At 34.2% G+C, this 144,179-nt stretch overlaps 1 protein-coding gene across 2 annotated transcripts; it reads left to right on the forward strand.

Moving 5' to 3' along the window:
• The first annotated feature begins 9,859 nt into the window (after positions 1-9,859).
• Positions 9,860-114,021, forward strand: CALCRL (calcitonin receptor like receptor). Of its 2 annotated transcripts, XM_047872110.1 has the most exons (16): positions 9,860-10,073; positions 29,665-29,732; positions 67,804-67,894; positions 68,055-68,168; positions 69,075-69,167; positions 71,894-72,029; positions 74,775-74,885; positions 74,979-75,091; positions 76,495-76,586; positions 94,388-94,514; positions 97,498-97,651; positions 99,833-99,893; positions 99,978-100,044; positions 104,725-104,943; positions 105,098-105,139; positions 110,854-114,021. In XM_047872110.1, exons 5-16 carry the CDS (start codon positions 69,114-69,116, stop codon positions 111,067-111,069), a joined length of 1,392 nt encoding a protein of 463 aa, XP_047728066.1. In that variant the 5' UTR covers positions 9,860-10,073; positions 29,665-29,732; positions 67,804-67,894; positions 68,055-68,168; positions 69,075-69,113; the 3' UTR covers positions 111,070-114,021. The 2 variants fall into 2 exon arrangements, with proteins under 2 accessions (XP_047728066.1, XP_047728067.1); XM_047872111.1 differs by lacking the exon at positions 29,665-29,732.
• Positions 114,022-144,179: the final 30,158 nt, after the last annotated feature.

The raw sequence follows: 144,179 nt of genomic DNA on the forward strand, positions 1-144,179 counted from the left end.
ATGAGTGTTCTGAACTAGACTACCTATAAGAATTCTTCCAATTTTCGTATTTTTGGATTTTACGGGGCTGTTCTCTATTTCAAAACATTCAACACCAATACACAGCCGAAAAGTGTTAAGATGCCTCATGATCAAAAAGACAAAAATCACCATTGACCTGGATCTTCTCTTGGTAATAATCACATCTCTTCTGGCATAAGGTGGTCCATTCTCAGTGGTCCCCTGTATTTCTTCAACGCTGACCTACGTTGATGCAGCTCGCCATTTCCAAACTGACTACATCTATCACAGATTTTCTTTTTCAGTGCCCAATTCCCAAACATCAGAAGATTGTATGAGAAGCTTCCAATTGATTACAGAGATTCCAATCACTTTGGGAGATTCTGAGTGCCTTAACATTGCAGTTTTGCTTACGATTTAAAAAAATTCTGAACCATTAACTTTTTTTCCTCTCAAGATTATATGCATTCTAGAAATAATACATGTGCTTCTGATTTACACTAAGTCATCAAGGCATTTCAAGCCCATGGAAAGTTTTGAAATAATTTTTAAAGTATTTAATCTTTTTGAAATCATTCTTAGAGGTACTAGCAAAGCTTAGTGAAAATAAATTATCTCTAGTACCAAAATCTTTTATTTCGATATAAAACTTACTCTGTTTTAAGCAAATCCAATTGTAGCCAAAATTAACTCATCCCTGTCAGCATTATTGATTATTTGCTATTCTTCATTTGCTGTGCTTCTCTTTATGCGATAACATCAGCTAAATCAATTACGAAATCTTTGGGGTTTTAATCCATGTTTAATCTGTATTTTCACAGAGGGTATAATTCTAATATACCGAACACTTAAGTTGCAAGGGCTCTCAAGTTAGAAGCCAGAGGAAACTGTTACTTCCTTCTTTGTCAATTTTTGGAATTAGAATTGAAGAATTTTTACTTTTCAGGGGTGTCTGGGTGGCTCAGTCAGTTGAGGTCATGTCATGATCTCGGGTTCTTAAGTTCAAGCCCTGCGTCAGGCTTTGTACTGATAGCTCAGAGCCTAGAGTCACCCTCGGGTTCTGTGTCTCTCTCCCGCTCTCTGTCCCTCCCCTACTCATGTTCTGTCTCTCTCTCTTAAAAATAAACATGAAAAAATTTTTTAAAAAAAGGAATTTTTACTTTCCAATAGTCTATTTTTTTAAACATATTCCCCACTCTGAACAAATGTTCTGCAATTTTGCAAATCACCCTAGGGAAGTTTCCAGAGTTTCTAAATGTGAACAGTTATGAGCTACTTAAATGATCCATCTTGCCAAGAAATTTCTACTTCAGAGAAGAAATAAACAATTACCATTTTTTACTCAAAGTATCTGCTATTGTTCAAGGAGAAAGTCTTTGGAATTGTAAGCTAATATAGGTTAGGAAATTTTTTAATTTAACTCTGCATATTCTCTTTTTCTCCTTCACAAACTACACACATATACAATCAATGAAGGAAGAAAATCTTTAAAATTTAGTATATCTCACAGCTTCAATAAACTGTCAGACACAAATGAGAACTATTTTTCAGTTATGGAAGAGAAAAACAAAAAACAAATCAAATAAAATAATGAAAAGCATAGGATTTGGATTCAAATCAACTTGGATTTAAGATTGTTAAGCCTTGGTGTCCCTATTGTGAAATGATTATGAGGGTATGTAAGAGCACATGTGTAAAGTATTCAACATAGTGCTTGCTACCTTGTAAGTCTTCAATAAAATGGTAACTACTGGTACTAGGATATGTTGAATATATAATATTTTGAACAGTCTCTGAGCTCTAACAATTACTCAAATAAGTCAAGCAATAAAAGTTAAAGTAGGAACTTTTAGGTAAATGTTCACTAAAATAACAATTTTATAATATGAGAAATGGAATTGATGTAAGTGCTCTTAAGATTAACTGAGAAAAATGTAAAAATTATATATTTGAGAATATTTAAAACATTTAGTAATTTGTTTTTGAAATAATTGCCTAAGAGTTGCTAAAATATTTTTTTAACGTGGAAAGTTCTAGGACACGGGTAAAATGGTAAAATCAGTGAATGTTTTTTTATTTCTCTACTGAACCTACATAAAACCTATCTTACAATTTTTAAATATGTCTCATGTTTCTACGAGATTTTGAGTTTAAAAAATGACCACCATTGGAACACCTGGGTGGCTCAGTCGGTTGAGTGTCCGACTGGCTCAGGTCATAATCTCACGGTTCATGAGTTTGAACCCCGCGTTGGGCTCTGTGCTGTCAGCTCAGAGCCAGGAACCTTCTTAGGATTCTGTGTCTCCCTCTCTCTCTGCCCCTCCCCTGCTCATCCTCTGTCTCTCTTAAAAATAAACAAGCATTATTTTTTTTAAATGACCACCATTATTCCTTGTGTAATTCTCTCAAATATTCAAAAACTTACACTAGCATTCATATATGAATAATATTGAAAAATGCATGATCTGGATAGAAACCAGAATACGAATATATTGAAACAGAAAAATAGCTAACCTAGTGTGGAATCTTTCAGGTAAATTTTCTAAACACTGTGCTTTGCTTTCCTCTCTTGCTAATACTCATTTTTTTTCCTATGTGGAATTATCTAACTGAAGCCCCGGTAACCAATATCACTTGACTTATATTCCATACAATTTTCTTCCAAAACTATCTGAAGTAGTTTGCCAGGTTAAATATTTTGCTAATAATGTTGTAAAGAAGGACAGGTTTAAAAACTAAACCACTTAGGTTTCAAGTTCCAGTTCTACCAATTTCCAGTTGTAAAAACTTACTAAGATTCTGTTCCCTCATCTGATGACTGAATATAAAATCCTCACAGAGTTACAGAAAATATCTAAAGCATATAGCATATTTCTGCAAAAATGACAGGTTATCAACATTGTTTTTCCTCCTCAACTTCCCCTAAAACAGAACAGAGACCCAGCAGCACTACTACATGTTAAGTACTTGGAAATATACTAATTACTACAATTCACTATTGAATTTGTTTTTATGCTTTACAATTAACCCCAAAAGAGAGAGCCCTTCAATTGTGATATTTTTATTTTCTGAATATCCACAAATACTATGAAAAGGGGATTTTAAGAATACCACATATGAGGAACCATGGTTAACACTATGGACATTAACTTCAATTAATAGCCTTTCAGAAAGATATGGACACGTTTCAAAGGAAAAGTTTTTGGACTTGCCTCCTCACCCAGCCCCACCACCCCAGCCATACCCAACTGCACCAGAACAAAGCATAAAACTTGATTTGGATTGCCTGACCCAGCAAATAGAATAAATACAAATTCCTTACCACAGTCTACAAGGTCGTACAACTTATGTCCTGATGTATTCGTGTGGGACTCCCTTCTTGCTCACTGGTCTCCAGACTCTAGGTGCACCACCTGGACAGGTTTTGTTTACTTGCAATAGTCTTCCAGCAAACTCTGTTTTGGTGCCCCCTCCCACATTCTTTTACTGAGCCAGTAACTCATCTCCCAGTTGTTGGGAGAATTGGCTGCTAATAGCCCTCAGCTGCATCCTTCTCCAAACTGTCCTCAGCTGATGGTAGCTCTTTCCCTTGAAGGCACTATTCGCACTCCCACTCCCAGAGTGGCTCATACAATGACTAACAAGGACCTGCTAAAGAGGGATTCCCTTGCATCAAGGGAGGCCAACTCTGTCATTCAGATTACATTCCAGAGCCCTATCCCTATTGTTTAGGCCAAATCCAGAGTTTACTTGAGACCACGTGTTTGCTCACCTCATGTTTGTTTTTTTTCCCCAAATCTGCTTCCTTCCCTTACTGCTTTTGCCAAAAGTCTAAAGAGCATTCCTCCAGCAATTACTGTGGCATCTAAATCCTCTCAAGCTCTCATCTGGGAAGCCCTACTTCAGACTTCTTTCTAATCTATAGAATGCTTCATATTTCTCCCCTTCTAGGTTCCAGAGTAATTATTATCTTCAGAGAAAGTGCTTTTCTATAGGAAATATGTTCTCCCTCCATCCTCCCTTCCTTCTATTCAGTGCTCACCTGTTTTAGTCATTGAATGTAGTGCTTTTTAGAATACGAATGTTTAAGCAATATAAGCAAAAATAAGTATATTTTTCTAAATGTCTACCTGAGGATAGAAAGTAAATTCTTTCAGATCAAGGATCATGTCTCTATTACCAATTTTTGTACTTCTGGTATCTATCCAAATGTTGGCATATGGTAGATGATCAATTAATATGTGTTTTATGGATGGTTATTGTTCAGAAACTTGCTTTCTTATGATACAAATGTTTATAGAGATAGAGCTTGGAGGTAATAATTATGCCCCCAAATAATGTCTCTCTCAAGTGTCAGTTGTATTAAGCCAGAACAGGATTATAGCCAATTAGCAATTGATTTTTTTCTAACATACAGTGGTGGAATGTATATCTTTCATGCTTGGATATGGTGAGGGCTTCATTTGTCAGATGTCAGAGACACTGTCACTCTGTTGTGAGCTTTTGAAGATCTGATTTGTATTCCTGGTCAGATACATAGGAGTTAATCCCCTCTAGCCTAGCCATGGGCTTCAGCATTGTGTATATTTAAATCAATATTTAAATATATACATTATATATGCAAATCATATATACATTCATTGGAAGACAAAAGATAGTATGTCTTTTTAATTTGCATTTTTTACTTATATTATGTTTTAACATATATTTATTGTTTTGTCTTTGTATCTAAATATTTTATGATGTACTTTTTTCCACTATATATGTTGGTACTTTAATTGTATAGTCTACAGTAAATACCTGCCCACTGTAAATCTAGTTAAGTGCTTCAGAATATTTTCTTAGTGATCTTTCCTAGTTGTTGGGATTTTTTTGTCAGAGAAAAAAAGAATTTCATTATTCAGTTAGAAAGCAGCTTTTTACAATGTGAGACTGCTTAACACTAGATGGCAGGATGAGACTGCAGATACCTCACTCCTCAAAGCTAAGTGTAAAATATCTGCTGGTTTCTCAAAGGTATTGAGAATTTTTAGGCAAATATGTTGTAGTACTCTTTAATATATGTACTGTATATAATTCCACTTCCTTTATGTTTAAAAACTTTCACTGTATACAACAGAGTGATGTTAAACATGAGTAAATTATTGAAGAGAAACATATAAATTATTATATAACTTTACAAGTTATATGACAATAGCTGAATAAAAAAGTCTGTAGTGGGAGAACATTCATACTATTTGGCATCCTTAGAACTTAAGACATGGTCATTTAATCTTATGCTACTTATGTCAACACACATAAGCTTAAAATTAAATAAACAGTTTATTTTTGTAATCAAGATTGACATTCTGCAAATAAGCAATTCAGCAAAAATTCACAATAAATACATATCTAGAGACGAAAAGGGCATCTTTTTCAATGCCAACTAAAACTATCCTAGAAATAGGAAGAACTATTTTTAACTCTTCTGGGAAAGGAGACTCAAGTTTGCAAAGGAATTCCTCTCAATATTTATGCTACCACTTGTCAGTGCACTATGCGTAAATATGGCTAAGGTGATCATATATATACTTTTACATTCAAATCATGACAGTTTTGAGTGTGGAAATATGAACTGGGAATAACCTAGCAAACTGAGGCATAATGTCACCATAATTAATGGTGTTCATTCTTGGAAAGGTCATTTGGTACCCTCATTTAAGTGAGAATTTATAATTTTGTTATATTGAAATGTTCATTTTGAATTAGTCTATGTCATAGCTCATTTGCCAGTGTCAGCTCTTTATTCTAGCAAGGATTCTTCCTTTTGGAAGAGGAGAGGCTCAAACAATCATGAATATCTATAAAAAATATTGATTTTCTTGACAGATCCAAATCCAAGAATACTTAATAAGAATAATGAATAAGAATAATGAACAGAATAGGCAGACTTTTAGCCAATTGTTTTTGATTTGTTATTTGACTCTCTTGGGGAAACACATTATAAAATACTAGAAGAAATACTATCTATAGATTAACAAAATTGTTTTATTTATGTATATATGGATGTAATGTTACTCATTTAAAATTCAGAGTTTTCTGCTCTTGTTCAAATTTGTAGTCATGGGAGATATTTTAACAATAACATTATAATGTCCTTGAAGATGATAAGTTATGTGTACAATTAGAACTAAAAATCAGCTGTTTGGTTTAATAGTAAAAAACAGCATATTCACTCTTAATGGCCTAGTCATTGGATCTCGTTCCTTTTACTAAATGCAATTCATTTAGCAATGAAATAACTTTAAATCTGCTAAGCAATTGCAAGGTAAAATAATAAAAAGTCAGGTCAACTTATTTCCTTAGTAGAATTTTTTGATGTAAAGATTATAAAAATTGTGTGTTTCTTCTCAAATTGTTGGTACATTTTTAATAAAGCATAGTATGCATAATTTTGTTGACTGCATAAATTATCTCCGAGTATAAGTGATGGCTTGCAGACAATTGTGAACATAGGAATTATTAACTTACAACATAATACCTGAAACCTATTAACTCACAACACAATCATGGAAATCATTTTTAAAGATCTTTCTTGCATTCTCACTAGAGGTAGTCTGTCCGTAATAGGTTTTATGTAAAAGTGTTTTGTTTTGTCCTGTTTATTTTTATGGCAGAACTATGCTCCAAGGCTGTAGCTACACAAATTCAAAATAAGTGGTCAGTTAAGCCGGTAGAGAACTAAATTTGTCAAGCCACATTTTTTTATTCATTTGGCTACCTTAGTAAAAGAATATAAACAGTATTCCAGAGATTTTGAGTTAGCTTCCCCTGGTATGAGTCAAAGTGCATTTCACATGGTAATTGGTATTCATTACTGTGGGACCATGGCACTTGGGAGCCTTACGTGGGACCACAAATGTAGGCACAAGCCTGCATGTAAGACTCTGAAATAGACAACTATGACTATCATTATATATGTCATTCTTCAATTATACATTATTCCCCAGTTCTATAGAAACCACTATTGACAGTATCTGCGTGGTTATATCTAGACTCTGTGTTTGTAGCGTTAGTTGCTAACTACCGAGAATTTGGTGCTTGAATCTCTATGTGCTAGTCCATCCGTGATTTAAACAACTAGAGAGTAGGACACATCCCATTTTTTCCTTAGCTCCTCAACATAACTGGTACAGCATTCTAGTTCAAAAAACAAGCTTGCTTACTATTAAATGCTTGCAAGTGTCTTCAATCTGTTATGGGAAAAGATTTTATATATATATATATATATATATATATATATATATATGAAATACATAAGATGGAATTAATGTGTTGATTAATACCATATTTCCTAAGAATCGCTACATTGATTACTGAAACATTTTCATTTTGTTCTGCTGCATTTTCTTAAATATTTTTCATCATATTTCAGTGTGTACTTGAGAGTTGGCATTACCTATATTTTGTCTTGTGCCTCCATGCCTCCATGGAAGTCCTCAATGCCATTTATTTCATTTGGAGTTTAGAAAATGACAACTCTTAAGTGGGGTGTAATTTGCCTATTACCTCTAAATAAGTCTTGTAGATAATACTGATAAAAATTATCCTAGAGTCTTCATGGACTATAACCATGGCCTGAGCAATCATTTAAATATAAATATTATAACTTCTATTAGCCTTCCCATTTAGTATAGCACTTGATGTTGAGGAGAAAGAGCATTGGTATAAGAGTCTTAAGACATAAGTTCAAAGCATAGGTTTTTTTTTTTTTATGCACTAGACTTTACTAGTGTTGGACAAATGAAACAAACGAATCTTTGAAAACAGTATTAATGCTTTTGCACACTTATTGGAAAAAGTTTTAGTTTTTCATAACTGAAGTTCAAAAGTTATATTAATCTCTTTCCAGGGGTCAGATATTATATAAAGCATGGAAGATGAGAAGACATAGACAAGGATTTTTCAGATACTAAAATCTATTTTTTTATTCTCTTCTGAATTTTAAGATGAGAACACCAAGACCTAAAAAGTTTTGTCAGGGTCACACTAGAGAGCGTCAGAACCAGGACTGGAATTTCATGTGTCTGGGTCCAATCCCAGTGTTTTCTACTTCTTTCTTAGTGGTTTCCTAAGCAATGTGCTGCCTCGATAGCAAAATTCAGTAAAGCTTTCATCTGGAAATATCTACAGCAGTATTTTGATTAAACAACTCTTCTTAGTGGAGCCAGTCATAATCTGCAACATTGACTTCTCCTCTCACAGGCTGAAGGAAATAGCTCAAAATGAAGTACATCTCAGCAGCCTCCTGAAGCAAAGCTAACCAAACTGTAACTGGAAACACAATATTCTATAACCTGGCAATTTAACTCTCTGGTTATTTCTCTTTCTCAATAACTCAGTTTCTTGCAGGTCTTTTAAATATAAACCAACAGGGATTAGTATGTAACCTATTTTTATATGTATTTTTTTTCACCTTGATCCTATTGATCTTAAAATCAAAGATTGTGGAATAAGTTTCTTCCATGGATCCAGGTAATAAAAATGTCAACAGGAGCATACTGCTTCAGAAACATGCTATCCCTTTAATTAATGTTGCCTTGTCCTCCTTTATTAGTCAATAGAAAGTATGAGCATCTCATTTTGTTCCTGTATTGAAGGAATTTACCAAGTTTTCAGTGCCTCTGATCTCAAATTTACCAAGAATTGAATAATTATTGTAGTGTCTTATCTATTTCTAATTGTTACATAATTTGTTGACTCAAAGTCTTAGAGATATAAATGATTTTAGATATTATTTGATTCATCTATTTTACAGATGAGGAAATCTATGCCCAGTGTTGTTTATATTTCAGTGATTATGATTATTGTCATATCTCACACATTTACCATATTATCAAAAGACAAGTGCATTTCAAATTTAAAATTTTCTTCCCTGATAATGTCCAATGATTTATTAAACACATTTGGAATAAAATTATGTTTTGATAGAAAACGTCTAAAAAATTTAAGCATGTTACATATTTTACATAACCATTATGTTTATAAATTATCTGTAATTTTGTTATGGCTATTTTGAGGGATAAATGTAATATATTATTATTTTATTTTATAGATGATAACATAATCAAGTTAAATATTTTAAAATAAGTGCAATGATTTTAAATTTATATGTTCTCAAAAGTTTATTCCCTAAAACATATACTTACATATAATGAAAAAACATTCTATGTATATGTGTATATACACACACACAACATGTATACACACAATGGTTTTGTTCATGACACACGCACATAGTTATGTCATGGGCAAAGAAAAAAAAGGTTTAAAAACCTACAGAATAAAGTTTCATCATTTAATTGTGAAAACCTGATCAGTTAATAACTGATTATTAGATCTCAATAAAAGTTGGATCACAGAGTTAATTATGATGGATGTAGGTATTATTTTTGTGTTCCTTTTTGAAGAAGACATGTTAGATAAAACAGTTCCCCAAAGCTTTGTAAAGTATACACACACACACACACACACACACCCCTAACTCCTTTAATTTTGGAACAGAATATTATATTCAGATTTCCTTCAAATCACAGGCTGCTCTGTGTGGCAAGTTCTAACAGAACTCAGTCAAGGTGAAATGCAGCCAGCTTTGGCTGCTAACAATGTATTCATACAGCATATGATCTCTGTCTGTTCAGGCTGCTTCTTGCTCTTGTCTCAGAATAAGAAAGGAGTGCTGCTTTCCTGGGGTATGCTATTTGAGAAAGAAAGTAACCTAACACTAACTGCAGGCGGGGTCAGAGTGATGTAACAGGAAGCTCTGATGTTTCCCTTCTGCTGCTGAGCACATACAATGTGACAACACTTCCAATCCACTCAGAACAACCCTCCCTCTCCAGCAGAGAGTATCACCTCCTGATTTAGGATCATCAGGCTCTGTTCACTGGACCTGACCCTGCCTGCAGGATTACATTGCAAAGCTTTCACTCTTCCCCACCTTGCCTGGGGGTAAATCTCTTCTGCGGAATCTCAGAAAATCAAATTCCATCCTAAGAATATTTCACCAAGAATTTCCTTAGAAGCTGTGCTGGGTAAGTACACTATTCAGAATAAATATATGTATTCTGAATAGTATTCTCATTTAGTTTGGCAATGTTCCTACTGTGGAATTTAGTGACATTGAAATAATATTGAAACATATTCTCATTTATTTCACATTTTAAAGAAACTATAGTGTATTACTCCCAAATGTATACAAAATCTATTACTACTAGATGTTATTATGCACAGTGATATTCTAGAAGATAAATTTAGCAAGTAATAAAAATCTAAATGGATTAAAAAGCATACTTCTAAACAAATACTTAATCAGGGAACAATGCCTTTTAAAATTAGCTCTACTATTAGCTAAGCTTAAATTTTGACAGCTGGAAAACATTTTCCCCCCAGGAAGGGTCTTTAAACTTTTCATACAGTTAGTACTCTGAGAAGGGGGAGGGGGGGAGAAGAATAACTACTTATGGGGTCTTGGAGTCTCTGCAAAATTGAACAAAATGGATAATTAAAAAGAAAAGTAATCACTTTGGAATTATTATTATATGTGTCTTCTATTTGCCTTTTATTTGCACATATATCTCTAGTTATTGAACTAATAGAATTTTCACTGTTCATTGTGGCCAGATGTGCTTAAGTCTCTCTCTTACTAACCCTGAATTGTTTCCGCTGTATCTGATCAGGGGGTGGGCTACAAAAGAAAAAAAATCCCAGCTAGGATTAAGAAAATGTTATTTCCACATTAAGTATAATTTTACAACTCTTTAGCTAACAATGCATTGCTTCAATTTCTCTGGTATCTCTCTGCAAGCTTTTGGGGGGACGGCGTGAACTAGAGATAACTGTGAATAAAGAAAAGTGACAAAGTTTTTCCAAATAAGTATAGCAGATTATTAAATAGAGAATTTAAAGTGTGTATTTTTTAAAAAAAGAATTTCCAGAAAAAAACTTACAGTAATGTTGAGATGAAACATCTGTTAATGCTTCCTTCACCAGTACAGACTGTCCAGGACTATTAAGAAACTATTGTCTACTTAAGTGTTGGTATAGAGATGTCACAAATCTGTTACTAAGAAAAATTAGATGTCAGATTTGGGTTCAAATTATATTGATTGATATAATTTACTTATATAAAAATTAAGTGTCAGATTTGGGTTCAAATTATATTGATTGACATAATTTATCTGTGTCTATATTCTTTCTTACCTATGTAATTATACTGTGCAGAATGTCCTTCAGTGGAGAAATCCTGTACTTAATCACCCATAATCTGGCACATTAACAGTGTACAACAAACTTATTCTGAGTAACTCCCTCATAATTTTCTGCTCAATTTTTCCACAAATTTCTCCAAATAATGGAAACTTCAATTAAGCCTTTTATTTTGTGATTCTTAAAAATATTATGGCTGATTTCCTATCGCCTTTCAACCATTAATTGTTTTGAATGTCCTGACACATGCGTAGAATTAGAAAAAGTGTTTTTAGAATGTGACTTTGTAAATAGCCATTAGGTAATTAGGGAAGGAAATGAAAAGAACACATTAAATGCCTAACCCAATGCCATGGGTTAGTAATAAAAATTAAAATAGCATTATTTTTAATTTATATTATTTTCTTAGGAGATATATTAATATAATATTTTTAATAAGGCACTCCCCACACATATCTAATTTTTATTTAATTGCTAACCAAAAACCCATAATTTTCTTCCATAACAAATTTTTGTTAACTTTACTAATAGTGTGGTTTATAATTTTTATTTTCAGAAAATACTGTTGAGAAACACTAGGTAACGAATTTTGAAGGTCATTAGACAAAGACTTATTATTTGAGAAAATAATTGAACATTTGAAATAAGAACTCATATTATTATATTCTAAAGTTTGTTTTCTTTAATGATAAGAGAGTATCAGAGGATCAATGCATGCTTTCAGCCATAAAGAATTCACTTATTTTTCTAGATGCTATGGGATCGTAAAAGCAATGCAGAGTCTAAGGCCAGTTATAAATACGAAAATGAAACATAGGGTTGAGAAATTGTAAGAATAATGTGAGTTAAAGTCTGTTTTACCTGCAATATTCAGTTATCTTTAAGAGATATGCTTTTGGTTACCACTACAAGGTCTTTCCCCCCCTAATATATATTAGCACATTCCAAAATACTGTTTTATTAAACTATGTAAAAATGTTAGAATATATAAAACTACTCATTCAATTTGAAAAAAAGATTGGGAAAACAGGAAAATAAAAAAGAAATTAGAATTGATTCTGTAGTTTTAAAAATGATGTTAAATATATACTTTACCTACTGGTGATGCCTAGGATACGTTTCAATGGAATCAACACCCTAGCATATTTATGAGAATCTTCACATTCATCGTATATATTTACCATTATTTTGTACACACCAAATTTATTTCAGTAAGAAATTCAAAATAATATTAAGACAAAAAAAGATGATTTTATATGCTTTATGCTAATGTGGATAAATTATTTGATAAACTCATAAAATTAATCAAACTTCTGTTAATAGTATTAGTATATATTTCTAACTTACATCATTTTTGTAAAAAATATAACACTATGTTGCTTTCAACTTTTCTCTCCATGGTTAAAATTTGATAGTACCTTAATTTTTAAGAATTATCTTACAGATATTTATACAAAAATTAACAAAAAAAATTAAAGGATCAAAATATACATTCATGAAACAAAACTGATTTTATACTCTATGTATGATTTTGAACACAGCTTGAAAAAATAATTCTGTTTTAGAGATATCATGATTACGATACCAACTTTTCAAAACACAAATATATTCAAAGGACATTATTTGAAGTCATTGGCTTTATTCTCTATCTTATCTTTGTTTCGTATTCAGAGATGCTATTAACCCCAAAACATAAGTTATATCATTGCAATGGTGTTAATGAAAGACACTTAGAGTCAAATTTGTAACACCTCTGTGTTCTTGACTCAATCAGACTATCAGAGAATACACTTAATATGCAAAGCCAGTACCCAGCTAAATAAAACATTTGTCTGTATCTGGGTTTAAAGCCCACGTGTGAACCATAAACATTTATAATTTCTTAGGAAAGCTCTCTTTTTCTACCAAAGTACTTCTACCCTGCTGCATTATTAAATTATTTTAAAAAATCTGCTCATTTAATATAAGAAAATGTTTTGATGAAGTTATAGAAAATAAGAATGTACCAGAAACACAAGATCAGGGTTACATACCAACAAGACATTTCAATCATTTCCCCATTTATTCACATAAACAATCATTCCTATCCAAATTCCTTCATCAATAGCAGTTACACACCTCAAAGTATCTTGGGACTCCTGGGGGCGGGGTCAGGCAGTTAAACAACTGACTCTTGATTTCAGCTCAGGTCATGATCTCACAGTCATCAGAATGAGCACCGCATGGGGCTCTGTGCTGACAAAACGGAGCCTGCTTGGGATTTTCTCTCTCCCTTTTTATCTGCCCCTACTGCACTCTTTCTCTCTCAAAAATAAAATAAAATAAAATAAAACCTTAAGAATAAAAAGTATCTGGATGATTTTCACGCCTTAACTTTGATTTACCTCCCTGTAATTTGGTTCATAACTTGGAAGATGTATAGTCTTAATTAGCATAAAATCGAAGAAGTAAAAGGACTGCATTTAATTGTACAGTTTGAAATGTAAATACTGAGCTAGTGTGATTTAGGAAGAACATATAATTAGATATATGATAATTAAGTCACAAACCTATTTAAATAACAGGAAATATATTTTCATACATTATATTGCCATTTCGTTTAAACAGGAAAGTCTTCAATAAATCTAGATTATTATTTTTTCATGTCTAATTAGTATTATAATATTGTTCATTAAATCAGATTAATAAAATAATCTGCATTTTCCAGTATTTGTGTAATCTTAAATCTAATTGTTTTTACTTCAATTATTTTAGCAAAAATTGAAGACATGAATTTAATTTTTAACAAAACAATAAAAGTCTTATTATTATTTAAAAATAAAGTAGAATCACTGTGAACTGAGTTAGAGTCTATGTTTATTAGATTATTAGTACTAATTATCAGATGATAAATTGCAAATATTTTCCTAGAACCTGTTTCCTCCTTTTTTTACCTTTAAATTAGTTTGTTTACCTAGAAGAGACAGTATTATGCAGTATCATTTGCAAATGACAGTATCATTTGCAAAATGGTCAAAAGAGTGTATTCGTTTTTAAAATGTAAGACTTTTTTTATTACTTCACGCTTTTAATTAAATATATATATTTTTTTACCTTGGTATCAAAAGGGCAGAAAACTCAACCCAACACAGACATAAATAAGTAAGCAAATAAATAAATAAATAAATAAATAAATAACCAACCTATCTCTATGGTATCAAGGCTATACTATAGCTCAATGCTTTACTGAGGTGGTTGGATAGAGTCAAATTTTCAGAGACATCGTATTCCCCTTAACATGCAAACATATTTTTTAATTAAAAGATGTTAATATGGTATAAACTTTTATATAAATCTGTCACTGTTTCCCTATTCAGGTTTAGGTTAATCTGAGCCCAACCAGGTTTCCATAAAACCATGGTGACTCCTGAACATGTCATTTGGTCTATTAAATAACAGTGATACAGTGAAATGGCAACTATGTGGTTTATAAGAGTGCTGCTTCTCCTCACAGATTAGTCACATAGAGGTTTATTAGCATATTTGGGAGCACACGGGTGTTTTATCAATCAAAACTAAAATAAATTTGTTTTATATCCAAGTATCAATTTCATAAATTCTACAAATGAATATTAATTGAATCCATATCCATTGATTAACATGAGACCAAATGTTGTTTAGATATTTTGTGCATAAACCTCAATTTTGCTTCCTTTCCAAGGATAATATGAAGGGAAAATGGGAACTTTGGTAAGTACTAGAGAAGAATAAATTATGTTATAACTGAAAATATGGAGGATTAAAGCTATGGGAAAAGATGTCATCAGTACAAAATGTGTTTTTCTGTTTTATTTTCTTGTTTTTTTTTTAACTCTAGTTGTTTTCAAATGTGAGGCAAAAGAGCAGACTTGATTTCACTTAGGTAATGGAAACCTAATATTAGACTTCCATGTTTAAATGTTTTATTAATCAGTCTACATATGTCTTTGAAAATTTATTTTCAATGAATTTTTTTTTATTTTAAATCTTTCTTAAAATGTGCCAATATACTTGTTTAGCTAAGGCAAAAAATACAACCTATGCATTTGTATTTTAGAAATGTAGGTATAATCACTGTTTGAAGCAACTGCCTGGAATGGAGTATACTTCAGACAGTATTCATGTCATATACAGTTAGGACATTGTTACATTTGAAATCTGTTAAACATAATTTCATTAAACTCCCAGTTAACTAAAATATCTTGGAACTTGTCAGATTTATCTTCGTAAATGTATATATTTATTGTCAGCTTAATCCTCTGGTCCTTGACATTATTAGATGAAGATACATTATTGAATGCACATATCTTAATATCCCTGAGGGATAAATAACATCATTTATTATTATTGTTGTTGTTATTATTATTATTATTTTGCCTCAAATAGGAGTGTCAGCCTTCTCTGCTGCAGTACTCTCTCCCAATGTCAGCAGTGGGTGAATTTGTCCATACTGCACTTATACAAGAGAACCCCTTTTTAAAGGATGGCTTGCTCTGTTGAGATTATTTAGTTAATTTCTTTGAGGACTTGCTCTGTGCCATGTATATATATATTGTTAGTTATATATAAACTCATTTAGCCTTCCCCAAAGCCCCAAGAAATACTATTATTAGTATTAGTATTAGTATTAGTATTTGCAGATAAGAAACATCAAAAACAAGAGAACTTTTAAGTAATGTGCCCAAGATCACATAACTATTCAAGTGGAGGTACCAGGAACTGAATCCTGGCAATCAGGCTCCAGAGCTCATGCTCTTAATCACTCTGCTTCCCTTTCCAATTGGTTGCTGGTCTCTAGTCACCCCTAGTGTGAATGGATGCTGTTCCTAGAACCTTAGGTTTTAAGTGCAGATATATTGTGAGTTTTGTTCTAGTTTATCTCAATAAAGTGAATATCACAATTAATAAAGGAAGTCAAAAAAATCTTTTGGTTTCCCAGTACATGTAAAAGTTATGGAAACAATATAGTGCAATAGCATTATGTTTAAAAACAATACATATACCTTAATTAAAAAATACTTTACTGCTAAAATATACTAAACATCATCTGGAGGCTTGAGTGAGTTATAATCTTTCTGCTGCTGGAGGGTCTTGCTTTGATGATGATGGCTGCTGACTCATCAGGGTGGTGGTTGCTGAAGGTTGAGTGACTGTGGCAATTTCTTAAAATAAGTCAATGAAGTTTGCTGCATCCACTGACGAATGATTTCTCTGTAGCATGAGATACTGTTTGATAGCATTGTACTATAGTAGAACTTCTTTCAAAATTGGAGTCAACTCTCAAACCCTGCAGCTGCTTTATCAATTAAGTTTATGTGCTATTCTAAATCCTTTGTTGTCATTTCAACATCTTCACAGCATCTTCATCAAGAATAGATTCCATTTCAAGAAACCACTTTCTTTGCTCATCCACAAAAAGCTCATCTGTTAAAGTTTTATAAGATTAGAGCAATTCCATCACATCCTCAGTCTCTACTTCTAATCCTCTTGCTATTTCTACTACATCTGCAGTCACTCCTCCACTGAAGTCTTGACTCCCTCAAAGTCATCCTTGAGGGTTGGAATCAACTTCTCCCAAACTCCTGTGAATGTTGATATTTTGACCTCTTCCCATGAATCATGAATGCTCTTAATGACATCTACAATGGTGAATCCTTTCCAGAAGGTTTTGGTTTGCTTTGCCTAGATCCATCAGAGGAATCACTATCCATGGCAGCTGTAGCTTTAGGGAATGTATTTCTTAAATAATGAGACTTGAAAATACTCCTTCATCCATGGGCTGCAGAATAGATGCTGTCTTAGCAGGCATGAGAACAATATTAATCTCATTGTACATCTCCATCAGAGGTCTTGGGTGCCCAGATGCATCGTTAGTGAGCAGTAACATTTAGAAAGGAATCATTTTTTTCTGAGTAGTAGTTCTCAACAGTAGGCTTAAAAAATTCAGTAAATGATGTTGTAAACAGATGTGCCATCATCCGAGTTTTATTGTTCTATTTTATAGAGCACAGACACAGTAGATTTAGTATAATTCTTAAGGGCTCTAGGCCTTTTTGGAATGGTAAATGAGCATTGGCTTCAACTTAAAGTCATCAGTTGCCTTAGCCCTTAACTAGAGAGTCAGTCTGTTCTTTGAAGCTTTGAAGCCAGGCATCGACTTTTCCTCTCTAGCTATGAAAGTCCTAGATGACATCTACCTGTAGGAGGCTGTTTTGTCTACATTTATAATCTGTTGTTCCATGTAACCACCTTCATTAATTATCTTAGCTAGATTTTCTAGATAATTTGATGCAGTTTCTGTATCAGCAGTTGCTGCTTCACCTTGCACTTTTATATTACAGAGATGGCTTCTTTCCTTAAACCACATGAACCAACCTCTACTAGTTTGAAACTTCTTATTCAGCTTCTTCTCCTCTCTCAGCCATCATACAATTGAAGAGAGTTAGGATCTTGCTCTGGATTAGGCTTTGGCTTAAGGGAATGTTGTGGCTGGTTTGATCTTCTGTCCAGACCACTAAAACTTTTTCCACATCACCAATAAGACTCTCTAGCTTTCTCACTCTTTGTGTGTACCCTGGAGTAGCACTTTTAATTTCTTTCAGGAACTTTTCCTTTGCATCTACAACTTGGCTAACTGATGCAAGAAACCTAGCTTTTGACCTATCTCAGCTTTCAACATATCTTCCTAAGTTTAATCAATTCTAGCTTTTGATTTAAAGTGAGAGACTTGTGACTTTTCCTTTCATTTGAGCACCTAGAGGCCACTGTAGGATTATTAATTGGCCTAATTTCAATATAGTTATATCTCATGGAATAGGAAGGCCCATGGAAAGGGAGAGAGAAGGGGGAGCAGAGAGAATACACACACTTATTAAGTTCATCATTTTGTATGGTCAGTGGTGCACAAAACACTTACTATTGGTAATAGGAAAGAACACTGATCCCAGATCACCATAACAATATAATAATAATAATGAAAACATTTGAAATATTGAATTACCAAAATGTGACACAGAGACAGGAAGTTAGCAAATGCTGTTGGACAAATGGTACTGATAAGCTTGGCACATGCAATGTTACCACAAACCATCAATTTATAAAAAATGCAATATCTGAGAAGCACAAGAAAATGAAGCACAATAAAATGAGATAAGCCTGTACATAGTAGGTAGAATTAGAAATTGGTAATTTCCCATCTTTCATTCTGTATGCATTTCCTTCCACTATGTTCCTTCATCTATACTTGCTTAACCCTCACCTTCCTCTAAACCAAATGCCCAGTAGTTACTCTCTAGCCTCCAGTAGTCAAGAGTTGCTTGAAAAACAAAGATTTTGAAGAATTCTTTCTTCTTCAGAAAACCTCATGTTTGCTATTTAGCCTTCAAGCAATTGGATGTGACCCATACACATTATCTAGATAATCTCCTTTATTTAAAGTCAATTGATGGTAAATGTCAATCACATCTACAAAATAACTTTACAGAAACATCAAGGCTAATTTTTGATCCAACAACTGGCCACCATAGCCTGGCCAAGTTAACGCATACAATTAAACATTGCAAGCAGTTAAGGGCATTCATCCATATTTGCTCTTTTTTCCCAAAAATTATTTAGGTTTTCAAATTTTGGAAACTCTTCAAACTTTCTGCTGGAATGATAGTTGAAATTACAATGAATTTATTAGTTGAATCAAAAATTAGTAATGTCTTAAAAATGTTAAGTCATCCAACTATGAGCAAGATAGAAATTCTCCAGTTACTCAGGGCTTTTTGTTTGTTTTTTTGGAAGGGGGTAGAATCTGATTTGGTTCTTTTTTTTTTTTTTTTTTTGATTTGGTTCTAAATGTAGGTAGAAGAAATATTTAAAGCAATTATATTATAAATGAGGGAGACTAAAAGGATATAAGTTTTCTACATTCCACCCCCTCCTGCCACAACGGTAGCATGTTTTTCCCCTATATGGTTCACATAAGACCTTCCAAGATTGCTCATCCTTTTATGAAATTAAAGTCTGTTCTCTTTGCAGTATATTTTATCTGGGGAACTTTCCGTTCATATCAGAATTTAATACTGTCAGAGAACAGTTGTATTTTAAGTTATATGACTTCTTGCTATTAAGGAGTGCTAGGGTTAAACAGAATGATCCTCAGTTTAGCAAACACTCACAACGTGCCAGGCCCAATGCTAGATGTTAAAGGTAAGCAAGACAGGACCCCTGCTCTGGACAACATCAGCTCCACCTCAGTGCTGTGTAACAGTGCCGATTAAACTATTAACTCTTCATCTATACTGCAGGCCACCACTCTACTTTTCATCTTGTCATAAGATCAGGACTGAATACCTGAGCTAGAATGTTTTGTAAAGTGACAAATCTTGATAAATCAGATATTTTCTGTACATATTTATTATATTTGGGAAGCCTTGGATTACAGATGAAATATTAAAAAAAACCTGAAGTAAAAAAGTCTAACGGATTCTACTTAGCTCACAATTCTATGTGCTTTGGCTAAGATATTCTGAAATCTCTTATTTTCAACTACTTCTAATGTAATTTGGAACTTTCATACTTTAACAGAAAGATTTCCTTGCATCTAAATCAATTACAGATATCATGGTTGGGTATCAGAAATTGTTTACTTTTAAGAGAGAAAGAATGTGGTTAAAGAAAGATATTCTTAAGAATAAAGCTTTGAAGCATGATTGGTTTCATTAATTTGAACAGGAAGGGCTTCAAATGAGATATGAGCAAGTGTTAAAGTCTAGAACAAACTGACAGGGGTAAAGTCCATAAAATGATTTTCTTAAATATTGTTTAATATTTTTATTAATTGAATTCCTCACATGAGTTAACTTCCTTAATTATACATTTTCCAAAAGGATTTCCTGTGCTGTGTCCCATGTTATCAGTTCAAAATTATTAGAAAACACTTACTGAGTCTTTTTGATCATAAAATTAATAAATGTCCATACTTAATGAACCAGATTCCAGCCTACTTCCTTCAAAATAAATACACCAAAGTTAACAAAGAGTTTATGTTTGAGTCATTGTATAACTCAAAAACCCTTTAAAAACCCACTAATTATGTGATTTTTCAGATTAACTCTGAAAGCTGATTATTCACTAAAATCTCAAGTGTCATAAAAGACTACATATTTAAGGTTACAAAGTCTCAACTATATCACTTCTAGTATCATCCTTACCATTAAGGACTACATGTTCAAAACTTTTCATGTTACATAGGGCTTCTGAAGCTAGAGTCCTGAATAAGCTAAATAAATCTAGTTAACGGGTTTCGAACTTAGAAATAGGAGATTTTAGCTCATTGTGTCCTCAGAGGGTTTCATTAAGTATAACCACAATGTAGGTCTTGAAATAGCATCTGCTTTAAAAAAAAAAAAAAGTTAGATTTCTACATTTAGACAACATTCCACTCCTAATTACTCAAAATCATGTAGACTTCAAGGATAGTTCTCCATTCTGGCCTATGTTTTTGTTCCCAGTTATAACTGCATAGTTTTATAATCATTGAAGGGACACAACCTGTAAATATAATATGTGAGATTTTCTGTATTTCCTATCAAATCCAACTTGAATAATTCTTTAGAATTAAATTTGTAGTAAACAACAAAGATCGTTGTGCATCATATTTATTGATACAAGATTATAATAGCAATTAATGAAAGAGTACTCATTTGAATGAACTAAGTAACTTTTTAAGTTTATTATATCTCCTTTACTCTTCATCACATACTCATCATTACAGCACCTGAATAAAAACAAAATGAATAAATAAATAATAAAATGTTAATCTTTATTACTGGTGGGCCTATAGTTCCTGGATTCCAGGCTTTAGTATTTCTTCTTTCTTCATCTCCAGGCAAATTTATTTCTTATTAAAGAAGTAAATTCTGATATCAACAGGCATAAAATTAAAGGAATGCAAGCACATTATCTGAAACAAGATTAAAAATTATCTGTGGGTTTCTTTTAAAGAACATAGAATGCTCTTTTCTCAGAAATCCATTGCTGGCCTTTGCCAGATACAAACTTCCCTATAGCCTTTGCTCAGATACAAACTTTTTTCTGGAACCTAACCTATTTAAACACAGCTACACCTACACGACCATAACCCTTTTGCTCATTGTCATTTATTTTTGTTTGTCCTAGCTTTTTCCTAGAACACCAATCACATTGCAACAAATCATCAACTACAATTTACATATTTTCTGTGTTATTGTCCATTTTCTGTCCATTATCTCTAAGCTCTACAAGTACAAGCACTTCTTCCTGCTTTTTTTCCCCCACTAATATATCCTAAGCACCTAGGTAAGTGCCTATACAAAGTAGGTGCTTAAAAATTTCTTAACAAATGATTAATGAATGAATATGTTTCTTTGTATCAGTTTCCACGGAAAACTAGAGAGAGACTCTACGTGATTTTGTCTGTAGTATCCAATAGATTCTAGAGCTGAAATTTTGAAGGTGTTGTAAACATGACCCATGGCCGAAGAGAAAATACTCAGAAACTAATTATCATTTTGTTATTCTTAGGTCAATCTAATATTTATTCCTCCACTGCCTTTGTAAAGGGAAATAAATTAGTAAAGATGCTTTTCTGTAACGTAGTTAGTGTTCAGGTTTCACTGAATTCCAAGGAGTGACCTTTCAAACTAGGGTAAATGAGAAGGTTGCTTGGTATTTTAGCACAAAATGTTGAAGCATTTCCCCAAATGGCCAAACAATGGCTGAATTTGGCAGAATTTCTTGTTGAAACTGGCAGACCTGCCAACTGTTGCCTCCCAACAAAAGCCTTACTCCATTACTTATTGCCTTTCTGGACAATAACACTCAAATGTCTATAGAAGGAGAAAAAAACGCAGCAGTGGAATTTAGAGAAAAGCAAATCAACCTTTTAAAAAAATACATATGGCAAAATAGAAATTCTGTTTAATTTACAAAAACTATACCCCGTTTGATAAGTGATGAGTTATGCACTTGAAAATCCACAATTTATCAAGCTTTTAAGTGTTGATGTATAAATATTTAGAGATAATTCTAAAAAGAATGCCAACTGTCAATGCCCTTTCATCACTGTATAGTTTTTGAAATTTTCTAAATGTAAAACCAAAGGACTATTTTATAACGTGAAATACATATTTATCATTAAATTAAGACATGATTTGTTTGAGAGCATCATGATGGATTTTCACAAAATACATCATCTGAATTGACTCGACTCACAAATTATAACAACACTTGTTTTTCTAATGTAGATTCTCCATGTGTTGAGATTCATATAGTAAATTTTATTTTCTTTTAAAACTGAGGGCTAGTCATTCATTCACCTAGAAATACCATAATTAGGTTTTTTCTTCTGAGCCCAGATATTCATATCATCTATGAAAATGATAATTTTCCTTTGAGAAAGACTGATTCTCAAATTATGCTCATAGTATTCAGAGAAAATATGTATATAAAATGTGTTGTAGTTATCTTACTGTCTTTCAACATATTATCTAATAACTCACTGACTGAACTTTAAACCACAAGCAACAAGACTATTCTCCTTTCAACCATCCTTTCCTATGCTTTAACTCTTTGAACTTCCTGACACTGTTGGATATGGTCATTATCAAATAATGTACTTATAATAAAATTTTTATTACAAAATATAAGTGATAACAATGCCTTTTAAGAAACTGTATTTTTTAAGGACTAGCCAGCATTCAATTTATTTCTGGTATGTTTATAGATAGCATAGCAAACCAATATTCTGCAACACATTTTCTTTGTCCCACATAGCTTAAAATAGACAAAATTAATAATAATAAAATAAAGCTCAGACCAACAGAGTGACAATTTTTAATCCAGATGAGCTTGATGAAAGGGTGGAAAAGGCACTTAAAAATAAACTTTATATCAATAAAAGCCCTGACAGAATTTTAAATTCAAGTACTTTGCACTAAATTAGAGTACAGGGCAGACTGGCTGGCCCAGTTGGTAGAGAATGTGGCTCTTGATCTCAGGGTTATAAGTTTGAGACCAAGTTGGGTGTAGACAAAATAAAAATAAATTGTTAATAAATAAATAAATACTTTCAAAAACCAGAGTGTGCAAATGACTAATTTCTTACAGTGAGCAGACATACATCATACATTTTCAAGCTAGGATCTGTCCTTACAATGACAAATAGATATTCCCAGTAGTCTTTTTTTCCCCCAGTAGTCTTATTCAGAAAGAAGCAGGGCCAAAATATTTGTTCTTTCTCATCTAGATTCAGCAGACACCACATATTGTTGAAAGCCTTTTCTAATAATGCTACCTTTAAGATGAAAAAGGCTGTTTTGAGGTTTGACTAATTGCCTGATGTAAAAAGTTGCTGTTGATTTAAAATAGTTTCACTAAATATTATAATTTGCTCTCCACTGCATAGTGGATTTGAATATATATCTTAATATTCATATATATTTTAGTAATTGTTAATCTTTTCTATCTGCTAGATCACCTTGACTGTGTTAAGTATCTCTGTTCCAGGAGATTGATAGTAACACCAGAGACATACATTGTGAGCCTAAGCATAAAGGAATCTTAAATCAGTTTTGTAGTTCATGATGTTGTCCAAAACAAATGTTATTAACACTTCCCTAATTAGTCCTATTTTAACAAATTCCCCTTTCTAACTGTCCTCACCTCACCTCTAACCTGTCCTCACCTTGGAGTAAATCCAGAACACTGCATTTTGTTACATGTCTGGTGACAATGTCTTTGGTAAATGGCAAGATGAAGGGTTTGGAGATTCACCCAGAAGTTGATGAAACAAGAAATGAAGAGAACAAGTTAGGAAGTGAAGGGCCAATCTGGAGAACAGAAAAAAAGAGAAGATTCAGAAAAAGTTTCATTTACAGGATAAATATATATATAACTGTAGAATGTAATTAACTTAGTAATTATTGCTCACTGAGTAAAAGGAGTGAGAGATGGGATTTGAAAGTAAAATAAATTAGATCTAAAAACCAGGAGTGAAAAAGGTAGGAAAAGAGAGAGGATAAAAGAGAGGCAATAAAAGAAGATAAATTGGTCCATTAAGATACATTTTATTTGCCAGAAAGTTTAGGAAATAAAAAATCCAGCACTGAACTGCACAAATTAACATGTGGAGACACTTTGGATACAAGGCCATGGAGGAAAAGTTAGTATGCAAATGCCTTTCAGCTGCTTGGTCTAACAGTTCAGATAAGAAAACTTTATCTGCCCTTTTGTTTGGGAAATTGGATTGAGGGTTAAGCCTAGAAGTTATTCCTTCTGATAAGAGGTGAGGAGTGTTCATGAGAAGTTGTAAGAAGCAAACACCACCTCCTGGATGATAATTGTGTTCTAAAGCTTGGACCCAACTGCTCAAGACAATGACTGTACTTTAAGGGTACATAGAGTCTGACCTACTGGCAAGTCTTAGTCTGTCTAGGACACCTTCTCAAAAGGCAAAAGGCATCTCAAAAGGATGGGCTGTATCCATCATACCACATTTAAAGCAGCAGAACTGTTTGGTAAAATATAACCTTGGCTCATTCTAAACCTTCCAAATCAGGCTGAGATGGCTCAGCCTATAGAGAGAAGAGATGCTTACATGATCCCTGTGTGTCCTGAAAACAGTTTTCTCTTTAGTGAACTCCGGATATGATGAGAATTAAGGTATAAAAACACAATTAAGTTCAAATTTATAATAACAAAATAAAAGCATGAACATGACCCATGTTTTAAATCAAGTAATTCTCTTTCTGAATGAAATAACAAGCATTAATTCACATGAATTACACATAAATAACAAGACACATATATTACCTTCTCTTTTAATTCTGGCTTTCCTAATTATTAGTTTGTGATTTAGGTGTATATTTTCCCTGTCTGAACCATCTTAACTTAAAAGTCTTGAGAACCAGGTAATAATCCAAAATACAACTTTACTGACCCTTTCCTCTTTCATTGGACTCGGGGATAAATACACATGCACACACATATATACATTAATTCAAGAGATGCTCATCATTGGTGTTCCTTATTTTCCTCCATATCTGGAAAGTAACCTAAAATCAAATAGAATTCATATGCCTAAATCATATTTGTAAAAGTATGTGTTTAAATTGTGCACTGACTATGATTTAACTGTGAAATATTCCAAGGGGGTCTAATCTTAACAATATCTTGCCAAAAGGAAGTAAACTTTCAAATTGGATTAGTACTGGGGTGCCTGGGTGGCTCAGTAGCTTAAGCGACCAACTCTTGATTTGGCTCAGGTCATGATCGCACAATTCGTGAGTTTGAGCCCTACAGAGGCCACTGAGCTGATGATGTAGAGCCTGCTTGGGATTCTCTCTCTCTCTCTCTCTCTCTCTCCCTCTCTCTCTGCCCCTACCCTTCTTGTCCTCTCTCTCTCTCTGTCTCTCTCTCTCTCACACAAAATAAGTAAAATAAACTTAAAAAAATTTAAAAATTGGATCAGTACTATGTGAGACAGCTGCTCTCCCACCTAGTGCCTTGACCTATCCCAAATATATTGCATTTTGATATGCTGATACATAAATCCACAAAAAATGCATAATTACAGAGAAAGAAATCATATTCTTCATACTATTCTACAAAAATGTGTTATAACTAAAAAAAATCTTATACATATAGCTGATTATGTATAGCACAAATATATTGTTTAAATCAATAAATTCCTATATACCTGGAACCCAGCTTGTCCGTCATGTTCCTCTCCATTAGGTCACACTTACAGCCCCAGCAGTAAACCATTACCCAAAGCTTGTACTAATCATTCCTTTGCTTTACTTTATGGCTTTACCACATACATATGTGTTTCTAAGCAATGCGTTATTTTGTTTTACTTTTATGAAAGGGAATCACTCTGAATATAGTCTTCAGAGATTGCTTCTTTCATTCAGCATTTTGGAGATGCAGCCCTATTAATGTATCTATGTAGCTGTGGTTCTTTCTTTTCACGGTTGCAGTGTTCTACTGTATGAATGTACCACAGTGAATGTCCCTTTTCTCCTGCTGAGACATTTGGATTGCTTCCAACCATTTTACTATTGTAAACAATAAAGCAATGAACGTATTTTTTACGAATCTCCTGGTACACATGTCTCTGAGTTTCTTCAGGGATTATAATTTACAAGTGGGGTTTCAGGAATTTAGCAATTCAATGTGCTTGTACCAATTTATACTCTCATCAACAGTGTACGAAGTTTCCACTGCACCACATCCTTTCCAACACTTTGTATTACTGTCAAGCTTTTAAATGTTTGCCAGTCTGGTGGGAGTAACATAGTATCTCATTGTGGTTTTAATTTGCATTGTCCTGATTATGAATCACAGCAAATTTGTATGTAAAAAGAATTAAAATTTTTCTCAGAAACATTTGTTTTTAATTGGGTAGCAGTGACTTGATGTTGGAGAATTATGGTTAAGCCACTTTTGCTTATAATTATTTAAGAGAAGGACTGTCTATTTTGGGTTGGCTGGTCCAGGGAAAGGAAAAAGTGTTTTATAACTTTTAAAACTGGGAATGTATGAATAACATTTTTCACCATGAACAAGAACACAGACTAATAATGTGCAGAATTATATCTAACTCCCCATTTCCTTTATTCAAAAACCCCCATCAAAATATATATCAAAATCTCTTTTAAAAATAGAGGAAGAAAATGAGTAATTCCATTCAGGTGCATGTGCACTTTTTCTTTAGTAGACTTTATTTTTTAAAAGCAGTTTTAGGTTCACAACAAAACTTAATGGAAGGAACAAAGATTACCCACACCCCCTGCCCCCACTCATGCACACCCTCCCTATCAACATGCTGCACCATAGTATACTTGTTACAGTTGATGAACCTACAGTCGACACTTCATGATCACCCCAAATCCATACTTTACATTAGGGTTCACTCTTGGTGTTTAACATTCCACGACTTTGGACAAATGTATAATGACATGTGCTGTATGCTTTTTATAATCTTTTGAATAGTTAAAATCATTTATGGAGCTACAATATCTTGAAAGTATTAGTGTCTCTCTCTCTACTGTGGTAAAATTATTTTTTATACATAAAAACATTATAGAAGGCATTGGAATTTTTGTCTTTCACGTAGTCCTTCATTTTGGAGATGATTACCCTTATGCCCATCAGCTGAATTTAACCAATACATTTCTCCCCTGTTCTAATTTCCTTTTACTAAACATACTTAGGCTTGCATTTTTTTAGCTCAATTGTTGTGTTTCATCATGACATTATATAAAGAGGGTTTATCTATTAGCCTTATTTGCTATATTTCTTTTCTGTGTTTTCAGGGTTTAGTTGATTTTGATTTCATTTTCTTCCTTTTTAAAAAAATTATGTTTATTTATTCTCGAGAGATAGAGGGAGAGAGACAGAGCCTGAGTGGGGGAGGGGCACAGAAAGAGGGAGACACAACATCCAAAGCAGGCTCCAGGCTCTGAGCTGTCAGCATGGAGCCTGACCTGGGGCTCGAACCCATGAACCCAACTGTGAGATTGTGACCCAAGCTGAAGTCGGACACTCAACCAACTGAGCCACTCAAGTGCCCTCTTTGTATCTTTTCTTCTTGGATATTAATTAATCTTTGGTACTACAGATATGGATATTATTCAGAGGAAAGTGGAAGTAAGACTACGCTGACATTTATTATTAATAAGTACAACACATTTACTAATCAAAATTACCACATCAATAAATTTTCTGATAGCCATGACTACTGACATATTTGTTCTTTCACTCACCCCAAATCACCAAAAGGGTGAAAAGATTCTTTCATAGCATTTTCAGCTGGAATGAAAAATAAAATTTTTAGAACCATGCAGAAAAAAAAAAAACAGTAGTCCTTTCTATTTCATGTGCTACTTTATAGCAAGTTGGGAAAATTCTCAAAGTAAACTTCAACTTTGAACCTTCTGAATTCCATAGATATGCCAGTAAAGCCTGAGACTGACAAGAGTTTTTATTTTTTCCAAAATAGCTTGTAGAAAATCCAGATTCTAAAAATGTGCAATGTTTGTTGGTGTAAAAATACACATCTCCTTAATCAGACCAGATCATGATCCTAATTGGAACATAGACTACACACCTTATAATAATATATAATAAATTATTAAAATATGTGAAGATATAAACATTTACAAAGTAATACAAAAATGTTTTTTGAGTCATGAAAGATTTGATTGCAGAGATTGCTTTTAACATAGCTTTCTTAGTACTTTTGACTTTTCATGTAAAAATCCCTATGACTTCATAGAAATCCTTGGCAATAATTCAAAGATTATCATTAGAAGTAGCAACAAATAGGGATGTCTGGGTGGCTCAGTTGGTTGAACATCTGACTCTTGATTTCAGCTCAGGTCATGATCCCAGAATCCTGCATTGGAACCCCATGTAGGGCTCCACGCTGAGCATGGAGCCTGCTTGAGATTTTCTCTCTCTCCCTTTCTCCTTTTCTCTCTCTGCCTCTCCCTGCCTCTGCCCCTCTCCTCCACTCATGCGCTTCCTCTCTCTCTCTCTAAACTAAAAAAAATTAAAATTTTTTGAAAAAGTAGCAACACATTGATGATCCATAAACATAAGTTCAGTCAACGTCCCTCAAATCACAATATGAACCATTGGAGGTACATAATTTGCAAACACAAATTTGACATCTTTGAAGTTCTATTAAGTCTAAATACCATGCAAATGCAAAGCAGGATAAACTCGAGATGCCTTCAACATTAGTTTGAGTCTGGAAAGATGCATGTAAACTCCATTCATATACATTCTTTGTTTAGCAGTGGATGAATCTTACTTGTTGGTAGTGTCCTATGTTTAAAGAAAGTTAAATGTTGTACTGTCATGATCTAGCCTCTGCCTCCCTCTTTGACAAGGTCTATGACACTCTTTGCCCCTCATTCATTCCACTTCAATCACATGGACCTACTTTCTATACTTTGAAACAGCTATGTCATTCCGTCCTCAGAACCATTCATCGAGTCATCCTGTCTTCTGGGAACAACCTTTCTCCTGAACATTCCAGAGCATCCACCTCTTCATACTGCTACGATCTTGAACAACAGGGACCATCCTCCATGTCTTTTAAGAATCTCCATTCTTAAAAAATAAGGTGCCAAGAACAAAGTTCTTGATTACTTCTTGGTTAACATGGTGGCAACCTGGCAGCCTAAATGTGCCTGATACATCTCCTCCCAACTTCCCATTAAAATTCAACATTTGAAATACAAGGTTTACGATTTTAACAAAAGAAGCACACTAGTATATAACTTCAAGTTAAAATCTCTAAAATCCCATTATTCACTAATAATATTAACAAATTCACAGGAATGTTCTCTTGTCATCCAGGGTTCTACGATGACACATCAACCACTTGTGATGCCACCTGTCAAATCTTTGGATGGCCCTACCTTCAGGTATTGCATACACTCCAAAATAACATTCGGGCCCTAATGAAAGTAACACGTTGGATTTCCAGTGGAGTTGAGAATAATATGAACATGTTAATAATAGTAAGAAATATTTCACAGAATGATTCTTAATGTCAAATAACTTCTGAATAAAAGAAAACTTTGAAAGGTAGTCTAACAAAATACTGGTAAGGATAGACTTATGGACATCTGTCAAACTTATAAAGTCATTTCCTCAGGATCATCAGGTATGGATTTAGCCCTGAAGTTCTTATTTCCTTGACCAGAGAACTAGGGATGTTAAATTAATTTGAATGGGTCCAGCAGATATAGTAATATTAATGATCTGGTAGTATTTGCCACAAACATCACACACAAAGACACACATACACACACACATAATGTCTGCAGCTAAGCTTTTAATATTATAACTATATATATATATGTTTCTATATATACATACATAGAAAACAAGTTATGTTTAACGTTATAAAATTATAGAGCTAGGTTGCTCATTTGAACTAACTTTGGCCTGTAAAGGTCGTTCTTTTGTGATTCACATAGTCACTGTTAGATTCCTAGAAATGATTGTAAAACTTTCCTGTAATTGGAACATAAGAAGATATCATTTATAAATAAGGGAACAGGAAAATGGGGGAGTGGTGTAAGCTGTTTTAAAGATTTAAGTTGTTCTAGAGACTATTTTTTTGAACTCCCTGGTCAAATAGTTTCCATTTCAATCCTGGGCATTAATTACAAGTTTCAGGGGGCATTGGTGCTTCCAGAAAGATTACTGGTATAGACGGATTTGTCTTCTTATTTATATTTAGCATTATAGTTCCATGTCAGATAACATGGAACTGTTATTATGCAATTATTATTACACCTCACAACCCTCTTCCTGACAAAATTAAAGTGGTTTTCCTGTCCTAACTTATTTTTAGACTGCAAAGTATTTAACAATTAATCATGTTTAATCCTGATAAACTATAAGAACATTAATGAAAAAGGCTTCTAAATAATTTTATCTTGAATTCAAAGCTAAGTGACATAATTCCTTCTTCTGATTTTTAAATTCCAAAGTAATTCTGCTGGACCCAAAAATAGACTCTCTATAATTATTCTTTTTCCCACAGCATGTCTTTGGGAACTCATCATTGTTGTTCTGTCCTTTTATGTGTCAGCTTCCTCTGCACATTACATTTTATATGACTCACTGTTCCTTAAAACAAGGCTTGAATGCTCAAAATGCCTACTTATATCTGACAGCTGGATTTTTCCCCCTGAACTTTTTTATGTGAAGTGGAGCCAGATCAATTTTTATTAGCCCCAATTATGAAGATATATAGGAAAGAGCACAAAATGGAAGAAAATTCACTTAACTAGGCAAAAGCTGATCTTGACCTCTACCATCTGTGTGTACTAGTCATCTTCTTGTGAAAATTAAAAGTATTACACAATATTTTTCTGTCTTTCCAACTTACAAATTTTAACATGTATTGGGTAGTGTGAAGGAGATAGATTGGAAGTGGCTTGAAAATGAAAGGTACAAATATAAACTGTTTTCTGTTCATTAGATTGATCTCTGACTTGCAGAGTATTGGTAAGATTCTTTGTGAGCAGTCAATTGCCTCTTTTGTAGTTTCTAAAATTTTATTTCCAACAAGTACAGTTCAAGGTGGATGTGTGTTTAAATTCCTGCACGAAAGAGGCTGAATAATTGTCTTTGGGGAGATTAAAAAAATATAACAGAGAATCAGAATTGCGTTTGCCATCATATTAGTTTGACTCATGTATGATTTAATTTTAACCTCATGAAAGCAGCACAGAAGTGAGACTTTGAAAATTCTTGGTCTTAGATCATCTACCATGGCTGTGGGATACGAGGCAAAAAGTCTCCTAAACTCCTACCTTCCAAATCCGTAAAATGAACAGGTTACACTATAAAACTTCTCAGGTCCATTCAGCTTTGAGATTCTGGAACCTCTGACCCTAATTATTCTGAATTAAAGATAGGAACTGGAGATAGAATACTATCTGAAGTTATTGGTAACAAATAAAGTGATTTGTAATAGCTCATTTCTAACTTTGAATATTTTTGCCCTGATTTATTTAGATAATCATTGATTATACTCTGAAATATGACAGATGGTTAAGAGGTGGGAAAGAGAAAAAAATAAGGAGAATATCTCTGGCTAGATTGAATTCAGGAAATAGAAGGATCTGTTTCCGGTTATCATTAAAATTTAATAATCTTCCTAAAAATTCTTTATGCCTCCAACATAGCAACAATATTAACTTTTAAATTTCTAACGCTTTAATAGTCCACTTTCACATTGAAATCTTAATCCAACTGGCACTGAATCTCAGATATAATTTTTTCCTCCAAATTGATGGACAGTTTTACCAACACTTTGTATTAAATAGTTAATCTTTTCTATTACTGATTTCAAACTTTACTACATTGTTATATTTACTAAATTCTACTAAAATTATTTTGGATTCAAAGGTCCATTTGTCTTGTTACTTGTTCAGTTAAACTTCAGAATTATTCATTACCTTGATTGTATATTCATTACCTTGATTTATAGATTATTTGGGAAACAATTAAACATCTTCATACATTTTAGTTTTGCATCTATTAAAACAAACGTCTATTTAGGGTGCCAGGGTGGCTCAGTCAGTTAAGTGTCTGACCTGCTCAGGTCATGATCTCACAGTCCGTGAGTTGGAGTCCGGCATGGGGCTCTGTGCTGACAGCTCAGAGCCTGGAGCCTGCTTCAGATTCTGTGTCTCCCTCTCTCTCTGCCCCTCCCCCTCTTGCACTCTCTCTCTCTCAAAAATAAATAAATAAACAATAAAAAAATTGAAAAAATTATAACATTTAAAAAAATTAAGAAAATCTTATTTTCAGCAAATAGTTCAGAGAATCAGTAGTGAATCAGTTTGATTAGAACAGTAGGAAGTAAATCAAGGTAAATATGAAACTCAATGTTTGTAAACTGTATTAAAATACTCCAGAAAAATTATATCTTCAGTCTTTGGAACTATGCTCAATAGATCAACTCCATCCATGACTGTCTTACCATCCTTTGTAAGTTTTATTGCACAGTATCCTGTTGCTCAGAGCCAAATATAGATAAACCAAATATAGATAATTTTTCTAAGAGATATGATTAAGGATCTATTATAAAAATAGGTAATCAGACATACAAAATATATTTTTAAATGTAATTTTTTAAAGAATCAAAAGATGTAATTTCTTTTTTTTTTTTTTTTTTAAATTTTTTTTTTTCAACGTTTTATTTTATTTTTGGGACAGAGAGAGACAGAGCATGAACGGGGGAGGGGCAGAGAGAGAGGGAGACACAGAATCAGAAACAGGCTCCAGGCTCTGAGCCATCAGCCCAGAGCCCGACGCGGGGCTCGAACTCACGGACCGCGAGATCGTGACCTGGCTGAAGTCGGACGCTTAACCGACTGCGCCACCCAGGCGCCCCAAAAGATGTAATTTCTAATAGACAGTATGTTCCCCAAAATACCTGTTCTCATCTTGCTATGTAATTACGGAGCCATGTTTCCAAGAAAAATGATTCAAATAAAAATTATGAATTCAACAAAATGAATGTAATTTTTTTAATGTTTATTTACTTTTTTTTTGAGAGACATAGACAGAGTGTGTGTGGGGGAGGGAGAGAGAGAGAGGAAGACACAGAATCTGAAAAAGGCTCCAGGCTCTGAGCTGTCAGCAGAGTCCAAGTTGGGGCATGAACCCATGAACTGTGAGATCGTGACCTGAGCCGTAGTCAGACACTTAATGACTGAGCCGCTCAGGTGCCCCTCAACAAAATGAATTCAGCCCAACTGATGAGGAACCTTTGCTATATATATACTTGTCATTTATGTTATCACATGCAAAATTGAGAATGAATCTAACACCCATCTCAAAATTCAGTGTTCTTATGGATCAAGTGCCTTGGTGTCCTTTATGAATATGCTTTTCTGAAAACTCCTTGTTAATTCACTTTTAACCAGACTGTCTTTTAGTGCCTAAAGTTGTTCTATTTTGTATTGGTTCCTGAAATAGCCTTTCGATCTCCATAAAAAATTGTGTTCATATAAATTGCTTTAGAACATAGTAAACTTCATTGCAGATTTTCATAATGAAAAATTCAGGAGAGGTTGCTATGCTAGCAATGAAAACTTCAAATAACTTCAAATCAAATGATAGACATCACCATTTTTAAAATGTCACTTGTCCTCTCAATATCATATCTACTTCCTGCCTCTCTCCATCTTTTTGGATCCACTCTGCCTTTATTCCTTCTGTTCATCACTCGTTTGCCTGATTCCTTTCCAGGAGGTACAATACTACATTTTCTTTTCTTTTTTTTTTTCTTTTTTTTAATGTTTATTTATTTTTGAGAGAGATAGAGACAGAACATGCATGGGGGAGGGGTACAGAGAGAGGGAGACACAGAATCCGAAGCAGGCTCCAGGCTCCAAGCTGTCAGCACACAGCCCGATGCGGGGCTTGAACTCATGAACTGTGAGATCATGACCTGACCCGAAGTCGGACACTCAACCAACTGAGCCACCCAGGCACCCCATCAATACTACATTTTCTAATCCTGATTGGTGAAAAGGAGATTTCTTCTTATTTGAGCACCTGCTAACATTCATAGCCATGTGCCTGCTCTACTCCAACTGTTATTTTTACTATTATTTATTTATTAAGATTTTATTTATTTTTTAAAGAATCTCTACACCCATTATGGGGCTCAAACTCACAACCCTGAGATTAAGAGTTGCATGCTCCACTGACTGAGACAGCCAGGCACCCCAGTGTCATTTTGAATGTATTTTATATATTAAAAAAAAACAACAACACAGTTATTTTCCTAAGAGGATTTCTGATGACAGTGCTAGAATAATCATTATTTAATATGTTATGATAATTTTCATACTTACTAATATTTAATTTAATAGATAAAAAATAAGTTGTTGAAATGCATAGGAATCATGCTATATGCAGTATAAATACTATAAATTTTAAAAAATTCATTTTCTTATCATTTGTTCCTTTTCACGTTTGCTTTACATTAAATTACAGTTTAAGTCTTAATCATTTTTCTTTTTTTTTTATTTTTTTTTAACATTTATTTATTTTTGAGACAGAGAGAGGGACAGAGCATGAACGGGAGAGGGGCAGAGAGAGAGGGAGACACAGAATCTGAAACAGGCTCCAGGCTCTGAGCTGTCAGCACAGAGCCCGACGCGGGGCTCAAACTCACAGACCGTGAGATCATGACCTGAGCCGAAGTCAGACGCTTAACCGACTGAGCCACCCAGGCGCCCCCAGTCTTAATCATTTTTCTGACCACAGTACCCAGCATAATGGTTCTCAAACACAATATAGTTTTATTTATGGTAGAATTGCATTTTATCATTTAATATGTCTTACATATTAGACATATCACTTTAGACTAGTGATCTACAAACTGGGGTATGGATACCCCTAAAGGGTAGGCAGAAATAGCTTGTTTTACAGAAATCAATTCTAGATCTTTAACCTTCATTTGAACCCCATCCTAACTCTTGTCATTACAAAATTCCGAACGTCCAAGCTTTAGGCCATTTCTTCATTTTTACCTCTCCTTTCTTATAGTCTTACTTCTTTACACACACATGCATTCTTTCACCTGTCTGAGTCTTACTACAAAGCATTTCTGCAAAGTGTAACAATCCCGTAGGCCACAAATGAGGATAGGCACAATGCAGACATTGGTTTTGCCAAGCCTCCTTCAAAATGAACTCCCCCCTCTCTTCATCTCATTAATTGATGTATTTATAATAAAGTTTTACTTTTTTTGTTTAAAAATCATGTATCAAAATTTATAATACATTTACTATGATTTGATCTAGAGTATCAACTCTAGAGCCAAACTACCTGGCTCAAATCCTGAGCTAACCACTTTTTAATCACTTGGTAAAATTAATAAACCTACTTGTACCTCAGTTTCCTCACAGGTAAACCTAAGAAAAACATAGTACCTACTATACATGTTTTTAATAATGTGATCATAAAGTCTGAAAACATAATATTACTTTTTTAACTATTATAATATAAATGAGAAAATAATTTATTATGTATAATTTATGTATACAGACTTAGTGGTTTCTCTGTATATAAATTTATAGATACAAGTAGAGATAGAGGTATTTAGTACTTGGAATTTAGTAAACCTTTAAAAAGTGTTAGTTACTATAATATCTACATCGTCATTATTTCTAAAAAAAAAAATTGTAATGGTAATGCAATCAAGTAGGATTTTTAAAAACATTCATTGACAGTCATTTGGACAGGAATTTTAGTTTTTATTTTAGAGAGAAAGAGTGTGGAGGGGGGAGAGGGGCAGAGGGAGAAGGAGAGAGAATCTTAAGCAGCTGTCCCCACCAAATGTAGGGCTTGATCTCATGATCCTGGGATCAGAACTTGAGCCAAAATCAAGTCAGTTGTTCAACACACTGAGACACCCAGGTGCCCCAGGAAATTTCACCAAGGTATATATTTTGTTGCATAGAAGATTTTGAGCAGGGAAGACTTCATTGAAAATGTTCCTATGAAAAGATTAGGAGAGGTTTGCATAGTAGCCATGCAAACATGTCAAAGGAAAAGGAAAAACACCATGGTTCTTAAAATGTCACCTGCTCACTCAATGATCAGTTTTCTCTCTCTTTCTGGCTTAATTACAACAAGATTAACTGAATCTGGGATAATGTGACTAGATACTATAGATCACACAGAAATGAGCTGTTGGTGCTGCTAGTAAGCAAATAAATATAAGGCTCTGTAAGCAATGCATTGAAACATACCAAAAAGGTTTCTCTTTTGTTGTTAAGGACAATAAATTATAAGGAGGTTAAGAAAGTTCCTTTACAACTAGGGCTTATAATTCTCTGTGTAATAATTTATATTTGCAATTTATGATCATTAACAAATAGCTTACTTTTATTATTTTTGATAATGATACATTTGCAAAAACATAAGAGGGTGCCATTAGATGCAGGAAAACTCCATAATCTTTTACCAAGATGCATTGACTCAGCAATCAGTTGAACAGAGAGTCCTATATTGAAGGAATTTTTATGATATTCGAATCTTGTTCAGTGGGATAGTCCCATACTTATGATTAAGAATCAGGCCCTTCAGGCCAAATTGCAACCAGAGTCCATCAAACTTCAGATGAATTCTAATAGTGGATGGGGTGTGGATTTCCCCTATGTAGGAAAACCCCATGTTAAAAAAAAGAAAGCATCTCCCTACCCTGCCAACCAAAAACCTTGTTTGTTTCACTAAGCTAATTTATTATTGTTTCATTTGTCTTCCATCCTATCACCCAGGCCTTTCTTAAACTTCCTTTCAAAGCAAATTAGTTATCTTTTTATGGAATATACAAATTTGACAAAAATCTTTTCCTCTTCCTGAAATGTGCAAACCCTAGCTTGAATGTGACAAAGTAAAATTATCAATCAGATTAGGCCACTTCATTTATACCTATCAAGGTTATAAATGAGCTAGCTCTTAGCCAGTGCTTCCTAAACTGTCCATATTTATATATTTCTGAGGTTATCTCATTTTCTGTTTATGTTACTCCATCAGTCACAGTATACTTATAAATGCCAGATGGGCAAGTCCTCCACATTTTGTGGCTTGTTCCATTAATGTATAAGTCCTGCTAATGTTATACTTAATGATACATCTTTATATGTTTGCTATTTAAAAAATGAAAAACATTTACATGTATCGCTTCCTGTAGAAGTGAGCAAATTTCTACCTAAAGTAGTGGGAAAATGCCCAGGACCTAGGAATTAAAAAAGGATGTGGCATATGAGGAAAGTACAGTTATTTATTGTATTTTACAGGAAATTCCTGCTGTGGCTAAAAGTTCTTTGCTCTCTCAAACTGCTGTAGATATAAGACAAAGGGAAACCAACACAAATCATTGTACGTCTTAATATGCTGAATCTAAAGTTTGCCTGCCATGAGAAACAGACTGTTAGAAACAGGCTCTGGATTTAAAGGAAACTAAAGCTGTGATTCATAAGCCTGGCAAATAGACCTGGCGACAATTAGTTAACTCCAACCAGCCTTTAGACCCATTTTTATTGTTTTAAACTGTTTTACATGACACCAAAACCTCCAGAAGAAAATTCAACATTTCTGTCAAATGTTTTGTCTACATGACCTGAAAGAGTAACAGAAATTTAAGTAACCAATAACTATGATTCCAATTATAAAAAATTACCTCATTGGTCAGCTCCACATTTTAAAAACCAATTTGGCTATTGCTAAATGAGGCTTTCAGCAGGAGAGTCCCTCCTCATAAGAAAAAAAAATGCTGTGCTGAATTTATTATTTTTTTTATTATCACACAAATAGAGTAAAGTTGTTTTTCACATTTACTATATAATTGGTAACAAATTCCAACTTCAAATCATTTGGGGATTCCACTTTATAGAGTGTGCTAATCTTAGTTACTTATTTCCAGAAGAAGTTTATTAGTCCTTATTTACTCTCCATTTTTCCCCAACCTCTTTGGCCATGCAATAAATGATCCAGAAAACAGTGCCCTGACACAGGCTGCCACACCACTGGGAGCACTAATACACATATACACATAAAATCACAACATACTTTAGAATTAATTTTCCCATCATAAGCATCAATTTTCTGAATCATAGCAGATTTTAGAATTTATGATTATTGCCAGGTCATAAAAATAGTCCTCAACATGAAGCACCTGGGTGGCTCAGTCAGTTAAACATCCAACTCTTGATTTCGGCTCAGGTCGTGAGATCCAGCCCTATGTCAGGCTCCGCGCTAACAGGGGACACTCTTTCTCTTTCTTTCTCTCAAAATAAATAAATAAACACTTAAAAAATATTTCTCAACATTATCCTATTAAGTCTTGTGTTTTCTTTGCAAAGGAGAAATAATATTGAATTCTTCTATAACATCTCAAATGCTACATAACATTTGATAGAATACCTGGTGGAAAATTATATACAAATAACCAACTGAGCCACCCAGGAACCCCTCACAAGATATATTAAATTAAAATCATAGACTACCTTTTGGGTTTACACTTTGTAATGCCTGGTTTGGAAAGGTCTATATATCTGTAGCCAGAGAAAATTCTTCTATTACATTTTATTATTATTGTCTATTCCTGTCTTTGAAGATCAAATTTATCTTTGCAAAATTTTATTAGTGAATCAAGGAATATCCACGTTTTCTCTGATAAGTCCTATCTATCATAATGTGAATTGTAATTTCTATTCTTTCTATAACTTGAAAGTCTTTGGTGCCATTTCTGGCCATAGAGCTTTAAAATGCCCTATTTTCACTACTCTAATATATTAGCTTTATTGTTCTATAGGACCAGAAGTATCCTTACAATTTTTTGATACAACCCCTACATTTTTTAAATGAAAAACAGAGAAGCAGGCAAATAAAAAGATTGGTTAAAAGAAAGAAAATAGTAATCTGGTGTCACAACCAAAATAAGGACCTATTTCTCTTCAATATACTTATATTGACTATTCTATACAATGACTACAAACCACCTAATCATGCCGTTTAGAAGTTATCTATAAGCAACACTCCATTTTTCACAAAACTTAATTTTTCTCCATCTTCTTCTGGATGGTCTCTATATTGTCAACATGACACTAAGCATTCTCTGATATTTATTCTAGGATATTGTTAGATTTGATAAATCCATTTCACGATGCCCCCATTCACATTCTGTTAAATCTGAACTTTGGGGTTCATAACCACTCTAGTGTCCATTGAATTTGTCAAGTTATTTTCTAACTGGGGTCACATAATGTGCTGATGTACTGGAAACTTGAGGATAGTTGTTGCCTCAAGATCTCTCATGCAATTTTAATGCAAACTCTGTTCAAATAAGTAGCGCGATTGATATCTCTGTTGAAAAAAATTTGACCTGTCAAGTTTCTGAAACTGCTCTCCATATCCTGACATGATGAAAATGCTACTCAATTAACACACACATGTGCGTAGAGACTTTGTGGCCACTGTGTCTTTTCCAGGTCTCTCAATGGCCGTTTTATTGTATTTTTCTCTCTTTATGTGGCAACATATTTAGCACCAGGGCCTTAAGAAACTCATTAGGCAGTGAGTTTCTATATTGAAAAGGGATTGTGATAAAATATATTCTTCACAGAAGGTAAAACCAGACTCTTACCAGGGCCATCAAGCTGACTTCAAACATCGGTGGAATGGACGAAAAACTAAGCAGAGATTCTGTTCATTAAATGTAACTCATTTAAGTCATTTGGTTTTTAAATCTGCCTAAACCCATATGGAAATATATATTTTCTAAAAATGCTAATTTTTAACTGAAATCTCAGTAATAAAGAACACATGACCATTTGTGTATATAATTAGTTGCTCACATTTCATCTTGAAAATGCTGTTAGCTCAGTTCCCAGGGTTTTGCATATCCAGGATGATTTTCCTGAGACAGCATAGGGTAACAAATAGGAATTTGGGTTAGGGGACATGTTTCTAGTCTGTTCTTTGCCTCTGAGCAGCTGTGCTAATGTGGTCAAGACATTTCACTTCCCTGGTCCTGAGTGTCCTCATCTATAAATTAAAGGTTTTTGGACCTAACTGATCTTGTTTATATTGTGAAATGATGATATTTAAACAAAATAATAAACAAAAACTGCATATAATTGGTTCTCATCAAATAACAGCTTTTGTTACTATTATGGCTATTATTATTAATGAAACCATTAGGTCCTTTTAACTTTAATTGCTGTGAATGGCATTGAGTTAAGTGTTTTGGCTGACAGTGTTCTGTTCTGAATTGTTTCAACAGTCTGTGTTTCACTAGAATTGTGTGCAAAAACATGGGTACTTACTGGGTGTATAATTAACGTCAAGATAAAATACTGAGAGTATCTTCTATGATTAATTCTCCTAAACTGTCAACTGGTCACACATGTATGGCTTATCCAAAAGATACTTACTACATCATCTTCCAACTCATGTTACATACTTTATTGCTAATTCTGAAAAAAAAAAGGCACTTCCTGGTATCAGAAAGATCTCAAATTGTATGTGATTGCTCATAAAATTAATAATTTCAAGGCAGAAGTTGCACAGTATTATTTAATATGGTCCATTTTTTTTCTTGAAGAATACTCTAAAGCTCTTAATACAAGCAAAGAAACCAAGTTAAATGTAAAAGAATATTAAGGATTGTTACTATCCTAGTAAGAAAATGCTCCACAAACATGATCTTTTAGTGATGGTTTTGTTGGGTGGGAGGGGCAGAAGTGCTTCATATAAGCTTTAAAATAGTACTAATAAATGTCAATATAGCCAGTGACTATTAGGGGGAGTGAAATATATCAGGTTCCAGAGGTAGTTCTGGTTAACAGTGTATGTTTAAGAGTAAGAGTCTCAGGTTAGAATCCTTGCTCACTTCATTAGTGGGATTACTTTGAGCTTTAATTTCCTTATCTGGAAAAAATAACACAGAGAATATCATAATTTGTTACCTTCAGAATTGAATATGATAGTATGCTTATAATACCTAAGACAGTGTTTAGCATGCAGTGAACAATAAATGGTAGCTATTACTATGTAAATTATTTTATAATCCTGATTTCAATAGTTATAAATAACATCAGATTAAACCTTGGTTTATAGTAATTTATTTCCTACTATTTAGTTTTGATATTTTGGTAATAGATTATTGAATGCTACCTCATTGAATTCTTGACAATTTCTGCTTTCCTTTTATTAAATAGAGGAACCAGGATGAGATGCCTGGTCCAAACACCCTTCTTTCACCCACTTCCTACTACCCTCCACTGTTATCCCTATGCTTGAAAATATACTGAGGAATGTTGAATGTTGCTAAAGAAAGAAACAGGAGGTTGTTTTGTTTTGTTTTCTGAGACATAATCTATGATGAGGAAGACATAAAGACTCAGAGTATCACATGGCACCTATACTTTATTGGACATTGGAATTGGTTTGGAGATTCTAAGGACCTGAAGATGCAGACAACATTTTCATGAGAAAATTAGTAAAACTCTGGAAAGGACTTGTGCTGTCTTAGGGCCCAAGTGGCAATGGCAGCAGAGGATAAAGTTAGAGGTCATTTTCTACCATTTCTATATAGAACACAGAAGGACTATGGCACCTTGAGAAGTGAAGACTTTGTGAGGATTAGGTTATAGTCTTTGTGACATTATTGTCAAATTGAAGTAGTAAGACATGGCAAGATGAAGGTCACTGAAAGTGATTCTAAGGGCAGAGAGAACAGACAAAGAAAGTCAGAGTGCTAGGGAAAGAATGGTGTGGGTTGGTCCTATGAAAGAGACTGGCTTGCAAAGCATCCCCTTAGGGATTTCAAGAGACACTTGAGACTTTGCAGGATGCTGGAGGTCCAGTGTTCTAAGGTGCAGACAAAATCAGAAATTTGTGAGTTATTGATAACATGACTTGATATCCAGAGGCTTTTGGGGTTCAACAAGTTTTCAGTCACAAGAATAAGAGTTTATGTAGTCTTAGTCTCTATTTAGTCTTATTTGTAACTAAGATATTTCAATAGTATGGAACCAAGAGTAGGTTTCAAAGTGTTTGGATTTATGGAAATAATAAGTGAACTATGGGATTAGCTACTTGACTTTAAGTATCTTGTGGTTTCATGTGAATCATCTGGCAATAAATCAAGTGTGTGATATTTCCTAATAAAGTTATTTTCAGAAAGGAAAAAATGAGCATAGCTTCTTCCACATGGGAGGTCTTGCTACTGCTCTATATAACCCTAAGGATTAATCTGTTCATGGCTTAGATATTTCTACCTAAGAACACAACATGTAAATTCTTGTAAGTCCACAGTCACAAGTCAGCATTTAGTGGTTCAAGGGAAACTCAAATGGCTTTGAAACCCTTAACTCAATTGTTTCTTAAAACCCATGCAAAGCATTCAGTATTTGATATAAGTGTACTTATACTCCTAAACACATATTATTGATATACTTATGTGTAAATAATCTAAGATTACATATTATAAATGTTATTTCATTTCTTATCTGAACACTAGCCTTCCCCCATACCTCTACTCACTTATAGCCCTCTCCTGTACATTTCAAAATTCTTTTTTCTTTTCCTCAAGATACCACTCAAATATATACACTCTTGAAAAGTAAATTCATATTGTTCATTATTTTCCTGCTGGAAGTACTTGACAAGAATTCATAGTTAGTTTCAACATATTCTTTGAATAGATTTATTTATTTATTTTTTATTTTTTTGCCCTGCCGAGCTCTTTGTAGTTCTTTGTAGGCAAACACATGAAACTTGGCAAAGGCATCATGCTCTTTACCACAGGGACAGCTGCTTCTCCAGTACTAGTCCACTTCTTTTCTTTTAAAAGTTTTTGAAAAGAAGAAGCACTATAATTATGATCATTAGCCTATTTGAGTTCTACTTTCAACCAATTTCATTATAATGTTATCATTACATTTTGAGAAAATAGTTGTTCAATAAATACGACATTTTTCCAAGATATGCATTATGAACATTAAGTCATAATCTCATGAAAAAGAGATATCTTCTGTAACTAGTTCATTAGATGATTATTTTAATCGAACTGATTCTTGATACAAAAGACAAACTTCTGTCTTATATTCACTACCCTAGAAAGATATGATCTTTTAAAAACATGAAATAACAGATTTGATTCACCTCAACCACTCCATGAAAATGATTTTTAATGTTCTTATTTTGAAAGCTCTCTCAGAAATGTTAGCATCTATTTCATTTTATAGATTTTGGAATCACAACTGAAGATTCAATGATCAGTAGAGGAAACAGAAGGTGAGTTGGCATATGAGCCTATCTCTGTTTCCAAAAAGATGAGCATGTGACTCTAGAACTAAGAGTTATTAATCACAGCATTTTCCAAACTACTATATTTTTTATTTTTTTGTAATTTTTTAAGTTTATTTATTTTGAAACAGAGAGAGAGAGACAGAGAGAGAGAGAGCATGGGAGGGGCAGAGAGAGAGAGAGAGAGGGAGACAAAGAGAATCCCAAGCAGGCTCTGCATTGTCAGCATGGAGCCTGATGCAGGGCTAGAACTCATAAACCATAAGATCATGACCTGAGCCAAGATCAAGAGTCAGACACTTAACTCACTAAGCAACCCAGGTGCCCCTAAACTGCTATATTTAATGCTTAATATTATGATATTCATCTTTATAATGCCTTCAGGCAGATGTCACAGATCCTTTTGAGATAAATTTATGCCTCTAGTTAAAACATTCTAAGGAAGGCCTTTTTAATGCATTTTAATTTAACCTCACATATAGTATTTTCTTAACACAAATTGTTCTTTTGCAAATTAAAATATATTTCTTTGTTCTAAATTTTGAATAAATGAAATGGCCTACTCATCAATCAGAAAGTGTTTAAAATGAGATAATTTTTATAATACCATTTATAAAGCTCTTAGAAATTTTTCTCTAGGTTTCACTTTAGATTCAAGCTCTGAGAACCAACTAAAACCTAACTGTATTAGTCTTCTAGGGCTGCCATAAAAAAATAACAGACTGGGAGGCTTCACAAATTAATTTTCTCACAGTTCTGGATGCTGGAAGTTCAAGATTAAGGTGTTGGCTGGTTTGGTTTCTCTTTAGGCCTCCCTTTTGGGCTTGTAGATGTCCACCTTCTCACCATGTCCTCACATGGCCTTTTCTCTGTGTGTACGCATCCCTGATGTCTCTTCCAGTTCCCCACTTATGACCTCATTTAACCTTAATTACCCCTTAATTGAGGGCCGTATTTCCTAATATAGTCACCATTTGGATTAGGGCTTCAACATATAAATTTTTGGAAAAAAACAATTTAGTCCATAATACCAACAATTTCTAAGAAATTATTTCAAAGAAGGTGGAAGAGATAAGAATTATTTTAAAAATTTTGAATCTCTAAGTAAAAAGTAATCATCCATGTCTTCTATATGCCAATGACTCCCAAATTTAAATTGTTATGTATGAACTTCTTACACATCAGCCCTTCAAAACGAATTCTTCAGCCAAATATTTCATTAACTATTTATAATTGGAAACCCTTTTATGACTCAATGTCAAATTGATGCCAGAGACACTATAAGTTTCCTACCAGAGATACTATTAAGTGCCACAGAAGTTTATGAAAATTTTTCTATATATTAGTATGCATGCTTTTCGGATTTATACTCTTCCTCAGATTCTTCAAAAAGATTTCTCTTTCCTTGGTTCTTCAATGTTTTTCAATTATGCCCCTTTTTAAAATTTTTTTTTGTTTGCTGATCATTACATGAAAATAGATCTGCTTGTGGGCATACACATTTTAAGAGGTGACCTTAGCTTGTTCTTTATTCTCTAGGGTTTCACCAAAATCTCTTTCCTCTTTTTAGGTCAGGAATTTAAAGACAAGCCTGTAGGCACTGATTTTAGCCACATTCCCAACATTTAGGGAGCATTTATGTAAACATTTATCTAGATTTTTCTAATGTGGAATTGTCTCATATCCTATATCACATGTCTTGTTATCTGGAGCTCTTACACTTTGACAAGTAGAATTCATAAAAACCTCTTTTCCAGGAAGAAACAAATATATTGTCTCTACAGTGGCTCTTTGTTACTTCATTCCTTCCCTATAGGACTTGATTTGTTAGATTCACTCTTAACCAAAGAATTTATTGAGACAGCACCAATATCTACACCTAACCAAATCAATCCATCAACAAACAGATATATTTCATTTTCTGAGAAGTGGGATTCCTGAACGAATGGCAGGCAGTGGGAGGGGTGGAGGATGGGGGAGAGGGGAGATGTGTGTGGGGTGTACAAAAAGAATAGACTCATTTCTCTGGTTCCCTTAAAAAAAACACCCACACTTACTAATTTCCTGATGAGTACAACTCTCAGTTCTATGAGCTTCAGAATTTGGTGCTGATGTGTGTGTTAACTTCTTGTCTTTTGGGTAGGCGCTGGTTGTTTCTAAATCCAGTTCTATGTTTACTAGAATGCCTCTACGGTCCTGGAAAAATCTGTGTTGAATATCAGTGTTTCCATGTTGTTGTTTTTTTTCAACTTTTGGGTATTCAATGTGTAGGTGCCATAAAGATAGTAGATGGCATATAGTGCACAGGCTGTCAGTCAGATGCTATTTGTAGCCAAGATTCACATATACTTTGATTTTAGGTAGTATTTATCCTATCATGATAAAAGAAAGGTTGTATTTGCAGTCTCCTACAGATTTGGCAGCTAATAGTTATGACCTTTCTTAATGAAAGTGGATTTTAAATGAGTCATTATGACATGCTATCTACATTAATATATGAACAGTGAGTTTAAAATGTTGTCATCGATTTATAGCTTTATTATTTAAAGTTACTTTTATATTTATAAATGAAATATTGTTAACTAATATTGGAGAATGAAAAAACTTCCTTGGATAAAATATGTTAATTGACTTTCTGGGACAGCTACAGTTATATAACTTTCCCAAACTCACACTCTAATAACACAGGATAGAAAACAGACTGTTACTCTCCAAAATGAAATTTTTGCATAAGTAAATATTTACTATGCTGATGTCCCAATTTAGCTTTCCATTCCTCCTACTGGGTGACAATTATTGATATCCAATATTAAATTTGCCTTATAATAATACATAATAAGAACTTCATTAAGTGCTTATTAATATGCCAGAAAGTGTTCTTAGCTCACTACATACTAATTTTTCATGTAATATATCAACCCCAAATTGGATGTATTATCATTATCTCCATTGTATGCAGATATTGAGGTTATAGGGATCAAAGAATTTGCCTGTCACATAAATAAATAGTATAAATTTATATCAGAGCTCAACAAAATACAGACTTAATCAATGACTAACTCCAAAAAATAATCTTTCTCACTTCTCCCAAGATGTAAATGTGAACAAAGCAAACTCTGGGTTACCTTCTGTGGTACTTTATATCTATTGAAACATAAATCAGAATTATTTTGTGTGTGTCAGTACACAAGTTATAGCTTCAATGAAAGATTATTTCAAGATCAGGCCAATGACAATGACTTTGCCTAGTTTTTCTACTTCAGAATTGTTGAAGAGAAGAGTAATTTCCACATTTGCTGGAAACAGTCTACCTCAAACCTACTTTTGTTCTTTTGGTATATGAATGACAGTGTGTTAAATAATATTATAGTCCTATAAAATCCTCTTGCTTTCCTCTTACAGGAGGGGGCAGATAGGATTTAATCAACTGGTAAAAATATAACAATTATAGAGTAGTGATCAAATGGAGCAATTAATTTATAAGATTTAAAAAATAAGAGCTGACAATAATCACAAAAAATAATATATGATGTCAAGTAAAATGGAATGTTTGAATCTCTGAAATTTGAAATTCTGATATATAAATACTATGCCCATTTGATGTTCGTCCTTTTCTCCCTATCTTTTGTTACTTTTTGTGGCTCATATTTCTTCCCCCTTCTGGACTATGTCTCAGTCTCTCTCTCTCTCTTTTTCTCCTTCCCTCTCCCTCTCTCTCACAGTTGCTTAGATCACAATAACATCTTCTTTATTCATCCAGAGGAAAATCCTGGCCTTCTAGCAAGATTAAATCCTGAATCAAAACAAATGAGTTTGAAAAGCTGATCCAGTGGAAGAGGGGGGAAAAACCTTAATGTTTAAAACATTTTCCCAGGGGTTCCAGGACTATTATCCTTCACTGTTTGGGAAACCAAGTCAATTAAAGGCATTCATATGTAAAACATTCCTTTACAAAGAGCTCACAGTGACTGTTATGGTCTTGGAGAGACTTACAGATTTGGAGAGACTTGGTATAGATTTTATATCTTTAACCAAGAATAATTGTAAACATTTTATATGATCTGAATTAATTTATTTGTACACTCTTTAAAAATGTAATTGTTACTTATTTTTAGGAAAAATTTTAGGAAAAATTAAATTCTGTATCTCTATGAAATGTTTTAGTTATGAACTTTATAAAGCATGGAGAATGAGAGATCAGAATAAAAATGTTAAAGAAAACACTACATTTTTAATCTTATCTTTTTTCTTGGTCTACCTATTCTTATTCTTTAGCTATCACTGGAGTATAATCGCTTCATCCACTGTACAGTGATTAAAATACTTAATTTCTTTCACTGAAGTTTTTTGGTAACTTTTCTGAGATGAGAGAATTTGTAGATGAATTGCAATAAAATCCAAAAGTTGTTCTGGAAAAGCACAAGAGCAAAAATATAAAAATTGGATGCAGAAGGGAGTTTTTAAATTTTCACTTGTACAGAGCGAAGGACTCCAGTTCAAAGGTATATGCATTCATTTATTTATTTCTGCAGTAGGCCTTTGGGCTTCTGTATCATCCTGACTTTTTGAAAGGAAGATACACCATACATAACATAATTTTATGAGCATCATATTATTAGACATATATCTTTGGGGTATATTTTTAGATTCCCTTTTTCTAAATAATGCTTAAGATTGTTGACATAACTCCTTTATTAACTAAGGCATTGAGAAGAAAAGAGGGAAAAAAAACTCCTTATAGCTATAAGCAAAATCTCAAAATAAGTTTTCTAAGTATATCAATAAATATCAAAATAGCATTATTTTACCAACCATAATATTTTGTTGCATGTATACCTGAAATAAATCAATGGGGAAAAGTTCCTTTTTTTTTTTAGTTTGGCCTTTGATACTTAATGTATTTGCATTAACACATAAATAATAATAACAATATTTTCCCCTTAGAATAATAGAATTAAAGAACAAAAAAGAATTTAAGAATCTAGTCCAATACCCTTATTTTACAAACAAAACAAAACTGACACCACCAAAGTTAAATGGATTTGGTCAAATTATGTAGAGCTTGTTTAGTAGCAGAAACCAAGACAACATATAGAGGTGAGAATATTAGGAACTTTAATGCACTATACACAAGAAGCCTTAGGTCACACCTGTTTGTTGCTAGAACGAGTTCTCACTCTGTTTCCTCTTTGATCCCCAGGTTTGGTCAAAATTAGAACCCTGGGTTTACTCTCATTCAACCAGATGCTATTTGAATTTTTTAAAGCAACATTTTATTTTAATATATGCTTATTGCCAAAAAACCTTTAATATCAAGCAGTATATATTTATATCTCACTCTATCTCAGCCCTCACTTTATACTCAAAGACCTCACATTCTTGTATTTTTAAATTTGGATTTTTTTCTCTTAGAATATAAAAGTCTATGCTATCCCAAAATTCCAGGGCTAATAGGCAAAAACATACTACTAAACTTTTGAATATACACCATTTGAGAATTAGAAGAGGGGCACCTGGATGATGGTTAAGTGTCCGACTTCTGCTCAGGCCATGATCTCATGGTTTTTGGGTTCGGCCCTGCATCGCGCCCTGTGCTGACAGCTTGGAACCTGGAGCTTGCTACAGATTCTGTGTCTCCCTCTCTGCCCTTCCAATGCTTGCACTCTGTCTCCCTCTGTCTCTCAAAAATAAATAAATGTTCAAAAAAATTTTTTTAAGAATTACAAAAAATAGTTCGTTTGAAAATGTTCACAACTTTTCCATTTTGATTGTCATAGTGTATTTACCTACCAATTAAAAAACTTTTTTTTCAGAAGTATGAGAGAACACTTTTATGACTAATTTAATAGTGCTTTTCTTTATTTTGCAAACGGATGGGACAGGGACACCTGGCTGGCTCAGTTGGGGGAGCCTGTAACTCTTGATCTCTGGGTTATGGGTTAGAGGTCCCTCTTGGGCATGGAGATTACTAAAAAAAATAAATAAACTAAAAACAAACAAAAAACAAAATGGCTGGAACAAACCATCTTAACTTTTCTTTTATTCTTTCTATGGACACATGAATTTTACTATGATCAGTTTTTGTAAATTATTAAAACAATGCTAATGATTATAACTATGCACACATATTTGGTAATGGATAATATTTATTTATTCATTAAAAAGCTTAGTGAAGTTTACGACATTCCAGACAATGCCCCGGAGACCTAAAGATTAGTAAGACAATGCCCTCAAATAGCACTCACATTTAGTGGGGAGGATAAAAAAATCAGACCTCACCAAGTCGAGTGTGATAATGTGCTATTAGAGGATGCGGAAAAAAGGAGCATTAAGCTATCTGTGGTGTAGGCATAACTTGGGGGGGAGACTCTGGAAGTAAGTTCAGAGTTTCTTAAGGATGGCCCAGTTAAAGTTAAGTCCTGAAAAGACAGTAATTAGATCTTTCGTAAAGAATTATTAGTATTGTTGTGTAAAATAGTTTATTTTTTCCAAAAGTCTACTCTTCTCACATTGGACTAAAAAATTTTCCAGTTGATTAGTTAACATGTGTTTTTAAGGATGTTGATTCCCATCACTCCTTCCCTGAGTAGGAAATAAAACAGGAAAATGGGTCTTAACTTCTAGTTTTGGCTTCCTCTCTTTCTCTCTTTCTCTTTTTCACACACCCACAACAGAAGAGGATCAAATCACATTTTTTTTAAAGACTTATTTGGTTACTTATTTTAAGTATTAACCATAGCAGGGGCACCTGGGTGGCTCAGTCAGTTGAGCATCCAACTCAGTTAGGCTCAGTTCTTGATCACACGGTCTGTGAGGTCGAGCCTGGAGTAGGGCTCTACACTGACAGCTTGGAGCCTGCTTGGGATTCTCTCTCTCTTTTTCTCTCTCTCTTTCAAAGTGGCTTTCAGAAAATTTAAATTACCTATGGGTTTCACATCATATTTCTTTCGAAATCACTGTTTTAAATATTTTGATTCAATTAAATTCTGTGTAGTCAACAATCTATATATATTTTTAAAGACCATCAAGTGGAGTGCCTGGGTGACTCAGTCAGTTAAGCATCCGACTCTTGATTTCATCTCAGGTCATGATCTTGCGGTTCATGAGATCAAGCCCCATGAAGCTCTGCACTGACAGCATGGAGCCTGCTTGGGATTCTCTCTCTCCCTCTATCTCTACCCCTCCCCCACTTGCACATGTGCTCTCTCCCTTTCAAAATAAATAAATAAACATTAAAAAAAGTACTAACCACACCATTATAAATAATGGTCAGTTAAAACTCCATAGAAACCAACCAACCAACCACCATATTAGGTTCCCCTATACTTCCTCTTTTTTTTCCCTCCTTTTTTGTACCAACTGGTACCCCTTTTTATGCGGGGGCAGAATCCTCCTAAGATTTTCTTCATGATGGAGATATGTAGCAGAAAATTTCAGTTTCATTGTAAATTGAATATTCTGCACATCTCCACTAAAGAATTTATAACCAACTTGTAAAAGTACATATTTTCTTACAAGTAATTTTCATTAAATAATAATAACTAAATCAAAATTATACAATTCTACAGAAAAAGAAAGTATTTTAAAAATCATTTTATTGTTTTTGTTTTTTTGCTGGGGATGGTGGTGGGTGGTCCAGAATCAAGCTTTCCCAATAAGAATGAAGTGATAAAGCTCAAATGAATCACAGCCCCATATTGGCAGTATTTTATATTAAAATAAAAGGCAACATTATGTTTTAAAACACAATAGTATATTTTATTTAATTAATAAGAAATTATCAATTTAATTATTTCAATTATTTTTATTATATATGTATATATTTATTATTAAGTCTTAATTATTTTGGACAACAAGATAAACTTAATTAAGAGCTGCTGCAGACTTTTCTTTCTTTCCCCTTGAACCATTTATGGTTTATATATGCACCATTTTATTTCCAACTAATAACCTCCTGCTATTTCTAGACAATGCCTCTGATACCTTCAGTTTCACTGGTTTCTTTATCAAAGAATTGATGAAGCAAATAAGAACCAAAAGTTGATAATGCAAAACCAAGTCTTTTTAGGGTATGTGTTTGTGATAAATCAAGAAAGACTTTTACTTCTTTGATAGTATTGTCCTGGGGATCTAAAGAGAAGATGTGACAGACTTAATCACAGGTGTTTATTACCATTTTTAGATCAAAGGCCTAATATATAAAAGAAAAGGCACCTCCTAACAGAGCAAGTGTCAGCAGTGTTATGTACAGAGCAAAGACAGTTCTGATAAGACAAGTGTTTTTCAAAAGGGTGCCTTTTGTCACACTCTCTTGAATATTGTAATCCCACGTGTATGGTGACCGATAAAGTCCTTCTGTAAAGAAAGCTGACAATTGGCATTGTTTGTTAAATATCCATATATAATTTTACTCAAAATTACAAATCTTGTCACTGGGACCAATGAAAGCAAACCAAGGCATTCCCTTTCTGCTGCAGGGGAGAGAGAGATGACTTCTTAAGTACTTACCACGTCCCATATTGTAATAGGTGATTATGTGAGTTATTACATGTAACCCCCACAGTGTATTTAAGATATGTTGTATTATGTCCATCTGAAAGCTACAGAAACCCAGGTAGAGGCTGCAGTTTAGGTATCTGCCTACATTCTTAATTAGTAGATACTGCAGCTAGTATCCAAAACCAGAGATCCAAAAACCTGTGCTCTATGCCCTGCATTTTGCTTTCTGTTTTCCTGTCTTTTTTTTCCCAATACAATTCCCCTACTGTTATTTAAAAGGAAAAAAATGTTATCTGCTGCCTAAAGCAGCCTACTGCTCAGATAGGTGTATTGACTCTTGCCCCAGAAGGGCTCATGTGAGAGTTTTCCAGCTATAGCCTCTATCCAGATGTCTGTCCAGTAGACTGTTTTTAACTTTTATTGACTTTCATCATTACTTTTTTTTTTCTCTGAGATTGCCAGGGTTATCACTGGTAAGAAAGACTCCCGGTGGGGAAACACGCCTCACTAGAAAGACAAACACACATAGTACTACAATCCAAGTTGCAATTTGAGAAATGGGCCTCAACGATGTATGAGATTCATTTTGAAGTGACCAAGTCAGACCTCAGGATGTTATGAATCTTTTCTTTTCCTCCAAAAGAAGAAGAAGAAGAAAAAAGATCAACTTATTAGGTTCCTAGGGAACCATTCCATATGATTAACGTATTTTCCTTTTATTTTAACTTTTACTAAAAAACTATTAATTTTCCATAGTGATTTTTTTTTCTCTTTATTAGGAAAAAGTCCTACTGTAGCGGACAGATTTTATACTTGACTTTTTGGGAAATCAACCCTTCTTTTGTTTCTTCAGTGTATTTTGCATTTACATGAAAATGCATTGTCTTAAGATGCAGGGAGAGAGGGGGCAGTCAGGTTATGAAAATGTTTTACTATTGTCATTAAGGCCTGTTACTCCATGTCAAGCGTGACACGGCATTTTTTCTTTAACACATCCTGGTCCAGTTAAGGCTGAGATTCAGAAAAAGTGCTTGACACAACAATTTAGCAGGAAAGAAAGCTATTTTAAAAGTCTTTTGGGAACATGTTTGTGAAACAGGAAAAAACATACCATTGAGTTGATAATAGCACCCCCGTAAAGGTTAGACTCACTGAAATGGATTTGCCATCTTTTTTCACAGGGAACGCGTTATTCTTAAGCAGCAGTTCTCACTTAGGCAAAGCTTAATTCAGCAAGGACTTTCTTCCTGTGCAACTGCTTTTGCACTGGAAAATCTATTTTTAAATTACAACCCAGACTTAGTCACACCGGTAAATAATAAAAAAAAGCTTTGTTGGGTATGTCCAAAATGACAGCCCTTTACAGAGTGCATCACGGGACTGTGTTCCTAGCAAATGTCCAAATGGCGTATCCAGATTTCCACTCATTAAGTCCCCAAAGAACCTCCATTTCCTCACAGGTCTGCACCTTTACCTTCCTTCACTCATACAACCCTTGCTTGTTCTGTACCTATGCCCTGTTTTTCCAGTTCCTTGTCCCAAGAAACCCTATCTCTACCCTCTATCAACACACATTCTTACGCTGAATTCCTTAAACACTGATGTTTTGAAATGTGCTCTAATTCAGTTCGCATACACATCTCTTCGAATACACTGTCTCTTCCCTTCCTATGGTGACAGTCCTTCTGGATGAAATTTCATCGTTTACTATTCTATGATATGATTGGGTGTGAACTTTCTTTCAAGGCCCTCCCTTACTCATTTTGAGAACCATCTCGACAAAGGCCCAGGCACTTTGTTCTTCAAAATGTCTCATCTGTACTCAGATATTTTCCCACCAACCCTTTTCCTCTGCTGTATCCCCTATATCAGTGATTGGAACTTACTCAGATATTCATGTTAGAATTCTGAAAATCTGTTTAGGTGTTTTACACTCCCTAAATTCTCATATTCTCACAGATTAAATATTTTTAATACATCTGACAACTAAATATTCCTCTACATCCCCATTATTACTCTTCTTAATTCTAGACTTTATGATTATTTTCTTCCCTCTTTAGAAGTCACTACAGTATTCCAATTTGTCTATGTCTGCCCTCGTTGCCCTCTTTGAATTAATCCTCCTGCTTTCTAAAATTTTCTTAATGTTTATTTACTTTTGAGAGAGACAGAATGTGAGGAGAGGAGGGGCAGAGAGAGAGGAAGACACAGAATCTGAAGCAGGCTCCAGGCTCTGAGCTGTCAGCACAGAGCCCAATCCCGGGCTCAAACCCACGAACCAGGAGATCATGACCTGAGCCGAAGTCGGACGCCTAACCGACTGAGCCGCCCGGGTGCTCCATGCTTGCTAAAATGAAAATCTTATCACAGTGCTCTATTGCTTAAGACCCCTACTATCATTATTTATTTTTTGTAGTGGAGGTAGCAGATCTTTGGAATACATGTTATTCCTTCTCAGTTGGTACCCATGGTAGACATCGCTGATGTATCAGTGCCTCTCATCAGGTTTAGCCTCAGACTTATCACTGCTTCTCAAGGTAGTCTTGCCTGCCACCGCAGCAAATCACAGCAGGCATCTCTAGCCTACATTATCAGATAAAAACTCAAGAAAATACCATCTCTAATCTGTTTCCCTGTCTCCCTGGAAAGTCTCATCTCTTTATGTACCACTTTCAAGCACCTGGAGCTTCAAATTACTGATTTTTTTAAAATTCCACTGAAGTGTCATATTCTCTATGTCTCTCTCGCTTTCTCCACATGTGTGTGCATGCGTACACACACTCACACATAAGCTACTCCCATGTAAGATGTGTCATTCCATCTGTCCAATCAGACACTAAAAAATATTTATTGAATACCTATAACACTTTATTATCCATATTTGTACATGAGTTTCTTCTCTTGTATGGTTTTAACCATCTCTAAGAGCAAAAACTATAACATTTCTGGATCCCCAGCACTTAATATTGCCTTTGGAATATACTAGGTTCTAAATAAATCTTTGAATGAATAAGTAAATAAATGAATATATTAAAAATTATTAAGATGGAACTGTTTCATGGTTGTAAGAAATAGAGATCCTATAAAGGAACAGATTTCAGTATTATCAACACTGCTTCTTCACAAAAATAATGGATAATGTAATCAATTTTAAATAAAATGTGCATTTACCTGAGACACATCCAATGATTTTTCTCTTTCCTTCCTCTCTCTGTCTCCCTCCCCCTCCTTCCCACTTCCTTCCTTCCTCTCTTCCTTTCTTTTTTCCATCCTTCCTAAACTTCTCTTTTACCTACTCATAGAAGGGAAATAGTTGAGATATAAGCTTTTTAACTTGGGTTAATTTCTAAGAATGGACTAAAGTTCATTAATTTTTCTTCTCTTTCTTGCTAATATTCCTGTTTGTTGTTTCTTTGTTATTATTGGTTGTAATGACACAATTTAAATATGTCACAAGTGGAATAAAACTATCTGCCTTTTTGTATATAAGCTGTCAGATTTCCATGACTGTAAGAAAGTAAGACTGCAGAAATGTAAAGAAAAGAAATTACTGACAGGAGAAAAGAGATAAACAATTATAAATACTATTTAAACCTAATGAATATTTTCTAAGTTTATCACTTAGCTTTTGCCTCAATTATGTATAATGGTTATTTTTTATAAACTAAATTTTTTTCTCAAAGGAAATATATTTTTGTGTATGAGTTGAGAAGTACTTTCTGAAAATAAATTTCAAGGAAAATGTACTCTTCCTTATAAATCAAAACAGCTCTTAACATATAAAATAGAGTTAATGCATGTTCTGTAAATCAGGCAGGTTTTTTGTTCAGTGTGTTTGATTTTACAGTGTGAACATTATCTCTTGACAAAGGAGCGAGAGAGAGGAAATTAGATGTTCCGCTCAGCACAAATCTTCCCTTATATACACATGTGTTTTGTGTTGCATTTGATTTTTTAAAGAACAGCTTTATTAACATACAAATCACATGGACAAATCACAAAAAGGACCCCTGTACTCATTAGCAATCAGTCCCCATCATCACTCTCCCTTAGCCCCATGCAACCACTAATCTCTGTCTCCATATATTTGCCTGTGCTTCATATAAATGGAATCATACAATGTGTCTTTTGTGATTGGCTTCTTTAACTTAGTGTAATGTTTACAAGGTTTCTCCGTGTTATAGCATGTATTACTACTCCCTTCTTTTTATTGCTAGGTAATATTCTATTGTGTGGATATACAACATTTTGTTTATCCATCAATTGATAGACATTTGAGTTATTTGCTCTTTTTGAAGATCAAAAATGATATTGCTATGAACATTCATATACAGGTGTATTTGGGGACATATGTTTTCATTTCTGTCAGATATATATATGAGTGGAATTTTTGGATAATATGGTAATTCTATGTTTAACATTTTAGAGAACTGTTAAACTGTTTTCCAACCTGTCTGCATCATTTTACACTCCCATCAGCAAAGTTACAATTTCTCCACATCTTTCCTTTACATGTAATTGTCTTTTTATTATAGCTATCTTAGTGGGTATGAAGTGGTATCATTGTGGTTTTGAATTGCACTTCTGTAAAACTAATGATGTTGAGTATTTTTTTTTTGTATGTTTGTTGGTCATTGTATGTCTCTTTCTGTTTTTGCTTTTAAAATTTATTTATTTTGAGAGAGAGAGAGAGAGAGCACATGAATGGGGGAAGGACAGAGAGAGAGGGAGACAGAATCATAGCTGACTCCACACTGCCAGCACAGCACCTGATACGGAGCTTGACCTCACAAACCGTGAGATCATGACCTGAGCTGAAATTAAGAGTCAAATGCTTAACCAACTGAGCGACCCAGGCACTGCCATTTGTATGTCTTATGTAGAAAAATATCTGTTCAGAACCTTTGCCCATTTTTTAGTTGGGTTATTCATCTTTTTATTATTGAAAATAAAAGTTCTTTGTATATAAGATACAAATCCTTTATCAAATATGTGATTTTCAAATATTTTCTCCTATTTTGTGATTTGCTTCATTTTCTTGATGGTATCATTTGTATCACGAAAGTTTTTAATATTGATGTAGTCCCCATCTATTTTTTTGTTTCTTGTGCTTTTGGTATCAAATGTATGGTATCAAATGTAAGAGTTGTATTTACTTTTTGAGCAAGCTATAAATATCTTGCCATAAGCACACACTAGTTGTGGATTATCCAAGAGTATGTACTGCTAAGTTATTTCAGATTTAAAAAAAAAAACCACTTCATGGATATATTTGGGGAGAAAAGTTTCCGAAGTCCTGTTGGCTGGGCTTGGTTTATGCTTTGGGAATGAATAACAATGTCCTGTTTTGTGAAAAGGAAAATAATCTATAGTTATTTAGATTACAGAATGGAGAAGAGTTTTAGGTCATCTTATTTTACAGTCAGGAAACTGAGGCCTAGGAAGCTGACTAACCTGGCAATATTCAGGCTTTGTAAGCTAGGCAAATGCAAAATGGAACCTTCTTAGTAATCTTTCCACTGCACCAGCATTTCTCAAAATGTTAGTTAGAAATGTTTGGTTGCAAATATTTTGGAGACAAAATTCCAGATCAATTCTGTTTAGTCATAAAATGTAACTTACCAGTTACCTTGATGAGGAAGTCCATTATTACAGCTGATTTCAGATATGGATAGATTCAAAGGCTCTAATAATGTCATAGGATTCCCCACTAATTTGTAGCTTTCAGCTGATTGGTTCATTTTTTTTTAAAAAATGTTTTTTCCATATGGTGGGAAGAATACATTAGGATAGCCTAGTAATCATGCCCTACTTGCTTTGCAACCTCCAAAAAGAGAAAATCTTCCCTGATAACATTAAGAGAAAAGTCCCAGAGAGAATACTGATGATGTAGCTTGACTACATGTCTATGCCTAAACACACCAAAACCAGAGGATGATGCTAACCTGAACAGATTTCAGTGACTTCCTACCTCTGTGACCAGGAGGACAGACTCACTTGAACCAGAAGGAAGAGATTCTCTACTGGAAAGAGGGGTTCATTTTATCAGGGGTAAAAGAGTTGTGCTGAATCAACAGATCATCAGAGTTCCTATGCTTCCCAAATGTTGAGATATGCTAGTAGGTATTGTATAAATTTGATTATTTAAGAAAAATTGAAAGCCCCAAATGACAAAAATGCAACTCTGATGATGTGCTACTATGTTAACTTAAATTTCCAAGAGATTTCCACGTTTTCTGATTTTATTGCCTTTGGAAGAAAACATGTTTTCACATAGAATTTGACTCCTGACTTTGTGAAAGGGAAATAGGTATAAAACTCTTAGTCTAAAGAGCTGGAAAGATATGTTTTGTTTTTATACTCTTTGAGCAAGCAATTCTTTCCATATTAGATCTCCTGGAGGGAGAGTGTTCCACCAAGTACAAAGCCTTTTTTTTTTCAGTCGCCCTCCCACCTTTTACTAATTGGACTGAGATTTGGCCACTTGCCTCTTTCAAATAAAAAGAAGGTGACCAAAATCACCGGAAAATGGCTAATCATGCCCACAATGGGAAAATTATTCCCATGAGTATGTACTTCAGAGTGTAAAATTAAGTCCCAAATTTAATCACAATTTTATCTGTCTTTATGGCTATTCAACTATTCAACCTGGAATGTTCATTAGATAAGCAACTAAGCATAATGTTTCTCTCTCTCTCTCTATATATATATATGTATATATATATATTTTTTGGGGGGGGGGTTCCAATACAGTGTCAGTAGGGCTATTATAGCCAAATTAAACTCAAAGTTGGGAGATTTTATATCTTGTTTTTAATTGCATTAGCATGTTATATTCTAAGTTGTGACTATTTAGAGTGTATACAAACAATTTGTTAAACTTTTAGTTTATATAAGTTCAATATCAGGAAATATGTTGTTAACTAAATGAACATCATATTGGGAATATACTTGTTACCATTCACTTTATTTGTTATTTTCAAAACTGACTGAAATGACAATAAAACCAAACATATTATTTCTGAAAAAAATAAAAGAACTTGGGATGCATATGACCACCCTTTGAATTATTGGGTTAATTTTCAGTTATGATGCTATAAAAATTATAGCAAATAACTTAAAACATGTATAAGCTTGTTTATGTTTTACAAATTTTATTGTGATATAATAATAATAGTAATGACAATATCTAACTTTACTGAGTTATAAAAAGTCTATGTACATTATCTCATTTTATTTTCACAACAGCCTTCTGGTTAAGGGGTTTTTTGCAAATGAAAAAAATACTTATAGAAGTTTAACTTGAAAGTGTGACGATGAGTTGGGTTTTCAAATCAGCACTTGTAACCAGTACAACCACTGCCTCTACCTATCACACTTGTCCATTAGACTAATTATTAAATATCAGCTGGATGCTGTTTTTATTTCTTTTAATATCTCCCTCAAAAAGGGAAAACTGTATCATTAGTCAGTAAGACAATATTTATCATATATATTTTATTAACATGTGGAATTTAATAGTTGTAGTAAAACCCAGAAGTCTCTTCAAAAATAAGTGACTTTCTGGAGGTTTTTATTGACTTTTTAAAATTGGCTATTGGATGTGCTTTTATATACAGGGTCATTCATAAGACTTTGATGAATTGAATGTAATAATTTTTCTTACTATTTCATTGATTACCTTGTTGAATTTATGCATTGTTGAATCTTCCTTAACATGCCCTATAATTTCTGGTGCTGTAAATTTTAAATTTAAAAGAAAATGTTTTTAATGTTTATTTATTTTTGAGAGAGAGAGAGAGACAGAGTGAGAGCAGGGGAGGGGCAGAGAGAAAGGGAGTCACAGAATCTGAAGCAGGCTCCAGGCTCTGAGCTGCCGGGGCTCAAACCCACGGACCGCAAGATCATGACCTAAGCTGAAGTTGGGCACTTAACCAACGGAGCCACCCACGTGCCTCTTTAATTTTTTTTTATGTAGATCATTTTCTGTTAAAGGCAAAAGAGATAAAAACACAATGTATCCCAAATTCATAAATTGTTGGCTTCTAACCCAGGAACATTTAGTCTATTAAAATGTTGATGACAATAAGTGTAGCTTGACTTAGATGAACTAATCAGAACCCATTTCAAAAAGTGTGGCAAAGAGGCTTATGAAGTATGTTTGCTCTTCTATTTTGATTCTCTGCAGTGGAGAAGAGAGAACTAGACTTGCCCCAAATGGCCTTTCTAAAGCAAGAAGCTCTAAAATGTTGCAGTATATGTAGAGGTGAAATCAATATGTACTTTTTTTTTTTTTATTTTTGGTTTAGATCTTTTTCCCTGAATTCTCATATAACAAAAGAAAAAAAATTATGTAGCCAAATGGTCTACTTTCCACTGTCTCAGATTCAAACTCAAACTCTTTTGGGCAACTTAGTAGGAGGATACGTAGAGAAAGCCTTCTTGAGCCAGAAAAAAAGTGTTAGGAATGACTTAGTTTCAAGGATATTTTGGATTTGGGTTAGTTTGAACAAAACCATTCCTCTATTTTAACCATGTTTTCCTTTTACATAAATTTGAAAACCTATCCAAGGCTCAAATTATTTTATCCTACTCTTTCATTTTACAAATGAGATATCTGGGAAGGTATGTAACTTGTTCAAGCTCATTGAATGACAACATATTGACTGAGCACTTCCGACTAACTTCCTGTCTTAGATGTTGGTGAAATTACCCCTCTTTAGAACCTTATGAATGAGTCCTGTGGACTGTGTTTAAAAGTAATGAACTAAACCACTAAAATCAGCATACGATTACTATTCTCCAACATCATAAATATTTTTATTGAGAAATCTTCACTTACTCCCATCTTCCTACACAACTAGGTGAGAGTAGCTGCTCACTAATTAGGGTAAGATGACTAATTGAATGTCCACAAGTATTTCTTAATTTAAAATTACCTTACCAAAATGGCAAGTCTGAGTTGTAAAGCTATTTACTAATGTAAGTTTTTTAAAAAGTAAAATATCCCAACTTCACTAAGAAAAAGAATTAAAAGTAGGAAATTGTGTGAGGAAAAATATAAATGTGTTTGATAAACAAAACAGAAATGAAATATGAAAATTGGGTGGTTAGGCAAAATAACTGAATAAGCAACACAGAAATGTATCCTGCACTTTTTAAACCTTAATTATCCCAATAATGGCTCAATTCTCTAAGTCAGTATAGTGCAGGGCAAAGGGCCTGATTTAGAGTTGGAGATTCTGAGTACTTAGCCTGGGGTCAACCCTAAGCATCTGTGTGTCTTTGGCCAACTCACTAAGATATGAATGCTCTCATTCATTCTGTTGAGATTAACACTGGCATGACTAATTAAAATTATAGAGTAATAAAGATAATAACAATAGCTAATTCTTATTGGGTGTTTATTATGAGATGAGTTCTTTACATGTATCATGTAATTTAACACTTAAAACAATCTGACAAGATGAGTTATGATAAAAATTCTAGGCAACATTGATTAAGCCACTCTTTGTATACTACTTTTCCTGTCAGGAAATAAGGTTAGTGAGTTGAAGTGTTGTAAGAACTATGTTTGAAGTGTTTGAAGCTGTGTCTCTCTGACTCCAGCACACATCTTTTAAATAAGTATGCAATATAAAAAAGGGAGCTAAAGATTAAGTACTCATTTTTCTAGTTAGGTAAACCAAGCAGAAAAGAATTGAAATACTTTTCTTAAAATCACATAACAATTTAGGAGCAGCTGGAAAGAAATATTCTATAGCTAATGTGATTGCCTTGCGCTATGATAAATGTATTCTAAAGTTAGGAAGAATGACTGGCCAGTTGTGAAGCAGAAAGTTACCACTTACATTTGACAGGAAAATGTAAGTTTTGATCAGGTAAGGATTTACGGTTAATTTTCTATTATGGCTGTAACATATTGCCACAAATTTAGTACCTTAAAACAAAATACATTTATTATCTCACAGCTCCATAGGTCAGGAGTCCTGTGGGCTTGGCTAGTTTCTCTATTTCAAGTCTTATAAGGCCAAAATCAAGGAATTCTCTTCTGGAAGTTTCTGAGAGAGAATCTACCTCCTGATTCATTCAGGTTGTACAGCTGGGGTCCCCATTTCTTTGCAGGCCTGTAGGCCTCTTTCTAGTCCTTGTATGTGGGTCCCTGGCAAAGCCATCATCTCTCTGTCATATCTCTTCTGCTTCCTTTTTATCTGTTGCATCTCTCTGACTATTCAACCTTCCTCTTCTACTTTGAAGTGCTCAAATGATTAGTTTAGTGTAGCAGAGTAATTCATGGTAATCTAGGATAATCTTCCTAGTTTAAGGTCCATAACCTTAAAATGACAGATTCTGGGGATTAGGGCATGGGAATACTTGGGGGGTCATTATTCTGTCTACCACAGGATTCTTTTATCTGTACCACTGGTTCTCGACTCTAGCTGTATACTGGAATCACCTTAGAAACTTGAAAAAAATGCTTATGTCTAGGCTCCAATCAAGATGAACTGAATCCAAATTTCTTGCAGTAGAATCCATACAGTGATATTTTTTTTAGGTGTCAGAAAAGTATAATATGCTTCATAGGACTAATAAAATTCTCTAACACCAGTTTCTTCAACTTAATTAAATTCATTTTGTAAGCAATCCATTCAAAATACACTTTCTTTTCCATTTTTTTAAGTTTATTTATTTATTTAGAGATGAGTGAGGGAGGGGCAGAGAGAGAGGAATAGAGACAGAATCCCAACCAGGCTCTATGCTACCAGTGCAGAGCCTGACGAGGGCTCAATCCCACAAACTGTAAGATCATGACCTGAGCCAAAATCAAGAGTTGGACACTTAACCAACTGAGCTACCCAGGCACCTAAAACACACTTTCTATGTATTCTTTTTATGGCTAGGTTTGGGAATTATAGAGGTATGTATAATGCATGTCCTACTCTTACCGTGCACACAATCTAGTGGCACAAACAGACACACACACAAAAGAATTACAACATAACAGGATGCATTTTATTTATTTTTATTTATTTATTTTTTAATGACTATGTATTTGAGAGAGAGTGTGAGCGGGGGAGGAGCAGAGAGAGAGGGAGAGAATCCCAAGTAGGCTCTGCACTGCCAATGCAGACCCTAATGCAGGGCTTGATCCCACAAACTGTGAGACCTGAGCTGAAATCAAGAGTCAGATGCTTAACTGACTGAGCCACCCAGGCACCCCTAGCATAGATTAAAAAAAATTTTTTTAATGTTTATTTATTTTTGAGAGAGACAGAGACAGAATGCAAGTGGGTTAGGGGCAGAGAGAGAGGGAGACACAGAATCCAAAGCAGGCTCCAGGCTCTGAGCTGTCAGCACAGAGCCTGATGTGGGGCCTGAACTCACAACCTGTGAAATCATGACCTGAGCCGAAGTGGGATGCTTAAATGACTGAGCAGCACAGGCACCCCCCCAGTGTACATTTTAAAATAGATATTTAAGTAATTTGCTCTGGGAGTTCTGAGACATTTCTTGTGCCTTGGAACATGGCAGAATATTTCTGCTTAATTTATACTTGATAAGTTTTTTTTGTTTTGTTTTGTTTTGTTTTGTTTTGTTTTGTTTTGTTTTGTTTTGTTTGGTAAGCTCTACACCCAACATAGGGCTTGAGCTTACAACTCCGAGATCAAGAGTTGCATGCTACCCCAAATGAGTCAGCCAGTTACCCTCTTAGTAGTTATTTTTAAAATAATCTGCAGGGGGGCACCTGGGTGGCTCAGTCGGTTAAGCGTCTGACTTCAGCTCACAGTCTGTGAGTTCAAGCCCCGCATCGGGCTCTGTGCTGACAGCTCAGAGCCTGGAGCCTGCTTCAGATTCTGTGTCTCCCTCTCTTTCTGCCCCTCCCCTGCTCATGCTCTGCCTCTGTCTCAAAAATAAATAAAAACATTAAAAAAAATAGTCTGGCAGGACCTAGAGACAGAGGAATGTAGGTGTGTTCAGGTCTCAGCATGGTCTAATGAGGATGATGTATTAACATTGTGCTTCTCAAAATTTAATAGACCAATAATTTCCTTGAAGGCTTACACAAAATGCAGATTCCCAAGTTTTTCTCCAGAAGATACTAATTCATTGGGTCTATGGTGGGGCCTAGACATTCTGACATGTTCAAGAAGTTCCAGTAGTGATTCTGATGCAAATCATCCATGAACTCACAATTGGAGGAATAATGGTTCATGCTACATCAATGATTTGCTACCTGTTCATTCAATAGTCTAAAAAATTATGGAAGCTCCAAGTGAAATTATTTTTCTTTACAAACCATATAGTTTGACCTCCTTATATCAATAACAGATGTTTAGGAAAAAGAATCCTTCTGTTTTAATTTTCTTACTGCTTCATTTATTGAAAGTGTTAAGGACAGGCCAGGATAGGGGTAGGAAATTCAAACCTTATATTGTCATTTCTTTCTTAAATATTTGATTGTAAGTAAAGAAAGTAATTTGTAAAAATAATTCTAGCAGAAAGACTTAGGTTTTTCCCAGAATTAAACAGTGAGGAGAAAATAAAAGGTAACCAGGATTCTTGTACTTTTGACATTTTTCTTGAGTGGCACAATCTACTCTACATTGAATAAAACAACAGAAAGAAACTTCCATTTGCCATACAAGTATAGAATACTGGGGTTGAGGAGAGTGCTCATTCCCTATTTTGATTCAGAAATGTAACTTCTTGAATATGTCATATGGGAAAGACACATACTAAATAGAAAACGCCTTACTTTGTTCACACAAGGGTTCAGGATGCTTCATGGCAAGTGAGATAGGTGTGGGAAATGCTTCTGTTAGCCTACTTTATAGTGACTGGATAAATAAGTGGAAAAAAAGAAAATGGCATAGGGCCCATAAAAATGCAAAATACGTTGGAAATGGAAGATTGGAAGTTAAAAGTTGCGGGTTTTTTTCTTAATCTTGAAGTGAACATATACTTTTAGTATCAGGGTTAGGCAACTCAACTAAAAATAAAAATTGTCATAAAGAAAATAAATTAATGAAATGTGCATATAGGAATATAAAAATTGAGAAAATAAAAAGTAGGTTTGCAAGGCACTACTATGCATTTAGAGGATTTAGGTTTTTGTGATAACTTAGTATTGATTAAGTCACACTGATTTATAAATTTTTTATGTAGAATAAAACATGATTTCACACTGAAGTAAGCAAAACAAGATTGGTTAGAAGTTTTGCACTTGGAAATGTAGATCCATGAAAAATGTCTTGTGGTACAGATCAATGGTAATTTTAGGAAATGAAACCAGGATGATATTACATAAAGCCCTAAGTGACTAGAAACCTATATTTCAAAAGTTCTTTGAAGTTTTACAACATTCTTCATTTCTTAATGTTCTTTTCTGTGATGAAATAAATCATTTTTAGATTATGTTGGTGATTTTTTGGCAAGAGGAATGAAGATCTTTTTATTGCATGTGTACATTAAAGAAAATTATTTTGTTTCTAGTAGTAGAACCAAATCTTCCACTTTGTTTAATTTTGGGAAGTGAAAATGAAATAGTACTGATAAGATCCGTGAGGCTAGCAGTTAAAGAGAATGTCAGTTAACTACTAGCAGGATCATTATGATTACAAATCCACTTAAGAGGTCAAATTAGAGCTTTCTTAGTTTTAAATAAGTTATTTTCCTACTACACAAACCTAAAGACACTTGGAAAAACCCACTAGCAGATTTAGTCATTTAACCGCACCCTTAATTACATACTTCATTTCTCCTTAGAATTGAATGGAAGCTACTACATCTCACAAGGCAACGTGCAACTCAGTTGTCAGTAAATAATTTAACAAGATTTGAAAGAGATTTACAATGATTTGCTTAAAAGGTCTGGTCAGTTAATATCAAATGCATTTTAGCAAATGTAAATTTGGAGTAAGCTAAATATAGAAAAGAGAACCGCTTGCTGAATGAACGTTGTAGAGGTAGCATGCAAAGAACCATTGAGCTAAACTGAAGAATACAATTAAACATACTTCTGATGACAATCATGCCATTACATCTACCAACATGAGACTCAGTCTAAACTGACCTTCAGCTGTATCTGTAGGGGTGCTACCTGCTTGCCCAGTCATGATCCTTCCATTATGGATCTACAGAACTTTTGGTGAAAGTGATCTTTCCTTCATAACTGCTGCTCCCCACATGTGTCCGCTGGCAGGAAAATTTGATAGGTTTTGTCAGGTAGATGACTGAAATGAATTGGATCACCACACAAAATGGGCATTGTTAGACTTTATGGAGTGTACAGGAGTCCACCATGTGTTTGAAAAACTGCCACCCAACCTTGCTGCTGCATCCTTGATAAAACCAGAGGCCACAGACTGGCCGCTGGATTAGGAGTGCTACAAGTTTACACAGTGCAAAATACCCCCTGGTTACTAGTAGCACACGTTCCAGATCATTTAAGAATAGGGTGAAGAAGGAAACTATAAAAGTGGAATGATTTGCATTGGTAAATATTTCGTGAATTGAATAAAATCTTTAATTATCGGTGCCAGAATTATCTAGTGAACCCTAAAAGGAATTTCACTCAAATACTCTTTAGAACTCTGATTTTGAAGCCTATTAGATAAGCAACAAAAATAACTGCTCATGTTGTGTAAAAGTTTTTTGACATATATTGGGTTTGGCAAAATTCCAAATGTGTTTTTGAAGCTCTTTCCCCTTCCATTTTCCAGCTTATGTGCATTTTATAGTTCATTTAATCCTAACTCATGTATAAGTTATGAAAGCATTATTTCATAAAAACCTTGATTTACAAATAGAATAATATTTCTTTACATTCTTATTTGTGTATTTCTGTTTTATATATATTTACTACAGAGAAATGTAAGCTACCAATGTTTTAAATTTGGCTTAACCTTTATAAAGACTTACAAAGTAGTAAATTACTGTTTATTCAGTATCTTAGCAACCACCTAACTTGACAGATCAATAGTTTTGGGGACATTCTTTCATAAGAAAGTAAAAATGCTGATAGAGCAATATTTTTTTTTCTGATTTTCATTGTCAGTATGGATTCCAACACTATCTAAAGCCTTCTAATAGAAGAAATAGCAGTTAATTAATAGTTATGATTAGTTTCCTTGATTGCAAGTTCAAAATCCTAAAGTAGTTTATTGGCTTATTTTTTTCATTCATTTACAAGAAATATGAATTAACCAAAGATACACGGATCAATCGGATATGGTTTCTGGCTTTGAAAAAAAACATATGAGCAAGGGAAATGGATATATGTAACTAAGACTAATAACACATTCCAAGAAGTTATTAGATAAAGAAAGTTATTCAAAGGAAAATTAAACTGTGGTTTAATTTAAAAGTTTAGTATCTTAACCATCCTAGATGAATCGAAATTAACTTGAATGGAAATTAACTTGGAAATTAATAGTTTCTCCATATAATGGAAAACAACAAATATTTGTGACAAAACTCAAATATATTGTAAGCAAAAGAGATTTTAAAAAATTAGAATAGCTTAATACAAATATCATTATAATAGAGGTATTTTCTTTGAAAATTTCTATTTCTCAGGGAAATCATGCAGACTCATTAAATAATATTAAATTATTACATCGATCAATATTTCAGGTCATGACCCCTGGATTTAAGAAATTCTTCAAGACAACATCAAATATGATCCGGGGGAAAATGTGATTTGAGTCTGGAGACAATTGTGTATGTAAGTATTGGAAAATTAGATTTTCTCATGGTAAAATTTAATAAAAACTAAAATATCAACTCATTAATTACTATATTGACAAAACTTTTATTCATTGTTTTCCTTGTTACAACATTTTTTTTAAATATCTAAAATTAATATAATGCCTCCTCATTTTTAGCTATTTTTTTAAGAAGATCAACTAATAATAAAAACCCAGTATATCTAATAGAAGAGAAACGTTATTTGGAAGATTACTACAATTAAAAAGAAAAGCTGTCTACGTGAGTCATTGGTAAGGGCAAGCAATGACATAGATTCAAGTTGCTAGAAATTGGTGTGCTTTTGTTGCATGTGATAATAAAAATAATAATTTAATATGTGGAAAACTTTTTATAATTCTTACTTTACCATTGGACCTATAATAAAAATCATGACAAGGTTCTTAACAAAATTAAATATTAGTTCATAGCTTTCTGGCAAATATCTATTGATTGGATTTTTTAATCTCTGTTGATAAATACTTCAGATACATTCACTTAAATAAATATTGTATTATGACTATATCATGATAATTTTTATCTCATAAAAGCACTGTCAAAGTAGGTTGCTCATGGACCTTACAGTGAGTAAGCAATCCCAGCAATGTTTGTCTCTAAGAATTAAGATGTTAGGGGGTGTTGTTTTAGAGTCCATTTTCATTAGCTCAGGATTGTATCTACCATTAGAAAAATTTCACAGAAATACTTTATGTAGTATTGTCCATTTCCTGTAACCTTATTTTAATATAGATAATTTAGGAATATTTTAGTTCCCAATTAAAGGAAAAATAATTTCTATTAAATTATAAGGCCATTTTTGTGATGTATGGTTGTTGATTCTCAAGAAATTGGCCTGAGGAAAGTTTTTCCCCTTAAATTATTGAAGAGTCAGAAAATTAAAAATGAGGTTAATATATATAGGAGATAAAAGTGAGCTTTATGGTAAAATATGCTATCAAAATTTGTGCCTTTATGCTCTTGTGAAATTCTTTGTCTTGATACTTTATTTTATTCCAATTTTGGTAAAAGCAAAGAAAGTAAGATGTTTTCTAATTACTTAAATTACTTATTATATGGTTTTAAAAAAATTACCACTGAGTACCATATAAATTTATTTTATAAATATTGATTAATTATATTTCTTTCATTTTTATTTGCAGTTTGATTTATATTGTACAGCATATTTAATTTTGGCTTCAATGATGGAGAAAAAATGTATCCTGTATTTTCTGTTTATCTTGCCTTTTTTTATGGTAAGGATAAATTCCTCTAATATATCTCTCTATTTATGATTATTTATTTTGACTTCCAATAAACCTATAATTAATAAACATTAATAACAACAAAATGACATACAGTTATTTGATGCATAAATTAAGTACATTTTTAATCAACAGAGCAATACTTTATTTTCTTTCAGTGTATCCTTTTAGGCTTTAATTCACTAGGAGGCACTATAGGATGGTTGGGCAGTGAGGTGGGAGTGGGATGTTAAAGTGAGGAAGGTCCATGATAAAAATGTAAAAGATACCAGAGGAAGGTAATCATCAGAGTTTGAAAGATAAATGAAATGGCTCTATACTACAGTCATATATATTAAATAAAATACTTTCAACCAGACCTGTTGAGTATGTGTTAGATCTGTTTAAAAGTAGATCCCAACCTGTTGGTTTTTCTCCCATTCTGCCAACTGATTGATTTACATTAACTGAAACCATGCACTGTTTTATGTTTTAATTTTAATGTTTTATTTTTGAGTGAGAGAGAGAGAGAGAGAGAGAGAGAGAGAGAGAGAGCATGAGTGGGGGAGGGGCAGAGTGAGAGGGGGACACAGAATAGGAAGCAGGCTCTAGGCTCTGAGTACAACATGGGGCTCAAAACCGCCAACAGTTGAGATCATGACCTGAGCTGAGGTCAGATGCTTAACCGACTGAGTCACCCAGGCACCCCAACCACGCACTGTTTTCAATCAATTTCCTTATCCATTCATTCAAATGAGTATGAAGTGCCTGTTTTCTGATGGGCTTTGATGCTAAATTTGGGGCAGTTGTATATGTGAGTGTGAGCACTCATGTGTGCCCTTGCACACAGCTGGGGGAAGGTGAGACTGGAGGTGGAGGGTAGACTAAGGATGACTACAAACCTATTGCCCTACCGGAGGGGCCATATTCCTTACACACACAATTGGATGTTTATTTACAGAAATATTTTGTTCACATTTTTCTCTCTCCCACATTAAAACAGGGACTGTACTCTTATCTCACTATATATATTAGAAACCGACAGATGTAATCTCATCTGATTCTGTGCCAGCACATAAATTTCCTGTGGTGTTTTCAAGCAAACCCCAAAAGAGGATTTAAACAAAGAAACTCAAGAAAAATATAGAAAACCTAAATGGGAAAAAAAAAAAAACAACAAGCCTACATTCCTATCAGCATTTGTATTTGAAAACATTCTCCAGTCTAGGAGCAGTCCAAATCCTACACTTCTTAGATGTTATCTTAGGTAAACAGCCTAGAATTCAAGAAGCAGGACTCCTGTTTCTTCAGCTCCCTCCCTGCACTGAGCATGCCAATGAACTGCACAGGCCAACTCTGGTTGCCTGCAGGTAATTCTGTATCAGATTACCAATCTGATTACTGTAATTTAAGGAATTGTGACCATTTTTCTTGAATTCATTCAGATAGTGCAAAGCTGTGTTTTTAAGAATAAAAATGATATTGATTTTATGCAATTCTATAAACTTCCTGAGAACAGGAGAAAAATACTAATTTTCTTAATGCTGTAAATTTACATTTATTGCTTGTGCAGCACAAATGCTGCACAAATCTTTATTAGGAAATTAAAACTAATCAAAGAACGAGAGAATAAATGTTAAATGGTGCTCAGGTGATAGTGAGGCTTGAGTGGTACCACACACTGAGGGAATGTAACTACTTAGACTTTGGTAAATATGAATTCGGGCTAGAGAACAGAGAATCAAGTATAAGGGAACAAAATAAGAGTAGAAAATTAATGCTTATGAATGATAATTAAAGGAAATAATGCAAAAGTGAAGAAGTAAGGTTGAGGGAGGTTATACAGGCTTCATATTGCAAAACAGTAACAAAAAGTCATGCAGATATTAAAATGGAAGTGAAACTTAAATAGTACTACTAAATTGGAAGATCTTAAATATATACCTTGTCCAAAACGTTTATTGATGGACATACAGTAAAAATTCTATTTACCAATGACATAAATGAACTTCTCAATATTTTGATGATCAAAATCTGATAATAAAAATGGCCAACAGTTTTGAATATTTACCACGTGTCAAATACTTCCCGTTATTTTTTTTTTAAAGTTTATTTTGAGAAAGAGAGAATGCATGTGTCAGAGCAGAGGAAGGGCAGAGAAAGAGAGGGAGAGAATCCCAAGCAGGCTCCATGTTGTCCGTACAGAGCCCATAGAGGAGCTCAAACTCATGAACCCATGAGATCTTGACCTCAGTTCAAATTGAGAGTCAGCATTTAACTGACTGAGCCACCCAGGCGCCCCATTTCCCTCTGTTATCTTGATACTATTTTATCCCATTAAAATTTTTTTTATTCCATTTTACAATAAGAAAGCAGAGCCTTAGGGAACTTAAATACCTTGCCCATATTCACAGAGCAGGTGAAAAAGTAGAGGTGGATTTTCAATACAACTGTCTGTATTCCAGAGCTCACGTCCTAGAGCCAGATCCTATAGGCTTCTGAGAACCGACTATAGCCTGTTTCCCAGAGCTGCCATTTACAGCTACTTGAGGTCACTTGAAATTAAACATGGTGGGGACATTTAAACCATGAAAATTAGCAAACGGTTCAAATCAGGGATTTTCCCCCCAGAACCAGTTAACCATGTAGCATATCACTGCAGCTACTCTTTTTGCACTGTGACAGACTGCCTCTGACAGACATTCTCACAATTCTGATTTTTTTTTTAAATCCCTTAGATTCTTGACATAGCAGAATCAGAAGAGAACATTGATGACTTAAATGAGTTCGGTGTCTATACTAGAAATAAAATCATGACAGCTCAGTATGAATGTTACCAAAAAATTATGCAAGACCCTATTCAACAAACAGAAGGTAAACATGACTATTTAATTTTTAAATGCCTTTGATACCCTTTTAAAAGAAAACTACTCCATTATATCATTTATGGGTTTCTTAGGTCCATTGTTAAAAATGGGTTAGTTAGCTTTCCCGTTACATGTGCATTCTTACTTATGAAGAAATTTATGACATAATTTATCTTGCTCCTTTTTAAAAATTCTAATTCAAACTATGTGCAACAGAAATATTTTTAGTAATGTTTTTTATGGTACAAAGATATTTAAAATATCAAATGTGTGTCTTTAATTAAATTAGTGACTTGATCTTCAGCTTACGTAATTTGTATTTCTCTTTCACAAGCTGCTTGATAGGAGCTTGCATAATAAATTATAATTTTTTTGCATAATGCGTGCTTTGTATAATATATTTGGTCTAAGTGCTTCTGTTTCTATCAAGATATTCTTTAGATATTTTTATTACATTATTGAAGTCCTGCTAAGTGCCAGATATTTGCCTGGATTCTGAAGATACAAGGATGAGTAGCACAATTAGAGTTGCTAGATTTAGCAAAAACAAAATAAAAAATCAAGACCAAAAGCAGGCCCTGTATTTTTATCTGGCACAGGTATATCTTCAGAATGTAAAACATGAAACTCACAATGAAACATAGCAAAATGTAAAGACTTTAGGTATTTCTTTTTTTTATTTTTTTAATGTTTATATTTACTTTTGAGACAGAGGGAGACTGAGCATGAGCAGGGGAGGGGCAAAGAGAGAGGGAGGCAGAATCCAAAGCAGGCTCCAGGCTCTCAGCTGTAAGCACAGACCCTGATTCTGGGCTAGAACTCGTCAACTGTGAGATCATGACCTGAGCTGAAGTCAGACGCACTGACTGAGCCATCCAGGTGCCCCTAGACTTTAGATATTTCTAAATTTTCAGTGGATACAAAGATCTTTACATTTTTGGAAAAATATTTGATGGTATAATATATAATGTTTCTTATATAAATGAAATATTGACAGTAGGTTATTATTAGTATTTGTAGCTGACAAAATGAACTTGCTTGTGAGAAAGAGAAAAAAGTGATTTTCCCACATTGGTCAACTTTTAGAACTTTTAGAATTGTAATGAACAATTCTTAATGAAAAATCTAATGGAACAATATAATTTGATAATATTTGGAGAGTATATAGATCTATCCAAACATTTTTTTAATGAGATATTTATTCAGTTAAAAATATCTTGGATATATACCAGACACTGACAAACTATCTGATATTATGTCACTAGGGGTTAAATTATCCAGTACACAAACTGCATACAAATTCTGTTAACTTATCTGACTTATCACTTTATTCCATTAAACTCCAAGTTTCAAGTTTCAAATTATTGAATTAACCCCTTCCAAATCGTGTAGATATATGTAAAAGTAGTCTTCGAATCTCATTGTTGAACAATAGGAATATCTTTATGAGTGTTTCATAATAAAATAATTTTGTGATAAAATAATTTTAGAATCACTGTGTAATAAATCCTCCTCTTGGAGCTTCATAATGCACTTTGTAATTTTAAATACTCTAGCAAGTCTTGCAAGAAAGAACTGTCTTCATTTCAACTTTATGCTTCCCAAATCTTTTGACCACAGAAATTCTTTTAATGGAATACCTACTCCTGTCTCACTCAAATGCCATACAACACATGTGAAAAATTCTGCCCTGTGTAATCTATCATACTGCCAGTGTTATCATTAATTAGATGGGATCTTTTGGAGAGGTGATAGGATCTGTTCGAGATGCTTTCTATCAAGGAATTCTTCTCTGTTAGGCCACAAAATGCATTTTATTTAGTAATATATGAATGTAGACTATTTAAATAAGTGAAAACCACAGGAGAAAAAAACAGAGATGAAATGAGTTATTTTTTAATAGAATTTAATAGAATTACTTACTTAATAATTTAATAGAATTACTTACACTTTCAGGCCAGTACAATTTTTTTCTACCTCGATGAAGATTAGATTGAGTCTGAGATTGTGGCACAAATCTGTTAAAAAATAATAAACATCTCATGAAACATTTGGGCTTCTATCTATAAGTACTTGCCCGACTAGGTGAAAAATTATTTTCTTTAATTATAGACTGTTATAACATTGGACTATTGGTCATTTTATTTCTCCATCCCTTTTTAAAAAACAACTTATATTTGTTCATGTAAGAGGATCTTTCTCTTCAGTTTACTAAAAGGAAAATATGAGAATGTTTACATTCTACTCCATTTGAAATGTGAAGGAAGGGAAGTAAGAGCTACAATTTGGTAGAGGGGCCTGAATATCTGTTAGGGTCAATACTGTGAAATAGGAAGTGTTAGGGTGTTCATTTGTTTATCTCAGAAAATACTAAAACCTTGCCCTAAGAACACAACATTTTCCAATTTCTCATACTTTTACAAAGTTTTAAGTATAGGGACACAAGTAACTACCACCTTTATGGTTAAGGACAGCCATCAAAGACCACTTGATTTATTGAATGAATAGCCACCTTTGAGAACTGGAATTAAATCTAAACTCTTCAGTACACTTTTATGGATATTTCTAAATTTAATTTGGCAATAAACCCAATAATGACTTGATGAAAAACTTACCAGCTATGGATTTTATATGGTCTTCATTTGCAGTTGGTAGTATGTATTTCATGTCAGTATTAGCCCACCAGTAAGACTTATGTCTTCACGTATAACTAAAGGGATTATTAATCACTGATTTTTATTCTTCTCTTAAGGCATTTACTGTAACAGAACCTGGGATGGGTGGTTATGCTGGAATGATGTTGCCGCAGGAACCGAATCAATGCAGCACTGCCCTGATTACTTTCAGGACTTTGATCCGTCAGGTAGAAACAGAGATTTATATACAGATCCACTTGACATTAAATAAACTCTAAATTAATCGCATTAATGTTTTCTTCTTTTCTTTTTAATTAAAGAAAAAGTTACAAAGATCTGTGACCAAGATGGAAACTGGTTTAGACATCCAGAGAGCAACAGGACATGGACAAATTATACGCAGTGTAATCTTAACACACATGAGAAAGTGAAGGTATGGAATAATTATGAACTCAAATGTTATTTACATGATCTACTTACAAAGTTAGTTACTGATAGGGTATTGGAGAAAATTTAGCTAGTGTTCCATTGTGTTGTAAAGCCTTTTTATAAGCAATGGAGAAAAATCTTTGTGGAAATAATTATTCATTCTGTCATTACACAAAGGAAGCAATCCTGCTAGGTAATAGTGTATTTACAAGTCAATGTGTTGGTATTGGAGTTTCAAATTTCCCAAAGAAAACATATTTTAAAAGGGAAAGAAAAGGGAACATATTCATTGGTATTGGAATTTCTAGAACTAAGTTCAGGAATTGTGCTCAAGTAAACAAAGTAAGTCCAAAAGGGTGTACACAACTCTATCTGTCCCTCAACAGAAGGCCGTCCTGACTGACTGCTAGGTTACTCACTCACATTCCCACTTTTAACACAATACATTAAAGTCAAGGTTAGTCACAGTTTGTCACAACAATTAAGCTTTGATAGAAAGTGCCTGAATACATTTGCACAGGTGTGAATATACAGGCAGTTTGTCAGTGATTGGAATGGAGTCCTGATTTCTTGTTCCTATTCTTTACCAGCCATATGACCTCAGGCAAACTTATAACCTCTCTCTGCCTCAGTTTCCTTGTATATAAAATGAAGATAACAATAAACCTAGCCTCAAGGTTTTCATAAGGATTGACTTAATACAAGGAAAATTCTTAGAAAACTCATGGGTATATAGTAAGCATTTGATAAATGTCAGCTATCACTATACTTATAAATCATGTGTTCTTTGCTTATTCAGAGAAGATTTTAGAGAGAAGTATAAAAATATGCAATAAAATGGTAAGTTACAAATAGAATACAGAAAAATAAAAAAACAAAGAGGAAGAGCGAAACCATGTGAAAAAACATATTTGTATAGATTAGAGGCTCCTATAATTGCTATATTGGGATTAGTCTTGGGGCTTCAAATTTGTTAAAGGAAAAAGAAAAACCCAGTAGGAAAGAAAGCCTTATCTAAAATAAACAAAAATAATTAATAGCATTTAACATTCACAAAGTGATAGAGTAAAAACTGTCAATGTCCTTCAAAACATAAAATGCTACTTTCAAGTATTACAAAACCTAGATCAATAAAATTATTCCTTCCTAGGTTTAATATATGATTTCTAATTTTCTACATTAAGAGGACATACAATTTATAAATGTTGATGTCACTTGATAAATTTGCACAGATACTCTTTATTCCAGATGTATTTAATTATCTATTGGTTTGTAAGCTAAATGGCAATGCGAGTAGAACACATATTTTTAGAAATATAATTTGTTCTATTGATTTGAGCTTATACACATGTGGGATTATTGTATTGATAGGAATCTTAATTGTTTTTTTATTCATACCAATTGTAGACTGCACTGAATTTGTTTTACCTGACTATAATTGGACATGGATTATCTATTGCATCATTGCTTATCTCACTTGGCATATTCTTTTATTTCAAGTAAGTACATGTAAAATATTTTTTAATTTATCATTTGTCTTTGGTGAATGCAGTGCCTTGTGCATGTTTATGTCATGTGCTGATAAAATATAGGAATAGATGATTTATAATGTTTAAAATAAATTGAACATTTAGAATAATCTGAAATATATTGATCTTACCTTGACTTTATAAAATGTATAGAGCAGAGATTGATGAAATATCTGAAGCCTAAGTATGAAGTCATGTGGCAAGAAGAGAGCCAAAATCAATATGTAAATGTATCTGTATTTGTTTTGGAAACTATCAAATATTATAGAGCTTATTAACTGAATTTTCAACTTCTAGGTCAATGTTAGTGTCAGTATACATGGTACATTACAGAAACCAATGGGAATGTGGCAATGGGAATAATACATATTATCTAATAATAATAATAACCTAAATATATTATGGTTCGGTTATTTTTCCTTGTTTTTTGGGGGGGGGTCATCATTAATATAGGTAGATTGCAGTTTGAATTTTACTTGAAATTTACTTCTTTTTTGGGGAAGGAGAGTCAACTCCAATTTCTTTTTTAAATTTTTTTTTTCAACGTTTATTTATTTTTGGGACAGAGAGAGACAGAGCATGAACGGGGGAGGGGCAGAGAGAGAGAGGGAGACACAGAATCAGAAACAGGCTCCAGGCTCTGAGCCATCAGCCCAGAGCCCGATGCGGGGCTCGAACTCATGGACCGCGAGATCGTGACCTGGCTGAAGTCGGACGCTTAACCGACTGCGCCACCCAGGCGCCCCTCCAATTTCTTGATTTAGACAATCAACAAATGATTTTTTTAACTGATAGGAAAGTAAATATCAAAATTTGCATGCAGTATTTTATGCGTTAAAATGGTTTTCATAACTTGATCACCACAAGTAATTATAAAATGCAGTATGGAGAGTGAGTAGCTGTATTTCATGGTAGCTTTATCACCATTGTCATTATCTTCCTCTTTCTCCTCCAACAATTGTCTTGGAGCATTAGCAGCTTCAGAATCAGCTAGAGTAGTAGCATACCACAATAATCCAAATCTGGAAATTATCAAGCCCCTGGATATACCAGAGCACCAGCTTTTGGCCCACAGTCCATCAAATATTCAGAGTGCATCAAAGAATATACAAACCAACCAACCATTGTCTCTCATGGGTTCAAAATCACAGGATGTTGAGATTGCATCAGAACTGTACTGGTATTTTTGGAAACCTGCGCCTTTTTAAAAATCTTCAAGATTAGTTACTTTGAGGAATCCACATGGAAACTTTTTAATGGCACTTTTAATTTATAACATCATCTAGGCATGATTAGAAACTGACTTTAAAAAACTCCACTCTGAATAAAGCTAATTAAGCATTAATTAAAAGTCAGTTGAGGGGTGCCTGGGTGGCGCAGTCGGTTAAGCATCCGACTTCAGCCAGGTCACGATCTCGCGGTCCGTGAGTTCGAGCCCCGCGTCGGGCTCTGGGCTGATGGCTCGGAGCCTGGAGCCTGTTTCTGATTCTGTGTCTCCCTCTCTCTCTGCCCCTCCCCTGTTCATGCTCTCTCTCTCTCTCTGTCCCAAAAATAAATAAACGTTGAAAAAAAAATTTAAAAAAAAAAGTCAGTTGAAAGGAATTTTTATCCTAAAATATGGAAAACACTTCTTAAAGAATTATATTTACTATACTATATTTTGCAACAAGTTACCAAAAGGTTTTTGAGAAAACCAACTGCCAGTTCTCAATGCATTTGTAATTAGTTATGTCATATCAGATGCTTACATACAGCTTATTAAAACTTCATGTCTTTACTCATATATACTCTTAGCTTACACAAGATTTTTTAAATGAATACTATGTTTGGAGTAGGAAAACTTTGTTATGATTGCATAATAGATTAAAAATATCTCTTCTAAAAATAGAAAATAAACCATTTTCCAAAGTGATAATTTTTAGAGTCCTCTGGTCCATAGTGATATATAATTTATGCTAATTGACAAAGTGAAGCAATGTTGCTGATGCTAACAAACTTTTATTGGTAAAATATGGTAATAAATCTTGGTTAATATTTAGTGAATTTAAAACACAAAATAGGGGTGCCTGGGTGCCTCAGTCGGTTGAGCGTCCGACTTTGGCACAGGTCATGATCTCACAGTTCATGGGTTCAAGCCCCACATCAGGCTCTGTGCTCACCGCTTGCTCAGAGCCCAGAGCCTGCTTCAGATTCTGTGTCTCCTTCTCTCTCTGCCCGTCTCCCATGCATGCTTTGTCTCACTCTGTTTCTCAAAAATAAATAAATGTAAAAAAAACCCACACAAAATAAAATTAAAATTTCAAATTCTCATTTAGTATAATAAAACGACTAAATAGTTTCACAAAAATATAGTTCATATCCTTTCTAATTCTAAAGGCAAATCTTTACAATTTAAAAATACTACATTTTAAAATATGACTGTCTTGGCTCTTGGAACTAAATGATACGGCTAATTGCCATTAAGTTTATGCAGTACTCCTAGAACTCAGAGATTTTTAGTTCACGAAAATTACGTATCTACCACACCATAACATACCAACACATGGAAAGGATTAATTTAAATATAACTAGTGGTGGGGCGCCTGGGTGGCTCCGTGGACCCTTAAGCGCCCAACTTCGGCTCAAGTCATGATCTCGCAGTTCGTGATTTTGAGCCCACATGGGGCTCTGTGCTGACAGCTCAGAGCCTGCAGCCTGCTTTGGATTCTGTGTCTCCTTCTCTCTCTCTCTGCCCCTCCCCCACTTGCAATCTCTCTCTCTCAAAAATAAATAAGCATTAAAAAAAATTTAATGTAACTAGGGGCACCTGGGTGGCTCAGTTGGTTAAGCCTCCAACTCTTGGTTTCAGCTCAGGTTATGACCTCATGGTTTCATGAGTTCAAGCTCCACATCGGGCTCTGTGCTGACCTCATGGAGTGTGCTTGGAATTTTCTCTCTCCATCTCTCTCTGCCTGTCCCCCACTCACGCTGTCTCTGCCTCTCAAAAATAAATAAACTTTAAAAAAATGTTTTTAAAGTAATATTAGCCAAGTTTCTTTTTTTTTAACATAAAACTTAACAACTATGACTGAATATAAAGGAGGTCAGCCTCTATCCTGAAGGCATAAAATAGGAATCATAAGAGCTGTTTAAGACTGTTTTACAAATCTTGGGGAAAAAAGGTATGACTGTTAAATATTTTTAACCTTAGGAAAAAGAATTCATTCCTTAAATAAAAACAAACTTGAGGTGCTCTCGTGGCTCAGTCAGTGAAGAGTCCTACTCTTGATTTCTGCTCAGGTCATGATCTCGCCATTTGTGAGTTGGAGCCCCATGCTGGCTCTGTGCTGAGCATGGGGCCTGCTTGGGATTCTCTCTTTCCCTCTCCCTCTGGCCCTCACACAAGTGCATGCACTCTTTCTCTCTCTCAAAAATAAATAAATAAACTTAAAAATATGAATTTTTAATTTTTTATTAAAGTTTATTGATTTTGAGAAAGAGAGAGGGAGAACAGGCTGAGAGAGCAGGATAGAGGATCTGAAGCAGACTTTGCACTGATAGCAGAGAGCCCCATGCAGGGCTTGAACTCATGAACCATGAGATCATGATCTGAGCTGAAGTGGTGGGTCTGAACCACCCAAGGACCCCCAAAATATGTATTTTTAAACCAAACTATAATCTTGAGAAACAAGATTTGCACTTAAATTTGCATTTTTTAAAAAATAAAAAAAAATCAAGCATGTTACTAATTCTTAAATAAAGACAAGAATATATAAACCTGTAATTTTAATATCCTATTGAGCAATTTCTTAGATTTTTGTAGTTTTATTTCATATTAATTTTTTACAGTTTTAATTGCAAAGTATTTTAACTATTTTTATAATTTAGCATTATATAATTCTTTCCATGTCCCTAAAGAGTTTTTAAAACTCTTCGGTTTATTATTTACTTATTTACTTGGCTAAATAATATTCCATTGTGTAAGCTGACAAAAGTTTATTAAATTGTCCCATGTTTTAAATAGTAACATTACTTCCAATTTTTCCTATTAATAAAAAACACTGTACAGACATTTTAAGCCATAACTTTTCCCATATTTGGCACTATTTTTTTAGGCTACATTCCCAGAGACTTGGAATTTTTTTGGTCAAAGAGTATATATCTTTTTATGGCTCTTCAAATACATCATCTCAAAAGTATCTGAATATCAATATGCTTGAAAAAAATTCATAATACATACCTCCTCCTAACTCAAAGCAGTTTTTCTCCCAGAGTGACCCATCTTCAAGATTACCACCACCAGCAATCTAGTTGAGTTAGGGGCAATCTGTGGCAACTTCTCAACTTTCTTCCTAATCATTCTTCCTTATACTCTGGATTTCACCTCCTAACAGCCCTCCAATGGATCCAGTTTATCTCTGCTGCCACCACCACCGACCTTGTCTTAACTAGCCTCAGGAAGTTCCCCTTTACCACCTTCATTGAATTCTAAACAATGCAAGCCAGAATATTTTCAAAGCTTAGATCAAATACAGAAATGATTTTGTCATCCTTTGCTTTAAAAAGCTTAAACTTAAAAAAAATTAAAAAAAAAAGGGGCGCCTGGGTGGGGCAGTCGGTTAAGCGTCCGACTTCAGCCAGGTCACGATCTCGCGGTCTGGGAGTTCGAGCCCCGCATCAGGCTCTGGGCTGATGGCTCAGAGCCTGGAGCCTGTTTCCGATTCTGTGTCTCCCTCTCTCTCTGCCCCTCCCCCGTTCATGCTCTGTCTCTGTCTCAAAAATAAATAAACGTTGAAAAAAAAATTAAAAAAAAATAAAAGCTTAAACTTTCTGCTGTAATTTATATAAAATCAAAATCATTAATGGATCCTATAGTTGAATATCTTGCCTATCCTTCCACCCCAGCCTAATTAAATTTATTCATCTTTCAGATCTGAACTTGAACATCAATTCCTCAGTGAAATTTTCCTGAATTCCTTATTGTAGTATTTCTAAAACTGTGACTAGATACAGCGCATGTGGAGTAAATTTTTAATTACCATTTAGGAGACCACCTATCTCTGTAGATTTAAAACTAATACAACAGAGATTCTTCAGATTAAATAATCTTTTTTTTAATTTTGCTTATAATAAGCCAAAATATTCAAGCACATTAAATATCTGAATGACATGAAGTTAAGAAGAATAACAATTATATAGCATGCCAATATCTGTAGTCAAAAAGAGAACAATGGTCTCCTAGAATACCAAGTCTTATGGTCCCAAACAAGTTTGAATTTAGCAAGGATGTAACTAAACTCCTACACTAATTCCATAAAGTCAAATGCAAAATTGACAAAGCTTTTTTGAGTCTATGATTTAGTTGACCAAATGCTTGCTGTGAATTAATGAGGAAGCAGTGGGACTGCCAAGTGAAAACAATGCTACAAGCCAAATTATCCCAATAAATGAAAAGTATCCAATGCCAAATCTCTAATCAGAGCAGTCATTTACTCTGTCCATTATGAACTGACTTTGTAAAGGAAAGAGGGTGTTATAAGAATTGGCTTATTAGGATAGTAAAGCAATTGAAGAAAATAATGTTCACTGATCAGGGAGTCAACATATCAAAAATGGTAAGCCAGAAAAAGACAAAAAATAGGGGGCACAACAGATGACTTCAAGAATATCAATTACTGTAATTAGGAATAGAGTTTATATAATAACAAAAAAAATTTTGACTCAATTTATAAAAAAAATTCTAACAGCTAAACAAAATATAATGAACCCCAATTGACCTATTGACCTTCCTGTCACTCAGACAGAAATTAGATGTCAGTCTAATCAGAATTTTGAAATGGGGTATTCCCATACCTGGTTAGACCTAATGATCTGTAATGCTACTTCCAAACCCAAGTCTATGAATGAGGAGTAACTTACTAAAGAGGATTAGAATTAAAAAATTAATACTTCTAAAATCAAAATACATAATTTCAGTGTCAGGAAAGTTAGCATTTGTGAAAGTATTTTGCAAACTAAAAGCAATCTATACAGAAAAACGTTATTATTGATTAGGAATTGAAAGAAAATCTGGTTTAATATTTTTATATCTATATTTAGGTTCTCAAAAGAAAATTATCTTTAACCTTTATTTATTATTGAGAGATAGAGACAGAGGATGAGCATGGGAGGGGCAGAGAGAGGAGGAGACACAGAATCCAAAGCAGGCTCCAGGCTCTGAGCTGTTAGCACAGAGCCCGACGCGGGGCTCAACTCCCAGACGTGAGATCATGACCTGAGCCGAAGTCCCATGCGTAACCGACTGAGCCACCCAGGCGTCCCTATATTTAGGTATGTTTTATTTAAAAATGCAAACACTATTGGAGGCGTTAAGTGGCCAACTTCGGCTCAGGTCATGATCTCATGGTTCATGTGTTTGAGCCCAGCGTCGGGCTCTGTGCTGACAGCTCAGAGCCTGGAACCTGCTTCAGATTCTGTGTCTCCCTCTCTCTCTGCCCCTCCCCTGCTCATGCTCTCTCTCTCTCTCTCTCTCTCTCTCTCTCTCTCTCTCTCAAAAATAAATAAACATTAAAAAAATTTTTTTTAATGCAAACACTATTCAACTAATACGAGTAATCTTCATTTTTACTTGAAGTCTTAAAACTTAAAACTTCAGAGTTTATTTTCTGTATGGAAAAACATTTTTTTAAGCTGGAATTATGTATACATATGCTAAGTACTTTAGCTTTAAAAATACAATCTGTAGATTCATACTTCATTTTAAAAGAGAAGCCAGAAATTTTTTGTTGCCCCAAATATTGTCCTCATATTACAATGTAAATAGGCCTTATTTTTTTTTAGAAAGAAAGCAGATTTTTTAATCAAGAGTATTGTAAGCAATAAATCCATGTATCTCTTATTTGCTAAAAATGTCACTCTTTTATGATATATAACATGCTACATAGGCAAAACCTTGTCAAAGCCAATGAGTGTCTTGACAGTATACAGAATTTGGTTGTTGGCTTCTACATTAAAGAAAAATTAAGATTTTCAATTACATTGCTTATGCTAAAAGTTTATTTAAAAACTGCAATTAACTGTTCATTCTCTATAATGAACTAAAAAAGATATTAAATGGTGTGTGAAAATGAGAAATGTGTACTTGATTTCAGGTTTATGTTAGTTTTAATGGATAGTGTAATACAGTAATTACAAATATGGGATATATTCAAATCTTGCCATCAGCACTTACTAATAGTATGGATTTAGCCTGGTTCTGCTTTTCAGTAAGCGTCAGGGGTTTTGTTTGTTTGTTTGTTTGTTCGTTTGTTTTTGTAATGAGTCATAATGTTTAAAATACTGGGCAAAGAAACCTTACATGGTACCTGGCCTATAGCAATCTCTCAATAAATGGTAAGAAAGAGGTACTAACTGTGTCATTGGACTGTATCCAACATGTAGGCATAGAGACTGAACTATATAGTCATCTAATATTACCCTTATCTATTCTATTCTTTCAACAAATTAAAAAAAAATTTTTTTGAGAGAGCATACATGCAAGCGGGGAAGGGGCAGAGAGAGAGGGAGAGAGAGAATCTCAAGCAGGCTCCACACCCTCGAGGAGCCTGACACAGGGCTTGACCTCACAACTGTGAGATCAAGACCTGAGCCCAAATCAAAAGTTGGTTGCCTGGGGCACCTGAGTGACTTGGTTAAGCATCTAATTCTTGATTTCAGCTCAGGCCATAATCGCATGATTCATGAGATCTAGCCCCATATTGGGCTCTGTGCTGACACCATGGAGCCTGCTTGGGTTTCTCTCTTTCTCCTCTCTCTGCCTCTCCCCTGCTCTCTCTGTCTCCCTCAAAAATAATTAAACTTCTAAAAATGTTAAACAACAAAAAAAAAAGTTGGTCACTTAATCAACCAAGCTATGCAGGTGCCCCATAACATTATCCCTATCTGATAGTAATCCAAAGTGGAAAAAGAAAAAAAAAAAAAGCTACTGTGGAGGTTCAAAGAGCTATGGGAAGACAGAGGAAGGAAAGACTCATTCTGACTCATAGAATCAGAAGATTCCTGAGGCAATAATCTCACTTTAACACTGAAATAAGTGTTAAATGATGGGTAAAATTTCCACAGGTAAAAACTGTAAACAATCAGTGAAGAGATTAGCTGGTTTTAAGTAGTTAATTAAGTTATCCAGACTTCCTCCCAATTTGTGTTCTTTCTACTTGGCTTAGTAATTTTATTTGACTTTAATTACCTTTTAAAAATGGAGAGTTTAAACAAAATGAAGTAAAAGTACCAATTAATTTTTTCTTTTTTAATTATACATTCTTAGGCTTTAGATAAAATGTGAAAACCCCCCTTCAAGTAAGACCCAGGTGTAGCATTCTACATACTTTTTTATATATCTCGACATCCTTCCTTACACGACAGTGCATGGGAGTATGTTCTCTAAACAGGCACCTTTAGTCTCAGAACCCACCTTTGTCACTCACCTGCAATGTAGCAAGTTCTTTCATTTCTGTAATCCTCAATTTCATATCTTTAAAATGCAAACTCTATAGGTATCTATATCACAGGTTTGGTATAAGGACTGACACAGTATATGTTCAGTGCTAAGTGGAGTGTCTAATTTGGAAACACTATTATTGGCATAGTTATCACTCTTTCTTATTAGTCCATTAAAAGATTTTTATATAAGTTTTTAGCCCTGGTAGGCCTATTATAACAATATGGGCACTTTAAAAACAAAATCGAAGGACACAATTTTTAGTTTTGTATCTATGACATTTATAAAGAAATTGTTATGTTCATGTAGAAAAATAAGTAAACAACGAGTGAAAAATTTTATAAGTAAAATATTAGTATAATCATATTAGAAAAACTTAAGTTACTCAAAAATGAGTAAACTCTTTATGCCCACAAGATACCATCTAGCTTACTCAGTACTTGAAACCATATTAAAGAATGTCTAGACTTTTATTTTAAGACACTTCTACTATATATTCCTCAAAACAGTAAAAGCCACTATCCGTCAAAAACAACTATCCACTGAGCAACAAGTAGTGGAAAGAATATCATGAAGTTAGTTCTGTGAGAGCACAAATCATCTCTGCGTTTTTTAAAACCCATCCCGGGGGTTAGCACAAGACCTTGCTCATAGTAGGCACTTAATACATTTTTGAGAAATGAAAGGCATGAACTGACTTGGAAGCTATTTCTAAGACTGACTTTCCCATGACTTATCTGTGGCCTTCAACAAGTCCCTTGAGTTTGTCTGGCCTTCTTTGTCTCCATCGACAAAGAACTTAAAATTCCTTAAAATTCTAATCAGTAGAAGAATCTGTATAAAACAATATAGGATACTTTGTAAGTAGGTTGAAGAAAGGTCAAAACCACTTCAGAAAATACTGAATTGAATGGTTAATTAAGCATGTTCAAATAGTCAAGAGCACTGGAAATTTAGCTTTCTTACCACCAACCTGGAAACATCCTATAGGAGTTGATGTTTCACATACATCATTGTTATGAAAAAGCTATCAATATCTCTTTTCTGCTTCTTAACTCAGTTCCTCCTGCTACAGTCATTTCTGCTTAGTCTTTGGTAGAGGTGACATTTTTTTTTTCTGTTTGTTAATTCAGAGGTACTGGCCCATCCTAATAAAAACCAAGAGCCAAATAAAAAGTCAACTTAGGGTTCTGTTTGTTATTTTTTATTTACAGAAAGAAAAGAAAAAGTCTACCACTCAGGCATGCTTTAAATTAGAAACAGAGAACACGAAACACTATTTACCAGATATACTTCAGTTTTATATTAGAGCCAATTAAAGGAAAGAGAGTGAGAGATAAAAAGAAAGGGAACCGAAAGGGAGGGGAAGAGAGAGACAGAGCTTTGGGATTTGCCAAGCCCTGAGAGGCAATGACTCTTACTCATAATGATCCTTGGAAAAACAAAGCACAACCCTTTAGATAAAATAAATAAATAAACTTTACCAGAATTAGTTATAAATTATATTTTAATTAATGTTTAAAATTTGAGAGCATAGCAAATCTTGCTCTTACCCAGATAAAGGGCTCTGTCTTCTTGCACATAAAAGAGCATATATAACACTGACTTGTAGGGGGGGAAAAGTGGTTCTTTTTTTTTTTCGACATCTTAATTTTGCTGACATTTCAGACATTGATTCCAAGTAATTCCAAAGCCAAGTTGCACATTTGCAACCCTATAGACAATGATGTCATTTCTAGGTAGTTAAGATAAGGTCCTAAATAAAATGCAGCAAAAAATCTATCCAGTCGATAGGCTAAAGCTTTCTTAATAAAATAATCCTTTAATGCTTATATTTATGCTCTTCAGGATAAGTGATCCAGATCTCACCTTTTTTTTCCTTAGATCATATCTGAATATATTCAATCAATATTGTGAACACTTATCTCACTTCCAGTTTCTTCATATTATCTCTTGAAACTAGATAAAGTATCATTTTCTTCTTTAAGTTATAAACTTTCTCCTGAAAACTGTTCATGATTCCATCTTCAAGTCAGTTTTAAACAAAGCTAACTATTTAAAGAAATTCTACATAGGAACATAGAGAAGAAAGAGTCTTACTCTACAAACCATAGCCTGATGTATTTGTCTTGGCAAATTAGAACTTTTCACTTACATAAGTTGTTTAAAATCTGGCAAACCTGCCCCGTCAGAGGTTTGACAATGACTGAGTTCGGAAACAGTCATCAAGTGGTCCCTGAGTAACACACTTCTCAGTGCCTATCCAGAATCATCCTTGCTCTCTCAACTTTTTGGTACATTTCATTCAATGTAAGTTTGTTAGGCACTATGGTTCTGAGACATATTTTATTCTGCTGCATGTTTCCCAGGTGTCCTTCAGCTTAACATTGAATAATGGTTAATTAACTGCAGTATTTCAAGTAACATTTCATTAGGTCATATGCAGTCTATTTCCAAATTAGTGAATTTCAATCAATGTGCTGAAATCCATCTCCCTCAAACTAAACACAGTGAGAAGTGAAAACATTCCTACTCAGTAATGTGAGTCTTGGTTGGAAAGTTTTTTAAGTATGCCCATTGTAATTAAATAATAAAAGCATTGCATTTCCACATTAGAGTATCAGAGCTGAGTAAGGAGACAGTAGTACAAGAATTAATAAATTTACTCTAACAAAAACCAGTTCCACTATGACATAATTGCTATTACTGGTTTATGGAGAAGAGTCCCAGGTATAGAAATTAAAGTAAATTAACTGAATTAAATAATTTGGACTTATTGTAAACAGCAAACTTATTACTTGAGTTATAACTGAATGTTAAAGATCACATATTTCTGTTATTATTTCTAATAAATATGTAACTTCTTTATAGGTATATTTAATCGATTTTGCTTGTGTAAGTTGAAACAAGCACTATTTAGGCATCACAAATTTTCATGGAAATAGAATGACAAATCATTTTAAGAAAACGAATGATTCACTGCTTGATACAGTCATTTGAACGAGTTAAAAGTTAATAATTTGAGATAGAGAACATAAATAATGATTTGAGATAGAGAACCCCAAACTGATAATATTTTTTGCAATTTGGTTTTCCACTCTTGCAGGCATGGTTTATTTTCCTAGACTGTACCCATGGATATGACTATGTATTAGAAGAAAGCCAAAGTAAACCCTTTAAAGTATAGCATCTTTTTAGTAGTTAGGGAAAACAAAACCCAAAAATGGCTGAACAGTATGCTGCTAACATTTGCTAATAGAACATTGAAATGTAACACAAAAGAATATGAGCTTCAGAATCAAAAATCATTTAGTAAATTATACTCTTTAATTTTCTTCATCTTAGAAGAGAAAAAAACAATGTGGAGTCTTGCCTTATGCTTTTTTTCACCCTGTCCTTTGTGCCCCTTAAAAACTCTAAGCTCATTTTTTTTTTTGAACTTTGACTCAGAGTAACTTCTTAATCTCCTTGGAATGCTTTTCTCCCATATTCTTCTCTTGTTTCATTTCTATTGTGTCTCCCCTCACTCTGGCCACAGTATTTATCTATTTCTTAATCCTATTTTAATTTCTAAAAAGGATATAACACTACCAGGAATTACGTGATGTAATTTATGTATGAATTTACCCTCCACCTCAGTGACATCCGTATTATTCACAACTGTTTCTTCAATACCTAGAAATATTACACAATATATTACTTATGCATCAATAAATAGTTATAAGTGATTAAATGAATACTGAAAGAGACAGAAGCTTTATTATTTTCTCAAAATTCAAAATTCAAATTCAACAGATCACTTAATAGGATTGTGACCTGGAGCAACTTACTTCAATTTTATTAGAGGATAATGATATTTCAGGGGGTTATTACATCATATAATGAGTGTGAAGTACTTACCTCTGCGTCTATTCTAAAAGCTCAATAAATGGTGGCTGCCATTATTGCGAATTTTATCTCTAAAAGGGTCTTTTGGGGGAGTGTAAGAATCACAGTCATTCAGAAAGCCTGTTTCTTCTCTTGGCTTCCTGCCCGTTAGAAGAGCAGGAGGAACTCTTGCATGGGGCAGCTCACACATGAGAAAGCCTTCTGGCCACACAAAATGTGCACATCTGTTCCTTAGGCAGCCCATATTCATATGTTATCTTAACTGAGCAACCTTGAAAGGCAGGGGCAAAGGAGAAGGGAGCATGATAGAGAAGAGCAACGATTTCCCTCCAGAAGAACTTTCGTTGAGCACTTTGGTTGAAACACTCTTGTACGCTTCCTAATCTGATTAAATGGATTAGAAGCAGCCTCCAAAGAGATCTATTGATAGAGGTTACGTGTATTTTGTGTCATACCTATCCAGGTGAATACATCAACTCAAGGTTCCCTTCAGTGGACAAAAAATAACCACACTGATTTTCCTTTTTTTAAAAAAAAAGTTTATTTATTTATTTTGAGAGAGAGACAGAGTGGGGGGAGGGAAGAGAGAGAGAAAAAGAGAGTGAATCCCAAGCAGACTCCACACTGTTAGTGCGCAAAGCTCGATTGGTGCTCGAACTCACAAACCATGAGATCATGACCTGAGCCAAAGCTGGACGCTTAACCAACAGAGTCACCCAGGTGCCCCGACTTTCCCTTGTAATACATGTATTGATTTCTGCCTGTTTCTTAGCTATGTTCAGATTAGCCTGGGCTTTCCTCTCAGATACATGGTTAATGTTTTCTTGGGAAAAGAGCTGAGCATTAAGAAATTAAATTAGATACACTAGCATAAGAAAGCAGTACTTTTTAGACTGGGCTATTCTTATATTGTTTATATTTCCTCTTTCCCTTACTAGTTTTGCTCAGGATTAGTATTGAGTGAAAGTAGTTTGGAAATTTCTATATTAGGTCAAAACCAAATGGGAAACAAAGGCAACATATTTTGTTCATAGTGTGGCAGAACTTTGAATATGGGACAGCATAATACTTGGGGCCTGTATGATAATGAAAGCAGTCATTTGGAGGCAAGTCTGGGAAGGATGAAATGCCTAGGGAGATAATTCAGGTTGCTTGGTCTCCTGCTCTTTATCACATGCAAAATTATCTTTCTAATGCTAAATCCTTTTGCTTTGTAACAAAAAGATGGCAATTTTTGTTTCATTGTATTACTTAAAACATGGGCAGTTTTAGATTACTAAAACTTGATGCTATTTTATTGTTTGTGAGAGAAAACCAACATTGGAGAACTTGAATAAAATCAGCCATATGACAGCTGTGTTAAAAAAATAGCTAACTTATCATGGGTGAGATATTATGCTAAAAACACTAGACATGATTTATCTCACTCCACTTTTCATTCAATCTTATGAAGTATTGTTATCCCTATATTACAGATGCAGAAACCAGGGATTAGAGTTTTTAAATAACTTGCCCTAAATCATAATATCAGTAGATAATACAGTCCAGATTCATTCTCAGGCCAGGTTTCAAAACCCACTCTGAAATGTGTACTGACTTGATACGACCTGCTTCTAATTGTTCCAAAAGAGAACTGAGAGGCATAGTTAGATTACACATGAGGTATGATGATTTGTTGACACACTTACATCAACTGCCTCTAACACTCTGATTGTCAAATTGCACGTTGAAATAGATTCTGGGGCGCCTGGATGGCTCAGTCAATTAAGCATCCAACTCAATTTTGGCTCAGGTCATGAAATCATGGTTAGTGAGATCAAGCCTCTTGTCAGTCTCATTGTTACACCGCAGAGCCTGCTTGGGATTCTCTCTCTCCCCCCATCTCTCTGCCTCTCCCCTGCTTGAGCTCTCTCTCTCTCTCTCTCCCCGTATCTCTCAAAATAAATAAATAAACATTAAAAAATATACTCTAAAAAAATCATATGTAAGAATATGAAATGGAAACAATCCAAACCCACAAACCACATTTTCTATTCTGTGGCTATGCTAGGATAGAAAGGGATACTATAACATTAAAACAAAGCAGAGTGTTTTGTGAAACATTCTCCAAGTGTATGAAACAATTGTTTTAATATTTTGAGTAAAAGAAGCACATTTTAAAATTTACAGTAGGTGAAATTGGTTGCATTTGAAAAAAAATACCTGAATATTTTTAGAGTTTTATTTAAAGAAACCAATGTGTTTATCAAGGATGTATTTTGGTTTTCATTTACCAATTGATTTTATTTGTACTGATGTACTTACATGTGTTAATGAATATGTTTAGAGAAAAACAATACGCCGCACTAGAAACATTTGAGCATTTTTACCACTAGGCCTTGATAGAAAGCATGTGTGGGACAGCATCTGTCTGCATTTAAGTTGCACAGAACCTGGAGGAAGAAATGGAAGACACTAAAGCAATAGCTATAGGCTAATATTACAGATAGTTGGACATATTTACACAACACAAAGTGAATTTATTTTGCAGTGGTTCAGTTTAAGACAACAATATGGACAGCTAAACTGGACATCAGGGTTCATAAAACAAAGTATTTGGCTTGAATTCTATAGGGTGGATTATCTATGTTGCCCATGTTATTTAGACGATTTTGTAAAGCACTCAAAATAAGCTTTATGTCTCTGTATTGAAATGATTTCATGTATCCTCTTAAGTATTTGTTTGGTTTTTATATTAAATATTTTATTTATAATAGGAGTTCATTCTATTATTTCAAACTTTTACCCATCATATGGCTTTGTGTTCTAAAGAAAGAAATGCAGTATCTCTCTTTATCACAGAGTAAGAGACTAAGAAGCTGTTCTTTTTGTTTGTTTTTGCTACTAGACTCAAAATAGCTATATCTTTAGAAGAGAATAGATGCAGGCAGCTCGTTTTTACATCCTTAACTTTCAAACGAGATTGAGGTAGGAGCAGAGTCATCAGAAAGGAGGGAATTCTGAAAGGAACAGAGATACTATCATAGAGGAAAAAAGGAAGCTTAAGTGTACGCAAAGAAAGTTTAAATTACTTTCAGCTAATTAGTTAGCATTCCATTTTATTTATTTTTAATCTTTGCACATGTGAATATTACGAATCCCAATAGTCATAATATAAATGCTGTGCATTTATGTCCCTTAGCTTATCTTTTGGCTCTTCTATTACGAATTGTCATTTTAAAAAGCCTTCTTTAGTGTTTGTTTTCCTTCATTCCAACTTACTCTTCACAAACATTTCTTATTTTCTGTCTAAGCAAACCTTCCTAGAAAATACTAGGAATACTAGTATTCCTAGGCCATAATTTGAAAACTATGAAATTTTGTGTTTCTATATATGTCTTAACCAATGGACCCAAATATAAGTGCATTCAGCAGAAAGGGGCAAAATAGCCCAGCTAAGGAAAACATTTTATTTTATTTTTCCCATGATGGTAGCTGAGTTATTCAAATTCTGTTATGAAAAAAAAAGTGTATATTTGCATGGGTGAGCAGTTTTTCTCTAAAAATAATTGGCACTGCACAGACACAGAATAAACTCAAGGAAGGCATTTTAAAATAAGACCATGTGGACATATTTTACATGTTCATAATGCTCATCATGGACGAGTGATCAATTACAAAATAAAAATAAAAATAAATACATAAATAAACTATACATAATATAAATGATCCTGAAAAGAATATTCTTTACTAGGTCTTTTCTCACACTCATTAATTTTCTTCAGTCTCAGCGAACATAAAACACTTGTCACTGCTGTGGTATTTTATCAAAAGAGAGACATCTTTGTATCAATGTTGACTTTACTTAAATAGTAACAGCAGTCATGCCACTTCTCTGTTAAAAAAAACTTTTGGAGATTCTTCTTTCTATAGAATATCATCTATGCTCTGTTTTTTGGTCCCTGTCTACACCTCCCTACCTCACGCACTGCAAAGTCAAATCAAGGACTCTCGAATACGAAAACACTAGCAGGTCTCAGCTGTTTCTATTCTGAAGGGTTCCAGCTGGATTTCACATACTTGTCGCATATAACTGTCTTATGCTCAATGATTGACTTAAGAGCCATCTCATTCATGAAGACTTTTCATTGCCTCCCTCATAGCACCCACTTCTGTGGAAGGCATGTAAGTGAATACGGATTTGGATTGAATTCTCTTCTAGACCCTTTAAAATACTAAAGCTATATATAAAGTCACAGATCTATAGCTGGAAGAAATCTCAGAGACAATATAGCTTAAACTTTGCATTTTTAAATATAGAAAACCTTGGCATCCCACCCTAACTATAGTATCCTGGGCACATAGTTTACTTAGGATAAGGTGATATAGTGATAAAATTAAGTTAAAATCTTCTTAAAGTTTCCAAAGTAGAAGTCATTAGTTTGTATTCTATAGGATAGATTATCTAAATTGACCATATTAATTTCTGTAATGAAAACCTTCCTCATATCTTCCTACATTTGTGTTTAGTTTTGATATAGTTATTCAGTTTCAAAAGGATTCCTTTCTAGTAGTTTTAAACGTTACCCATAATAAACCCTCAAATAAACGCTTCTTGAAGAAGAAAGAACCTGAGTTGGTCTTTGAGCATAAGTAATTCAGTCATATGTGGACAATCTGGTAAGGTAGATGTGGATTCAATCTGAGGAATAGTGTTTCCTGTCATTAATAATGACTTTTCCTAAAATTTATTTAATTTTGTTTTACATAGGAGGACCTCCAGTAAAAGGTGGTAATATTTTCATATCTCACATATGACTGGGCCAATTAGAAAAAAATTCAGTAGAGCTGAATAATCTCATTGATTGCTAAGTCTATATTTTTATCAGTTTATCTATTCTGAATACAGTGTTATCTTTCTCATGCTTGGTATGCATAATCACTACCACCACACAGAGGCTCTATAAACAGGACAACCACAATCATAAACAGGCTATATAAACAGGAAAACCTATGTGGTATAGTGAAAAGAGCATTATCTGTGTGAGAATCTGACAGACCCAAAGTTTTCAAATTAATTAGTTGTAGGATTTTTTAATCCATTATCTAACTTCACCGAATCTCAGTTTCTACATTTTTCAGAATAAATTAAAATATTAACCATGGTAAGAGATCAATAGAAGAAATTTATGTAGAGGTCCTGTATAGGCAAATTTCCTGTTCCTATGTGTGTCTCCCCATACTGAAGCAACTCATTTGTCTCTGTTTTAAAGCATTATAGGTTTTCCCTAATTAAGATTTTATTGAGTGAATCTTGGGGAGAAAAAAGAACTCTTCCATATTTGGAGCAGCTGCTATGAACTGTGAATGTATCTCATTTGAACTATTATTAAAAAAAATAAAATATGTGATTTCTCTTGCCTTTTAGGAGCCTAAGTTGTCAAAGGATTACCTTGCACAAAAATCTATTTTTCTCCTTTGTTTGTAACTCTGTTGTAACAATCATTCATCTCACTGCAGTGGCCAACAACCAGGCTTTAGTGGCCACAAATCCTGTAAGTAAAATGAGATTGTATCCTTAGGTTCAAAGGTTAGAGGGAAAGAAATGTGAAAGGTGGTGGGTGCGTGGGTGGGGGGGTGTCCTGATATATGTTAGTGTGTGTAAATACATATGTGTGTGTGTGTGTGTGTGTGTGTGTATACACACACAAAATAGGGTCTGGCATATGGAGAATATATATATATATATATATCTCCAATCTACAAAGGTAAATACATCTCAATCTTTCCCAGGTTATAAAAGTTGACTATCAAAAGGAAGAATACATTTCTATGCTTAAATTATTTATATATGATACATATACATATCATATATAAACTATATATATATATAATTTTATGCTTAGGGTCCTGCTGCTAGTGGGACATAAGAATTTATGACCACATAACATCTACTCAGTTGAATTTTAAAAATTAATCAAAGCAAATAATTGTGTAGTTAGAAAAAACAAGACATGGTAAAAGAAAAATTCCTATCCTACATTTGGGATCAGGCTGACTTTAAATAGTTGATAAAACTAGAGGAAAATGACTTATACATTAAACTTCTTTACATTAAATTTTTAAAGAACTCTACTAAGTCTTCATTATCTAGGCAAATATTTACAAATTGTTTCTCTATAACGCCTTTGGAAGTACAATTTTTTTCTTTAAAAAAATTTTTATTGAAGTACAGTTTCCACACAATGTTACATTAGTTTTAGGTGTATAACATAGTGATTCAACAACACTATATGCTTTTCTCACCACAAGTGTAGCTCTCACCTGTCGCTGTACATCACTATTACAATACCATTGACTATATTTTCTATGCTATACCTTTCATTCCCATGACTTATTCATTCCATAGGATGGAAGCCTGTGCCTCCCAACTCCCTTCACCCATTTTGCCCATCTCCCGGCTCTCCTACTTTCCATACTGGTAACAACAGCTTGTTCTCTGTATTTATGGGTCTGTTTCTGGAAACACAATTTGTAGGATGAGTATCAAAAGATACACAAAAATAAGCACAGAGACTGTCATAATATAAAAGCCATATTTGAAAACATAAACGCAAGTTTACTTATACAAATGCACACATTTTATGCAAACTATATGTACATGTGAGCTATATTTAAATCAAAGTATCTCCAAAAATAACAAACATATATTCAAGTATTTAAAATCATCTGCTTTTGTAATGTTTGTAGAATCCATACTACAGTTTTGGATATGGATTTGTGGAGGAGATATGTATTGTGTATATAAAGTGTTTTTTTAAAGATTAAGTTATCTAGTTACTGAAATCACGGAAGGGAAGGAATTTTCACTCAATGGGTCAATAAACAATACTCTCCTATGTGTTTTATGTCTGTATTGGGGTAATTTCCAAAATGCTAAGATTCCCTGCATTGTTTGCACATATGTATCTGGATTGCTTCATCTTGTATATGTTCCACTCTAACATCACTGGGTGAGGAAACACACTGGGATATAATTAACAATATTAAAAAAAAACTGGCTACTGGGCTATCATTTAAGAGTGAATTTCTCTAGAGCAAAGAGATTACGAGTTTTGTCAAGAAGCTGCAGAGCAAGAGATGATAAATCTTACATTTAGATATGAGGATATTGTATTTAATGTGCAAATTGCAAGCTATAATATAGTTGTTCTTCATGTATTCTTGGAAAATTTATTGTTTATATCAGCAATGCCCTTCATAAAAATATGTTTGTGAAGCATGTTTTAAGTCTTTTTATCATGGTGGCTGATAGATTATTTTTAAGGGAAGTTAGTAGTAAGAAGCCCAATTAGATGTGCATATCTAAAAACTATAACAGGTAAAAAATCTGAAGCTGAAGTCCATTATTTCTATAGAATATAATTGAATAACTCATTATTACCTTTGAGAAGACTCTGTTAATATAATGTTGTATTTGACATCAGGATACTTTATTTAAAATGTAATGTTATGCATTCTGCCAATGTATTTAATGGGAGATGAAGTTTTATCAATGTCCTTCAGGTAGAAAGCATTGTGTATAATCATGAAAGCAAAATTAGAATTATAAGACTTGTGTTCAGGGTGTAACCTGGGTTGATATTATATGAATATTAGCAAATCACTTAACTTCTCTCAGTTTTCTATCCGTGAGATATGTGCCTAGTGATAAATTGTGCCACACAGCATTAAAGATTAAATAAAACAATATATAAAAAATACTTTAAGCTACCTAATATGCAAATGTTATGATTACTTTCTATGTTAACAAAGTATTTATTTTCCATGTATTTCACTTCCAGCTTTCTTTTTAGTGAAAAAAATATTTATATCAAAAATAATGATAATTGCCACTAAATATTTATTGAACAGATAATTAGGAGCTCATGAGAGTGACTGGCCGTATATTTCTGGGAGAGCTTAAAATTTATTCTCCTTTCTAAGAGAGTAAAATATATCTCTTCCTTCTTCATATTTACCCTGTATTTGAACCTTCCTCTTCCTATCCCTAAGAATAGAGAAGAGAAAGTGGAGATCTCAGGAGAAGAGGAAGGAAATCATATTTTTTTTCTTCTTTTTACTTACATGAAATCCTCAACCTCCTTTATGAATAAGATAAAATATGGCTCGCTAGATTATTATTCACTAAGTAGTTGCATTGATAGCAGTTATATGCAAGACTTTGAATTGTTGGGCACTTTTCACGAAAAAGCGTATTTGGAAAATACACATCCACTAAATGTAATAAATTTGGAATTTACACATTTCTTGGGATGTGTATCATTATATATCTTTAGAGTCAGTGGCTAAAAACTTCTGAGGCACAATTAGATCAGGATGAAGACTGGCATTTTACAGTCTTAATCATTAGCGCATAAGATTTTGTGTAGAGGAGAGAAAATTCCATATTTCTGTATAACTAAGTTAAACTAGACTATTGCTTTACATGTGAATTCATAAATACTGATTGCTTTCTTCTTTCTTTTTTTCTCACAGATTAGTTGTAAAGTATCTCAGTTCATTCATCTTTACCTGATGGGCTGTAACTACTTTTGGATGCTTTGTGAAGGCATTTACCTACACACACTCATCGTGGTGGCTGTGTTTGCAGAAAAGCAGCACTTGATGTGGTATTATTTGCTTGGCTGGGGTAAGTGCCATTATAGGTATGTGCTGCCTCACCTTTTAAGAAAGCTCTTGGAAGATGCAGAGTTCCTTTGAAATACAATTTTCCTTATTATTAATCATTCTTAAACAACATCAGGCAACTAACCTTTGATTATTGCTGTAAGTTGAAATATTTTTAAAAGTATCACTGACTCATTGTTTTCAGTAGTCAAAAGGTCAATAATACAATGTTGTTGTTGTTTTTTTTCTATTTAATATTCCAATGTGTATCTTGGCTGAATAAGCAGTGGCTAACACAATAGAATTGGAATCATGAATTAGGGATCTAGTCTTTGTATTATTCTGAATCTCCTTATTCCTACGTGCAAAATGAGGGCATTGGGCTTAACCAGCTTTGAAGTTCCACCCTGAAAAAGTTTTTTTTTTTTTTTTTTTTAATTTTTTTTTCAACGTTTATTTATTTTTGGGACAGAGAGAGACAGAGCATGAACGGGGGAGGGGCAGAGAGAGAGGGAGACACAGAGTCGGAAACAGGCTCCAGGCTCTGAGCCATCAGCCCAGAGCCCGACGCGGGGCTCGAACTCACGGACCGCGAGATCGTGACCTGGCTGAAGTTGGATGCTTAACCGACTGCGCCACCCAGGCGCCCCATGAAAAAGTTTGTTTTTAAAAAAATATCATTTTATTGTAAGGGTAGAGGGATCAGTTATTGAATAAAGGCACACAAAAGATCTATTTTTCCACACAATCTCCTGACATGGTATCATTCACAAAGCAAATAATGATACACTTTTAGCATATTTTCTTATCTTTTTCTTCTTATTTTTAAGTTTTTTTTTTAAATTCTGGTTAGTTAACATACAGTGTTATATTAGTTTCAGGTGTACAATATCGTGAGTCAACAATTCCATATATCACCCAGTGTTCATCATGAAAAGTGCACTCCTTAATCTCCATCACCTACTTAAACCCACCTCCCCTCTGGTAATCATCGGTTTGTTCTCTGTAATTAGGAGCCTGTTTCTTGATTTGTGCTTCTAGCATATTTTTATTTATTTTTTTAAAGTCACATTTATTTGAAAGAGAGAGAGAGAGAGAGAGTGCAAGCAGGGAAGAGGCAGAGACAGATGGAGAGACTCCCAAGCAGGCTCTGTGCTTTCAGTACAGATCCTGCCACAGGTCTTGAACTCACAAACCATAAGGTCATGTCCTGAACCAAAAACAAGAGATAGACACTTAACTGACTGAGCCACCCAGGTGCCCCCTAGCATATTTTTAAAAATAAGTAGAATAATGCAAAATATATAATGTTTAAAATGAATTCAATTGGGCTAGTTTCCAGAAACATAACTGAAATTATACTTCCCTATATCAATCTGCCTATCTATATGGCCAGACAACAAATAGACACTGATAGATGGAGGTATGTACACACACACACACACACACACACACACTCTTTAGTATATTCAGTATATTTAGTAAGGTTACCTTTATAAAACATTTTTTCATTTCATTTTGGAAAAATCTGATTTAGAATGGTAAAAACATACAAATATCTGATATATATATATATATATATATATATCATCTTTCTCTTTTTCTTCACCTGATCAGTCTCAACTTCTTCCCACATCTGACTATCTACTAAGTATTAGCCAATTCCATATCATAGAAAATATATATGAATTCTTGGGGCTCCTCGGTGGCTTAGTCAGTTGAGCATCTGATTCTTGTTTTTGGATCCTGTCATGATCTCATGGTTTTTGGGTTCGAGTCCCATGTCAGGCTCTGAGCTGACTGTTCAAAAAGCCTGCTTGGGATTCTCTCTGTCTACCTTTCCCCCACTTGCACTCTCTCTCTCTCAAAATAAGTAAAGAAGTAACTTAGAAAAAGAAAATCTATTGAATTCTTTTAAGTCTTGGGGCTTAGGCAGTAAAATTATGGACTTAGGCTCTGAAGTCCACGGATTCAAAATGACTTCTATTAGAAGAAACCACACACACACACACACACACACACACACACACACACCTGAATATATAAATAACAAACACTTCATAATATTTATTCAATAAACATATAGTGACCAGTTATGTTTGTTCCGAGAGTACCTCGGATTTTCATATTTTATGACACATTTTAGAAATTCCATCTACAGAGAAAGTTGCTTGTTTATTTTCTTTTCATTTGATATTTACAGGATTTCCACTGATCCCTGCTTGTATACATGCTGTTGCAAGAAGCTTATATTACAATGACAAGTAAGATAATCTCTCTTTCTGATTTCTATTGGAACTAAGTAAAATGAAAGTCTTCAACATAATTTTCCTGTTTTTTTCCCCAAGCTGCTGGATCAGTTCTGATACCCATCTCCTCTATATTATCCATGGTCCAATTTGTGCTGCTTTACTGGTATGTAATTAAAATTTTCCTTTTTTCATGATGTTCATATTTCAACTTTATTTCCTGAATCATTTGGCCTATGATATCTTTCAAGATCCTGGGGGAAATAATGACATGTTCACAGTGTTTAATTGAAGACAGTGTAATAAAGGTGTTGTATTTGAAGTGAAGAAAGGGACAGAACAGGAGCTAATTCCTAAGGGATGGCCAGGCACCCAGGACTGGCAGTAGGAAGCTGTTAATGGGGCTAGACCCCAAGAGGGGTCAGAACAGTCTTACTGGATTTAGACCAGTGCTGGGAGGAGTGGCCCAACAGGAGGTCTCGATTTGAGTGGAAGAACACAGCCACTGCCAAAACCACAGCCTCGTAGGGAAGAAGAAGGAGGAAGAAATACCGAAACTTCTCTTTTCCTATGCCCTGATTTCTTGGTTCTTCCCTTTGGCTAAGTGCAGCAAATATCAGAGAGCAAGAAAGCTTGAACGATGATGCAATCTTTAGAGGTGCCTCTGAGTTTCCTGGGGCACAGAGCAGAAGAGAAGGGCAGAGGGTATAGATGATGTGAGTAGGGGTAGCAAATGGGAAAAACCCACGCACCTATGTTGGTAGTAACAGTAATAGTCCCATAGAGAAAAGACTTTAATTTGGAAAAAGATAGTATTGGTTAAACTATTGTTTTATTATTATAATGATCATCACTTAATATGAATACACCAATTGGACATTTTTAAGTGTGGTTACAATGAAACAGAAGTCACATTCAATGCTTTTATTACATTGTTTCAATAGGGAAATAAATTAATCCAGATTAACATACTTTTTTTTCATATAGCATTAGAGACCAGAATGTAATTGCACTCTCTGAGATGGTAATTACAACTGATACTCAATTATATATAAAAAGATAAAGGTGGTATGTTTCTCAGCCAAAATTCAGAGCTTCCTAAACCTTGTTTTCAAATGCTCTGTTTCAGACAAATATTCTTCTATTATTTTACTATATTTGCTAGCTGTAGGTTAGTATATTATTATGTTTGAACACTGTTCAAGCCATTGTCAAAAACAAGTCACAATTAAGAGGGAAACTTCTGGAGGCTGAAGACCTGGGCTTGAACTCCTTTTCTACCTTTGACTGGCTGTATGACCCCAGGCAATTAAACTAATTACATTGTGTCTCAAGTCCTTCCTTCCCTGGTAAAATAAAGAATAATATAGTACTGATTTTTAAATCCTTTTAACAAAGAGTTAAATGAGGTAATACATATACAGTACTTAGCCTGGCATGTATAAAGCACATAACAAATGTCAAACCTCTGACTTGTGCCCGGCCACATAAGACAGCCAGTTCAAAAATTAACACATGGAATTTATTATATCATTTATGGAAGTTTTAATATACTGTAATGTAGACTCTAGTGAGAATTTCATAGGCAGAAACATTTCCTTCCCTTCTGCCCTGCACCTACTGGGGACATGCACGACACACTGTGTTTAAGTTGTACCTTGAGATATCCTAGTATTCTTTGAAAGAGCCTGCACCGAAACCTAGTTCTACCACATCTGGCTGGGTATCTCAGGGCAAGTTCTGCTTTGTTTTGTTTTGTTTTGTATTTAACCTCCCAGTGCATTTGTTGTCTCTTCTGTGATTAGGGAATAATAAGAATGGATACCTCATAGGTTATTGTAAGAATTATATGAGATGCATCCTACTAACCCAGTGCCTACAATACCAAAAAAAAAAAAAAGTACAAACAAAAAAACAAAACAAAACAAAAAACTGTCCAAAGAAAATGCTTTAAAAAGTTTCTTGTAACTTCTACATAATACTCTGATTCTGTTCTGAGGAGAGTTAGAAGAAATAAGACACGTTTTGGGGCCACCCAGGAGCTTACAGAACATAAGGCAAAATTTATTACAAGAGATCTGACTATTCTGCAAAGGGGTATTAATTCAAATGCTTAAATCAGAGAGGTTCAGGAAATAAGTAAAGGAACCTTAGCAAATGAAAAATGTAATCGTAACTAACAAAATCCTTAGAAAAGCCTCTCCACATCCATTTTGGGAAGGAAGAGTAGATGGTACAGCTAAGGTAGAATATCACATAGAAATATAACCCATCTACTCTGTAGGAAAGGAAGTGAAAATCCACATTATTTGCATAAAACTTTTTCCATTTTCTTGGCTTAACAAAACAGCAGGAGTCTATTTTTCTACCAGGATAAATTGTTCTGTCTGTTTAATTTCGAGGGCTCCTCACTGGTTCTGGCCAATTCCAAGGTCTTGGGAGGGGACTTAGCAATTGTTTATATGGTCACATGCTTAAGTACATTTTTTATAAATAAAATATTTCAACCTCAATCGGTTTCTTTCCACTCAGACTTCCCCTGTCACATTTCCCCTTGAGCTGGGTGGAATTCAAGTGGCTACAGCACTTTTGAGATCCTGCCAAAGGGAAGCTGAGAGGGGATACATTTAATTTGTGTTTAGTGAGAGATATTTAAGTCCGTTCAGTACATAGGTAAGTGATTGCTGGCTGTTCTACTATCGGAATGGCTTGTAGGAATCCTCCAACAGCTACAGTGCTGATGCACCCTGTTTCCCAGGGTGGTACCGTGATATGAAAATGTCCTGTTGTGCCTACCAGCTATGTGATCTTTATGCATATTGGAGTAAAAACAACTTTCTTTTCTTTACCTTAACTAGTTTTGCGCTAAGATACATGAGATTTAGACCTGGCTCGTCTGAAATGTAAAATTCTTGTTCTATTCTTATTCAAAATAAATGGGAGTATTTGCAGAAAATATAGTAGGGTGACTTTCTAGTTTCCCGTTTCACATTTTAAATTAGATTTGCCATTTTGGAGAAGCAGTTTGCAGTTAGAAATTTTCATTTAATGGACACCTAAATTGCAGCATTTCTACTGATTTTATAATTTATGATTTTCTCTGTAAAGATTATAAAATATTTTATATTCTAAATTTATAAGCAGATAAAGGGCATTATTATATTTTCTTCTACGGACTGGTAGTGATTTCCATTTAATCAACACTTTTAAACAGCAATGAGTATTTAGGAAGGGAATATAATAAGAAGGGTGGAATAACAGCTGATGTGTTGATTTGTCATGTTTCCTTCCTACACCTGTTGAAATGGCTTATTCTGCTTTTGTCTTTAGCAGAGATATTCCTGTGTCTATAACTCATGTTACTTTTCATAGATGTGTTTCCATCAGGATTGTAGTGAGCTGTATATCTTTGGAGCATATGTTCCATTAGATTCTCTAAGAATAGTAGTAGGATATTTTTATGCCCAGTTATTTTCATAACACATGCCTTAAATCAGCAAAAGCATTTGTTCACTGTTTTGTGTATTAAATGAGATGCTATAATTACTATTCCAATTTATTAAAGTATGCAGACATAAAGTATGTATGTATGTAGCTTAAAAGTTTTAGATTATTAAAGCACAGATACTAGAAGTCAGGGTGAAGAAAAAGGAAAGAGAACACAGCATAATAGCATAAGAGTCCTGAGGGGCTCTTCTGGAGTTAATGCCATTAATCCTATGGAAGGCATAAATATGGGCACAGAGAAAAATAGTCAAGTGTAAAAGATTTTGACTTAAATGAAGATAAGAAAGTGGTATTCAACCTGAGAGAGAGAGAGAGAGAGAGAGCAAAAGAGAGAGATATATTAAAGTAGAACTCTGTCCATTGCCTGAGTAACTTAGTTATCCATGCTATATTTTGATGTTTTATGTCTCCCTTTCAAAAAGAATGTTTTGTCTTGGGGAAAGTTGTTAACACACAGCAAATATGTGATTACAGAAAGAAATTAACAAAAGTCCCTGTGGGATGCCAAAATTATTTTATCTCTAGGATTATCTGGGTTGAACATCAGCTGATTTAGTGTGTGACCAGCCTCCTCAGAATGATAAAGAAGCTTACACAATACTATACTGGGGAGTTATGAGGATTATTGCTACAAAAAGAAACACAGGAAGGAGGAACCAAAAAGATGAAAATGGTTATTTTATGGTAGAAAATGTATTTGGAAAGTTCCAGTATGGACAGTGATACAGAGGAGACACTTTAAAAAATTAGCATTTGTCATAAACATTTCTTTCCTTTGAGCTGAAAATGTTGAAAAGATTTAGTTTTTGGACCACAGTGAAATTTTAAAAAATTACATAAGAAAACGAATTGATAAAAACACTCATATATTTCTTAACTGAAGGTGTTCTACACTAATTCTGCCGTAATTTTATTTTTCCAAAGCCTAGGTCCATTAAAGTTGATGTACTTGTTAATAAATCACAATTGTAGAAATACAAGTTAATATATTGGGCATATATTCTCTGTAGTAGAACATATTCTTGTACGTTGAAAATAATCTAAGATTGGGGCTCCTGGGTGGCTCAGTCAGTTAATCAGGTCATGATCTCATGGTTTATGAGTTCAAGCCCAACGTCAGGTTCTGTGCTGACAGCTTAGAGCCTAGCGTCTGCAGATTTTGTGTCTCCCTCTCTCACTGCCTCTCCCCTGCTTGCACTCTGTCTCTGTCTCTCTTTCAAAAATAAACATTAAAAAAAATAAATAAAAGAATCTAAGATTTATAAATTCAAGGATCCTTCAAAAATGCTTCTTAATATTAAATATGAAATAATTTTCATGATGTCATTTTTTTTTTTAGGTGAATCTTTTTTTTCTATTAAACATTGTACGTGTTCTCATCACCAAGTTAAAAGTTACTCACCAAGCGGAATCCAATCTCTACATGAAAGCTGTCAGAGCTACACTTATCCTGGTGCCATTACTTGGCATTGAATTTGTGCTGCTTCCGTGGAGACCTGAAGGAAGGATTGCAGAGGAGATATATGATTACATCATGCACATCCTTATGCATTATCAGGTATGGTGCTCTTGAATCAGGAAGGCAGCTTGTGAAATTTGGTATTAAATTGCATGTGGCTTTGGTTTTAGTCTTAACTGTGTACATAGCAAGTTGGTGACAAATAATGTATATTTTCCATCTGGAGTCAGAAAATTCTATTTTTCTTTTACAGGGTCTTTTGGTTTCTACAATTTTCTGCTTCTTTAATGGAGAGGTATGCGTGATTGTTTTTATTCCTTTTATCATTTTATTTTTGCAATGTATCTTTTCCTTAAAAAGAGAGAGAGAGAATCACACGTTCCCTAGGAACAACTACTTCAAATTCCATTTTGATCAGGAAAAAGAACCACAGGATCTCTTTTCATGGATGTAACTCTTCTACCCAAAAGCTTGGGTCATACTGGAGTTCAAGAGTAGGGCAAAATCAGCCTCACTTTAAAAGAGTCTATCATTTACTTTGATTTATCTAGTCTTTCACCTACCATTTGAACGAATCCTTTTTAAGTCTGGCCTTTGTCCTAGGTCCAGTGCTAGGCAATCCACACCCTCATATAAAACATACACTGTAATATGAAATAGAATTGACTCATTTTCATTTCTCCCCTTTCTCTCTTTTTTTGTTTTGCCTAGCTCACAATGTGGTCTTTGAAAATAGTTTTCTGGTGGTTACAAAAAGATTTGAAAAAAAATTAAACTCTTAGTTATACAGGGAGGACATGCAGTAAGTTAGAAAACTTCGGAGAAGAGAATGCTCTAATTTGTAACATGGCAGCATGCTCTTGGATATTTCAACATTTTTATCCTAGGCTTCCCTAAGTGGAAAGTTTCAGGTGTTTTACAAACTGGTACCATATTTCTTATGCATATGAATAGTGTTATGGCTCAGTGGTTTGAGCTATATTGATTTAGCTCTTTATCTGTTTTTAATCTACCGGACAAGTTTTAATCTGTTAGAGGATTGGAAAACTCAGCAAAATTAGAAATCTAGGGAGCCACCGAGTGAGACTCAAATACTTGGTAACTGTGAAGCTTATCACAAAGCTTCAGATGGGAAATATGTCAACTAGTTGGTATAACTTTATGAGAACTATTCCTACAAATAAATCAACATTGGAAATCATGTACATGTCATGAAAATCTATAAAATATTGGTTTTCTTTGCTTAATAAGAATTTATTTCTTTCTCAGCAAATAATGAAATTTCATGTTTGATTTCATCAAATTGATTTTTAAAAATTTTTATTTCACTTAATTATTTATATTGGAGTGTAGAACTGTCAAACATGGGAGGCTATATTTCATATCTTTAGGTGGTGCTTCCGTGATGCTTCTGCTATATAGTAGACAATGGTGACTCTTTCTGAAGTAGATGAGAAGCATAGATAGAATATGAAATTAGGAAAAATAGAGAAATCATTTGTTTTGATAATATAATTCAAATAGCATTGATTACCTCTATAAATTTATGACTGCATAAACTGAATTAGACAATCCTATTTGCTGCCAATATAGGATTTTACAGTTAAAGGTAGATGAGAAAGAAATAGACAACAGGCCAAAGAACTTGCATGGAATATGAACAATACACCTCTGCATCTGCAGAGACATGACATAGTATTCTAAAGGGTAATTTTTAAGTGTACAAAACATAATCACTAGTAGAATATTTTGTGATAGGAAGCAATGTAGAATAAAAGCACAGACACAGCAATGCATTTAAACCCCCAAAATGCTACTTTGTTCCTGGATGTAATAATTTGGGCAATATTCTGAACCTTCTGGAGTCTTGGTGTTTACTTTATTAAAGGAGTTAAAAAAAAAAAAGTAAGTTCCTTACACAAGTCTCACAAAGATTAGTGTAGGCTAGGAATCTAAAATTTTATCACCATGCCCCACCCTCAACAGATTATCAGTACATTATAGATTCCTTATTAGATCTTTCAAGTCATTTATTTTCAAAAATATATGTACAAGTAGGAGCATTAATCATTTTGGAATCAATCTCAAATTGGCCTTTTTATTTGGAAAGGTTGCTCAGGGAATATCTAAACTAATGCCTAACAATCTTGTTGCACTCTCTCTGTGTAAGCAAAAGAGACAGAGACCTTGATCTTCTGCCATGTCCTAAAATTGAGAAAATTTTGGCAGCAAAAAATTACAATAATACAAAATCTTTGAGCCTAGTTGTTGCCAAATCCTTTGGTTCTTTACAACATCTCCAATATCTGTCCCCTTTTCTTCATCTCTCAAGATGCAGTCTCTATTTGTGGATGACTCATTTTTCATCTTAGGAAATACTATAATCCCTCCTTTTTTGTCCTTTTGCCTCTTAGTTTTTCCCACTCTCATAACATGAAGACACAGCTGCCAAATTCATTTTGTGTTGTTCCAACTATGTCATGTACTTCTTAAAATCACTTGCTCCGGCTTAAATCTCCTTCTTGCTTTCCACGGGAGGTCAAATAGCTTCCTTTTAGCTTAGTCTTTATCTTTTTCTTTTCTTTTTTTTTAAGTAACAATTTTATGTATTTTTTTATCCAAAATATTCCTATTTGCATTTCTCACTAAATAATGGTGGCTTGACAAATTATCAGGCCACATTCATCTCATCTCTAGCCCACTCAGATAAAATGTGCACTGTTAGCACAAACTAGAGCTCTTGTCATTAGAAGGGCCCTCCATTGCCTCAGGAGTAAATCGAACAATACCTGAGAGTATTTTTATAAAGTGAACAAAAAGATTTATTGATAATAATCAAACCTACATTCTTTAATGAAAACTAGGTAGCATTTTTATATGAAGCTCTATTAAATATTTTTTAATTGATTTAGGATAAGGATTTATAGCTTCCTTATGAAGCGCTAATGGGCATATAATGTTGTAAGGTTATATTCTAAACAGTGGGATTTACTATTTATATAATACTCATGTGTAAGGCAATAAAAAACATTTTCATATCTTTAACACCTTCCCTTCCAATGTCAATTTTCCTTGTTATCTCTTCCCATCATAATTTTTTCATTAAAAGTGTACTAAGAGTGGTCACTTTAATGTTCTGTTGAATACATGTGATATATATTAGAGGAAGCAGATGAAAAACTTAAGTCCTTATAGAGAATAATATAAACAAAAGGATGTCTACAGGCCCATAGGTCTTTAATTAGGTTCATTTTTTAACTTCAGTAAAAATGTCCCCACAGTTCAGGAAATTGACCTTTCATGGCTTTTCTGATGATTTAGTTGCAAGGAAGAAATAGGGTGATGATTGTAATCAAAGCAGATATTTCAAGAGCAAACAGATATTTCAAAAGGCATCTTGGCTGTTGGAATTTAATTTAAGCTTTCATTTTTAAAAAAGTTATACATTCACAGCTATGATATTTCTTCTTGTCAACTTCTTCCCAACATTTATGTAGAATCTTTTGTATATAGCTACATTCCATTTCCTTTCAAACAGAAACTATATAGGAAAGGTATTCAGTCAATCCATCATTTAGTAGCAAAGGGAAGAGAAATGAATTTAGCATAAAATAAGGATCAAAACCAATTCCCATCAGGAATATCTAGATAATCTGCCCAACGTCATTTTTGTTGTAAATCTTTGAATATTTAAAAGGCACATTCTAAAACCATTTTCATCTGTTGTTTGCTTATGCTCTTGAAGACTTTATGTATGCAGATATTATTTAAAATTACTTTATTTTTTAAGTGTTATTTATTTTTGAGAGACAGACAGAGTGCAAGCAGGAGAGGGGCAGAGAGAGAGGGAGACAAAGAATCATAAGCAGGCTCCAGGCTCTGAGGTGTTAGCACAGAGCCCAACACAGATCTCGAACCCACAAGTTGGATGCTTAACCAAAAGGTGACAGATATTGACCCACCCAGGTGCCCCTATTTTAAATTGCTTTAAATTAAATATGCTATTTGGAGAATAAAGAAAGACATTACTAAACCATGAGGGAAACAAAATATGATTTTTTTTGCAAGATAAATATATTCATTGTCCCATAAAGGCTTTTATTTCTTTATTTGTGTAAGAATATAAATTATTCCTTTCCGACATAGTTAATATATATAAAGAAATAAACTTGAAAGTCCTGAAGAATATATATAAAGAAATAAACTGGAAAGTCCTGAGATTGTGAATTTCATAAAATACAATTTTTAAAACCAGTTTATTGCATTTCTAATTACATAACTTTTAAATTCTACAATAGAGCTACCCGAAATTTTAGTAACTCATTTGGAATTCTAACTAAAGAAACCCATTGACTTTAGGGAGTCCCTGGGTGGCTCAGTCAGTTAAGCAGCCAATTCTTGTTTTTGGCTCAGGTCATGATTTTCATGGTTCATGAGTTCAAGCTTCACATCAAGTTTTGTGCTGACACTGCTGAGCCTGTTTAGGATTCAGTCTCTCCCTCTCTCTCTGCACCCCCCACCCCCGGCTCATGCTCTCTCTCTCTTTCTCTCTCAAATAAATAAATAAAACTTAAAAAAAAGAAACGGTTTGACTTTCTATCTGTGTCTTCTGTTTTTCTACATGCTAAAACATAAAGTGAGACAGTAAAACTTTATGTCCATTTTAAGTGACAGAGAACAGGAGACTCAAAGGACTTTGAAGTATCCCACTGAGTTCTCTCATTAAAAGATCTCCTGGGAATAGCTATTAGTAATAGATTGTTCATAATTTGGAGAAGTTTTCTCGATCTGTTATATAAAACAATGAAGACTTAACTAAGCCATCCTATTTTAAAGGTTAATATTAATTTTTACACATGATTACAGTGAATTAAAAGTTGGGGAATTTTATATATTAGCAGAAAGTTAAACAATTATTGCATGAGTATGTTTCTAGTACATGGATGACTGGAAAGTTGCTTTTAGTGATGCTCAAATTCCCTGTGAGGAAGCAAAGGGTCAAAGAGCAGTAGATAGTGTGGGGAAGACAGTTCAAAGCTATACATATGTTTTGGACAGATCTGGATTAGGTCACAGGGATGTGGCTAATACACTTGTAACCTAGGAGCAGAGTCCCACACCAGTGTGCCCAATCATCAGACACCTGGAAACAGCCAGGTTGCCAAACTGGAGATGTATTTGAATATTCTCATTTCCACTCACTGACTCAGTATGAAGAAAATCACCTTTGTGTCTCATGTTCGATTCAAACCTAGGTCACTATATATGGCCTACAAGTCCTGATCTCTAGCTTTAGAGGAGAAGGAAGCCAGTTGACATCAAATTCATCCAGTCAGAGGGAGATCCAAAAACAAAAAAAAGTGGAGTGGTAACATTCCTAAACGTTTTCACAGGCTCATCTCATTTGTCATTACCTGTTGAATGCTGTCTTCCCTCTGGCTAGTAAGCCTCAGGAGGACAAAAACCCTGATCTTTTTTTTCCAGAATGTAGCACAATACCTGGCATGTGTTAATCACTCCGTAAAAACTAGTTGCTGCTGCTGTTAATGATGATGATGATGATTTATATTCCCTGTTTCCCTAACTGCTTTTTCTTTTATACTTCCTCTCTTCTTTTATACTCTAATTATCTTCTCATTCTATTATTTAAGATACTGATATAAAAGTAAATGTTACGCACACAATCTTACAAAAGGGGGTCTGGATTAACTACTTGTTTGACCATAATACATTCATATGCATTATTAAAGCTTCAAAGATAAGGCATGAAAAAAATATTGAGGGAATCTAAAATAAAGAGCAAGGCAACGAATTTCCTAACTGTAAATTTCCTAATGTTTCCAATTTAATGTTTTAATTTAAAAAGAGCAATATTATTCACGAATTAACATCAATGTTTTTGGTTTTTCTAAAGTTTTACATAAATTATTTTATTGTACTTTTAAATACAGTATCCTTATTTCAGATAATGGATTGCTCTTGTCCTTTCTGTTTCTTTTTGATTGATAGGTTCAAGCAATTCTGAAAAGAAATTGGAACCAATATAAAATCCAATTTGGAAACAGCTTCTCCCATTCAGATGCTCTTCGCAGTGCGTCTTACACAGTGTCCACAATCAGTGATGGTACAGGATACAGTCATGACTGTCCCAGTGAACACTTAAATGGAAAAAGCATCCACGATATTGAAAATGTTGTCTTAAAACCAGAAAAGTTATATGATTGATAATAGAGGGAATACTGTTTAACTATTTTGGGTCACTCCTAACTCAAGGACTTGGATCCATGACTTTACAACCAGAAGACTTCAGTATAAAATGAATTTCTTGAATACCACAAAGAAACACCTCACATCAATTCAGTAGTATTTTGTTAAATGTTTAACAACTAGCTCTTTGGGAGGGGAAAAAAACCCTTGATTTGTAATGTTTTTCCAGTTTCTATGGTGTATTCCCACCAGGGCTAATTTCGGTCTACCAATCTGACATCACTGAATGTGAAACTGGGAAAAGATGAGGACAGTCAACTCTTGTAGGCTGGTATGTGCCAGCTCTAGTACACCACTGCACGAATTCACATGTGAATAAGACTGTAAAGTTCATATACGCGTCGGGCGTGATTCTACTCTTGTTGGCTAAACAGGCCTAGCTGAGGCCTATAGACTTAGAGGGAAAATTAACTTTTCATTTGTTTGTTTTAAAAATCTTCATCCCATATTCATTGGTGCAGTTGATTTTTTTTTAACCAAGTAGGTATTCTAACCTTTTTGTATTTACCCTTTCAAATGGACTGCATAAAGAGGTCATTATTTCTGTTGGCTTAACCACTTCTCCCCAAGAAAAGCAGTAGAGTAGAATTGCTATTGGCTACTCATTGGCTGATACATCACAGTTATATCCAATGTCATATCTGTTTTTGAGGTTTGATGAATAGTATGTCAGACATACAATCCTACTTTGGCATCATCAGGGGGATATCTTGGTTGATATTACAAAGCATCCTTGTCAGCTACTTTCCTATCTTACTACACAAGTGGGAGGGAATCAGTTTCCCTGTATCTGTAAATAGAAACTTTGCCCCTTCCATTTCTACTGTGTAGACAAACTGGCAATTATTTTACATGAAGGAAATCAGTGAAGGATTTCTTATTTTCTTGGAAGTTTGTAAAAAAAATTTGTTATGAAAAATAAGCTTGTAAATACTCTGTTATTCTATTTTATAGTCTGAAATCAAATGTGTACAACCTAGGTAAGTTTTTAAAAAAACAAATACATAATGTAACAATGTATGCATGTTAATATCTGATACTGTGTCTGGGCTGATTTTATAATAAAATAGAGTCTGGAATTCTATATTTGGTAAATATTTTAAAGACAACCAGATGCCAGCATCAGAAGTTTGTTTGAGAACCAAGAGAACAGAAATATCTATGATAAGATATAAAATATTTATTTAAAAAAATCAAGCCATTGTTTTATTATATTAGCTTAGGTGATGCTTTCATACCTTAATAATAGGTATGTTTGACATATTTCTCCTTTTATTTTGACGATGAACTTGCATTCTAATCCAGTAATGTTAATGGATTCCTATAGTAAAAAATGTCAATCTGCCATTCTTATGGTTTTCACACCATTAAAAATATTACTTTTCTGACGCTTACTGCATAAACATTTATGGTTTTGAGAGTGTTCAGACTTTTTAAAAAATTACAGGAATAGAATATATATACATATATATCATATACAATGCTTTATTAGAGCTACTATGATAATATGATACCAGAAATCAGTGAAAGACTTGAATACATCAGTGAAGAAAAATTGTCAGAACATTTAGGGAGTAATTAAATTAAGATGGAAGAAAGCCTTGCTAATGAATTAAAGTGACATTTAAATGGGATTCAGTTGTTCCCCTAATGTTATTTTCCACTGGAATTTCTGAAAAACAAAAATGCCTTCAATTAGTAAAATTCAATTTGAGGAGGACAAGTTACTATGTGTATGTGCTTTTCTAGTGTGTCAATTTGCTTAAAATGGATTAAACTAATGACTGAGTAATCATAGATTCTTTCTTAACTGTCAATAGATTGTGAGTTCCGAAGTCATTTGTAATTGTCCAGGAAAATTATCTAAATTAGTAAGAACTAACAGATTAAATGGCTTGGTCAATATATTTATAATTCATCTGTACACATGCAAAGATTTTGTCGTTTGTTTCTAAATTTATGGATTTTACAGCAAGCTATCACAGGAAGGAATGCAGGCTGTTCCAGACTTGCCACTGTCTAAATAATACAAAAATTCCTTTAAATAAACTCACTGTTTAGCTACTTATTCTTCAAAGACTCAAATCCTTTGCTTCATACTGATCACATATTTCCACATTCTTCCAGACAAACTGTCAAGTCTCAACCATAAATGACAGTAGACAATTCTGTCTGTCAAATTCTCCATGAGCATTACAGTAAAATTTTACTGTCATTTTCCAGTGTTTCTTTTATTCTGTTTTTTTATCATATTAAATTTAGATCAGATTTCTTTTATGGCTTATAATTGTTTAGTGCACAGTTTTTAGATGAAGGCAGCCAATAATTACTCAGTTTTGTAGCCATATTTTCTTATGAGTAATATTTTCAAATATTAGACTTCTCTAAAGCTGATGTGATAACTAGGATCTCCTTTATATCTTACTTATAAAGAAAAGATAAAATAAATACTTTTTAAAGCCAAATTTTTGGGGTAGCTAAACACTAATTTGGGGAATTTCTACCTTTCAGAATACAGATCTGCTACTTTTCTGTAAGTACTTGTGTAAGTCAGATTTTAATTAAAAAATTCTAGTTTGTCCTTTTTCATTTTCTAAAGTTATTTTCCAGTGAATTCATTCATAAAATATCCATTCTGGAATTTGGTGTTTGCTCAAATGTAACGCAGTGTGTACATAGTATTAGTGGTAGGTGTAGTGCTGTATTTATTGGCTTAATAATTTTTTTAAGTGTGAACTTCATTGTCTTTTGGTTTTAACCTGCTAATAGAAACCACCACTTCTTTTATCTGTAAGTCACAAACAAGATATTTTGATCAATTAAAATAAGTCATATTATGTCTACTTAATGTACATCTCTATTTTTTGATTGTATGAAAATATTAAAGTTATGAGTTAAAGTTGATTTTCACGCATGTGTACTGAAGTGTTGAATAATTTATACACATAACTGTTTATAGCAGTCAGTGGAATACTACTAAAATCAATGACTATATCTCTTTTTCCCTCTTTAAAATCTACAATAAGCCAGTAAAACATCCCATAAACCAATTTTTTAAATATTATGAATTTGAAAAAAATTGTGAATTTGTTTTTCAAGCTAGAAAACTCTAAAGAAATAAAATTCTAAATAAGTATTTAAATTCCTTTCTAGGCTGAAAGAAGGGAAAGGATGCCCAAAAGAGGAAAATGTACAGGAATTTCTCTCCTTTCTCCATTATGTTCCATTGTGTAGTTTTGTATTGAACAGAGGAAAGAAAAAGAAGGAAAATAACTATTTAGGGATAATTTTAAAAGGGGGAATAATCATGACTCACAAATATAAAATGAAAATGTGTCCCAGATTTTGGTTAGTTCTTTCATTATTGACGGAACAATATATCACAATTCATGGAAAAATTCAAGTATCACGTATATAGAAGAATATAAGATATGTTGAAATGAATTTATAAATAGATGCTCTATTCTTATGGCAATAATCAGTTACGTTCTATTGAATAACTAGTATGTATTTCTATAATCGAGAATAAATGTACATCATTATCAATTTTATGCAACTAACAAATCTGTAAAATAGCTCAAAATAATGAAAGGTAGAGATAACCTAAAAGGATGTACGAGAAAGTACTAGAAAAGACACTTCAATGACTCTAACATATATCTTGCCTATATAATGAGAAAGCAATATGTTGCACATGCAATAAGTACAATAAATATTTGTATGTATGTACATATATACATATATATAAAGAGAGATGAGGGTGTCTGGGTGGCTCATTCGGTTAAGTCTCTGACTCTTGATTTCAGCTCAGGTCATAATCCCACGTTTTGTGGGATTGAGACCTGCGTCAGGCTCTGTGCTGACAGTGTAGAGCCTGCTTGGGATTCTCACTCTCTCCTTCTCTCTATGTTCCTCCCAAGCTCATGTGCACAGCCTCTTTCTCTCCCTCTCTCTCACTCTCAAAATAAATAAATACACTTAAAGTAAAAAAGGGGGGGTGATAGCTATGGACACCCCTTGAATGCTATTCTAAGCAGTAGGAGAATTCAGAAATATAACAACACACAAAGTAAATGTGCACAGATACATATTTCCCATATACACATATAACAACCAGGTAGACGCCCAGTAGGGTAAAAAGGAGCAAATTTGTAACAGCATCAAGAGAAGGTAAAATAAATAGGAACAACTTAAATAAGAAATGAGTGAAATACATTTCAATACTACAAACAATCACAATAGAAGACATCAATCAGTTCATGGAAAAATACATGATGTTCTTGAAGAAGAAGATCACCATAAAGATGTCAATTTTCCCCTAAAAACTACATTGTAAGTATATATGATCCAAATAAAAATAATGGTAGTTAATTATTTTGAGACCAGACATGATGATTCTAAATTTCATAAATAGTCATGAAAGCTCTAAACAAGTGTGTGGGGGGGGGGGGGGGAGAGGAGATAAGCCTTGACATATTTTGTACCCTAACAGTTAAAACAGTGGTAATATCACATGATAAAAAGAGAGAATGGGGGATAAGAAGTGTCTAGGTCACTCTTTTTAATATTTTGCTGGAGACAGAGCCAAAAATGATAATCCAAACAGGGAGTAAAATGACATTATCATCCAGAAAATCATGAATTCATTCTGTCTTACTCCCTCTTCTTTACAAACATGCCATCCCTGGAATACCAAATATAAGAAATGGGCTTATTAACAAGTTACATGACTGGTATGGTTGCTGTCTTTCTTTAAAAAGGCAAATGTGTTGAAATCATCACCTGGCAAGTATAGATGTCTGTAGAAAAAAAAATCCTTGTTAATTTTTGACTGGGAAAGAAGTGAAGATGCCAGTTGTCTCTTTCAAGCTACAAGTAAAAGCCTAGAATTTCACTGATATTAGATTCAGGGATGTTGAACCATCCCTCTGGAAAATCTAGGAGTACTAAAACCCCAAGGAACACCCCTAGCCCACACTTACAGCAAAGTTGAATGGATATTCTATCGTTTCTAAATTCCATCTACATTCTTTTCCTTCAGACCTCAACTGGAAGGCATTTCTCTGGCTTGCTGAATTCCCAAATATTTTTATCATGTAATTTTATTTTAATAAGTTTCTTAATTTTTTCTATTTCACTTTGTCCTTTTTGGGGAGCCTGGGTGGCTCAATCGGTTGAGCGTCCAACTTCAGCTCAGGTCATGATCTCACTGTTGGTGGGTTTGAGTACTGTGTCGGGCTCTGCACGGACAGCTCAGAGCCTGGAGCCTACTTCGGATTCTGTCTCCCTCTCTCTCTGCACCTGCCCCCTCGCACTGTGTCTGTGTCTTGAAAATAAATGTTTTTTTTAAAAAATGTCTTTTCAACTTTCCTTTGATCTCTTTAATTTAAAAAACATTTATTTTATTTATTGTTTAAAGTAGGCTCCACACCTAGTGTGGGCTTGAACTCAGGACCCCAAGATCAAGAGTTGTATGCTCTAACAACTGAGCCAGCCAGGCACCCCTCCCTTGACCTCTTTATCTTAGCTCAGGCTATATATTATATTCTATCCCATTATTGTCAAAAATTTTCTGGAAACACATTAATATATCTAATCCCCAGTCTGTTATTGTTTATTTCATGTCTTAGTCTGTTCAGGCTCCATAATAAAAAATACAACAGACAGAGTGGCTTAATCAACAGAAATTTATTTCCCACAGTTCTACAGGTTGAGAAGTCCTGTGCCAAGATCATAGTGCCAGCAAGGTACCAAGATCAAAGTTTCATTCTGAAGCCTCTTCTTGAGGCTTGTAGACAGCTGCCATCTTGCTGTGCACTTATGAGACTTCTTTGGGCAAGTGGAGAGAAAATGAGACAGCAATATATCTTTCTTCTTATAGGAATACTAATCATATTAGATCAGGGCCCCACATTTATGACCTCATTTAACCTTAATTACTTCTTTGGAGGCCCAATCTTCAAACATTGGGGGTTAGAGCTTCAATATTAATTTGGGGGGGGGGGACACAAACATTCAATGCATAACACTCCTTTATTTCATCACAAGGTCTGTATACTACTCATTACCTCATAATAAAGGAAACAAAATACAACAACAAAACTCAAATTTACACTTGTCCTGTAAATCAGATAATGCTTCCTTTTCTGAAATAGGCCTTCTGTAAAAGTTATCTTATTGCCTAAGTCTAGTTCCAGAAAGTTGTTGATGGCTGTCTTCTTGATCCGCTTTCTTCATAGGATATCATCCAGTTTCCTCACAAATTTCTTCCTCCTTAAAGTTCATTTAGGTCACTTTAGCCTTTTATTTCTTCATGCTCATGTCACAAATGCAGCCAGAGTCATTTTTCTCCTTTTGATTTTTGTGTCCAAGAAGCTTGCCCAGCTGTGTCTTTTAGTTTTAGTGTTATTTACTCCTACAAAGTTTTGGTAAGAATGCTTTTCATCTCCAATAATATACAAAGAGCTACTTTTTTTTAATATTTATTTATTTATTTTGAGAGAGAAAGAGAGAGATCAGGGGAGGGGCAGAGAGAGAGGGAGACAGAGAATCCCAAACAGGCTCCTCACTGTCAGTACAGAGCCCGCCCGATGTGGGGCCTGAACTCATGAACTGTGAGATCATGACCTGAGCCAAAATCAAAAGTCAGATGCTTAGGGGCTCCTGGGTGGCTCAGAAGGTTGAGCGTCCGACTTCTGTGCAGGTCATGATCTCAGAGTTCATGAATTTGAGTCCCATGTCAGGCTCTGGGCTGACAACTCAGAGCCTGGAGCCTGCTTCAGATTCCTTGTCTCCCTCTCTCTCTGCCCCTCCCACCCTCATGCTCTGTCTCTTTCTCTGTCTCAAAAATAAATAAACATTAGAAAATTAACAAAAACAAAGACAGATGTTTAACCAACTGAGTCACCTGGGTGCCCCACACACAGAGCACTTTCTACAGAACACCTGTTTGATCCAGGTCTACACACCCAGGACACTTTTCCAGACTGCAATTTACATTCTGGCATACGCTCCATAAATTTAGGCTAACCATATATTCCAGTTTTCTGAAGCATCTAGGTTTGTTGCTTGTTGTCCTGGTATCTATTTCAGTTTAGCATTTGCAAGACTGGCCTTAGATTCATGAGAAAGGGGCTCTGTTCTTGTCCTGGCACTTCAGAACCCCAACTTTGGTCTTATTTCCATGTGAAAGGGGGTTATCTGAGGCAAGAAAACATGTCTACCTGGAGCTTAACTCTCCCCTTCTAACCATGTCCTGGGCATCTTGGGACCCCAGAGCTTCCAGCCCAAATGGCTTATGCTCATACCCGGGAACTATACAAGTCTTTTGGCTGCATTCCCCTTTCTGATGATGGGCCATACCTCCTCTGTGCCCATCTCTCATTTCAAGGAGTGGCCCTAGGATCATTGTTTATACTGAGAAGTGAATAGACTCAGTATGCAGGCTGAAGGGTGAATTTACATCTGCATGAGAGACCCTGCCAGTGTTAGGAGGGGCTGGGGATGGACAAAAAGAGCCTTCTAAGGCCTGGGGCCAGCTCACCCAATATCAGCATGTCCTCATACAAAACTCCAAGGATTCTGAGAATTATGACATCTAATTTGAAACTAATCTTCTTGGGTGTTTTGAAAATTTATTTGTTAAAATAGAAAGACAAAGCTACTGAGTCGTTTTGTGGCTTCCTTTGTATACTTGAAATATGTCAAATATATGGGCTTCAATTTGTACGCTTGCCTCAGGCTCCACAGATATTAAGGAAGAGTCTGAGACATTTTCCTAGATAAACATCTCTTGGTTTGGATAATGAATTATATGTTCCCTAATTCACTTCTACTCTAAACCTTCCCTGACCCCAACTGAAAAGTACTTATTAAATGGTTAAGACTTTTTTCTTTTTTTCCCCCAAAGATCTATTTCATGCTTTTATTATGTATACTAAAGCCCAAAATTATCTGCCATTTTCAATAATTCACAATTCAATAATTCTTGGCAATAACCATGAAAACAACTAGCGTTACTAGTGTTATTCTAACAACTCTATTGATCAAATATTATACCTCATGGTCCTGTCAAGCATGGGCCATTCCTGAAAGTAACTAGCAATCTTTACCTTTTATTTGCTAAGTGTAATTGAAATAGGATTCCTTCAGAAGTCATAAGCTTTGGGGCACCTGGGTGGCTTAGTTGGTTGAGCATCTGACTTTTGATTTTGGCTCAGGTCACGATCTCATGGTTCCTGGGATCAAGCTCTGCATAAGGCTCTGCATTGACAGTGCAGAGCCTGCTTGGGATTTTCTCTCTCTCCCTCTCTCTCTTCCCTCCCCTGCTTCCTCTCTCTCTCTCTCTCTCTCTCTCTCTCTCTCTCTCTCTCATGATAAATAAGTAAGCATTAAAAAAAAGAGAAGTCACAGCTTTTTTCACTGATAGATTTTTAAAACCAGCTTCACTGTTGTTCTAAAGAAAATTTAAGTTATTTATTTCCTGGAATTAACCTAATAATAAATATCTACTGTCCTCCCAAACATGGCCTTATGCATCAGAGTTTTGGGGCAGTTGTTCTTTCTCTGGAGACAGTGGTTCTCATGAAGAAGCCCCTCGCTGAAAGCATCCACACTCTCTCCTGCAAAGAAGCTCTATCTGGTTTTCTCCTCTTTGCTTTTATTCAACTCTCCAAATATAAAGGTTATGTATGATAAATAGAAACTAACAGAAAACACTGTCCCCCCCCCCTTTGTCCTATAAAAATGCAGTCAGTTCTGTTTCACAGTAGACAGACTTGCCCTGTCTTCCATCTTTCTTACATTTTCTATCTGCAGCTGCCAACAGACATTTCTCTTCCCATCACAAAAGCTGAAGGAGAAAACTCAGCACTGTCTACCACTAAAATACTTTGGTCAATTCCTGCTGCTACTGATATTTTGCAGATATTTCTACCCCACTAAGATTCTCCTGAATTCTTCCTACCTGATAGTTTGCTTTGTGCCTTCTCACAGCCAGCCTCTGCCTTCCCGAATTGCTGTCACATTTGCAGATGTTTATGTTCTTCTACTTTCTTTTCCTCTATTCTACCTGCCCAGGTGTGTTATCCCCTTTCCGTTTTACACTGGCTCTTCTACATTGAGAGCTTGGGACATGGTAGGCACTCAATAAATATTCATTCCTTTTCCTTCATCTATTAAAAACTATATTTGAATCAGTAGGGCAAATGTAATCCTCAGATAATTAAACTGAGCACTAGAAAATGTATGTTAATGTCTCTCTGTTTCCATATTATAAAGTTAAGACTAGAAATAGGTGTCAATATTTGATACTAGAAACAGTATCAAGCTATTCATACCAATAAGAAACAACATGAAGAAAATAATTTATAGGAAAGCCCATCAGAAGACCTTTTATTGCCCTTTAATAATCAGGGTAAGGGGGAGAATTTGTCAAATAAAAGGAGCTAAAAGGCAAAGACAAGACTTTGAAATAATGGCTTCTGAAATAAGGGATTGGCACAAATTCCTATTGTACAATGTCCCATCTACAAAATAACAGCATGTTCCTTTCTTGACAGTCTATTGTCTCTTCTGTCTCATGATGAAAGTAGATTTATCCTTTTATACTCTGATTATTTCCTGTTTGAGTAGTCTGTCATCAGTGGATAAAATAGAAAGGATCCCTTTTTGTTCTTTTTATTCAATGGATACCACCATTCAGCTATCTCAAATGGGGGGCAGGCCAGGTCTCATTGGCTCCCTGCCTCTCTGCAGCTATGCCAGTGAGGCCAGAATGCAGAACCAGAAATGTGGAACTAAGTGGAAGTTAAGGCCCTGAACTGTGCTCCATGACCTTGACTTGTTTATGTGATCTTTGAATATCCATTTCTTCAAAGGGGCTAGCAGTGAAAACACAAAGAGTTGAAAATTCACTGTTTCTAAGAGGTTCTAAGGAATCATGGGAGGTGTCAATTAATACATAAAGTGACAGGTAAAGATTGGCAGGGTGTGTGGAAAAAAATTTTAAATTATAATGAATACAAAGGTTTTGTATGATTAAGCAGGAAAATATGTAGCACTGTTGGTAATTTCCAGTAAACTATTAGATCAGCTATGCTTTCACTGTCACAGGTGTTAGACCACGAGGTGCCCTGGGGGAGAACAATTTATTCTATGGCTTCCAGAACACATTTGATTCATATCCTGTCTCCTATGTTGTTTTACAATGTATCATATTTATTATATGACAAAATAAGCATTTTTTTGGATACACTGCAAATCACCCATCTTATAAGGCTTCTTTTCTCCTAGGGGTTGTAGATAGAATTCAGGAGATCCATGAATTTAGATGCACAGAAAGTTCATGCTTGTATTTTCATTAACTGCAGGCTGAAATTCAATATATCCTTCCTTTATGAATATAGGAAAAAACCACAACAGTATTAGCCATAACTATGACTTTGTCACCAATATAAATCATAGATACGGATATCATTATATCAAATCATGATTGTTGCAGAAGTCTGGAAATAACATTTTTGATCACCAATATTTTAAAACTGTGATCATTATTAGACTTACTCATTAGGTAAATGCATTTAATAAAGAACTACATGTATAGTTGTATCACAAATTTGTTTTTAATATTTGGATAAAAGAATTGTAATATAACCTATTTCCTTGGTAAACTGTGTATTTTATTTTGGATATTTAAAAGTATTATTCTGACAAAAGATCCATAGGCTTCACCATACTGCCAAAGGAGTGAAAGATACACAAAGTAGTGAAAAGCCATAGTTTAGAAGAACAGTGGTTCTCAAAGTTGAGTGTGCATCAGAATTCCCTGTAGAGCTTGTTAAAACACTGATTATGGAGTCCCATCCCCAGAGAATGATTCAGCCAGTGTGGGGGGACCTGAGAACTTGCTTTTAGAACAGGTTCCCAGGTGATGATGATGCAGCTGGCCCAGGGACCACGCTTTGTAAGTGACTGCAATAGCATTGCTTGGAAGAAAAAATGGGTGGCTCTTAAAATCAAAGCCTAGGGGCGCCTGGGTGGCACAGTCGGTTGAGCGTCCCACTTCAGCCAGGTCACGATCTCGCGGTCCGGGAGTTCGAGCCCCGCGTCACGCTCTGGGCTGATGGCTCAGAGCCTGGAGCCTGTTTCCGATTCTGTGTCTCCCTCTCTCTCTGCCCCTCCCCCGTTCATGCTCTGTCTCTCCCTGTCCCAAAAATAAATAAACGTTGAAAAAAAAATTAAAAAAAAAAATCAAATCCTAAAATTGTTTTTAAAAATCATATGGATGTTTGGAAATGCAAGCTGGTGCAGCCACTCTGGAAAACACTATGGAAGTTCCTCAAAAAACTAAAAATAGTTACCCTATTAGTTAATAGTTACCCTAATAGTTAAAAATAACTACCCTACAGCCCAGAAATTGCACTACTAGGCATTTATCCAAGGGATACAGGTGTGCTGTTTCGAAGGGACACATGCACCCCCATGTTTATAGCAGCACTATCAACAAGAGCCAAAGTACGGAAAGAACCCAAATGTCCATCGATGGATGAATGGATAAAGAAGATGTGGTATACATATATATACATATATATATATATACACATATATATATACATATATATATACACATATATATACACATATATATATACACATATATACATATATATACACATATATATACACATATATATACATATATATATACACATATATATATGTGTGTATATATATATATATATATATATATATATATACACACACACACATACAATGGAGTATTACTCGGCATTCAAAAAGACTGAAATCTTGCCATTTGCAACTACTTGGATGGAACTGGAGGGTATTATGCTAAGTGAAATTAGTCGGTCAGAGAAAGACAAAAATCATATGACTTCACTCATATGAGGACTTTAAGAGACAAAACAGATGAACATAAGGGAAGGGAAACAAAAATAATACAAAAACAGGGAGGGGGACAAAACAGAAGAGAGTCATAAATATGGGGAACAAACTGAGGGTTACTGGAGGGGTTGTGGGAGGGGGGATGGGCTAAATGGGTAGGGGCACTAACGAATCTACTCCTGGAATCATTCTTGCACTATATGCTAATTAATTTGGATGTAAATTTAAAAAAATAAAAAATAAAACAAGTTTAAAAAAATCATACGGATGTTGGCAAGTAATCATTCAGAAGAACTTGAAATTGATACCCATTAAAAAGAAATGCTCAAATGTTTGTGGTTTTGTTGTTTTTTTTTGTTTTTGTTTTTGTTTTTGTTTTTGTTTTTGTTTTGCTAACAGAGCACAGCAAATCCATTGTATAAAGATTTATGTCTTGAACAGTTGGTCTCCACACATAATGATATAAATCAAAAGAAAACATCAACACCATTATCAAAGATGAACACACTTTTACCTTCAGGAAAGAAATTTGGAAGCAGTCAGGATGCTGTATTCAAGAAACCAAACCAGAATAAATGTGTCTAGTTTTGATATTTTCAAGTGTACATCCCTCAAAACTCAGGGTCCCTAAGTGTACCATGCATGTGAAGTCTCACTTCCCAAGTGAAGAATGATTCACTGTAACAATAGACAAATCCTTCTATTTCTTTTATACCTCCTCAGGTCACTTTTCAGAAACCTGTCCAAGATAAGATATTTTCAAATACAATTGTGTCGCTGTTGAAATGATAAATAGTGAAGGGATCTTTCCATCTAGAATAGATTTAAATTCTTACGGTTGATTTTGCTTTTATAATTCAGTTAGTCTTGCTCCAAATTAGAATAGTTGCCTCCGGAGTTTTAATTTCCTCTTGAGTATGTCTATTTCTTCTCAGGCAAAAGTATTTAAAATATGTATGGTGATAAACCTCTCATCGTATGGCCTCTCCTCCTTGTGACTGTGGATTTTTAATTAACATTAGCTCCTGGGTTATATTTGTGTTAATGGATTCTATTATACATTCAGCAACCCTTCCTAGCAGAAGGAAGAAATAGATCCACAGACAAGAGTTGAAAGGAAAAAAAAAAATGATAAGGTGACTGTGAATCAATGCATGTGGTATTCTCTGCATGCTATGTTCTAGAAATTGATGTCCAGCTCAGAATTCTAACATCATTCCATCCTCCTGGACCCAGGGAGTGTACATAATTTCTTTGCTTACACAACCATTCAATTCAAGCTTAGCTTCCATTTTAAAAGGTAATATTTGAGCACAGAGGGAACCAAAATGATAAAAAGTATGGGGGACCAGCATTAGTGTCTGTTAGGTAAAAGGAAAGGTGGACATTCAAACAATATGCCCGGGATGACAGGCAGTTGTCAGAGCTTATGGTGGAGCAACATTGCTAAATATGTGAGATAATCAGCAAACAAATAAGCTTAGTAAATTTAAAAAAGTCCTGCCAGGGGCGCCTGGGTGGCGCAGTCGGTTAAGCGTCCGACTTCAGCCAGGTCACGATCTCGCGGCCCGTGAGTTCGAGCCCCGCGTCAGGCTCTGGGCTGATGGCTCAGAGCCTGGAGCCTGTTTCCGATTCTGTGTCTCCCTCTCTCTCTGCCCCTCCCCCGTTCATGCTCTGTCTCTCTCTGTCCCAAAAATAAATAAACGTTGAAAAAAAAAATTAAAAAAAAAAAGTCCTGCCAAATTCGGCTGCAGGCATTTAGAATTTGAGAATTCCAAATAACAAGGCACTTAGATTTCTCAGAGGATAAGGCCTGGATCATTCCACTGTTAAACATTATTTTTTTCTACTGACAAAAGAAATGGCAGGGAGAGTGACTGAAATACAGAAAAGAGAAAGATCTCTTAGTTTCTTTTTTTTAATCAAAATAAATGAAAGCTTTCATTAGTATCCAAGATCTCTAAAACATTCCAAGATGTATTCTAGTTCAGAGAAGCAGCAGCTGAGGAAGTGTTAGAACCATTATCATCTCTAATATTTTCAAGTGTAGAAGGAAGGATGAACGCTTATTAGGTACTAAATGATAACAGCCAATCACATGGTTACTTTGATATTGTTCTCTATCATGTGAAAAGTAAAAAAAAAAGTGACACAGCTCTGAAACTTACGTTACTAACTACTTCTTTAACTATCATTTCATGTTTCCCATTTTCTTGTCCATGACATCAGTGTTTTAGAGTCACGGCTTTAAGTAAAACAAAGAGAGAAAAAACTCAGTGTGTCTATCAGGAAGGGAGAAAATTTTAGTTTTGGTGAAAATATTTTGGACTGATAAATGCATACAACTTTAATAAATCTAATAAAAATTATTGATACCCCTAAAGGGATTTTATATTAGAGTAGCCCTATGTGAACTTGTAAACTGAGGCTCCCAAGTTACTGAACTTGGGAACAAGTATATACCTAAGGAGTTTCAGAAAATCAGTTGCTTTGCTTTTCTGAATGGCTGGTAATAATTTATGGGAAATGAAAAAAAAATCAAATCAGAAGATGGAGGAAATGGTGAGGAGAAGTTTTGAAGGAGAGCAGGCTGGGTCATGTAATGTCTAGTTGCACAGGATTCTGAGTTAGAAAGGCCAATGTGCAAATGTTAGTTCTGTTATGTTCTACCTTATCCAAGTTGCTCAAATTCCTATGTTTCTTTTGCTACTCAGCAAGAAGGCAAAAATAATAATTTTCAGGATTTTGTATAAATTAAAGTAGTTAAGATATTTATAATGCCTAGTGGGCTACTAAGAAATGGAAGACATTTCAGTGAATGTAGTTTTAGGATTAGGTTTGTTAAACAGCTACTATGTATTACAAGTTTTGCCAGATACTTTGTTATATTAATAATTGCTATTTATCAAAATTCCACCTGCCAAACTCTTCCTGGCTATTTCTTACATATTAGTTCATTTCCTTTTCATTCCTAACTATGTAAGGCCGGTATTATAATTCCTGGTTTGCTTACTATGGAATTGAAAAGAAATTAAGACATTTGTCTTAAGACCTCTGAGGCTATAAGTGGGAAAGTAAAGGATTATATCTGGATCCAGACTTTCATGCTGTTAACAACTGGATGTGTCATTCATTTTAAAGATTAATAGTTAAAAACGTGGAGAAGGTTTGTGTTTCTAAATGATAAATTACAAAGTTCACTTACACAATTTCCATTTTACCCAGTAATTTTAGATAATGATGGTGGCTACTGATAATGAGTGTTTGGTGGGGATGATTGGGAGAATTTTCTATTGGATTTTCATTTCAAGTAACCAATATTTAGTTGAAACCATAGTAACCATTTTGATTGAAATCCCCATTTGACTCATGTCTTTGATTCATGAAAAAGAGGTTATAAACCAGTTGGTGATAGATGCCATATGATGAAATATTTTTTTGGTAGAATTACCATTGCTAGAGAGAAGATTGCAATGTAAAGCCAAAGAGTAACCATGATGGTCTGCTATTTTTTTTAAATGTTTATTTATTTTTGAGAGAGTCAGAGTGTGAGTGGGGCAGGGGTAGAAAGAGGGAGACACAGAATCCAAAGCTGGCTCCAGGTTCTGAGCTGTCAGGACAGAGCCCTATGCGGGGCTCAAACTCACGGACTGTGAGACCACGACCCGAGCCAAAGTCGTACACTTAACTGACTGAGCCACCCAGGCACCCCCATAATGGTCTACTCTTAATGGAATACTTTTTTGGAAAAATTATTGATAGTGTAAAAGTTTCCTTATTTCACTGCAATGTATGTTTTGATATATACCATTTGTGTCCCAACCACAACCACACTGGAAGATCTTTGAAAAATGCTTATTGAATAAATGAATGAATTAAAATCTTTTTACTGCTCTTATCAGGGGCATCAACATCCTCTTACTCCTCAGTCTCTGCAGAATTTGCTAGACTCTCCTCTTCATCTTCTAAGACATCTTTGATTTTTTCCCCCTACCTACTTTTATGATCATTTTTTTCTCTGTCATCTTTACTAACTATCCTCTTCTAACCATCTCTTAAATGCAAGTAATTTACTGGTTGCCCTTGATTACTTTCTCCAATCATACTCGCTCTCTCTGGGTGATCCCAATCAATGTTATGGCTTCAACTGTCACATTTATATTGAAGAAACAGAAGTAAGGAAGAGAAGGGGGGAAGTTGAAAAAGAAAGGAGGGGAGGAAGGAAGGGAGGGAGGAATGGATAGAGGGAAGGAGGGAGGGACACCGGCTCTGGAAATATCAATATAACTCACAATCATCCCATATCAACATATCTAAAATAGAATTACTTACTCATCCTGTTAATCCTGATCTTTCCCAGTACAGTAAAACCTTGGTTTGCGAGCATAATTCATGCTGGAAACATGCTTGCAATCCAAAGCACTTGTATATCAAAGGCAATTTCCCCATAAGAAATAATGGAAACTCAGATGACTTGTTGCACAACCCAAAAATATTCATATAAAAATTATTACAATACTGTAATATAATACAAAATAATAAATAAAATATAAAAAAAATAAACACATTAACCTGCTCTTCCCTTTGAAAACTTTTGCAGCTAGTGTGAGGGAGATGAGAGAGGAGAGTTATTGTGTAGGACGACTTTCACTATCACTAATGGAATCACTGCTATCTATTGGCTCAATGGGATCTTTTTCTTTCTGTGCAACTTTAACAAGGAACCTATCCAATGACACTTGCGTTTGTCTCCTTTTGAGGATTTCACACAAATGTGACATTGCATTGTCGTTAAACAAATTCATCACTTGTACTTCTACAGCCTTATTGGGGTGGTGCTTTTCTACAAAATTTTGCACTGTTTCTCACATTTTACACATCTCACTAATCTCATTTGAAGTGAGGGATTTCTCTGTCGTTTTCTCCTTCTCCTCTACAGAAGAGATGCAAATGTAAACATAAAATCTTGCAATTTTGGCCACTCACATACCTCATTCGTAATTCCTGATTATTTCCTTCTTAACTTCCACCGTAATCATCTCCTTCTTCTTATCACCTTTCTTTTCAACCTTTTTCTGCATGAGGGCCATTGTATATACTAGCACAGATGTTGACTATAGTACAGTATTTATAAGTTCTTGTCATATACTGTATTTAAGGTAACTGGCAATAAGGCAGTAGAGGAAAGGGTCTATATCTGCAGGCACCCTGACCTAGAATGAAGCAAAGCATTCCTAAGCTTCGTCTTGTATTGAAAAGCAAAAGATTGTCCATAGGTGCTTTGAAGTGACAAAAAATATACACTAGTTCCAGTTGTGGGCACCTTCCAACATTCTGAAAAATCACTGATTTCTGCCAAACATGGTGGCCTGATACTGAGTATCCGAGCATAGAAGACAATCACCCACAATCCCTCAGAGAGAGAGTAAGAGAGAGAGACCATTGGCTCAGTTGTGGTCACGTGATATTCGGCATCATGTACTGCTCATATTGCATGACACTGCTAATTTACTAGAAATGCTCATCTTGTGGAACACTCACAGAACAAGTTACTCCCAATCCAAGATTTTACTGTATTCTGTATTTAATGAGCATTGTCACGTTCTGTCTTTGCTTAAGCTCAATTTTTTAAAATGTTTATTACTTTGAGAGAGAGTGTGTTCATGAGCAGGAGAAGGGCAGGGAGAGAGGGAGAGAAAGAATCCCAAGCATCCCTGAACTGTCAGTTCACAAACTGGGAGATCATGGCCTGAGCCAAAATCAAGAATTGGATACTTAACCAACCAAGCCACCCAGGCGACCCTTGCTTAAGCTCAAATTTTAAGAATCCTCAAACACACCCCCTTTTCCTGGCTATATATGTTCAATCAATCTCCATTACCTATTAATTTGTTTTCACCAATGTCTCCGTAATATCATTGTTTTCCATTGCCTTAGTTCAGTTTCTTAAAATCTTTCAGTTGGAGGATTATTTCTTCCTCCTATATAACTTCCTCCTGCTGATCTCTCCTCATTTTGGGCAATTATCCATATGCTGCTCCCAACAGTTAATATTCTTTACCCAGAACAAGTCAGACCATTTCATTTTTCTACCTAAGACCCTGACTTACCATTACCTGTGGTATAAAGTTTAAAATATTTCATACAGAGCATTAAGTCTCTTGTAAACCAGGTGCAAGTTATTTCTCTACCCATCTTGCCTCCCTTCTCCACGGTTTTGAGGCAAGCACAAAGACTTTCTCCTCGTTCTCTGAACACACAACATGCTTTCAGAACATTGTGCCCTGAATACCCTACCCCACCTCCTCCTCTTGGCAAATTCCCACTCATAATTCATGGCCAGTTGAGATGTATCTCATCCATGGCCTTTCCTCATTCCCTCAGGCAAGTAGTTGTTCTGTTTTCTTCTCCCAAAGGACTCATGTTCACATAGTGATTATATCAGTGGTTACAACTATCATAGTAATTGGTTTTGGTATCTGCCTTCTTCACGATATTCTTTTATTCCTCTGTGCCTCCATCTCTAATATAATAAGTGTACCATAATTTAAATTTATGCATGCATACTTACATGCCAAAATTTCACTCAAGTATCCTTTTAAATTTAATCCATATCTCCTTCCAGCATAATGATTTACACTAGTTCAAAATTTTGATAAACCCTAATGTGTTAATTATTTAAAATAAATAATTTATTTAAACACCTTATGTTTTTTATAATGATGATCACTAATATAATCTGCATACCACCTTACAAGCACGTGTAGATTCGTCAATATGAATTCCATCTCTTACCCTAGGTTTGCCACTTAGTGTTAGTGCTGCAGGCCTTCATGACTGATCATTAGTTATGGTTTCTCTTGCTCTAAGTCTACAAATTACAGTCTATCCATATATATATATTTTTTAATATATATATTTAAATATGATTTGGCTTGAAGACTGTAAGTATGTTATAATTGTGCTATAGAGAATAAATATCCCCCAAAGAAGAATCCATTGGCTTCTCTGAGAGAATAAAATCTATGGCTGAGTGATGAAAATTTGTGTAAGACATTGAGGGTATTTCGATGATCTGCTTGACTTCCTTGCAAGGGTAAAGGATATATTCAGCAACACTGAAGTTTACTAAGAACTATTGTAATCAACTTCTATTCAATGGCAATTGCAATATTGTACATAATTTGTTATCATGGTCTTTTAAATTCACTCATTCTTCCGACACGTATTTATTCAATTCCTATAGTGTGCGAGAGATGCAGTTAGTGGTAAACAATCACAGACGGCTCACCAGCCTCACAACACTTACAGTCTTCCATCATCAGGTCTCCAGTGGCCAAGAGGTTTGCAAAGCATTGTTACTAAAAATGCTTCATAAAAAATTTCTATAATAAATTATAGATGAAAAGAGAAATCAGTATGCTATGTATAATGAAAAAAAGAAGTTACAGAATTTAGTAGCTAAAACAGCTGATAAATAAGTAGGATGTGAAAGTTTCAAAGAGTATACAGGAGAGATTGGGAAAATATTATTTATGCAATACGCCACCAAATTTTCTAAGCCGAAGAAAGTCCCAATTTCACAAATTCAGCAAACCATATCAGAAATGTGGAAAAGGAAAAGGACTTTCTGTATCTTAGTCTTTGCCCCCAAATAATAAGTGTTTCATAATAGTATGAATATACATGTAAAACACAGCCCAGAACTGTACTACAGAAGCCCTTAAACCAAAGTGTAGATTTCAAGTCAGTTCCAGCGAACAGGATCATCATGCCCCTTCACCCTAAAGTTGGTATTGTTTTGCCTACTGATATGCATTTAGGTACACAGATGAGAAAGAAGAGTGAGGTAGAAAAACAAATGTTCTTAACATGAGCATCATGAACGAGCTTTCAGACATGAAATTATTTGAAGCATTTTTTAATGGAGAAAGAGTCAATAACATTCATCAGATCCTCCAAGGGACCTATAATTACCCAAAAGTTTAAGAACTCAAAAAGCAGGAGAGAGAGAAAGAGAGAGAAAATGAGAACAGAAATGAAATAATCCCAAGGCAGTAATTAAGAGTACTTTGGAGGCCCCCAATTAAAAGAAAAAAAGTTGAAAGAATTCTGAAATAAAACAGGATATGTTAAAAACTTAATTACTTCTCAAAAATGTTGCTATTTTGTTTAGTATTTGGAACAGAGATAAAGAGATAATGGAAACAGAGAAATTTCCCCTATTATTTAGACGTTTCAGTGTTTGCTACAAATGATTTTTGGGAAAGTACTTTTAGATCTACAGCTATCAAAATCATCTTAATCAAGACTGGTCTTTGGTTTATTCATATAAATTTTACATTGAATTCTGTTCTTAAGGATGCCTGAAATTGTGGTTTGTATTCTTTATGAAGAAAACTTATTGTATGCAGATCAATAAGATGTTTCAGAAACAAAAGCAAAGAGATCAAAAGCCAAATATACCCATTTCACCTTGACCTTACTTTTCCAAATGATTAAAGCCGTGTTAGTCTAATTAAATGCAGTGAACGTCTACATACACAGATTGTGAAAGAACGGTGTTTGAATACAGCGTATGTGCCATCCTTTTCAGAGCCTTGAGAGTTTACTTAATAAATGAATTACAGCTCTTCTTTACTGAAGTCACTTCCTGATAAACAGCCAACATGAAGAAATAAATATAAGGCGGTTTGTGAATTCCAGGCTGCTTGGCTAGTCATAATCGGTGTGTTGTTATCTTGGCTTGAGGACAATAATCATAATTTCTTTCCTCTAAATAGCTGAATTCAATCCAACTCAGAATGTCATAAGTTTATGCATCTGTTATAACGAAAATTAAGATTAGTGAAGACGACCAATGCCACTGGAATAACTTTTTTAAAAGACCTTTCCTTCCCCCATTCCTCCTTCTTGTTTCATCAAATTGGAATAACTCCCAATTTTAAAGGACTCACAGACTGAATTGTACTTTCCCAGCCACTGTTTGTCCAGTGAGTTAAACAAACACATATGTAGTCAAAAAACATCTCTCCTTTTGTATATGTGGCTTTTTATGTGTATTAAGATAATATAGTTATTCTTTGCTTAAATCTATGATTATCATATCTTTATAAATATATCTATGTATTAGAGGTATAGATTGCTTTGAGTAGTATAGACATTTTAACAATGTTTATTCTTGCAATCCATGAGCATGAAATGCTTTCCCATTTCTTTGTGTCCTCCTCAATTTCTTTCGTAAGTGTTCTATGGTTTTCACAGTAATATGCATTTATAGTGGATGACAATTTCTAAGACATGTTTAAGTGATGTGATAATGATTATGTCTCACATAAGATCAACAATTTTTGTTCAAGAACTGATTAGATTTGAACAAATAAAAATTGTTGATCTTTATATTGTTCATTTTTCCAAATTTTATTAATTCAATAATATAAATTAAAATCATATTTACATCATTAGTTACTGTTCAAAAAAGTCAATGATCCCCGGGATTCTTAAAATTATTCAATTTGTTAATAGAAATTGAAGAAAAAGGCAAGTATGTGCCGAAGTAGAGAGAAAGAGAAAAGTCATATAGATCAGGAAGAATCTGAGGACCTTGAGGCCCTCAGCAATGAGCTTGGAAGTTCAAGAATAAGAGAATCTGCAAGTTAGGTGGAGAATTTTTATCAAGAACAAAAGAGCATTGATTTGAATGAAAACTACGTGATGTGACTAAAACTTTCACTAGGGATTATCCTATTGAGTAGATAAAAGAGGACAAATGAAATTAATTTTTTTCTCAGAGGAATACAGAAGAATATTTTGCAAGATTTTGATTATGAAGAGTGAGAGGAGAGGAGATGGGGAAGACTGAAAATCGTGCCCAAGGGCCTGGAAAGATGATGGTTGAAGTCATTCAAGAGAAGGAATAGTGAGAGAACATTTAAAGGAAAACAGATGGTCTAAGGTCAAACATGATAATAGCCATAGTAGAGAGGTTATTAATGCAAATTTTGAAATTATAACATTGTGTAGTACATTTTGTGTCACCAATGTTTTCATGTGAATGTTACCTCATTTGACTTGATAGACAAGAAGAATGGCCATGCAAAAGCAAGAAGAAAAGATGAGGTCACCCAAACGATAAATTATAATTTGGACTGTTAGGAAAGATTAGAAAATAGCTAATATCATTTATTTAATGCTACCCTATGTCCATGACATGTTATGTTTTCCAAAACCTGTTTTTTTAACCCTCACAATAAATTTTCAGACAGTCACTGAGGATCCATTTTGCAGAAGAGGAAACTGAGATTCACAGAGTTCTTGCAACTTGCCCAAGATCACATAATTAGGAAACAATAGAACTAGCATTCATCTCAGATGTGACTGGCTAGAAACGTAATTTATTAAGAAATCCTGGATCAATAAAAGCTGAGGGACCTTTCTGAAATAATGACAACAAAATAAAATTTCCTGGCTACTCATCTGCCATTCAACACTGTGATTTTAAACTAAAGAGTAAATGAATAAAAAATAATCCATAGATAGTTATTAAAAAAATTTTAACTGTGTATGACAGAATTTAACTAGACTTATTGTGGTGATCATTTTGCAATATACACAAATATTGAATCATTATGTTATACACCTGAAAGAAATATAATATGTCAATCATAGCTCAATTTAAAAAAGTAATCTATAAATCCTATGAATGAAGGAAAAGATAAAGTTAGGTGAATACATTTATTGAGTGTGTTCTACCAGGTACTTTACAACATTACCTTCACAGTTTCCCTGATTTTACAATTTCATTCCCTCACTTGTTCTTGTATTACCTAGCGGCTCAACAACAGAAGTAGGATACATGGTGTACATATTTCCCTTCCCACAGATGGAGGGAAGTGAGAATAATAGCAGCTGACATTAATTGTGTGTAGTGCTTCTATATACCAGGACTATTCTAAGCACTTTACGCATATTAACACAGGTAGTCTTCACAATGACATAATGAAGGGAGTACATTATGATCTTCGTTTTATCAATGAGTGAAAGAAGGTTCAGGGTAATTAAGGAGGTTCCAGGAGTTTTCAAAGATAAAGAGGCAACAGATCCAGGATTTGCATGGAGGTCCTCTACCTTTGCAGCCTCTGCTGTTAGGTGATATATTGTACTGACTTTGCACAAGTTAACAAAGGACATTTAGTGCCCCTACCATGGTTCCAGAAACCTGCAGAGGTCTGGAGTAGAAAAAACAATGTTCACCATTAAAAACAAACAAACAGAAAATAAAAACAGGGTAAGAAGCTGCATTTCTGACCGATCCAGTCCCTACCAACAAAATGAAACAAAACAAATACATAACACAGAACAACTTACATATGTTTATGCTTATTATTTTACAAGTTTTTAGATACATGGAAGAAAAGAGATTTCACAAATGTCATAACAAAGAGCAGTTAAATTAAGAACATAGATAACTCCTGTGGATATTTTCATATCCAGCATTGAAATGCGAAGGAAGACTGAGAATGTCTAATTTTAAACAATCAAAGGGTGGACATACCTGAATATTCAGACAAACAGAAGAGGAGAAGAGGATGATGCTCTTTTGTTCCCTGGTATAATATGAAGAATTTAGTTCTTAAAAATATGAATATCAGTGAAATTAATACTAGCCACAATTAATCATATAAAGTAATTCCAGGATCTTTTTTTCTCATTCTGAAGGCAAAGATATGTGGTTTTATGCTTAACTCTATACTTCTTTATCAACTGATGCTTCTTCCTTGTGTTGCAATAATGATATAAAAATTTTGAATCATAATTTTACTTAGACATAGATAAAAACCTTAAAAAAGTGATACAATCCTTATAAAAACTGTTTCTGCTAAATATAGACTGAAAGAATTGAAACATGCTACCTGACATTGGATTTTTGTTGAAAATTACACTTAGGGTCCAAATATCGGACAAAGAAATACTGCATACATTACCCCATTCAGTTCTGTAAAGTTAGATATTCTGAGAAGTTCCTCTGATGCCATTAATTCTATATACAAATTCTCCTTCTGCCTCCTACCCTTTGCACACAGCCACTACACAAAGCAAATTCCATGATAGCATCCTTATTCCCAACTGTCAGAATTTAAGAAAAAATATTTTCTTATCATTAATAATGATTGTCAAGATAATATTAAAAAAAATCAGTCGAGAAGGATAAAAATAGTATCTATATTTAATGTGAGGGTGGGGGTTGGATCTCTTTCTCTATCTCCTAAAATCTACTATGGGTTTAGAGATCTTACATTGTGTCAGTATCAAATTTTGAAAGTAAGATCTTTTGAAAGAAGATTCTTCTTCTTTTGAAAGAAGATCTCTCATACTCTCTGCTAAATTCCTTAAAAAATGAAATCATTTGCCTAATTTAATTTGTAAATTAATTGACACTTTTATAATGTATTACTCTCAAGATTCTATTTGAAAAGCCATATTTTGTGGGTTAAATGAATAAATAAAGCATGTCCTACAGGTGTGTTTCATTGTGGTTAATCATTTTACTAAAGATCTGAGGGAAAATGAAGGCCTTTCCTGATATAACCCATTTATTGACTGACTCTTTGTGAATCAGGACAAATATCATTTCCTCAGAACAGCCTTCCCAAACTTTCTCTATAACATATTCTCTCATCCCTCTTCTCCATTGAGTTAATCTTCATTCTACTAGCCTGTTTGGTTTATTTTCTTAAATTATTTTCATCTTTTCATTTATTTGCTTACAAATTAATGGTTTGTTTGCTTCCATGAAAATGGAGGCTCTATAAGGCCAAGGATATTTTATCCTTGCTGACTGCTATCTCCCCAGTGCCTGGAGAGAGACACTCAGTAAATATTGCTTGAACAAATGAATTAAATCATGGAAATATTAATGATTGGTGATGATGATATGGAATATTTTTGTTTTAGGTATGCAATGTTTCTTGTTTGCTGATGTTGCCACAATTATCTACCTGCTATTTTCAGTTTTACTAGCTATTGGAGGCAACTTATAATGATGTGTCAGTCAAGTAACGTGTGTATAAGCATACTAAAGATTAATATGACAGATGGAGTTATTCCAGTGGTAAGGTTAAACTATTTATCTATCTACACATTTATTGACTCAACAAACATTTATTGAGTACTTCACATCAGTCAACTTGCTAGGTGCTGAAGATACAGTATGGATAAAATAAACAGAAATATATATAGTGTGTACCATCACAAAGCTTGTGATATGTTTGTGGAGACGTTGAACATAACACAAAAAAATACCTAAAATTATATATTTTTTATAAAAGGAGAAATATGTAATATCTCACCTAGCCTAAGAAAAGAGGAAGACAGGATGGTAAGGCTTCCCTGGGGAAGTCACATTTAGAGGGAGCTCCAAGGCAGACAAACAAGCAGGTGCAGTTAAGGAGATTATTCCCAGAGGAGTGACCTAGATTTGGAAAATCAGTTAAATGTGACACCTACTTTACTACACCACATTTACTACATACCTGTACTATATTAAAATTTTGTCCTCCACATGGTTATGCATAGATACAAATACATTATAGGGAATTAAAATAATTTATCAGTGGTATCTTCCAACTAGCCTATAAAAGTAAAAGGTTTAGAAGTATGACTTAGAACTCTTTTGACCTAATTGTATTACAATGATTTTATAGCCAAAGACTCATTTAATGGTATCCTTTTAGAACACCCAGCATAATTTTACAAGCAGGAGTTTTCCACTCTTTTCAGAAATGTGTCTATTTTTCATTTTCATGAAGGGACAATATTGACATCTGAAATTCCCACAAAATTATAGGGAGTCAGAGATCCTCATTAGGACTGAGTAGTTTATCAAATCCAAACTCATTAAAACAGAGAGTAGAATAGTAGAATGGTCATTACCAGGAGTTCTGGGGTAGAGAAATTGAGGAGATATTTAGGATACAAACTTGCAAACAGTAGATAAAGTTCTGGAGATGTAATATACAGCACAGTGATTACATACAACAATACTGTATTATAAACTCAAAGCTGGTAAGAGCCTATATCTTAATTGTTCCCACCATAAAAAGAAATGATAATTATGTAAAGTGGTTGCATGTTAGCTAATGCTACAGTGGGAATCCTAGTGCAATATAGAACTGTATTGAATCAACTCAGGTACATCTTAAACTTAGGCAATGTTATGTGCTAATTATATTTCAATAGTTGATTTTTTAAAGATGGATCAGTTTATCAAGAATAATCAGTTGGACAGCAATGGTTTAAGAAGATAGACACTGCCTACTTTATGTAAGTCTCTGAATGCAAATTGCCAAAAAGGACAATGGCCTGGCATGGTGACTTTAATGGGTTCTTTTCCTTTGAATCTACTCCTCTTCTCATAACCAAATGATTCCAAGCAATCAGGAAGTTAATTTTGGCTTTAGGAAACTCTTCTTTTTGTTCCCTGACCAAGAGGAAAGACTTTTAATAAAAAAATAAATATTTTGGGAAAAAAATAATATTTTTACTATTCCTAATTATGATTTAAAGTGAACAAGTACATGCTCATTTAATACAAATAATATAGAGTTCCACATACTTAACTTTCACTCTGAAGTATAGAGAAAAGTGAAAGTAAAACTTTCAAATGTTGCTTTTTGGTCTGATGTATTAAAATGTAAGAGCATTCTTATCTAAAGAAATAAAAAACCTGAAAATACACTATGATTCACTAGGTATAGGTAACATTTTTCTAACACATAGGAGTATATTTCTTTTCAGTATAAGTGCGGTCACCATTACAGCACAAGAAAACACAGAACTAACTCAGATATTTTAATATCCAAGAATGTAACACGGATTTTTATAAGGAAGATATGGTTCTCTTAAAGGCAGAAGCATCCCATTCCCATTCATATTGGCTAAATGTAATATAAAGTGCTGGTTACTTCAAAAAGTCTCACGTGTTATTTAAAAAAACAAGCCAGATCCCTTATAGTACAGTAGAAGGGAAATAGACTTAAGGACTAGTATAATTATGAGATTCCTTTCCTTTTTGTCTTCTAAAGATGACATTGGAAAAAATCTGAAAATCACAGTTTTACTCAAAAAAAGTGTACATATCCCTCTAACTTGTGTAAGAATATTTTTCCTCTTGAGAATACTTTGGCTAGCTTATTTTCCTCATCCTTTATGTTACACGGAAATAGAGGCTTCATAATTTTTGGTTTCCTTTTGGTTTGGAACATTAGGGCACTTTGCAAAGATTCACAGCTGGCCAATTTTTCCCTAGCTGAATGAATATTCATCACCATTTGCAAAGATAGAATGACAAGGAAAACTCAGTTCTCTTAATATATAACAGAGTCTGGCCCACTCCTAATGATTGCTTCCTGTTTTTGAACACTGAATTACTCTAGTAGGGAATTAATGAAAGAAAACTTCTCTGTAAAAGAGGAAAAAAATTTTTTTTAATTTAAAAAAAACAGTTGGAGGAGTAGGAATTGGTGTGATTATAAAAAAGCATTCAAGAAGTTTAATCTCAAAAATGTTTACTGTTTCAGTTACCATTCCACTTGCTCTGCAATTGTGTTGTAACTCACAAATACAACTTATTGCATTAATATTAGTATGTGTTCATCTTAATTCACTTGAATGAATTCTGAAGTAGACTAAAGGAATGGTCACTTTGAACTTCAATACAAAAAACTACTACAGTGATATACTATTAATTATTGAAAATAAAACATGCTTCATTGTCAAAACCCTCAGATCTTAATGACATTGAAGATCCCTTTTTAAAATTAAAAAAAATAAAATAAAATTTTTTTAAGTTTATTTATTTTGAGAGAGAGAGAGAGAGAGAGGGAGGGAGGGGCAAGAGAGAGGGAGAGAGAGAATCCCAAGCAGGCTCCTTGCTGTCAGTGCAGAGCCCAGCACAGGCTTTATCTCATGAACCATAAGATCATGACCTGAGCTGAAATCAAAAGTCGGACATTTAACCAAATGAGCCACCCAGGCACCCGGACACTGAAGTTCTTATTTGCGTAATGTAGTAGAGTCTTTTTCAAATAAATTATGATTACTGGAGTGACATCAGGAGATTTTTAAAACACCAAACATGTGGATATTGTATCTAACATCATTCAATTTTTAGGTTAAGAGTATTACTGAATTCAGAAAAAAAAAAGCTCATAAAAACCTCTATTGCAGTAATGTAAAGTACAGTTTCATTTAAAATAAAACAAAAAAGTCAAACAACACAAAAACAAGTACTCACAAGCACAAGCAATTTCTCATTTTATTTGTTTGCCTTTTTCTCATAAGGTCTTTTTTCTTTTATATTTGAAAATTGTTGAAAGTAAAGAATAATTATAAAATTGTATAATATACAATAATAACAGAAAACATTAAATGTGGAAACATTCCCTAGTGGGATATTGGTTCACCTAAAACACACAAAGTATTGTATACATGAAAAGGGAAAATAATAGGAACATTTAAAAGTTTATTTAAAATCTTACTAGATTATTATTAAAAGGAATTACATAAAATGAAGCAAACTGTGTAATTATTGATATAAAAGACAAATATTTAAATTAGATATCATTCTAACTAAAAACCAATATATTTTCATGTTATTATCATCTCAAACTATTAAATAATAATTCTACACATAGTACCCTACTCCCTGGTGATTCTTTCACAGTGTTATAAGGCTGCTAAGTTTAAAACACACACACACACACACACACACACACTCACAAGGTCTTTAGACTTTCCTGAATACTACAACAACAAACTATTTTTATTCAGACACTTTATATGGGAGAAAGCTATTTTTAGGATGAATCACATCCTGGTCTTCAAAAACAATGGGATAAAACTGGGTACTAAATACAGGGGCAATATTTCCACTGTGAAAGGAAATGTGTGTGTGTGTGTGTGTGTGTGTGTGTGTGCATGCACATGCGCCTGCACACATCTCTCCAAAAAACTATCTATAATTGAATCCACTATATATTTTGTAATCCATTTTATCACATGAATACTGTGGTTTTAAATGATTCCAAATTATTCATTTTTACTTGCTTCTCCTGGGTTCTTCAACAAATAACATTACATTAGTTATTAATGTCTGTATTTTGTTTTTAAAGTAGAGTTATTATTGCCAAATAAAGGATTATTAGGTTTACCTACTGTGTACCTAATTTGTCCTCCTGAGTAACACTGAAATTTCCCTTCAAATCTTACAGAAATGTGTCCTTTACCAAAGGAAAATGGAATTCCTGTAAATCCAATGGTCTAGGACAGCTTGCAAACAGATGGGAGAGTCCTGCTGCTTTTGAACTTTTGCCACACAGAGTTAGTATACACAGAAAAGCACTCTTCCATGGTCACTTGTTTGTGTTTTCTCTAAATGGAGGTGTTGGTGTCCGGATGCATATTCTAAATGATCTTTTTGCTTTTTAAAAAAAATACAAAGAAGTCTTGCCAAATAAAAAGTCTAAAAATAATACACATTGTAGTGAATGGGTATCTGTTTCTAATGACAACATGACATCTATAATATTTACCTATTTTTTCCTAGTAACAGAAAAAATTAGAAATTACTATGAAAGTTGTGAACGAAAAGAAACTTAAGAACAGTATTTTTGTTTGCTTCAGGTCAATATTTAACTTTCATTTAAAATTATTTTGCAATGTTAAAAATATAGTTCTGAAATTAACAGAAAATATGAATACACTATGTGATGCTCTACAGAAAATTTAGGCATCAAGTATAAAAGATTTTCATTCCAGTTGGAAATGTTTTTTCTAATGTCTAGATATTAGAAGTGGAAATTGTAAGAAGTATTTTTAGAGTACATATATCCTTAATTCACCAACTAAATTGTAGTGCTATTATACTTGAACATTTCATGCTTAAACATACTTTTTATAAACGCACTGTTATTAAAATTGAAATTCCCTTTCTGAAACAACATACAGATTTTGGTTTTGTCATTTGAAAATCTTAATTACATGGCCATTATCCAGATAATTAGTAAAAGCACTGCAGACTTGGTTAAAATAAAATATTAGAAACAAATTTGTTATATACTACAATATTACTTTTTTCAAAGTCTCAGAACTTTGTTATAATAGCTAAAAAGAAAACAAAATTTCCTTAGAGAAATTAGTGAATCTAAAATATACTGTGATATGCTTTTAGAATATGCTTTTAGAGATGAAATTAGACAATGACCTTAGGAGGTTTCTTTTTGGTACTGAAGTGTTTAAGATAACGTTTCTTAAACAAAACTTTCAACCATGATATCGGTATATAAGCCTATTGTCCTCAATGAACAAAGGATTGGGTAAAGATGATCTTCAATAATCAATTCTCCTAATTGAGCAATGTTGATTCTTGATCTTTATACCAGTAAGATTTAGAAGTGCTGCTTTACTGGGCACAATACACCTTGATTAAATTTAAGACAGAAGAATGTAAACAAATATAATTAGAAAGCATGGAATGTGGGGCACCTGGGTGGCTCAGTTGGTTAAATGTCCAACTTCGGCTCAGGTCATGATCTCATGGTTCATGGGTTCAAGCTCCACGTCGGGCTTTGTGCTGACAGCTCAGAGCCTGGAGCCTGCTACAGATTCTTTGTCTCCCTCTCTCTCTCCCCCTCCCTTGCTTGTGCTTGCTCTCTCTCTCTCTCTCTCTCTCTCTCTCTCTCTCTCTCTCAAAGGTAAATAAACATTTAAAAAAAGCATGGAAATGTGACTCAAATAATTAAGAAGGTAAATTGTGTACGGCCAAAGGAAACATGTGTTTATGAGGAAAAAGGAAATGATAATTTCATTTTGTAGGAGAAATTTTCTCTCCTGCCTAAAGGGCTTCAAAAAATGAGAAACAGAGGGACATTGGGGACGGTAGGAAAGTGCTCATAATGTGTATTTTTTTAGAGTGGACTTCTGATTTTGCCCTTGTGCAAATGTGACTATGTGGCAGAAATTCTTCAGATTCTCTGCGTTGGCAATTTTCTGACAGGCTTGCAGGGTAGATGAGGTTTCGCGGCACCTACTTCCTCTAAGGATGAGGCCACAAATCAGAGAATCCTTCTGCCATTGCAACAGCAAAAGAATTGTGTTCGTTTTGGCTATAATGGTCACCCCAGTCACTACCATTCAAGTGCAAAATTGTATGCTTTGTTGGAGTACTAAAAATTTTTAATCTATGTTGGGGTAAGTACTAGTTGTACATTTGTTTAATAAAAATTACTTGAGAGCCTATGATACTATCCTATCCCTATCCTTGAACAGTTCAAACTCATGTAAAATTGTTGCAGTTTCATCACATAGGAAAAAGGCAGTGGAACTAAGATGGCTAGGTTATGAATACATCATACTGAGCTTTGTTTAATTTTTTTAATGTTTATTTTTGAAAGAGAGAGAGAGAGAGAGAGGCAGAGTGGGAGCAGGTGAGGGGCAGAGAGAGCAGTCACAGGCTCCAGGCTCTGAACTGTCAGCACGGAGCCCGACATGGGGTTCGAACCACAAGATCATGACCTGAGCAAAAGCTGGATGCTTAACTGACTGAGCCACCCCGGCACCCCCATCATATTGACCTTTAAATGCCATGCTACAACCTTTGGCAATAAAAACAAAATGTCAAAAGATCTGAGTTCCAACAAGACAAATCTGATAGCCATGTAAAGTCTCATCCCGATTCTGAGCATAACAAAGTATCTTTAACTAGAAGGAATGCTATCTAAGACTTCAGAATCCATTCCCAACATCCTTTTAAAGCTATTGTGCATCTTTTGTGGGCTTATTCTGTCTCTAATTCTGGCCTTCTGTGACTCTCATTTTGCTTCTGATTCTTAGACCCTGCTCTTGGCCTTTGCTCTCCTGGTTGAAACCTTACTGGCTCTGCCTCTTCTCCATATGACTTGCTCATGTTCATGTTGGCTTGGGTTATCTGAGAGAAGTAATGGCTATATTGCTGCCTGGTAGTTCCCTTCTTTGGGTGTTATTTCCTTCAGGTGATGCATAGTTATACTGCAGAGAATTATTTCAAAGATTAAAATGTGATAAGGAGGGTAAAAACAATATTGTTTTCATACTTTTTATTTTATCTGTTTTATTGGCTACTGTCCCTGCTACAGAGACAGTCGATTAGTTTCTTGGGTCTACATTTCTCCACAGCTAACTGCTGCACCCACCCTCGCTGGTTCTTTGAGGTATACCCTTCCTCTCCTCTCAGGCCCTTTTATCAAGTACAGGTTTCTGTCTGGGCTGCACTTTGCTGCCCTCTTCTGCTCTACAGTCATCATAGTTTTGATCTGGCAGAAACGAATCTCTCTAAAATTAACTCTGTTCAGGTTCTACTATTGCCACCTTTTATATTCCTGCCTACAGTAATAATTGCTATTTCTCTTATATTTAGCAGGCTGAATATATACAATTATAGGGCAAAGCCCTCTAGTTGTCTACCTTTTAATTAATGGTAACAATAAAAGTTAACCTATTTCCATGATCATTTCAAATCTGTTCCAAATTCCAGAAGTGATCTATAATTTAATCAGGATTCAAGATAAAAGCATAAATAGATACATAATAATTATTATAAACATATTAAGTTTCTTATTTGGGGGTTGCACAAAAAAATCCTAAAATGCCATAGATATATTTGTCCATTCATCCACTCAACAGATATTTATGTTTATTACTATCCTGTAGAATGTATAATTTATTCTTTCATTTAACCAACAAAAAGCAAAATGACAAGAGAGTTAGGTGAAAAAACTGTAGAGGACAGTGAAGTAATTGTGCCTACGTAAGTTAGAATAAACTCCATCCTGAATACCTGCAGTGCATTATCAAGGAAGCATAGAAGATATAAAGACAGGATAAAAACATTTTAGGCAGAGACAATGGCAAATTCAAAGACACAAAGTCATGTCATTGAAAGAAATTACTTCTTCATGACTATCACTTAAAAAATATTCTTAAAGACATGGGAAATAAGGCTAGAAAAAAAGGCATGAATCAGATCGTGAAGGTATTTGAATTCTTAGTAAAAAGACCTTGATTCAAATCTGTAAGCAACTGAACAACAGGCATCCATTAAACCACTGTTAGTAGAGAAATGATGTGAT

This window comes from Prionailurus viverrinus, chromosome C1 (assembly GCF_022837055.1).
Source record: "Prionailurus viverrinus isolate Anna chromosome C1, UM_Priviv_1.0, whole genome shotgun sequence".
In the NCBI taxonomy this organism is placed as follows: domain Eukaryota; kingdom Metazoa; phylum Chordata; class Mammalia; order Carnivora; family Felidae; genus Prionailurus; species Prionailurus viverrinus.

Bases quoted from the DNA above. Each gene is read 5' to 3' on its own strand.
- CALCRL (XM_047872110.1), top strand. From the start codon at position 69,114: ATGATGGAGAAAAAATGTATCCTGTATTTTCTGTTTATCTTGCCTTTT. The intron at 100,045-104,724 runs GTATGTAATTAA...TTTTTTTTTTAG, and splicing joins CAATTTGTGCTGCTTTACTG to GTGAATCTTTTTTTTCTATT. The intron at 104,944-105,097 runs GTATGGTGCTCT...TTTCTTTTACAG, and splicing joins ACATCCTTATGCATTATCAG to GGTCTTTTGGTTTCTACAAT.